Here is a 144,179-nt window from a genome sequence, read left to right on the forward strand (position 1 = left end):
ACAAATCCGATTTTCCCTATTGACTTCAATGAGAAACCTTTAAATTGATGTCATTCTCCCAGTATTTAAGCCAGAATACCCAAACTTGGCACCGTAGGTCATTGGGTGACTGGATTCAAAAAATTATGAAAAAGTGGGCGGAGTCTACAACGGCCAATCAAATTTCAGCCATTTGTTTAAATGGGAAAACTTCAAACTGCCGCTGCTCTTAAACTGTTAATGGCAGGGTAATAAAACTTGGCACAGTTGGTCACTGGCGGACTGTGACAATGTACATCTCATTTTGGGGACGCTAAAAAGTGGGCGGAGCCACAAACAACCAATCAGATTTTCCCTATTGACTTCAATAAGAAACCTTCAAACAGCTGTCATTATCACAGTTTTTAAGCCACAGCACCCAAACTCGGCAGGGTGGGTCAGTGTGAGGCAAAGGTCAAAATTTATAAACGTGGGCGGAGTCTACATCGGCCAATCAAATTTCAGCCATGTGTTTAAATGGGAAAAATTCAAACCGCCGCCGCTCTTAGACTTTGATTGGCACAGTCTTCAAACTTGGCGCAGTTGGTCACTGGAGGACTGGGTTTAAAATTCAAAAAAGTGGGTGGAGCCACCAACAGCCAATCAGATTACAAGCCAACATCTTGTGGTTTCTTCAGAAACGACACATTCTAGTTCTTTATGTTATTTAAAGTTATTTCCCTATCCACATTTGTTTGCAGAGCACTTGCCATGCTCTTAACCACATTTTGCTGGCATTATCAGCCCTCTAGCCCTTTCCATGACACTTTTACTGCCATTTTAGTGCTCAAAACTTCGGGTCCCAATTGACTTCAATGGGGTTCGGGTTCAGGGTCAAGTTCTGGTCCCGAACTCGAACTTTTTTGTGAAGTTCAGTCAAACCCGTCGAACCCGAACATCCAGGTGTCTGCTCAACTGTACTAATAAGCCATTTTTCCCACTAATACGGGCCAAAAATGCTTTAGAACATATAACTGCACCACACAAGGGCAAATAAGACTTAGAAATAAGTGTTGAGCGCGAATATTCGAAAAGCATTTTTTTTTCGAATTTTTTTGCGAATAATGCAACTTCGCGATTTCGCGAATATTTCGAATATAGTGCTAAATATTCGTAAAAATGAATATTCTTTTTTTTTTTTCACAAATTACAGTACACATATTATTGATTGTTTCCCAAAGGTCCAAAAGCTCAGATCTTACTCACATTGCCTAGAAAGTGATTGAGGCGCGAATCTTCGTAAGGCGATTTTATTAGCGCACAGGCGAGTATTGGCACTTGTCCCAGAACAGAGGCAAAGGGCTTTGCATTCATACATTAGTGATTGAATTGAGTTGCGAATCTTCGTTAGGCGATTTTATTAGCGCACATGCGAATATCTACACTTGTCCCCAGAACAGAGAAGGCAAATGCCTGTGCATTCATATAGTATAGCACCATATTCGCGAATACTTAGGACTTCGTAAAATTCGATTTACGAATATTCATATTTTTTATTTTACTTTCCACCTTACAGATTACATTGATCTGTACTCTGTCAACTACTGTCATCACCCCCCACTGTGTCTCGATTGATTCCCAAAAGTCTCACATTGCCTAGAAAGTGATTGAGGCGCGAATCTTCGTAAGGCGATTATATTAGCGCACCTGCGAATATCGGCGAATATCGGCACTTGTCCCAGAACAGAGGCAAAGGGGTTTGCATTCATACATTAGTGATTGAATTGAGTTGCGAATCTTCGTTAGGCGATTTTATTAGCACACATGCGAATATCTACACTTGTCCCCAGAACAGAGAAGGCAAAGGCCTGTGCATTCATATAGTATAGCACCATATTCGCGAATACTTAGAACTTCGTAAAATTCGATTTACGAATATTCGTATTTTTTATTTTACTTTCGACCTTACAGATTACATTGATCTGTACTCTGTCAACTACTGTCATCACCCCCCACTGTATCTCGATTGATTCCCAAAAGTCCAAAAGCTCAGATCTTACTCACATTGCCTAGAAAGTGATTGAGGCGCGAATCTTCGTAAGGCGATTTTATTAGCGCACATGCGAATATCGGCTCTTCGTAAGGACACTAATCCCTCCCTCATTTTAGATTGTGGGCCAATGAGAAGGAGTCCAACAGGTTAGCAACATCCCTAGCAACCAATCAGAAAGTTGCCCACCCCATTACTATATAAGATTTTGTCAGGGCAGCCATTTTGTGCAGTTTCATGTGGTGGTGATTGAGAGAGGATCTTGGAACTGTGCAGTGCTTTGCTTTTTTAAAAGCAAATTGTAAATCGAATTAATCTGATAGTTTTAGATAGGGTAGGTTAGTGTAGCTGATAGGATAAAGATTAGGGTACAGAAAGGGCCCTTTCACACCTGCGTTATAGTCTTCCGGCATAGAGTTCCGTCGTCGGGGCTCTATGCCGGAAGAATACTGATCAGGATTTTCCTAATGCATTCTGAATGGACAGTCCGTCCTTCAGGATGCATCAGGATGTCTTCAGTTCCGGAACGGAACGTTTTTTGGCCGCAGCAAATAGCGCAGCATGCTGCGCTTTTTGCTCCGGCCAAAAATCCGGAACACTTGCCGCAAGGCCGGATCCGGAATGAATGCCCATTGAAAGGCATTGATCCGGATCCGGCCTTCAGCTAAACGTCGTTTCGGCGCATTGCCGGATGCGACGTTTAGCTTTTTCTCAATGGTTACCATGGCTGCCGGTACGCTAAAGTCCTGGCAGCCATGGTAAACTGTAGTGGGGAGCGGGGGAGCAGCATACTTACCATCCGTGCGGCTCCCGGGGCGCTCCAGAGTGACGTCAGGGCGCCCCAGGCGCATGGATGACGTGATCGCATGGATCACATGATCCATGCGCATGGGGCGCTCTGACGTCACTCTGGAGCGCCCCGGGAGCCGCACGGATGGTAAGTATACTGCTCCCCCGCTCCTACTATGGCAACCAGGACTTTAATAGCGTCCTGGGTGCCATAGTAACACTGAAAGCATTTTGAAGACGGATCCGTCTTCAAATGCTTTCAGTACACTTGCGTTTTTCCGGATCCGGCGTGTAATTCCGGCAAGTGGAGTACACGCCGGATCCGGACAACGCAAGTGTGAAAGAGGCCTTAGGAGAAAAATAATCATTTATATAGATTAGTGTAGCCAATAGTTTCTAGTGCAGGGTGCAGTGTAGGGCCTAGTTAGATAAAAATAATCATTTATTTAGGTTAGGTAATAGTGTAGCTGATAGGATAAAGATTAGGGTACAGAGTTAGGAGAAAAATAATCATTTATTTAGGTTAGTGAATAGATTAGCTGATAGTTTCTAGTGCAGGGTGCAGTGTAGGGCATAGTTAGGAGAAATATAATAATTTATTTAGGTTAGTGAATAGATTAGTTAGCTGATAGTTTCTAGTGAAGGGTGTAGGTTAGTTATAGTGTAGGCTTTAGTTGTTTTTTTGTTTTCTAGTTTAGTATAGTGTTTGTAATAAAAAAAAAAAAGTTTATTAGTTTTCGTTTATTACTGTTTAGTTTGTGTCGTGTCAGTGTCTACCTTCTTTGTTAGTTAAAAAAAAAAAGACAAAAAAAAGTTTATTAGTTTTAGTGTTTTTCTTTTTCTGGTTATTCCGTGTTTTTTGTCCGCATCAGTGTCTACGTCCTTTGTTAGATAAAAAAAAAAAAAGACAAAAAAAAGTTTATTAGTTTTAGTGTTTTTCTTTTTCTGGTTATTCCGTGTTTTTTGTCCGCGTCAGTGTCTACGTCCTTTGTTAGATAAAAAAAGACAAAAAAAAGTTTATTCGTTTTAGTGTTTTTCTTTTTCTGGTTATTCCGTGTTTTTTGTCCGCGTCAGTGTCTACGTCCTTTGTTAGATAAAAAAAAGACAAAAAAAAGTTTATTAGTTTTAGTGTTTTTCTTTTTCTGGTTATTCCGTGTTTTTTGTCCGCATCAGTGTCTACGTCCTTTGTTAGATAAAAAAAAAAAAGACAAAAAAAAGTTTATTAGTTTTAGTGTTTTTCTTTTTCTGGTTATTCCGTGTTTTTTGTCCGCGTCAGTGTCTACGTCCTTTGTTAGATAAAAAAAAGACAAAAAAAGTTTATTAGTTTTAGTGTTTTTCTTTTTCTGGTTATTCCGTGTTTTTTGTCCGCATCAGTGTCTACGTCCTTTGTTAGCTAAAAAAAAAAAAAAAAAGACAAAAAAAAGTTTATTAGTTTTAGTGTTTTTCTTTTTCTGGTTATTCCGTGTTTTTTGTCCGCGTCAGTGTCTACGTCCTTTGTTAGTTAAAAAAAAAAAAAGTTTATTAGTTTTAGTTTTTTTCTTTTACTGGTTATTCGGTGTATTGTCAGTGTCTACGTCCTTTGTTAGTTTAAAATAAAATATATTTTTACGTTGATTTACCATATATAAATTTGGTTTTCTTTATTGTGCGACAGTCCCCATCCCAATAAACTTTTTCCCTAAATCAAATCATATAATTTAATTTTTGTATAAATAAAAAAATAAATATTAATGAGGTCTTCACGATCGAGCAGCAGGGGTAGGAGAGTAGTTGGTCCCAGTGCTGGACAGCTGCCAGCACGGGCCGCTCCTTATTCGTGATTTTTTTGCCACTGGCAGCAGGAGAATTTCCTCTCAGGATGCCGAGGAAGTTGTGTCTCTTGTGGCACAAGCCAGTGCCACAGAGTCCTCTGCCCCGGCTCCGAGCAGCAGCTGCACTTCGTCTCCTGTAGGACCAACCCCCAGCCCCCAAGAATCGTCCCTGCTCCTGTTTGACAGCGACAGTGAGAGGGACACCTTGGGGGAGGTAATGCAGGAGGCTGATTTGCACTTCAGTCCTGAGGGTCAGGACCTTATGGAAGGGATGGAGGAGGAGATGGAGGGGGTACCACCTGTATGTACCCCAGTGACATCCCTTCCAACAGGTGTGGGCGGTTTCAGCCAGCGGAACCCCACACCTAGTCAGACCCAGGCATCAGCGAGGGGACAGAGGAGCCAGGTCAGGGGCCCCACTTCTGCTGTTCCCCTCAGTCCACCACTGGTTGGCCCTGTGTCTGACATATCGGGGGACGAAGAGGAGGGTGACAGAGAATGGGTGCCACCTCCCTTGTCAGGAATCAGCAGCACTGATGAGGAGGAAGGTAGGCACCAGAGGCAAAGGGTGCGACACGTTGCCAGTGAGCCCAGCGTCAGGGGCTCCACTGGTAATGGCAGTAGGAGGAGGCAGCAGCAGCCAGATCCACCTGTCTGCATCGAGCCCGAGCAGGCGCAAGTCAGCACCGCCCCACCTGACAGGAGGGTGGTACGTAAGTCGCCTGTTTGGGCTTACTTCACCCTGGCAGTAGATGATGCCACAATTGGCATTTGTAATCTGTGCCATGCCAGGGTGAGGAGAGGGAGGTCTGCGGCTCGGCTGGGTACCACTGCCCTCACCCAGCACTTACGAGTCAACCACTGGCGGGAGTGGGAACAGATGCGGGGTGGTCATAGCAGTGGTGCCACCAGCAGTGTGCAGGGGACAGCAGCTCCTGCCACTGTTCTGCAGCCACCCCAACCACTTCCAACAAGGAGTTCCCACTCCCCCGCTCCCTCTCCTAGAGGTACTGGTACCGGCAGCCAGACCTCTGCCTCCACCGCATGGTGGCAGACTACATGGGGTCCGTTGGTGCTTCCGACAGCATGAGCACCGACGACCCCATGGAGTACTGGGTTGCCAGGCTGGACACCTGCCGCGAGCTCGCTCAGTATGCGCTGGAGTTACTATCTTGCCCCCCCTCCAGCGTACTGTCTGAGCGGACATTTAGCGCGGCAGGTGGGGTGGTCACGGACAAGCGGACCCGTCTGTCCACAGACTCAGTGGACAGACTTACATTCATTAAAATGAACGAGTCCTGGATCGGCAGTGACTTCTTGGCCCCCGCTGTCGGTTCAGGCCGTTGAAGGGTCCCTTGTCCATCCCTCTCTTTGTCTCTCCCTCCAAAACTACGTTGTTTTTTTTTGTTTTTTTATATTTATTTATATATTTACTTATTTATATATTATAATTTTTTATTTATGAAGCAAAATCTAAATATAATCAAAATAATCATTCTAGAGTGCCAAATTTTTTAATTATCATGCATGTCATCAAATTTCCTCAGCACACTGAATACCTGCTGCTGTCAGAGTTGCATTTTTTTTAAGTTATGGGCTAACCATGGCCTGTTGGTTTCCCATTCAGCAGTACACATTGCTGCTGCCAACTTTGAACGTGCTGCTGACTGACATGTCATATTTCATTTATGGGCTTCCCATGGCCTGTTGGTTTGCCATTTGGCATTCCACATTGCCGCTGCCAACTTTGAACGTGCTGCTGACTGACATGTCATATTTCATTTATGGGCTTACCATGGCCTGTTGGTTTCCCATTCAGCAGTACACATTGCTGCTGCCAACTTTGAACGTGCTGCTGACTGTCCTGATATGTTATTCGGAGCTATGTTTAGGCCTTTTACTAGACATTTTCCATCTTCCATCCTGTTGATGCTGCTATTGAATTTACTGATCAGGCTGATTTTTGTTTAGTCCTTACACTACATCATTATATTTAAATGTTGATTATGCATTTCCTACTGAGTTGTCCCAAGTTATGTGTAGACCTTATGCTCAACCATTTCAAAATTCCATCTAGTTGATGCTGCATCTGTCTGTCCTGAACATGTATTTCTAATTACTCTTTATTCTCCAATTTTAACATTAAATTATGATGCTGACTATCCTGCAGGGTTAGGCAAACTTGGTGTAGACCTTTTACCATGGTGTTTACATTTACCTGCTTTTGTCTGCCCTGTTCCTGCAGAGTTTAGTTTAGCTATGTGTGGCCTTTAGATAACAGATTTTTCTGTTTTAATGGTAGTTTCAGTAGTTATCCTTAATTGTTTGGCCCTTTGATTTGTATAACTTCTACTGTTGCGTTACTATTTTACTGCTACTGTCTCGCCTAATGCTGCCAAGTAATGTGTCTGAAATATACTAAATTATTGAAATCTAACTGTGGAATTTTTTTTTTCAGGATCATGCAAAGGAGAACCAGCATGGACCACTTATTAGCCCTTGTAATATGACAAGTATTAAGTATTATTATTTTCATAAAATGGTGTTCATGTTTAATATTTGCGAATGTGCACTATTCATCGTATATTGTCAAGAATTTGATTGGAATATAGATAGAATAAAAATGTTTTCGTTTACTACATTCATGCGGTTTTACGCTTCATTCACCAAAATAATGAATTTTGTTTTATTTTATTTTAAAAATTTTAATTTTGCTTTAATTGGGTTGTTGGCGTTCATGTTGTGGTTCTTACTTTAGCAAGATGGGGACCGCATGTGGGCTTCCATTTTCAAAAGGTTTTGTGCACTTAACATTGTACAAGACTGATTGATAAACCTAATAAAAGTTTTTTATTTTATTTATTATTTTAATACAGACTTAGGTTCTAACATGGTGTTGTTGGTTGTCCTGGAAAGGATGCCTGGCTTCCGTGTTAACCTCTCTACATGGTTGGGTGTTACTGGCGTTATACTCATCCGTGTGGTAATCCGGTTTTGGTAATGGAGCGTTATTGCCACATGTATATATAGATATATACATTTAAATGTAATCTTACTTCTTGACAATTATATAATGATTATTTTCACATGCTAGTGTAATATAATAATAGACAGAATAATAATCTTGAAGCAATGTCACCATTTTGTGAGTGATTCTACTCATTGCATCACATGTTGATGTCTTTTTTGAGGAAGCTATGCTCCAACATGTCCAGTTTAACAAACGGACACTATATCAGAATCATGCTAGTTATTTCTTTGCTGACTCATCAATTTTTTTTTTTTTCAGACACATTTGATGTTTCAAATTTTTAAAAATAATCGAACTAATATAACTGAAGACAATTTTACTATGCAATATTGTATTATTGAGGTTGAAATTTGGATCACAGTATGGATAATTTGATACTTTTTTTAAATATAAATATACTTTTTCAAAAGTATAAATTTATTTTTTTATAAAATTTGGTTGATACTCTATATATATTTATTATACATTTTGAATGTAGATTTGTATTTTGTAATCTAAAGTTTTGTTCAATAATACATTTGAAAGGTAATAGTGTGTTCACACAAAGGTTAATTAATGTGCGTTAAACAATAATTTTCTATTATAAATTACGGTCTTTTTTTTCAAAGTAAAGAAAACTTTAATTTTGTGCTCTAAAGTTTTCAGAACAGCCATTTACAATGAACCAAAATAAGTAAATTTCCTAACGGCAAATTACTACCTTAAATACTGGAGTGCGATAAACAAAATTCTCATTTTTACAAACATACAACATATTGTTTCATGTAAAACTGAATCTGTAAGAATGTCTCATCTGCTTAACCACGTCCGACTAGCCCCAATCTTCGTCCTCCTCCGCTGCCGCCCGCGCTGCAGGTTGTGAAATGCCAGCATTGCTGTAACCGTTGTCCTCCTGAATGTCACCTCTCTTCCTGCTATCCACTGAAGCAAATTTGCTTGGCTGTGAACTAAAGGTTGGCATGCCATGGGCACTGAACGCCATCTCTTCAAGCCAAGCAGGTACTGTCACAAACTATGGATCCGATTGCTCCGGATCCCACAGCTGTGACCTAGTGGTCTGTGACGGAGTCTGCGCACACACAGAGACCCCACGTGACCGGGGTATATCTTAAAGGACAGGATGAGCTGGGCCTGGTATAGCCTTTATGACCTTTTATAGCCGGCATCACAGAGTAGTGGTAATAAAAGTGTCCATCTATATCATGGGTGACCCAGGCTTCAGGAAGATGAGAGTTCACTGTTTTTTTTACATATGCCAGAAGCATTTAAGATGGCTACCCAGAGGAATTATGTATGTATGCCGGCACAAGGTACCTCCTGGTGAGCATCGGTTAAAACTTTCACTAGTCCACGGACAATTTTTTGCTCGTCATCACCAATCTTATTAAAAAAAGAAATGGCTTTTCCAGTGTTGCCGCAGCGTCCAGTTCGGCCGATCCTGTGAACATATTCGTCAACATCGCCAGGGATGTCAAAATGTATCACATGAAGGACATTCTCGATATCTAATCCTCTGGCAGCAACAGACGTGGCAACAATCACAGGACACTGTCCAGAGCGGAAGTCGCCCAGAGCTTTCTCCCGCTCTCTTTGCTCTCTGTCCCCGTGAATGCTTGTGCAGGGGATTTTTTCTTGACAAAGAAATATTGCAATTAAATCCGCCATCTTTTTGGTTTTCACAAAAACCATCGTGCGCTCATGGCCTATGAGTTGTAAAAGTTCCAGCAGTTTAGCCTGTGACGAACTGCGACAGCCGCGGCCACAATACGCCAAGAAACCGTAACAGATTCTAGTTTTTTGTTATAAAGGGTCCAAGAATCAAGGCGGGGAATTGAGAGTCCGCCTGCTGGGCAGGCTGTATCCCTGAGATGAATGCCAGTCCTGAAATATGGTATGTGCCATATCTCGGGATGTCTCCGCTGTACACAAGTAACAAGCACACATTCACATTCCCCACAAAATATGGAGTCCAGGGATACCAAATATGACTATTATAACTGGTTCTCTGATGGGGTAACACCATAACTTTATCTGGGCATCTCCTAGAGTTCTATTTGCCATATGTACATGTCCAGTGAATTCTGAGTGACACGATGATGTAATTTTTACGTCCGTAAGATGCATGGTCTCACTTAAAAAGGTAAAAAACATATCTCAGATTCATGTGTCAATCTAGGAACCTTGGTGCCGGCCTGTCTTAATCAAGCTATCTTACCAACCCCTTATGGCAGCAACACCAAATGTTTCCCCCCAGGTGTAGTCTTCACACCTAGCTGTGATATCTCTGCAGAAAGAAAGTTCTTTTGACAACCTAAGAAAACCAACTGTAATTGCGTTATCTGCTGGGCATCTATTGACTGACTTGAACAAAAGGGATATGTTGTTCTCTGGGTAAACAGAAGGAGACGCTCTGAGTAATCAAATTGTATGTTCTGGGGCCTAGGGAAATAATTCATTTTTAATAGACCTACTGATCAATAAGGGAGAGTAATATTGATGATATTGGGAGGACGGTTCAATATTCTCGCGGATCATCTGTGACCTCACTTTATAATCAATATAACCTCCCTCTAGTATTTTACCCTAACACTAGATGGCACTAGTATTCCATACAAAAATCAAACCACTCACTTCTTTCTCTTATCTAATATACTAGCAATAAATGTTATCTAAGGTTTCAGACAAAACCTTGAGAAGATCTTGAATAGACAATGGCTTTTATACTTCGTCAACCACCTGGTTTATCCTTAAATCTTTTGACCAGACCTAATTAAATCAAGATAAACAGGGCTATCTCAATTCATTGTTCTTGGAAGCGACAGGGTTTGTTCATGATCACCTGTGTCCACATTTCTCCATTCAAGAAAACCTCAAGGAAAGAAATAATTAATTTGTGTGTTACACTGAGAGAGATTCTAAAAATGACAGAGGAATATGTACCTCGTTTCTTGCGGATCATCCGTGACATAGCCCTCTTTCCATACTCTTCCACTTCAATTATCTGCTGTTCGACATCACTGCACACGCCACCAACTGGTCCGACAACCACGAACAGATAATCTGGCTTCAAAATCTCTCTAGCAAGATTTTGTATGGGCGTAGGGAACGTGGCACTGAACATTAAAGTTTGCCTTTCTTCTCTTTTTGGCATTCCTTGACTTGACAACAATTTTCTTACATCTTCCATAAAACCCATGTCCAGCATACGATCAGCTTCATACAGAACAAGGTATTTCACTTGGCTCAAGCCAATCTTCTCCTTGTTAATAACGTCCAGTAACCTCCCAGGTGTCGCACAAAGGATGTTGCAGCCTTGAAATATCTGGCGCAGTGAATTAGACGTTTGTGTTCCTCCATAGATTACAACTGGACGAACGACAGTTCCGTATGCAAATTTCCAAGCATCTAGGCAAATCTGATTGATCAGCTCTCTGGTAGGAGCAACAATTATGGCTTCTGGTTCCTGAAGATCTTTAAACTGACTCTGTCGGAATATTTATGCTGTCTCCGATTGACAGTCTATGCCTTCTTATAATAATACCCCTCAATTATATTTAAAATCAATTTAGTACTTGATTTCTCTCAGCCGACAAATGTCCGATTAAACCCAACTCTGGTTTATCTTTTATCTATATAAATATATATATATATTATCAACCATACTGGTCTAGAACTGAATTCAGTTCCTTGGAGATAATACCGTGCTTTCACTAGTATATTTTCAATCTCCCAGTATTGGATTAATTTTCAGGATGATGCTGCAGGTACACCCCAATCGTATTCCAAAACAGATACTATACACAAAGTATGGTTGATTGAATATATATATAGATATGTATTATATTAATGAATTATCCTATAAAATATAGGTAAGGTTATACTATACCAAAATGTCAGCTAGCAGAAATCAGTTTCAATGGTTCTAAGATGGCTGCCTCCAATGACTGAAAAGGTGGTCAGGGCTGGTCTGGTCTTTTGATGATGTTTAGAGAGAGAGCTAGATAGCTCTAGAGATCGATCCTTTCTGTCAGCCCATACCATCTTTTTATCCTATCTTAGAAAGGGCTTGGCCAAGTTTTATCATCAACTAGTGACCTCACTTTATAATCAATATAACCTCCCTCTAGTATTTTACCCTAACACTAGATGGCACTAGTATTCCATACAAAAATCGAACCACTCACTTCTTTCTCTTATCTAATATACTAGCAATAAATGTTATCTAAGGTTTCAGACAAAACCTTGAGAAGATCTTGAATAGACAATGGCTTTTATACTTCGTCAACCACCTGGTTTATCCTTAAATCTTTTGACCAGACTTAATTAAATCAAGATAAACAGGGCTATCTCAATTCATTGTTCTTGCAAGCGACAGGGTTTGTTCATGATCACCTGTGTCCACATTTCTCCATTCAAGAAAACCTCAAGGAAAGAAATAATTAATTTGTGTGTTACACTGAGAGAGATTCTAAAAATGACAGAGGAATATGTACCTCGTTTCTACTCTTAATACTGAATATAGCTATAAGGACCATACTCTTATATATATATATATATATATATATATATTGTAGAAAAAAGAAGGCAGCACTCCAATAGAAAGTGAAAAAGTGGACGGTTTATTCACTCATCAGCTCAGCGACGTTTCGGCTCTCACTATGGAGCCTTTTTCTAACTGGAAAAAGGCTCCATAGTGAGAGCCGAAACGTCGCTGAGTTGATGAGTGAATAAACCGTCCACTTTTTCACTTTCTATTGGAGTGCTGCCTTCTTTTTTCTACATTATCTATACTTGGGACCTTGGTCGCAGGTCTCTTTGGAGGATTTTTTGCACCCACATTTTTGTGTGCTGCTTCTCTTTTTTCTATTTGTATATATATATATATATATATATATATATATATATACTATATATACTATATATTCAGCACACCTATTAAAATTGATAATATAAAAGCAATATACTCATACATTGATTCATATAAAACCACAAAGAAAGATTAGAGTCTTTCTATTCACTAAAAATCATCAGAACTCAAATACATTGTCTTATCTAGGCAATTATATTTCATTAGACCTTGGGACATCTCCTTCTCACAAAAACAGACTTAGGTAAACACTTTGGTACATATCGTAAACCTTAGGTTAGCAATTTCAGAGTAAAAAAAAATTCACTCTGCCTTTTAAAATAAGACAAAAATGGTTGTCCCTTAGGCTCATGTCAATGCTCTTATATAGGCCTTATAATTATGGACTTTATTCATGCCCAATAGTTCTGACAACTTGCTGCAACCCCACTTTTCATCATACGAGCCAAGATGGGCAACGGTCTTTTTTTTTTGATAAATGATTTATTGTACAATGTTATATTGGCCTTTTCAATAAAATATTATAATAATGAACTGTTATAATTTTTTGATCTAGATAGTTTATTTTATTAGGACAACATTGTATATGTAAGCGACTAATACACATGCTGTACTTGGGGGTTCAATCAGTTTTTTTTATACTTTTATAATCAGTCTTCCACATCCCCATCTGTTAAAAAATTTTGTCTGCTGAAATATAATAACTTGACACTCTCTAGTACTGCTTAGTTATGCCAAACTTTGTGTAGTAATTAGAATACTACTTTAACTTACCTACTGCATGCTGATCTTGGCCTGATACTGCAGAATTCTGTGTAGTCATTATACTCCACTGTTAGCATTGACTTCTTCTATTGTCCTGATCATTGAGAGTTATGTGTAGGCCGTATAATCCACTGTTAATATCTAGCTACTGTGAATTCTGCTGCTGTCTGTTCTGATCATGGCGAGTTAGCATTCAGCCTTTTGAGAATACACATTACCCGCTGCAGCCTGTCCTGCTGAGTTAGGATGAGATTATACTCGACCGTTAATATCTACCAGCTGCAGATGCTGTCTGTCATGATCATACAGAGTTATGTCAAGCTAGTTGTTTGCCCTTTGTAGCTATGTGAAGTCCTTATACAACACCATCAGCTGTCCTGATAAAGTTGATTGTCAACCTACAATGTTAACTTTACCAACGGCTGCTGTCCAGATGAAGCTGACTTGTATGCCTCAGAATATAACGTTAGCTATAACTGCTGCTGCTGTCCTGATCAAGTTGATTTGTTATGTATATACCTCATAATAAAACACTATAAATACCTGCTGCTCCTGTACATTTAAAGGTGACTTGTAGCCCTCAGAATACTATAGCTCTACCTGCTGCTGTCTTGATCAAGTTGATTTGTTATGTATATGCCTCATAATACAACACTACCTGCTGCTGCTGTCATGAAAAAACGTATTTATGTGTAGGCCTTATACTACACTATTAAGATGTACTTACTGCAGTTGTCTGTCTGAACCCTGCTGACTTTCAACGTGGACTAAAGGCTCCTTTATTGATAAGTCTGCAGTTAAAATTATACAAAAACATAACCTTATCGAAAAAAAAGTATGGAATCAATATAACTTAAGAAAACTTTTTCAATAACAAAAATATTAGAATAAAATTAAGGGAACTTTTGCAGTTCTTCCTGCAGGCTTGCGAGCTCCTTCAGGTCCTCCCCATATTGGCATTCAAATTCCTGCAGCATTCTTTGGGATTTTTGAATGAGGGCTCTTAATTGCCTGATTTTCCCATGCCTCTTTTGCATTAGAGCAATTTTAGCAGAAATTTTCTTGATTACTGTTATGAAAACACAAGAGATAAATATATCAATTAACAATAAGTCATTTATTGAATTTTGTGTAGTATGTAGTTAAGTGCAGATAATTTGAGTGTCATTTTTAAAGTATACCATAATAAATGTAGTTATATATTAGATTATTTAGTGACATTTTAGTAGTTTTAAATTAAATTTGTTGTGTTATATAATATTAGTTTATGTAGATTAAAGAGTTATTGTGCATGTCTGTTGTTTGATATTACTGTGGTTTTTGTTGTCCCATTATTATTGTTACTTTTATGATCTTCATCACCTGCTATATAATTGTAGGGTGCAGTGTTTCATGACTTTCAAAATTGCTCCGTACTATTTTTGTGCCAAATATAAAATATTTGCCCTGGGGACAAAATGGCTCATTAACCGTGGTCTAATAGCTGATCTACTAGTCCAGAGCAGCTAGCCAATTATATCAAATAAGGCCTTTTCAGGTATTTGTCAAACACCTGCTGTCTAGATCTCTCCTATTGGACATATTTCAAATAGGTGGGGGGGGGGGGTAAGTAGGTGTCATGTGGAGGTGACAAATGCTAAAAAAGACTGTACGACAGCACCTGTTGCCTTACAGGTGAAGCAGGGGACACCAGTGTTTTGTTCCCCTGCAAGCGCTGATATTGGCTGTTACAACTCTACAGCCAATTAAATAAATTAACATATGTGGTGGTGTTCAGGTTAATTATATGCTAAAAGTGGAACTAAATGTGGGGTGCATTTAGTCCTGTAACCACTTATTTAATAAAAAAAATGTGTGTAAATTCATTTTTTTTGGGTCAATTTGAATGGTTTTTTCTAGAGGACAATAGTTGGCTCATTATGTAAAATTGTGGATTGATCTAATTGCTTAGCATATTCATTGAGGGATGTAGTTTGCCTAATTGAATCACTTTGTTTTGTTTTCAACTCTAGGGTCACATAAGGGTGTCTTCTCTTAACATGCGACATAGCTCCCAATTACCATTAATTTAAATCCTTTAGCCTAAAGCCATATTGTGCTCCTTGCAGTCGGAAGCCTGCTGTGCGACCAAAGTTAAGGGTTTTGTGCACAACTGTTTGTAAATATACATATTGTTTGTAATACGTTTAAGATTTTTTTTTATGATTTAAACACTACAATGTTTTCAAATAAAATAGTTCGTAATTTATAATTTGTTCAAATTATTATTATTTTTTTTTACATTTATAGATTACCGTTGGACAATTAAATCATTAACAGACTTTATAGGATAAATTTGGATTAAATAGAGGGTGTGTGGTTTCTGAAATGGGGTTATTTATTTGTCGCTGACACTATGTAGGCCTCAAAAAGTGACTGCATAACCAAACTGTTATTGAATTATATTTCTGTTAATTATATAAACATAATATATGCATATGGCGATTGTAAACTTATACATTTATTTAATCTCTATTAATCTATATTGTAGCATCAATTGAAATTTTTATTTTGATTATATAATTTTATTTCTAATATTTTTTTTAGATTAGTTACTTTTTTAACAAAGATGCCATTAAAATTTTGACTAAATTTTACCACTGTCATGAAGTACAATGTGTAACGATAAGATAGAACTATGCCCGTGAACAGTAAACTCGTTTTAAAGTTATTAGCACAAACATAGATACCGTTTAATATTTAAGAAAAATGTTTAATTAGCGTTAAAGTAGAAATGGGCATGGGGTACTGAGGGTTAATGTTTCTAAATATGTGATGTATACATAATTACAATGATGTGTGCACATATTTACCCTCCTAGTGCGGGGTGGTAACCAACGCCTCATCCTCTTCTTTAGGAGCTGGGGTGGCTATCTCCTCCTCAGCAGGAGCTGGGCCAGATGTTTTTGGCCCTTGAGAGGGTCCGGGCTCGTCAGACACCTCCACAACAATCCCCACATCAGGTGGGTTGGTGGCACCTTGAGGACTGTGGGAAGGGCCCGCCTGCTCATCCTCCTCTGTGGAGACCTCCACTACATCCAAATCTGCCGTGGTTAGACGGCGGCGGACCGTTGGCGCTGGAAGCCCTGAAATCACACAACATTTGGATTTAGGCTCAATTTAAACGTCCGTAATGTCTTTTTCATATCCACCCACACAAAAAAAAAAAGGACACCGGCAATGTGCGTGACGCATTTTGAAGACCGCACGTCAATGTCAATAATATAATATAACTATTCTTGGCCTCAATTGAGGACAATAATACAAGGATTATTAATAAATATCATCAGAAATAAAGCAAAAAGTATTTGTTAGAAGGTGTAAATATTATATTTAATGTTCACGTTATAAGATCGGATTGTATTGCGATTGTGTGTGGGGTCTGATCAATCGGACATTGGCCAGCTGAGCTGATATGTACCTGTCTAGGGTACTTATTACAACAATGATGAATATCTAATCAGACATCATAAAAGACAACGTTATATTTAGTGCAAAAATATATTCGTTCTTTTTTTTTTTTTAAACTGAAATGTGGACCCAGAAGTGCGGGTCCGCTTTTCTGGAGACGGGACGCACATCGTGCGGCCCCCTTAGAGATGAATGGGTCCTCAAGTCAGTTCAGAAAAATAAATTATGAAATTGAGCACTTGTGAATCGGGTCTTGGCTGTCATTCACGTAGCGGATGTCACGCACGGCATCTGCTCGTGTGAAACAGCCCTAATACAGATTGATGATTGCTGTTTATCTAGATATACACACACACACACATATATTTATTATTATGTGTGTGTGTGCAAAGTACAAAATCAGCCGGTTACATTATACATCACTACCGCACTGTGTGGATAAATATATATATATATACACTCACAGCGAGATAGAGATATATGAGGTAAAGGGATGATTTGCTATGTTTCACAACAGGTAAAAATAAGTAATAATTTGTAACGGGTGATAAAAAAAAAAAAAAAGTACCAGGGCAGACTCTCTGACTGAGCTCTTTGACCCAGTCCGGGTGCCTCCTTTTCAGGTCAGACCATTTTTTTACAATTTGAATTTCGTCGTGGGTCCGTCCAAATTTTTTTTGTAAGGCCTTGACGACCCCCACGACAATCGCCCTCTTCTCGGCCTGCTTCCGGGTCCGGTCATAACCCTTCTTCAACATGCGCTGCAGGATAAAGATGCAAACATGTATTACAAAATTTAGGAAATACAAGGATTATTAATAAATATCATCCAAAACACAGCAAAAAGTATTTGTTAGAAGGTGGAAATATTATATTTAATGTTCACATTATAAGATCGGAATGTATTGCGATTGTATGTGGGTGGGGTCTGAGCAATCAGATATTGGCCAGCTGAGCTGATATGTACCTGTCTAGTGAAGCGACGGTACGATATGGGGTGCACCCTGGGTAACGCTAAATGAACCGGCAAATAATGGCAGGAAGAAATTTAAAATTTTTCTCCAGACCAATAAGACATGGGGCCAGATTTATCATTAGCTCAAGTCAGAATAATGGAGTTAAAATGTCCCAAGAAAATGTGCAAACGCTAAAACTGCACACAAAATGAGTTTTTAATAGAACATGCAACTTTTTTGTAAGGACGTGCGAATTTTGTTAAGCTGCTTACTGACAGATAAACTGCTACCGTAAAAAGGGATGATCATAAATCTGAATTGGCTAAAACTGACTTTAGACATTTGTGAAAGTGGAGTGAGCTGTCGGAGTAATGATAAATCTGGCCCTATGTGTTTGTGTGTGGTATGCAGTGTGTGGTATGCAGTGTGTGGCAGGAAAATGTATATGCAATGTGCATGATATTTCTTTGCTGTCCATACATACATACATACATACATACTTCTTACAAAGTGCTGTGATGTCAAAACAATACTTATTACAACAATGATGATTATCTAATCAGACATGATTAAAAATAAAGTTATATTTAGTGCGCAGATATATGCGCATAATGTTCACATTATAAGATCGGATTGTATTGCGATTGTATGTGGGTGGGGTCTGAGCAATCGGATATTGGCCAGCTGAGCTGATATGTACCTGTCTAGTGAAGCGACGGTACGATATGGGGTGCACCCTGGGTAACGCTAAATGAACCAGCAAATAATGGCAGGAAGAAATTTTTAATTTTTCTCCAGACCAATAAGACATGGGGCCAGATTTATCATTAGCTCAAGTCAGAATAATGGAGTGAAAAAGTCGCAAGAAAATTAGCAAACGCTAAAACTGCGCACAAATTTGCGAGTTTCTCCTGCTCTGCACTATGCTCGCCAGTTTTATGAAAGTAGGCGTGTTTTTTTATGTAGATGAATCTCTAGACACATTTACTATTGGGACTATTTAAAAAGTTGCAAAAAAAAAATGCGCTAGTTCACTCCAGTGAGGACCATGCTTATCTTATGAGAGTTTTTAATAGAACATGCGACTTTTTCGTAAGGACGTGCGACTTTTGTAAAGCTGCTTACTGACGGATAAACTGCTACCGTAAAAAGGGATGATCATAAATCTGAATTGGCTAAAACTGACTTTAGACATTTCTGAAAGTGGAGTGAGCTGTCGGAGTAATGATAAATCTGGCCCTATGTGTTTGTGTGTGGTATGCAGTGTGTGGTATGCAGTGTGTGGCAGGAAAATGTATATGCAATGTGCATGATATTTCTTTGCTGTCCATACATACATACATACATACTTCTTACAAAGTGCTGTGATGTCAAAACAATACTTATTACAACAATGATGATTATCTAATCAGACATGATTAAAAATAAAGTTATATTTAGTGCGCAGATATATGCGCATAACTGCGCATGCGCGAATATGTAAACATACTATTGCTTAATAATTACTATACTATACAGATATGGTGCTAACATGCATTCAAAATGTTATGACATGAAGTGTTGTACTTAGGGTTAGCAGGAGTTCATCCTCTTCGTCATGGAATCTTGTGCCCACCATTTTCTCTTGTCAGGAGTTGAAGATTCACTCTTAAAATGGAGTTGACGTACTCGTGATAAACCACGCCTATGATGCATGCGCACGTGCGCGCGCACAATCTCAAGACACTGACTTAGGTGGTGTATGTAGCGAATAAATGAATAGAGAGAATAAGCGAATATATTGAATAGGCAAATTATCTAACAGGCAGCGGTTGGGCGAATATTTGAAAAATGCTATTGATTGACCCTGACGTACTCGCGATAAACCACGCCTATAATGCGTGCGCACGTGCGCGCAAACAATCTCATCACACTTCATATTTTAGGTGGTTATGTAAAGAATAAACGAATATAGAGAATAGGCGAATTATCTAACAGCCAGCTAATAGGCGGATTTTTTAAAAATGCTATTAACCCTAGTTAGTTAAAATATACAATCGGAACTGAGTTTTCACGAACGTACGGAAAACTTAGATCCAATGGTATATTTTAACAGCACAGTGAAGTGACGCTTGTCGGGTTAGAGTGTTAAATGTATCGCATAATATGTATTATGCAATGCAAAAATTCGAATTATCGCATATGCTAAATAATAACGAATTCGAATATTCACGAATATTTTACGAATATTCTTTTGAATATTCACGAAATTTCGCGAATTTGAATATGGGACATGCCGCTCAACACTATTAGAAATATTTCCTTGTAATAAACCCTGTTAATGGCTGTATTAAACAAACAGAACTTGCACCCCAATAACAAGAACAGTTTGCTGGAATTACAGAGCTGTATAATGGCAATTTGGGTCCCCTGTCAGGCAGCAAGGCGTAATAGGATTGTTCCTATTACCCAGGTTGTAACCTCCCCTACTGAACCCTGTTCAACATAAATGCTGTGGAATGATTCCTCCCTATCCTTTCCCTACACCTTGTATAATCTTTCCCTGAACTGCTAAATAATCTGGCATAACTACTGTGAGGGGGCACATGTGAAGGCATAACTACTCTGTGAGGGGCACATATATGGGCATATCTAACATGAGGGGCACATAATCTGGCATAACCACTCTGAGGGGGCACATAACTGGGCAAAAATATTGTGAAGGGGCACATAACAGGGCAAAAATACTGTGAAGGGGCACATAATCTGGCATTACAACTGTGAAGAGGCACATAATCTGGCATTACTACTGTGAGGGGCACATAATCTGGCATTACTACTGTGAGGGGGCACATAATATGGCATTACTACTGTGACGGGGCACATAATCTGGCATAACCTCTGAGGGGGCACATATCTGGGCATATATACTTTGAGGGGACACATAACTGGGCATTAATACTGTGAAGGGGCACATAATCTGGCATAACTACTGTGAGGGGCACATAATCTGGCATTACTACTGTGAGGGGACACATAATATGGCATTGCTACTACAGTCCTGATCAAAAGTTTAGGACTTGAAAAATGGCAAAAAATCATGTTTAGCATGGCAGGATCTTAACAAGGTTCCAAGTAGAGCTTCAACATGCAACAAAAAGAAATGGGGGTGAGACAAAACATTTTCTGAGCATTCAATTTAATGAAAACAATGAATAAACTAAAACAGGCTGTTTTTCAGCTGTTTAAAAGTTTAGGACCACACCTCCAAAAAACAAACAAAAAAAAACACAAAACAGAAATCCAACTTCAAAACATGAACTCAGAAATGAGTAGCTCCGCTGTTATTGTTTATCACTTCAAAAATTAGTTTCGGCATGCTTGATGCAAGCATTTCCATGAGGTGAGTGGGAACATGTCTCCAAGTAGTGAAGACGGCCGCATCTACTGTCTGGAACTGTTGACCATTTTTGTAAACTTCCTTGCCATCCATCCCCAAATGTTCTCAATTGGATTAGATCAAGGGAACACGCAGGATGGGCCAAAAGAGTGGTTTTATTGTCCTGTTGAAAAACCCAGTCGTTACCACACAGACGAGGGCCCTCAGTCATGAGGAATGCTCTCTGCAACATCTATACATAGCCAGCGGCCGTTTGACACCCCCGCACTTCCTGAAGCACCATTGTTCCACTGAAGGAATAAACACCCCAGACCATTATGGTGCCCCCTCCACTGTGGCGAGTAGAAAACATCTCAGATGGGATCTGCTTGTCATGCCAGTAACATTGGAAACCATCAGGACCATCAAGGTTAAAAAAAATTCTCAAAGGAAAAATGAGCGGGCACTAATACACTTGTCAACCAAATTGACATATGTAGAAAATATTTATTATTAAATCCCCATAAAATTGAAGTAATAAAAATAATAAAAACTGTGTATTATAGCAATAACATACAAAAACTACAATCACATAAACTATGGTAGATATAATCGATAATAATGATAAAATATTCAATACTATCCAATAATATATAGTCGATAAATTCAATGATATAAATCACACACCAAAAACTTCAAGTATTGTCCAGGTCTTATATATGCTGTTATTGTGAAGAGGGAGGTATTTCCTCTGTGACTCTATCCGAGATTGGGAAAATGATTGTTACTTTAAGTATTGTAGGTGGATTTCCCCTGGGAACATAATGTATTCATAAAATATCCACAGGAATCCTGATAATGTTGGAATAAAAAGTCTCATATGGCATTTCCTTTTAAAGTCGAGGTAAACTTTAAATCCGTATTTGGCTTACCGTCTGGTGTCTGCTGTCTCCCTGTTGCTTAAGTGGAGCTTTAAATGTCTGCCGGCTTACTTGATCGCTCCTTCCAGCAAGCTGGTTCAAATTTTGCGGGAGTTCCAAAGATCGCGGGAGTTGACACTCTGTTCTGCAATTTCCTTAGGTACAGCTTTGACGATAAAGTAGTTGTTCCTTTACTGTAAGAATTTTTTCTTTCTCTGTAAGGCCATACAGTTTTAACGGAGGCTTCTCAATAGAGGTACATCACTTGTTTCACCATACGCGTTTCGGGTAGATTCGCTCTCCCTTCCTCAGTGGTCAAGTGTCTGCCTGCCTGGCCTCCATTTTTATCCATTCCTTAATTACTTCCCAAATCTCAAACACCTACTGTTCATGCTGTTCCCAATTGGTCAGGAAATCATCCCACATAATCAGGGGATAATTCTATACAGCATTGAATTTTTTTTCCCCCTACTTGCCGTTTCCATGCGTTTTTTGGGGGGACACATGCGTTTTTTTGCCCAGATGTCCCAATTGGTGTGATATACTGATGTATGAAATATAAACTTAATATATAATTGCTAACACTTATAAAATCACATTTTAATGATAAAATATTATTAAACAAATTATTGAGAATAAAATCCGGATATAAAACTATAAATACTGCAACATTTATAATGGATTTGAGGAATCTTGAAAGTTGGAGATTTATAGGATTCTTGGAATTTAAGAAAATTCTTGGAGTTTGATAGAGAAGGAAGGGTGGGTATCTAGGAGCCAAGGACACGTCGCAGCGCCGATAAACGGCCTGGCATGCGACGTGCCGTCGGCCACAAGACACCCAACCTACATGAATCCAAAAATCTCCAACTACGAATTAAGACCTTTCAGTTGTAGAGATCCAAATTCATAAATGCGTCTGGATTCTATCCTAGACATTTGTCTAATAAAATCACCGCCTCTCCAGTGTTTCTCTACCTTCTCAAACATCAGACTGGATGGATCCTGGTTGTGTACGTCTTTATAATGTTTTGATAGGGAATGTTTATCGTACCCTTTCCTGATGTTAGCAATATGCTCTGCCACTCTTTTTTTGAATGGCCTCTTGGTACGTCCTATATATTGTCTATTGCAAGGACACTGGAGAAGGTAGATAAATCCACTGGAGTCACATGCAAGACAATCTTCTATCTCCCAATTAAAATCATTCTGAGTCGAGGGGACAGTCGTTGTCAGGCGGGGTTTCTTATTCATTCTACAACCCATGCGCCTTCCACATTTATAAAAACCCGTCAGACTCAGCCAGGTTCCTGAAAGACTCAACTTATTCTGTTTCCACGGTTTTACAGTAGGGGCCACCTTAATACCTAGATTAGGTAGCCCTAGTGAAGGTAATCGTCGGAACAGTCGGAAGTAAATGTCCCACAATTTTATCATTCAACACGTGGTGCAAATGGGTTTTAATAATTTTCTGAATTTTCCTACAGTTCTCATTTAATGGAAGAACAACCCTAATGGCTTCTTCTTTGTTTTGTGTTTTATCTTTCTCATTTTTATCTTTGTTGTCTTCCTTCTCAAAAAACTCTTCTATCTAGTTTCCTAATTTGATTGAGTGACTCCTCCACTAAGTTTTCAGGATATCCCTTTTCAATAAATTGTCTTTTCATCTCAATGGCCTCTATCTCAAAAGTGTGTCCCTCTGTGCAGTTGGGTTTTATCCTACGGAACTGACCAGAGGAAAAATTTGTCAGCCATTTTGGCAGGTGACAGCTAGAAAAATCAATATAGCTATTTCTAGCTGTGGGTTTGCGAAATATCTCACATATGTATTTATTACCAGATTTTGTGATTAGTTAATCCAAGAATTCGGTGCTCTCCTGTATGTTTGAGGTAAAGACCAAATTTAAGTTATTAATATTAATTATTTCTAGGAATTTTTCCAATTCTTCTTTACTTTGTTTCCAGATGAAGATCACATCATCTATATAACGGTGCCACAGGGCCAGATCCGTCCCCAGCCTCAGCTTGATGTGGTTATATTCCCACTCGGCCAATAATAAATTAGCATAGCTGGGGGCGAATCTGGTCCCTATGGCGGTACCTCGTTTCTGCAAGAAGAATTCCCCCTCAAAGAAGAAGTAGTTGTGGCTCAGGATATGCTCAATTCCTTTCGTTATAAACTCTTTTTTTATTGCTCCATACAAGCCATCTCTTGTTAATTGCATTTTTACAGCATCAATTCCTTGGTGATGATCAATCACAGTATAAAGTGATTAAATATCAAGTGTGCCCATAATCCATTCAGACTGGACATCTAGGTTTTCCAGAATCTGTATGATTTGGGTCGTATCCTTGATATAGGAATTGGTTTTCTTAACTGTTGGCTGTAACTGCACATCTATATATTTGGACAGGTTGGATGTGATGGATCCAATCCCTGAGACGATAGGACGTCCTGGGGGATCATTTGGATTTTTATGAACTTTAGGCAGGCAGTAGAAGCATGGTAGCCTCCTCTGCGTGCCCAAAATAGAATCCAGTTCCTGCTGTGATATTGTACCATTGTCCAATCCGTCCATGCTGTATCTCCTGAGCTCCACAACTCAAATCTCTCAAGGGGGTCTCCCCCCAATTTTTGATAGGTCTCCCCATCTGAAAGTTATCGGAGGCATTCCCTATTGGAATTAATTGTGTCCATCACCACTACCGCACCTCCCTTGTCCCCTGGGCGTATGATGATGGAGTGGTTATTTTGTAATTGTTTTAATGCCTCAAACTCTCCTCTGGTTAGATTGTTTGTGGCTCTTGGTCTGGCCTTTTTAAATTGTTATTGGGAGGTGTCCTTTCTCTGTGTCAAATTCATGCTCTGTGATGTGCTGGGGTATGATCTAAAAAATGCTGATCATACAGCTCCTCATATCTGTTGGTCACAGAGATTGAAAGGAAGGGGACAGGGATCAGCAGGGCTTATCAGACAGCTACTCAATCTCTGTGACCAACAGACATGAGGAGCTGTCTGATCAGCATTTTTTAGATCATACCCCAGCACATCACAGAGCACGAATACGACACAGAGAAAGGACACCTCCCAATCACATTTTAGAATCACCAACACATCACTACAATTTAAGACCCAAGAGCACCTATCAATACCAGAACACAGGGAAAAGGCAACATCACATACCACAGAGACAGGATCACTATGCACCTCAAAAGATGAATCGCATAGAACAGCCAAGATACCAACACCCAAGGCACAGAGGAGGGTCAGAAAGACAAGACGAAGTAAGAGGAAGAGACACATATCACAAAAGACATCACTAGTAACTGATCTCAGCCCAATAATCAATCTGAGTTCAATTACCTTAACTAAAACCCAAAATAATGTGTTGAGATTAAGGTTTGAAGTTTGCCCCCACCAATAAGATGGATAAATTCTCTCTATATATAGGAGTACAAAAATTAATAAGCAACATCTGCCTTAAATTTTTTTTTATCAAAAACCCAATCATGAGGAATGAGAAAGTGATAGCTGAGGAAACTACAAAAAAACATAAATAATCCTAATAAAAACCTCCTAAAAAATAAGTCAAACATGTTCCCAAGGTGTGAACTCAGCAAAGAAATAGGAGCCTTTCAAAAGTGTGCAGAGGAAGATATATGTAAATTAAAGGCCAGACCAAGAGCCACAAACAATCTAACCAGAGGAGCGTTTGAGGCATTAAAACCATTTCAAAAGAACCACTCCATCACCATACGCCCCGCGGACAAGGGAGGTGCGGTAGTGGTGATGGACACAATAAATTACAATAGGGAATGCCTCCGATAACTTTCAGATGGGGAGACCTATCAAAAATTGGGGGGATACCCCCTTGAGAGATTTGAGTTGGAGCTCAGGAGATACAGCATGGACGGATTAGACAATGGTACAATATCACAGCAGGAACTGGATTCTATTTTGGGCACGCAGAGGAGGCTACCATGCTTCTACTGCCTAAAGTTCATAAAAATCCGAATGATCCCCCAGGATGTCCTATCGTCTCAGGGATTGGATCCATCACATCCAACCTGTCCAAATATATAAATGTGCAGTTGCAGCCAACAGTTAAGAAAACCAATTCCTATATCAAAGATACGACCCAAATCGTACAGATTCTGGAAAACCTAGATGTCCAGTCTGAATGGATTATGGGCACACTTGATATTCAATCACTTTATACTGTGATTGATCATCACCAAGGAATTGATGCTGTAAAAATGCAATTAACAAGAGATGGCTTGTATGGAGCAATAAAAAAAAAGAATTTATAAAGAAAGGAATAGAGCATATCCTGAGCCACAACTACTTCTTCTTTGAGGGGGAATTCTTCTTGCAGAAACAAGGTACCGCCATGGGGACCAGATTCGCCCCCAGCTATGCAAATGTATTCTTGGCCGAGTGGGAATATAACCACATCAAGCCGAGGCTGGGGACGGATATGGCCCTGTGGCGCTGTTATATAGATGATGTGATCTTCATCTAGAAACAAAGTAAAGAAGAATTGGAAAAAATTCCTAGAAATAATTAATATTAATAATTTAAATTTGGTCTTTACTTCAAACATACAGGAGAGCACCGAATTCTTGGATTTACTAATCACAAAATCTGGTAATAAATACATATGTGAGACATTTTGCAAACCCACAGCTAGAAGTAGCTATATTGATTTTTCTAGCTGTCATCTGCCAAAATGGCTGACAAATTTTTCCTCTGGTCAGTTCCGTAGGATAAAACGGAACTGCACAGAGGGACATACTTTTGAGATAGAGGCCATTGAGATGAAAAGACAATTTATTGAAAAGGAATATCCTAAAAACTTAGTGGAGGAGTCAATCAAATTAGGAAACTAGATAGAAGAGAGTTTTTTGAGAAGGAAGACAACAAAGATAAAAATGAGAAAGATAAAACACAAAACAAAGAAGAAGCCATTAGGGTTGTTCTTCCATTAAATGAGAACTATAGGAAAATTCAGAAAATTATTAAAACCCATTGGCACCACGTGTTGAATAACAAATATGTGGGACATTTACTTCCGACTGTTCCGACGATTACCTTCACTAGGGCTACCTAATCTAAGTATTAAGGTGGCCCCTACTGTAAAACCGTGGAAACAGAATAAGTTGAGTCTTTCAGGAACCTGGCTGAGTCTGAAGGGTTTTTATAAATGTGGAAGGTGCATAGGTTGTAGAATGAATAAGAAACCCCGCCTGACGACGACTGTCCCCTCGACTCAGAATGATTTTAATTAGGAGATTGTCTTACATGTGACTCCAGTGGAGTTATCTACCTTCTCCAGTGTCCTTGCAATAGACAATATATAGGACGTACCAAGAGGCCATTCAAAAAAAGAGTGGTCGAGCATATTGCTAACATCAGGAAAGGGTACGATAAACATTCCCTATCAAAACATTATAAAGACGTACACAACCAGGATCCATCCAGTCTGATGTTTGTGGCACTGGAGAAGGTAGAGAAACACTGGAGAGGCGGTGATTTTATTAGACAAATGTCTAGGATAGAATCCAGACGCATTTATGAATTTGGATCTCTACAACCGAAAGGTCTTAATTCGTTGTTGGAGATTTTTGGATTCATGTAGGTTGGGTGTCTTGTGGCCGACGGCACATCGCAGTCCAGGCCGTTTATCGGCGCTGCGACGTGTCCTTGGCTCCTAGATACCCACCCTTCCTTCTCTATCAAACTCCCAAAATTTTATTAAAATTCCAAGAATCCTATAAATCTCCAACTTTCAAGATTCCTCAAATCCATTATAAATGTTGGAGTATTTATAGTTTTATATCCGGATTTTAATCTCAATAATTTTTTAAATAATATTTTATCATTAAAATGTGATTTTATAAGTGTTAGCAATTAGATATTAAGTTTATATTTCATACATCAGTATATCACACCAATTGGGACATCTGGGCAAAAAAAACATGTGTCCCCCAAAAAACGCATGGAAACTGCAAGTAGGGGGGGGGGGGAATTCAATGCTGTATAGAATTATCCCCTGATTATGTGGGATGATTTCCTGACCAATTGGGAACAGCATGAGCAGTAGGTGTTTGAGATTTGGGAAGTAATTAAGGAATGGATAAAAATGGAGGCCAGGCAGGCAGACACTTGACCACTGAGGAAGGGAGAGCGAATCTACCCGAAACGCGTATGGTGCAACAAGTGATGTACCTCTATTGAGAAGCCTCCGATAAATCTGTATGGCCATACAGAGAAAGAAAACATTCTTACAGTAAAGGAACAACTACTTTTATCGTTAAAGCTGTACCGAAGGAAATTGCAGAACAGAGTGTCAACTCCCGCAATCTTTGGAACTCCCGCAAAATTTGAACCAGCTTGCTGGAAGGAGCGATCAAATAAGCCGGCAGACATTTAAAGCTCCACTTAAGCAACAGGGAGACAGCAGACACCAGACGGTAAGCCAAATACGGATTTAAAGTTTACCTCGACTTTAAAAGGAAATGCCATATGAGACTTTTTATTCCAACATTATCAGGATTCCTGTGGATATTTTATGAATACATTATGTTCCCAGGGGAAATCCACCTATAATATTTAAAGTGACACTCATTTTCCCAATCTGGGATAGAGTCACAGAGGAAATACCTCCCCTTCACAATAACAGCATATACAAGACCTGGACAATACTTGAAGTTTTTGGTGTGTGATTTATATCATTGAATTTATCGACTATATATTATTTAATAGTATTGAATATTTTATTATCGAATATTTTATCATTATTATCGATTATATCTACCATAGTTTATGTGATTGTAGTTTTTGTATGTTATTGCTATAATACACTGTTTTGATTATTTTTATTACTTTAATTTTATGGGATTTTAATAATAAATATTTTATGCATATGTCAATTTAGTTGTCAAGTGTATGAGTGCCGGCTCATTTTTCCATTGTTACATTCACTTTTTAACAGAGGGTGGGGTGATTCCCTCTATATGAGCTTGCAGCACCACCACGTAACTACTAAGGAGTGAGCCACTACAACCCACTACTATTTTCTAAATAAAATTCTCATCAGAGAATAAAACTTTCTTCCACCTTTGAATGGGACATGTTGGGTGCTCTCTTGCAAAGTCCAAACAAGCAGTTCTGTGGCATTCAAGGAGACGAGGCCTTTGAAGGCGTTTTTTGTTTTTGAAGCCCTTCAGTCTCACTTGTCGTCTGATGGTTATGGGGCTGCAGTCAGCACCAGTAACGGCCTTAATTTGGGTCGAGGCTTGTCCAGTGTCTTGACGGACAGCCAATTTGATCCTCCAGCTCAGTGCTGATGACATTTTTTTGGGTCTTCCACTTGACTTTTTTGTTCCATAACCCCCAGGATCATTTAAGAAATTCCAAATGACTGTCTTACTGCGTCGTACCTCTGCAACGATGGCGCGCTGTTAGAGACCCTACTTATTCAGTTCAACAACCCGACCATATTCAAAAAGGGAGAGTTTTTTTGCCTTTGCCATCACAACGTGTGACTACCTGACAGAAAATGACAATGAATCCACATCTTCGCACAGATTTGGCCTTTTAAAGGCATGTGGTCCTAAAATTTGGATCAGCTGAAAAACAACCTGTTTCAGTTTAATCGTAATTTTCAATTAATGGAATGATCAAAAAATGTTTTGTCTCACTCTCAATTCTTCTTGTTGCATGTTGAAGCTCTACTTGGAACCTTGTTAAGATCCAACAATGTAAAATATGATTTTTTTGCCATTTTTCAAGTGGTCTTAAAGTTTTGATCAGGACTGTATGAGGAGGTGTCACGGATGATGTTGCAGATAGCTGGAAGTTATGAATAACGTCCGACTGTCTTGATCCCAAACTAAGGAGCATATAGGTGACCCCTATAAAACCCTAAGAGCTCATCCAGTCTGCTAAGCACATACAAGGGTCTCAGAGGTAGACTATTGCATGCCCACGTACCTAGACTGTGTGACACCTGAAAACCCTATAATAGTGAGGGGACATGACCACCGGCTCCCTGCACTTCATACGGAGGGAGTCAGGGTCACCTAGAATCAAGCCAGCAAGGAAACACAATACATGAAAGGACTTATCTGAACAAGCAGCAGAAGTCTCCAGCAGTGAACACTTCAATCCAGGAAGTAGTATAAACCGCAAAGTCAGGCAGTATGGGAGGGAATATAAAGGAAAGAGGATTAGTCTAAATAGGTGACACCTGAGAGAAGGAAATGAGATGAGAAAGTGAAACCAAAACAAAGAACATCATGCAAGAGGTAGAAAAGGACGTCTGTCAGACCTTCTCACAGAAGTGGCAGAGACAGTACCCCTCCCTCTACGGGTGGACTCCGGAAACTCAGAACCCACCTCAGGGTGAGACCTATGGAAAGCCTTGATGAGATGAGTGACCTTAATGTCCACCACTGGGACCCACATCCTCTCCTCAGGACCATAACCCTCCCAATGAACAAGGTATTGGAGAGAACCATGGATAATGCGAGAATCCACAATCCTAGAGACCTGGAATTCAAGATTACCATCAACAAAAATCGGAGGAGGAGGCAAAGAGGAGGGTACAGTGGGTTGGACATAAGGATTAATAGGGACCTGTGACCTCCTGCTTCTCCACCACAAAACAGCGCAGATATGTCTCCAGATTCTGATTGACGCGTTTGGTCTGACCATTCGACTGCAGGTGAAAAGCAGAAGAGAATGACAACTAAATCCCCAAGCGAGAACAGAAGGCCTTCCAGAATCTAAAAACAAATTGCGTGCCCCTATCAGAAACAATGTCTGAAGGAATGCCATGCAATTTAACAATGTGATCAACAAACGCTTGCACCAATGTTTTAGCATTGAACAACCCAGGAAAGGGAATGAAATGCACCATTTTGCTAAAACGGTCCACTACCACCAGAATCATTCTTCCCCGAGGAATGAGGCAGGTCCGTAATGAAATCCATGGACAGATGCGTCCAAGGACGGGAAGGAATGGGTAACAGGAAGAGAGAACCCGATGGCCGTGAATGAGGGACCTTGGCACGAGCGCAGGTCTCGCAGGCTGCCACAAAACCCTCAACCGTCTTACAAAGAGCTGGCCACCAGAATCTCTGAGCAATGAGATCTACTGTGGCTCTACTCCCCGGATGCCCAGCAAGGACAGTATCGTGGTGCTCCTTAAAAACCTTGTGTCGCAAAGTGAAAGGCACAAACAACCTTCCAGGAGGACAAAGATCAGGAGCCTCTGCCTGGGCTGCCTGAACCTCTGCCTCCAAATCAGGATAAAGAGCAGAGACGACCACCCCTTCAGCCAAAATGGGACTCGGGTCTTCAAAGTTCCCCCCTCCCGGAAAACAACGTGACAGGGCATCCGCCTTCACATTTTTAACCCCAGGGCGGAACGTGACAACAAAATTTAACTTAGAAAAGAACAAAGACCATCTGGCCTGTCTCAGGTTCAGACGCTTGGCTGATTCAAAGTAGGCCAGATTATGGTCGGTAAACACGGTAATTGGGTGTCTGGCTCCCTCTAGCCAATGGCGCCATTCCTCAAAATCTAATTTGATGGCCAACAACTCCCTATCTCCCACATCGTAATTTCTCTCTGCGGAGGAGAGTTTCCTTGAGAAAAAGGCACACGGTTGCCATTTGGCAGGAGAGGGACCCTGAGATAAGACCGCACCCACACCCACCTCAGAAGCATCCACCCCAACAATAAAAGGTAGCGAGACATCAGGTTGTACCAAAATTGGAGCAGAAGCAAAACTCTCTTTGATACTAGAAAAGGCCTTAAGCGCATCTACTGACCAGGAGGAAAAATCCACCCCCTTTTTAGTCATATCAGTGAGTGGCTTAACAACAGAGGAATAATTCAAAATAAACTTTTCGTAATAATTGGCAAAACCCAAAAAACGCATCAGCGCCTTCTGATTCTCAGGAAGCTCCCAATCAAGCACAGCGCAGACCTTCTCAGGGTCCATGCAAAAACCAAAAGCGGAGAGAAGAAATCCAAGAAATTGAATCTCCAGAACCGCAAACACACATTTTTCCAGTTTAGCGAAAAATTTATTCTCCTGCAGAATGAGCAAGACCTGACGTAGCTGGTCCCTATGAGTTTTGAAATCAGGAGAAAAAATCTAAACGTCATTTAGATACACCAGTAAAAATTTCCCCATTCACCACTACAGGATCGCCACACGCAGGGATGCGTCCTGGCGGCGGCCCTGTTATTCCTCCTGGACGCGCCGGCGGGTCAGAATACAAACCTGTAGAAAGCAGTGGCAGTCTGACCCAAAGTTCGGACGAGGAGGTTGAGGTCCCTGATATCACCAGGCGTACCCGGCCCCATGTTGCTAGACCACAGGTTGCGCAGGATCCGCTTCAAGGGCAGCAGAGTGGGGCTGGCACTGTCGGATTACGTGGTGAGGCATACACCAGCAGCGCAGCCCACCCTGGACCTAGTACCAGCACTGCCGTACAACATGGTGAAGTGGCGAGCACCAGAAGGGCAGTTGAAGCTGGTATGGTGGCACGTGCATTAGTTCCCCCGTCGCAGCCACCGCACAGACAGGCCCGTAGAGCCCCTAGAGTCCATGAGGTGCTGGCAAACCCCCAACTTCAGCCGCACCAGTAGTTCCCCCTTTCACCGCCCAGTCTGGAGTTCGGGTTGAGACAGCTCAGATCAGACCGGCACTGGGGTTTTTTGAGCTGTTGGACTTAGTTGTGGCAGAAACAAATCGACTTGCCACTCAATTTATAGCCGCCAACCCGGGAAGTTTTTATGCCCAGTCTTTCCGGTGGAAACCTGTCCAAGTTTCCGAAATTAAAACTTTTCTGGGCTTTCTCCTCAACATAAGCCTAACAAAAAAGCATGAATTGCGGTCATATTGGTCCACGGACCCAATTCATCACATGCCCATGTTCTCTGCTACCATGTCCAGGACATGATTTGAGACCATCCTGCGTTTCCTGCACTTTAGTGACAACAGCACCTCTCGTCCCAGAGGCCACCCAGCTTTTGACTGGCTCCACAAAATTTGGCCCCTCATAGACCACTTTAACACCAAATTTTCAGATTTGTATACCCCTGAGCAAAACATCTGCGTAGACGAGTCCCTTATACATTTTACCGGGCACCTTGGCTTCAAACAATACATCCCAAGCAAGTGTGCCCGGTATGGGGTCAAATTGTATAAGCTCTGTGAAAGGGCCACAGGCTATACGCACAAATTTTGTGTCTATGAGGGTAAAGATCAGACCCTGGAGCCGGTCGGTTGCCCTGACTACCTGGGGAGCAGTGGGAAGACAGTCTGGGACTTGGTGTCACCCTTATTAGGCAAGGGGTACCATCTTTATGTGGACAATTTTTACACAAGTGTGCCCTCTTCAGGCATTTGTTTTTAGAACAGATTGGCTGCTGTGGCACCGCGCGACCTAGTCGCCGGGGCATCCCCCAACGGCTCGTTACCACCCGTCTTGCAAGGGGGGAGAGGGCTGCCAAGTGTAACGAAGAACTGCTCGCGGTGAAATGGAGAGACAAGCGTGACGTTTACATGCTCTCCTCCATTCACGCAGACACGACAATCCAAATTGAACGAGCAACCAGTGTCATTGAAAAGCCCCTCTGTGTCCACGACTATAATTCGCTCATGGGCGGGGTGGACTTCAATGACCAGATGTTGGCTCCCTATTTACTTTCCCGCAGAACCAGACACTGGTATAAGAAGGTGTCTGTGTCACGAGGGTGTCAAGAGCCACATCTGACTCCGTTATACCCGGGGTCAGGAAGTCGCAGCGGGTGGCTGCGCGCTCTATGTCTAAAGATCACGTTGTTTCTTAATGATAGTTTTCTGTGTTTTCCTTGCAATCCTTTTTGTCTCACTCAGGGATCCGTAGCTTTTCCTCCTCAGCTGTTTCTTGTCTGTCACTCCCAACCTCCTTATATTCTCCTCTCACACTTCTCTAGTTGCCAGAGATAGAGCTTCTTGCCTGGACTTCTATACTGACCCACTGGAGCTGTGAATCCTGGTTGTTGTTCCAGAGCGTTGATTTGCGACAGCCCGACGCGTTCGAATTCAACACTCCTAATGTTCGACCGCCTGCTCCAACAAGAAAAATCCATCAATGAGTAATTGTATGACCGGGGGTGCTAGGACAGCCTCTGCGGAGCTGGGAATTTTTTTGCCACGTTACTGGACGCTCATCCTTTTTGAGGAGGTGACAAACCTAGTCAGTCGCACCGAAGGCACCATCAGCAACATCTTCCCATTTGTATGAAGACTCCAGCATTTGCGTTGAAAAGCAGGAATTCTTTATTAGACATTTGCGGCTGTGTATAGTAAGTGACGTTTCGGCCATATATTGGCCTTCATCAGACTACAGCAAAAAAGAGATACAAATAAAGTGAGCAATGTAATCACATCTTACATATAAATATTTACATAATGTGCGATTGCACATTTTCCCTGACGCCAACATCCTGGATATCCACTCTAAAGCGGCAGAAGGTAGGACACTTTCCTATAGTAATGGATAGAGATACCTGTTCTCTAGGCTGGTGATTGTAACACAACCTTCCCTGTGTACTGGGTACATATGATGTTCAGTCCAACTATATATCATGCTATCATTATCATTCCATTTCCTCCCTGTTCTCTCCCCCCTCCTCTCCCAACCACTCTCATTCACCTATGGACTCGCCTCTAATGTTCCATAAAACTGTGACTGAACCATATCATGATGACAACACGTATAGCACACTCCTATAACGTTGCTGTTGCTGACAAAAGATCTGAGTACACTATAGACCTGCTCGTATATGGGCATTTTTCTCCTTAACATATCCTCAATTGAGATATCCTCATCATGTGACCTAACTACAATACCTACTCCACCATGGGACCCGACCACAGTGCCTGCATTATGGATATCAGTCGGATTTTGGACAATTATAAGGATATGCCCGGCTACTGAGTGACATGAGGACAAGATTACAGAAACTTCTGGACTTTAATGATTGATTTATACCTATGTCCTATTCCATGTTACTTGCCATGGTACATTATGTAAATATTTATATGTAAGATGTGATTACATTGCTCACTTTATTTTTATCTCTTTTTTTGCTGTAGTCTGATGAAGGCCAATATATGGTCGAAACGTCACTTACTATACACAGCCGCAAATGTCTAATAAAGAATTCCTGCGTTTCAACGCAAATGCTGGAGTCTTCATATTCTCATTGAAACGGGGTGGGAACCAGACTTCCAGCAGCAAACATACGGCAGAGTGCCATGAAGTTTTGCTTATATCTTCCCATTTGCGTTTTTCCTGGAGTGTGCCCTGCGAAGAGTGCTGGATCAGGCCGTAGATGAGCGTGAAGAGGAAGAGTTGTGGTCACCATCATCACCACCAGAAACAGTCGTATCAGCATCGCTTGCTGGACCTGCGGCAACGCCGGAAGAGGAGTGTGAGATAGAGGAGTCAGAGGAGGAATGTGGCTTTGAGGAGGAGGAGAAAGACCAACCACAACAGGCATCCCAGGGTGCTCGTTGTCACCTATCTGGTACCCGTGGTGTTGTACGTGGCTGGGGGGAAGAACATACCTTCAGTGAGATCACTGAGGACGAGGAACGAGAAATGAGTAGCTCGTCATCCAACCTTGTGCAAATGGGGTCTTTCATGCTGTTGTGCCTGTTGAGGGACCCTCGTATAAAAAGGCTGAAGGAGAACGACCTGTACTGGGTGTCCACGCTACAAAACCCCCAGAATAAGCAGACAGTGCCTGAAATGTTACCGAATTACCGGAAGTCGAAAAGCAGCAGCAGTTCCAAAATAAATTAAAAAGTATGCTTTACACAGCGTATAAGGGTGATGTCACAGCACAACGGGAATCTAACAGGGGAAGAGGTGAAAGTAATACTCCTCCTACCACGACCACGCCGGCAAGGACAGGACGCTTTACAGACGTGTTGTTGATAGAGGACATGCAGAGCTTTTTAAGTCCTACACATCGCCACAGCCCTTCGGGGTCCACCCTCAGAGAACGACTCGACCGACAGGCAGCAGACTACCTCGCCTTAACTGCAGATATCGACACTCTGAGGAGCGATAAACCCCTGGACTACTGGGTGTGCAGGCTTGACCTGTGGCCTGAGCTATCCCAATTTGCGATAGAACTTCTGGCCTGCCCCGCTTCAACTGTCCTGTCAGAAAGGACCTTCAGTGCAGCAGGAGGTATTGTCACTGAGAAGAGACGTCGCCTAGGTTAAAAAAGTCTAGATTACCTCACCTTTATTAAGATGAATGAGGGATGGATCCCGAAGGGACTGACAGTGGGTGATACATTCGACTAAAAAAGGCCTGGTGATAAGATGAGCTGCCTTGGGCTAAAAATGGTCCACACACTGCTGTATTTTATCTCTGAATACCAGATGACTTGCGTGACCTATACGCCACCAACTAGGGTTCAAGCCGCAATGTTTTAGGGCACTATATGCCTGGGAAACATACATTTTTCTGGCTGTTGCTACAGCAGCAGCTACAACAATACCACATTTTTCAGGCATGTGTACATGCCTAATTTTTCTGGCCTCTGGTGCTACACTGTGGCTTCAAAAAACAAACAAAAAAAATGTAGGTAGGGTAGTTATGGAGGCGACTAAGCAATTGCTATTTAAGCAATTTTCTCTGCACGGCTCACTCCACTCCAATATCTCCCTGGCCTGCCAATCCACCACTGGATTGTGCGCTACCAACCAGGGAAGGCCCAGCACCACCGGAGTGGGAAGCCCCTCCAGAACATAACATGAGAGCATCTCGTTATGGTGGTCCCCTACCCGAAGGTGTAAATTATGAACGATGTGGGTGAGGTTTCTCTGAGCCAGAGGAGCAGAATCTATAGCAAATATGGGAATAGGTCTCTGTAACGTACAGAGAGACAAACCCATAGTGCGGGCAAAATGGGCATCTATCAAATTTACCCCTGCTCCACTGTCTAGAAAGAAAGAAACAGTCTCTGTCTTATCACCAAAAACAATAACCGCTGGCAACACAAATTGCGATGTACGTATGGAGGAAACGTATACCCCCCGGCTGACATCCTCCACACAGCCTGGGGTTAGTAGTTTTCCGACGGTTTTATTGTTTCTGAGGAAAGAAGGACAGACGTTAATGAAATGACCCCTCTCCCTACAAAAAAAACAATCCCCACGCCTACGGCAAACCTCAGGAGGACGGACCTGACGAGTAGTTCCTCCTAGCTGCATAGGCTCGTCTATGTCCGTACAGACTAACTGCTGCTTGGGAGGGGTTACCAATGGCTCCGGTTTTTTCAACCTGTCCCTAAGGCGTCTATCTATACGGATAGAAAGGGACATAACTGCATCAAGGGAAAAGGGGGTCTCATACAATGCAAGCGCATCCTTAACACTTTCGGATAACCCAGAGCAGAACTGACTCCTGAGAGCCGGGTCGTTCCATTGGGTATCCGTAGCCCACCTACGGAAGTCAGAGCAATACTCCTCTACCGGCCGCTCTCCTTGTAGGAGTCTCCGTAATTTTGATTCAGCCAGTGCGACTCGGTCAAGGTCGTCATATATGAGACCCAAGGCCCCGAAAAACTCATCCACTGACCGAAGAGCCTGGGTATCAGTAGGTAAAGAGAACGCCCAGGACTGTGGGTCCCCCTGCAGCAGGGAAATAACAACACCCACCCGCTGTTCTTCATTACCAGAGGAGTAAGGACGCAGTTTAAAGTATAGTTTACAGGCCTCACGGAACGTCAAAAACTTGTCCCTTCCCCCAAAAAAATCTGTCAGGGAGAGGGACCTAGGGTTCCGCAACAACCTGGTTACCAGTAGCAACCGCTGGGCTTGCGGTCTGTTGTAATTGCTGCTGTTGCTGGAGGACCGACGCCCTCAATCCTGCCACCTCCAAAGACAGGCCATGAAATTGTTCGGACAGAGCAGCAATTGGATCCATACCGGATTCTAAGTAGGTAAAAAAATTTTTTTTTTTTTTTTTTTTTTTTTTACCTACACAAAAATAAGGGCCAGATATAATGTAATGACCGGCAACACGCACAGGGAGGAAAACAGGGAAAGCTCTGCCCAAGGGAGAGGGAAAGGTGGTGACCCCTAACTCACCTTGCAGCTGGCACCTGCCTGCCCTGACGTCCCTAGACGGGTTCCTCACCCGTGCGGCGATCACGTGCCTAAACCCTGGCTTTCCCTGAAATGAGCCCTAGATAATGAACGGGCCAGTGGGATCGCTAGTCCTCACCACTGCACTAAGAGGGAAACACCAGGGAGACGACAGACAAACACAGACAAACACAAACACCCAGGTGGACGGCAACAATTGTCCACAAAGGTCCAACAGGGATCCGGAGGGTAGCGTTCTAAGGCAACACTCAGAGAACGCAGCAACACAGCTCCAGTGGGTCAGAATAGATGTCCAGGCAGGAAGCTCTATATCTGGCAACCAGAGAAGTGTGAGAGGGGAATATAAGGAGGATTGGGAGTGCTGGACAAGGAACAGCTGAGAGAAGGAGCTACGGATCCCTGAGTGAGCCAAAAGGGTTTGTAAAGCAAAACCAGAAAGCTACAATAAGGAAACTTCCCTATCTGACATAGAGCGTGCAGCCAACCGCTGCGACCTCCTGACCCCGGGTACAACGGAGTCAGGCGTGGCTCTTGACACCCTCGTGACACTAAGGTGATCATTAAAACCTACTAGGCCAACAATGGGCCCACACTGCAGGATCATTGTTTTCTGTGTCACTTAACTGTCACTGAACTACCTCAGCACGACCATAGGCTATGAAAAAAACCCATCCCCTGCAATCTCCCAAACGTGCGCATGAGCACAGTCATCACTACACCAAGATTGACGCATAGAGGTATAAAATTTATGTCATGAGTGTGTCAACTATTGACAACTCTTTGCGGTTGTCTAAAATCTATTCCATACACGTCCCCTGATAGGGGACGTAACAGGGATTAAACTGATAAGAATAGTACTACTTAACACACCACTAGAAGTAGGAGGACCGACCAAGCATCTTTATTCATCTCCCGGTTCCTAAAATCGATGCCATATACACGTCCCCTGATAGGAAAGTACTACTTAACACACCTTATAATAACGCAGCAAGAGCAACGCAGAGAGAGGAGTCTCAACCTTCAATGACGTCAGTGAGGACAAGGAACGGGACATGGCTAGCTTGGTATCCAACCTTGTGCAAATGGGGAGTTTGCGGTTGTGCAAATGGACTGTTTGCGGTTGTTTGCAGTGCGTTAAATGGGAAGTTTGGTCTGTCAGAGTTTGGTCTGTCACTGTGAAGTTGACAGAGGAGTATATATTCAGTATATAGACATATTCGTCAATTCTAGCAATACAACCATTAGGAACTCAGATCTAAGTTGTAATCACAATGCGATTAATACAGGTTATATTAATCGCATTTTGAATTCAACTTAGAGCTGAGTTCCTAATGGTTTTATTGCTAGAATATAACGAAGATTGAGAATATAGTGCTATATTCGTCAATTCTAGCAATACAACCATTAGGAACTCAGATCTAAGTTGCAATTGCATTGTGATTAATGTATGTTATATTAATCGCATTGCAAATTCAACTTAGAGCTGGGATCCTAATGGTTGTATTGCTAGAATACAACGAAGATTGAGAATATAGTGCTATATTCGTCAATTCTAGCAATACAACCATTAGCAACTCAGATCTAAGTTGTAATCGCATTGCGATTTATGCAGGTTATATTAATCGCATTGCGAATTCAACTTACCACATCTGCTTCAACTACGCAATTTTCCATGGGAGTTTTGCCATGGATCCCCCTTCCGGCATGCCACAGTCTAGGTGTTAGTCCCCTTGAAACCACTTTTCCATCACTATTGTGGCCAGAGTCCCTGTGGGTTTTAAAATTTGCCTGTCTATTGAAGTCTATGGCGGTTCGCAAGGTTCGCACACATTTGCGGAAATTCGCGTTCGCCGTTTGCAAACGGAAACATTTTATGTTCGCAACATCTCTAATGGCAGACTCCAACGAGGCAGGTCTCTCATGAAAAGCAAATGCATCTTTCAATCCCTCCGAAAGACCATGGCAAAATTGACTTAGGAGTGCAGCATCGTTCCAACCAGTATCAGCTGCCCATCTCTGAAATTCAGAACTATATATGTCTGCGGACTGTTTACCCTATGTATGAAAGACGCAGTTTAGATTCAGCCAGAGCGTATCATTTATCTGCCCCAGGGCTACAAAAAATTCATCCACCGATCTGAGGGGCCGTGCCCCCACCGGCAGTGAAAAGGCCCAAGACTGAACGTTATCCCTGAGCAGCGAGATGATGATCCAAACCCTCTGCTCCTCATCACCAGAGGAATAGGGAAGTAGACGAAAATGGAGTTTGCAAGCCTCTCTAAAGCGAACAAAATTCTCACTACCCCCAGAGAACATATCCGGAAGCGAGATCTTAGGCTCAGAACAAACTCCATGAACGCAAGCAGAACCGGTCACCTGAAACTGAGACACAGTTTTACGGAGATCTGCTACCTCCAGTGAAGGACCTTGCATGCAGTCAATCAAAGCTGAAACCGGATCCATGCTTAAGACGGTAATGGCGGTTTATAATGTCACAGATGATGTTGCAGATAGCTGGAAGTTATGAATAAGGTCCGACTGGCATGATCCCAAACTAAGGAGCATATAGGTGACCCCTATAAAACCCTAAGAGCTCACCCTGACTGCTAAGCACATACAAGGGTCTCAGAGGTAGACGATTGCATGCCCACGTACCTAGACTGTGTGACACCTGAAAACCCTATAATAGTGAGGGGACACGACCACCGGCTCCCTGCACTTCATACGGAGGGAGTCAGGGTCACCTAGAATCAAGCCAGCAAGGAAACACAATACATGAAAGGACTTATTTGAACAAGCAGCAGAAGTCTCCAGTATTGAACACTTCAATCCAGGAAGAAGTATAAATCGCAAAGTGAGGCAGTATGGGAGGGAATATTAAGGAAAGAGGATTAGTCTAAATAGGTGACACCTGGGAGAAGGAAATGAGATGAGAAAGTGAAACCAAAACAAAGAACATCATGCAAGAGGTAGAAAAGGATGTCTGTCAGACCTTCTCACAGAAGTGGTGGTGACAGGGGGACACATAATCTGGCATTACTACTGTGAGGGACACATAATTTGGCATAACCACTTTGAGGGGGCACATATCTGGGCATAGCTACTTTGAGGGGGCACATAACTGGGAATAAATACTGTGAAAGGGAACATTATCTGGCATAACTACTGTGAGGGGCACATAATCTGGAATTACTACTGTGAGGGGGCACATAATATGGCATTACTACTGTGAGGGGACACATAATCTGGGCATTACTACTGTGAGGGGGCGCATATTTGGCATTACTACTGTGAGGGGACACACAATCTGGCATTACAACTGTGAGGGAGGCACATATCTGGGAATAACTACTGTGACAGGAACAAAGGTGGGCATAAGGTGGGCATTAATACTCTGTGGTTGCACTTAGGGGGAAATGTCCTAGATTACCCTGCTATACATTGGCATGGCTCAGTCTTACAGGCCAACACAGTGTGCCCTGCTGGTGATTTCACAGGGGCAGTCACCATCCCTTCCTTATGTGATTATTCTTTTTTTCTCACCACAGGTATCTTGTTATGGATCCAGTGGACACCCTGGATCTGGTAGAACCAAATTTTATTAGGACTGGGTGAGTGTAGCCATGCATTGGGATTAGGGCTCTTTAACACGAGCGGATCTGGGTAATCTGCTGCGTGAAAGACTACTACAAAATCACAGTGAGATAAAGTTGTCACCGTGATTTTGTAGTAAAAAGATCAGTCAATCATGTTACTGCTCTGCTGTCCAGAATGGGGCTTGGTACTCATTCACGCAGCGGATTAGCCGCACGGAAAGAGCCCTTAACCCATTGCGGACACATGACGTGTCCCCCCCCCCCCCCCCCCGTATCGACAATCGCAGAAAACCGCAGGTCAATTCAGACCTGCGGTTTGCTGCGTTTCCAGTCCATTCGGGTCCCAGAAAAGGACTCTGATCCGTGCATTTGGGAGAGGCGGTGCTGGCCGTGGTGCTGAATGCTGCTGTTCAGGGTGCCGATTGGTGTAGGGAGAGAGGCGCGAGATTCAAACTTCCAGCGCTCCTCTCTCCCCTCCTCTTTCTGTTCAGCACCTGCACCGTGCAGCACCGTCCTCACCAGGCTCCTGCGATCCCCCCCATCGGCACCCTTCGCCCTCCAGGTAGGTTAGGGTCAGTGAGGGAGAGGCACCGTTAGGCAGGGATAGAAGGGAAAAGTTAGTTAGAAAAAAAATATATAAATTTTATCTAAACTTATTGTTTTTTAACTTTGAGACCACTGAAATTGACTTTTTTGGGGGGTTTTCAGTGACCAATTTGTGAATCTTATGGTGGAGCAGACAAAAACCTGTACGCCCAACAGTTCGTTGCTCAGCACCCAGGCTCCTTTTTGGCTAGACCCAGTGGCTGGATGCCAGTCAGTGCAGCCGAGATGAGGACATAAAAAAAAAAAAGCTCCCAGGCTAAGGAGATACAAAAATATTTTTTTGGGGTTCCTAAAATGATAATATAGTGTAAAATCTAAATACATTTTTAAATGTATACATATTAGGTATTACCGCGTCCGTAAGAATCTGCCCTATAAAATAACATTAAACCCCTTGGATGAACAGCGTTAAAAATATAAAATAAAAACAGTGCCAAAACACCCATTTTTTGGCACAATTTCCATTTGAATCCTTTTTTTACGGTAATAAAGCAAGGGTTAACAGCCAAACAAAACTAAATATGTATTGCCCTGATTCTGTAGTTTGCAGAAACACCCCATATGTGGTCATAAATGGCTATATAGCCAAACGGCAGGGCACAGAACGAAGGGAACGCCATATGGTTTCTGAAAGGCAGATTTTGATGGACTGGTTTATTTGCACCATGTCCCATTAGAAGCCCCCCTGATGTAGCCTAGACTAGAAACTCCAAAAAAGTGACCCCATCTAAGAAACTACACCCCTCAAGGTATTCAAAAGTTACTTTTCAAACTTTGCTAACCCTTTAGGTGTTCCACAAAACTAAATAGCGAATGTAGAAACTATTTTAGAATTAAAATGTTTTGTTACCTTGCCTCAAAAAAGTGTAATATAGAGCAACCAAAAATCATATTTATCCTAAAATAGTCCCAAAACAACAACCACCTTATCCCGTAGTTTCCTAGATGGGGTCACTTTTATGGAGTTTCTACTCTAGGGGTGCATCAGGGGGCTTGGGGGGTACATGGTGTAAATAAACCAGTCCAGCAAAATCTGCCTTCCAAAAACCATATGGCGCTCCCTTTCTTCCATGTCCTGCCGTTTAGCCAAATAGTAGTTTACGACCACATATGGGGTGTTTCTGCAAACTACAGAATCAGGGCAACCCATATTGAGTTTTGTTTGGCTGTTAGCCCATTCTTTCCAGTAATAAAGTAAGGGTTAAAATGGAAAATTTTCAAAAAAATATAAATTCCTAAATTGTTTCTTCATCTGCCATTAACTCTTATGGAACACCTAAAGGGTTAACAAAGTTTATAAACCCAGTTTTGAATACCTTGAGTGGTTTACTTGGAGTCACTTTTTTAGAATTTCTATTCCAGGGGTGCAACGGGGGGCTTGAAATGGGACATAGTAAAAACAAAACCAGTCCTGCAAAATCTGCCTTCCAAAACCCATATGGCGTTCCCCTCTTTCTATGTCCTCCCGTTTGGCCAAACAGTAGTTTAGGACCACATATGGGGTGTTTTTAAAAACTACAGAATCAGGGCAACCCATATTGAGTTTTGTTTGGCAGTTAACCCTTACTTTATTACTGGAAAAAATGGGTTAAAATGGAAAATTTCCCCAAAAATTTAAATTCCAAAATTGTTTCTCCATCTGCCATTAACTCTTGTGGAACACCTAAAGGGTTAACAAAGTTTGTAAACCCAGTTTTGAATACCTTGAGGGGTGTACTTTCTTAGATGGAGTAACTTTTTTGAAATTTCCATTCTAGGGGTGCAACAGGGGGCTTGAAATGGGACATGGTATAAACAAAACCAGTCCTGCAAAATCTGCCTTGCAAAAACCATATGCGTTCCCCTCTTTCTATGTCCTCACGTTTGTCCAAACAGTAGTTTACAACCACATATGGGGGGTTTCTGCAAACTACAGAATCGGGGCAACCCATATTGAGTTTTGTTTGGCATTTAACCCTTGCTTTGTTGCTGGGAAAAAAAATGTTTATATTGGAAGATCAAAATTCTTAAATTTTATGTCCATTTGCCATGAATTGTGGAAGACCTAAAGGGTTAACAAAGTTTGTAAAAATCAGTTTTGAATACCTTGAGGGATGTAGTTTCCAAAATGGGGTCATTTTTGGATGGTTTCAATTACGTAAGCCTCACAAAGTGACTTCAGACCTGGACTGGTCCATAAAAAGTGGGATTTGGAAAATTTCAGAGAAAGTTCAAAATTTGCTTCTAAACTTTTAAGCTATGTAACATCCCCAAAAAACAAAATATTATTCCCAAAATGATACAAACATGAAGTAGACATATGGGGAATGTAAAGTCATCACAATTTTGGGGGGTATTACTATGTATTACAGAAGTAGAGAAACTGAAACATTGAAATTTGCTAATTTTTCAGTTTTTTTGTAAATTTGGTATTTTTTATGCAAAAAAATTTACTTTTTTGACCCCAAGGGGTCCTTTAGCCAGTTTTCAATCCAACTTCTTTCCAAACCTATATATCTTATTTTACCTATTAAACATCTATGAGGGACTGCTTTCAGTTAGATGCCTGGTCATGCAGGTGGTGCTCAGGATTAGAACATGTATGCCTCGCTTCAGTCTCTGAATGCACAGCCTTCAAACCACCCATGTATTGTTGTTAGCACAATGCCTGCAGAACTGCCATGCCAGGAAACTTCTTTGAGCTGGCTTTGGTGTGCTCTGTCCCTCAGTGTGTTGAGCAGTAGCAGGTGTACTGGCTAGGGGCCGGCCACTGTGGTTTTGCACCCTACTCTCTCTTTTGCTGCGCGGCTGGAGCACCAACTCTTCCTCCAAACTGCACACGTCACTAAGATGACCTGGATGCCATGTGAGGTCTAGAACCTCATCATCCTCCACCTTATCTTATACCCACTCCTCAACCCTCCCTCTTTATTGGTCTGCACACTGCAGAAAGCCACAGCATTTGACAACCATGTTTGTTCATCATGCTGCGGCGGTCCTCCCACGTCCTTATCCTCAAACATAAGTGGTTAAGTATCAGTGCACTTAATATCTTCCACTTCTGAGGCAGGGCTAGGTGAATGGCTCATGGAAACGTCTCCCGTAGAGTCACCAAGCATAAGTGACTACTACATGATTTGGGGCTCAGACTACATGGCTGATGTGCAAGTGGTTGGGACGGAAGACAGATGCCCATGGGCCAATAGTGCCAACTCTGCTTTCAGCAGGGGACTGGGTGGAAGACAATGTCCAGGAACTGGAGGCACTGTCAGTCATCCAATCTAATACCCCCTCTACTTGTTCTGGCCTCAATATTTGTAGAGCGGTATTCGTGCCTACAAAATGATGCAGAACGTCCTGTCACCTGTGAGCACTAGAGAAAGGTGTTTCATTTGGGTGCGTAGCTGGCACAGATTGACAATGTCCTCTTGTCACGGAAGGTGTACAGGAAACAAGACAATGCAAAATGAATATATGACTCACTGGATCCAAAACTAAGGAACAAAAGGGAGACCCCTGCATAAGACCTGGCACTCTCCCTGACTCTGCTCAGCCTATGCAAACACCCCAATGGTGGATGATCGCATATCCTCGTACCTCGACTATATAACACCTGAACACCCTACAATAGTGAGGGGACACGACCACCGGCTCCCTACACTAGACACGGAGGGAGTCAGGGTCACCTGGGATCCAGCAAACATAAAATCACAAATGAATGTACAACACTTATCTTTTAGAAGACTGGGAAATAGGATCAGCATGCACACACACTCCAGGAAGTTGTATAAACCGCACACTAATGCATTATGGGGAGGAATTTAAAGGGAAGCAATCAGTCCAACAACATGACAGCTGAGAGAGACTAACGAGATGAGGAACTGAACAGCACAACAAAGAAAACTCAAGGAGGAGGTTCTGAAAGGCTTATGTCAGAGCTTCTCAGCTGTCTGGTTGTGACAGTACCCCTCCCTCTACGAGTGGACTCCGGACACTCAGAGCCCACCTTCTCAGGATGGGACCTATGGAAAGCCCTGATGAGACGAGAGGCCTTAATGTCCATCACTGGGACCCGCATCCTCTCCTCAGGACCATAACCCTCCCAATGAACAAGGTACTGAAGAGAACCGCGGACAAGACGAGAATCCACAATCCTAGAGACCTGAAATTCAAGATTCCCATCAACCATAATCGGAGGAGGAGGCAAAGGCAAGGGTACAATGGGTTGAACATAAGGTTTCAATAAGGACTTATGAAAAACATTATGGATCTTCCAAGTCTGAGGAAGATCAAGACGGTAGGCAACAGGATTGATGACAGACAGGATTTTGTAAGGCCCAATAAACCTAGGACCCAACTTCCAGGAGGGAACCTTCAATTTCATATTCTTGGTAGACAACCACACCAGATCACCAACATTCAGGTCCGGACCAGGCACACGTCTCTTATCCGCCACACGCTTATATCTCTCACTCATGCTCTTTAGATTATCCTGAATCTTTTGCCAAATAGATGACAAAGATGAGGAGAATCTGTCCTCATCAGGTAAACCAGAAGACCCCCTCTCCTGAGAATGTCCCAAACTGCGGATGAAACCCATATGCACCAAAAAATGGTGACTTATCAGAGGACTCCTGACGACGGTTATTTAAAGCAAACTCGGCAAGGGACAAAAAAGAACACCAATCCTCCTGATTCTCCGCCACAAAACAGCGCAGATATGTCTCCAGATTCTGATTGACGCGCTCTGTCTGGCCGTTCGACTGCGGGTGAAAGCAGAAGAGAATGACAACCGAACCCCCAAGCGAGAACAGAAAGCCTTCCAGAATCTGGAAACAAACTGTGTGCCCTATCAGAGACTATGTCTGAAGGAATACCGTGCAATTTTTTTAATTTTATTATTTTTATAAATATGTTTTATTTTCCAAAAAAGAAATAGGTATCAACAATCTTCCATTTCAATATCACCCAACAACAGAATAGAAATACAGTAATGAAATCATCTCATTTTATACTTAATTCCCCCCCCCCATCCCTCCCTCAACCCCCCATTTCTTTCCGCGGAGTCACTGTATCTACACCGGCTGTCATTGTTTCCAGTTGCCCCAGATCCGCAGCCAAGCTGCCTTTTTTTCCCGCGGCTTGAGCTAAAATATATTCATACTGCCTAACCCTATTCATCCGTTCCATCCACTCCTGAAAATTGGGGTGATTTATGGTGCCCCAATATTTAACGATTATTATTTTGGCCAATGCGGTGCCCCGAAGCCAAAGTGTCTGCTCAATTTTATTTTTATCTGTCTCTGGGAATGTACCCAGGATAGCATAGTCAATGCAAGCTTGGTACTTCATAGGGGTGCTATCCTGCAATTTCCGAAATATTCGGATCCAATATTCATTTATCCCTGGGCATTCCCAGAGCAGATGTTTATAATCTCCTCTATCTTTATTACATTTGTAGCAGTTCTGTTTCCTGTCTTTATAAATGATATGCAGTAATGCTGGTGTATAATAGAGACGATGTATGATTTTCAGAAGAATCCATGCATGGGCGGGTGAAACAGTCGATTTTTTTTATATTTCTGTACACTGTGTTCCACGGGATGGGTTCCCCCTTTTGTAGATCTCTTTCCCATTTAGCCTCACCCCTAAATGTGATCCTATTTGTGTGTTCATGTTTTAACTTAGCATAGATGTGTGATATAGAGGTATTAACAGTCATATCTTGACAAAAATCTAAAAAAGTGTTCTTTACAATATTCAAATAATTCTTATTCTCCGTATAGTGTATAGCGTGACGAAGTTGTTCATATCGAAATTTATCAATAAATCCTAATTCAATGTCTGGTAAAATTTCATTCAAGGGCTTAATCTGTCCTTTATGAAAAACTTGTGCAATTAAATATATCCCGTATTTTTCCCAATATTCAGCGTCACCCAGTTGCATAACTTGTGGTAAGTTTACATTCCCCCACAGTGGGGTGTAATGGACTGCTTCAGAGATGCCCACCATATCTCTAACTTGTTGCCAAATATATCCAAGCATTCTACTAAACGGGTTTATTATTGTTTTCTTCTTAAAAATACCAGTTTTGAGAATGTGAAATAGATCCTCCCGGGGTCTACATTGCTCCCCATAAAGAGACCGAGTGCATTTATTCCTTCGATTCCTCACACACCATCTCAATTGGGCAGCTAGATAGTACCCTTTTAGAAAAGGGATGGATATTCCACCCTCCTCTTTATACAAATATTGTATCTTAATTCTAACTCGTTTGCAGCCCCATATCAATTCGTTAAAAAGGGTCTCTAATTTATTGAAGATTTTATCTTCTATCGTAATTAGGCTAGCATTAAATACATATAGTAACATTGGTAGCAATGTCATTTTTATGAGTGCTATACGGTTAATTTGTGATAGGGGAAGTTTTAGCCATATTCTAATTTTTTCCTTAACTCTGTCTATTATTGGGAGTATATTCAATTTCGTATAGTGTTCCAGTTTGGTCCCCATCTGAATGCCCAGATAAAGTAGGGAGTCTGCTGGGGTCAATATGCTAACCCGAAAATTATGGCCCAGTGGGACCGGACATCTTAATGGAAGGAATTTTGATTTCTCCCAGTTTATCTCATATCCAGATAGATATCCAAACTCATCCAGATTTTCCATGACCCTAGGCAAGTTCTTGTACCCCTTCCCCAGAAAAAGCAGCATATCATCCGCATAGAGACTTATTTTGTCGGCTTCTCCCTCACACCCAAAGCCCGATATTTCCCCGTCTGCTCTAATTTTGCATGCAATTGGCTCCAGAAACAGCAGAGAAGAGCAAGGGGGAGAGGGGACAACCCTGGCGTGTTCCACGGGTCAGGGGGAAGGGGACAGAGTATTCACCATTAATTCGGACCCTGGATACCGGGTTTTGATACAGAATGCGGACCCATCTGGAGAAATATTCCCCTATTTTCACCCGCGACATCACTCTCCAGAGGAAGGGCCACTCCACCCTGTCGAAAGCCTTAGCGGCATCCAAGGACAGGATGGAGCAGTCCCCCCCATCCCCCGTCTGGATATTCAAAAAAGCCCTCCTTACGTTATCCTGTATGTTCCTTTTGGGGATGAACCCAGTTTGATCTACATGAACGACTTTGTGGATAACTGTTTTTAATCTATTGGCTAACAATTTGGCAAGGATTTTATAATCTGTGTTCAACAGAGAGATGGGGCGATAGGATGTGACTGACAGCGGGTCTTTCCCTCTTTTGGGGATTAATGTGATGGTTGCTTCCATCCATGAGGGTGGTAGGGACCCTATTATCCAAGATTGATTTAGTACCTCCAACATTTGGGGAAGGATAGTTCCCTCATGTTTCCGGTATAGTTCAAATGGGGATGTATTACCCTTAATTGATTGCAGCGTGGTCTGTAGCTCAGTCAGTTGAATCGGCCTGTTCAGCCAGTCAATGTCTTGTTGGTCAAATTCGGGGATCTTAATATTATCTAAATATTGGTCCATTTTTTCTCCCTGGTTTTTAGGCCCGGGCTTGGTATAACGTCGAGAAGTATCGGGTAAATTCCTTTAAAATATCATCTGGGTCTCGTAAGATATTTCCTGCCTCTGTCCTAATTCCAATGATGTTATTACTCCCTCTTTGGTTTTGTACTATCATGGATAACAGTCTGCTTGGTTTGCCGGACTCGCTGAAGCTTCTCAGCCCTGAAAAGAACATTTTGTTCTGTGCTTTATTATATAAATATTGTTTATATTCATCTTGTACTTTTTTAAGTTGAAGTTGTTTCTCTGGGGTGTTTACATTGGTAATCTCATTCATTATCTGGTTGAGCTTCCCTTCTATTTCTTTTTGAGTTTGGGCAAAGGCGTTTTTCTGTTTCCTAATTTCGTGTGAATATATACCCCGAAGGTATGCCTTAAGCGAGTCCCAGACCATATGGATGTGTGTTGAGTGAACATTGTTGCTCCAAAAGAGCTTTATTTCTTCATTAATCTTATCCAGATCCCTTATTAATGTCATCCAGTGGGGATTAAGTTTAAAAATTCTATTTAGATTTGGTTTATTAGGACTATCTAGTATTACCGTAACCGGGCTATGGTCAGAGACCCCGTGACACTCATAATTCTTTTTTTTAATCTTATTAATGAGCCCGGGGCTGGCGAGGGCCAGATCAACTCGAGACATGGACCTATATGTGTTGCTGAAACATGAAAAAACTTGCTTATCTCCATAAAGAGATCGCCATATGTCAACCAATGCCATCTCTTTACATATTCTGGATAGTACAGTACTTGGACCAGAATTAAATTCATAATTAGTTATGGTGGAGATCCTATCTTTTTTTATGTCCATGACCGAGTTGAAGTCGCCCATCACCAGCACCGGGCACTCCTCTCGTGCTGCAATATATTCCATCAATTTACATAATACAGTTGTTGTAAAAGGGGGTGGAATGTATATAAAAGCAATAATTCTCCTTTGCCCCTGCCAATTACAGTGCAAAAAAATATATCGGCCCTCTTGATCAATTAACTGTTCTATTGGATCATAGTCTACCTGTCTATGAATATAGACACTGATTCCCCTAGAGTATGTGGAGTAGCAAGAATGATATTCATGAGATGCCCATCTACTTTCACCCAGCACTGCAACTTTTTCACCTGTAAGGTGGGTTTCTAGCAAAGCCACTACTGCTGGTAAATGTCTAGAGACCAGATCGAACACTACGCGTCTCTTAATTTTATCCGCGAAACCACGGATATTCCAAGTCAATATTCTAGACATTTTTTAGTAGTGGGACAACACTGGGTGGAAGAGCAGGAGCCCCCCCCAACTGTGTACACTCAAGACCCCGACAGTTCCCCGCGGAAAGAAACCCCCCCCCCACCCCCCCACACCCCTGTCCCGTTCTGACCTGCGAGTCGCAAACTGCGGCTCATAGGTCTCTAACTGTAGGCAATCCCCCCCCTCCCCACCGACGACCCCCCCCAGCTCCCCCCCACCGCAACCATTAACGGATTATTTAATGCCCTGAGCATCCATCCAGTCAGCTACATCACTTGGGTTGGAGAAGAATTGAACGGTTTCTTTGTAGATAACCAGTAGTTTCGTGGGGTACATCATGGAATATATTAATTGAGCTTGTATCAGTCTCTTTTTAACATCTTTATATTCTCTTCTTTTATCTTGCGTGACTTTAGAAAAGTCCGGGTATATCTCTATATTGGCGTCGTTGTATTTCACTGTTTGTATCTCTCTTTTCCACCTAAGGATATTATCCCGATCCCTTGAAGAAGTCATTTTAATTAACTAGGCTTTGGTGCTAGCCCTGGTGGAGGTTTTCTTGTTGGGAAGCGGTGTGCTCTCTCCACTATGGGTGTTACATCCACTCCTGTGCCTGTTACATTGTTTGACAGCCATTTTTGTATAAAACTTATGGGGTCATCTTTTTCTGCTCCTTCCGGGAATCCCACTAATTTAAGATTGTCTCTTCAGGATTTGTCCTCTAAATCCACCATTTTTTCCTTCAGTGCCTTATTATCAATCTCTACTGCTGCCATCCTTTTTTTTATCTGCCTGGATTCTTTTTGCAATTCTGTAGTCAGAGTTTCGTACTCTTTAATGCGTTGCCTCATTTTATTTAAATCGTCTCGGATTACCGAAATGTCGGACTGCACTGCTGCCACCGTTATCGTCAACGTACTTAATGATTGATTAGTTGTTTTAACAGCTTCCAGTATACCCGCTAGTTTGTGGTCTATATTACTCATCTGATTATCAGCTTCCGCTACCTGATTTCCTCCCGCCTTCTTTAGCGGGATTTCGCTCTCTTCATCGATCCCCATCTGTGATATTTGTTTCTGATTTCCCCTTGTCTTGGTTAATGAAGGTGGGGATTTGAGGTATTTATCAAGCTGCGTCCTTACAGCTCCCCCTTTGGGTGAGGAGGTTCCGATAGACTTTCTGTTTTGTAGTTTGGGGGCCATTTTTATATTTTTTTTTTATTCCTTTCCCTTTCCCCTTTTTACATGATTACTTCAGGATTAATATTGTACGAGACGCGGTATTTCTATACACACAGTCAAGAGCATCTTATGGCACCCAGGCAGAGTAAATAAATCCGGGGATCTTGCGTATAAGGCCCCGGTATCCTGAATCACGGAAAGCTCCAGAAATGTGATTGCCCCGATTCTGGGGCTCCTAGATTCCGGGCTCTGGGGCTCAGAGGAGTAATGGAGAAGTTTTCACCCCGGAGCAATGCAATGCAGTGTCCCGCTACAGGGTAAAGGCAGCGCTAATGGACACTGGTATTACAGATGTAGTACCCAAAGACTGCCGTTTAATCACAACTATTATCACAGCGGTCCCACAGAGGGATCAGATACAACCGCTAGCAAATGAGGCAGCGTATGGAAAGCCGGCCAATACCGCGTCAGCTGATAGGGAAGGGGGGAGACAGCCTCTCCCAGCCGGACAGCGCCCCTCTCTTCAAGGCCCCCCAGAAAACAAGGCAGCAGGGCAGATAGGGCATCAGAGACAGCACTCATAAGGCACTCAAACTCAAACAACCGCTCCTTGCGGGCAGCACCAGGCAGATGGGGCTTCCCAGAATGGCAACATGCAGGGGGACATCTACTCACACCCCAACGCGCCGCGACTACCAGAATCCGGACACCGCGTGGAACCTCCAGCTCAGAGCAGGCACAGATGGAGCAGCCTGGGACAGCAAGGACCCCTGGTAAGGACCCCGGACATCTAGCCTCCGACGCCGGCACAGCAGAGAGAACAGCAGCGCTCTGAAGTGTGGATGAAGACCCCGGACATCCAGCCTCCGACGCCGGCTCAGCGGAGGGAACAGCAGCGCTCCAAAGTGTGGGGAAGACCAGCTAGGCCAGCAGAGAACTCAGCAGGTCAGTCTCTCTCAACAGGGAGTCGGGTAGCTCACCAACGGCATCATCGCCCATGCCGCAGCGGAAGCGGGAGCCGGAGCCGGCGTTATGGGAGGGGGCGGACCGCCGCACACCCGTCTGTTCATGTCATGCCGCTGCGCCTCCCACCTTCGAATACCGTTCAATTTGACAATGTGATCAATAAATGCCTGCGCCAGCGTCTTAGCATTGGGCAAACCAGGAAAAGGAATGAAATGCACCATTTTGCTAAAACGGTCCACCACCACCAGAATCACAGTCTTCCCCGAGGAACGAGGCAGGTCCGTTATAAAGTCCATGGACAGATGTGTCCAAGGACGGGAAGGAATGGGTAAGGGAAGGAGAGGACCTGATAGCCGTGAATGAGGGACTTTGGCACGAGCGCAAGTCTCGCAGGCTGCCACAAAACCCTCAACCGACTTACGAAGCGCAGGCCACCAGAAACTCCGAGCGATGAGATCCAGTGTGGCTCTTGCCCCCGGGTGCCCAGCAAGGACCGTATCGTGGTGTTCCTTAAAAATCTTGTGTCTTAAAGCAAGAGGCACAAAAAACCTCCCAGGAGGACAAAGATCAGGAGCCTCTGACTGGGCTGCCTGCACCTCTGCCTCCAATTCAGAAAAAAGAGCAGAGACCACCACACCTTCAGCCAAAATGGGACCCGGGTCTTCAAAATTCCCGCCTCCCGGAAAACAACGTGACATGGCATCTGCCTTCACATTCTTAACTCCAGGGCGGAACGTGACAACAAAATTAAACCTAGAAAAGAACAAAGACCATCTGGCCTGTCTCGGGTTCAGACGCTTGGCTGACTCCAAGTAGGCCAGATTTTTATGGTCAGTAAATACGGTAATAGGGTGTCTGGCTCCCTCTAACCAATGGTGCCATTCCTCAAAAGCCAACTTGATGGCCAACAATTCCCTATTTCCCACATCGTAATTTCTCTCTGCGGAGGAGAGTTTTTTCGAGAAAAAGGCACACAGTCGCCATTTGGCAGGAGAGGAACCCTGAGACAAGACCGCCCCCACACCCACCTCAGAAGCATCAACCTCAACTATGAAGGGTAGGGAAATATCAGGTTGTACCAAGATGGGAGCAGAAGCAAAACTCTCCTTGATATTAGAAAAGGCCTTACGCGCCTCTACCGACCAGGAAGAAAAAACTACCCCCTTTCTGGTCATATCAGTGAGTGGTTTAACAATAGAAGAATAATTCAAAATAAACTTCCTGTAATAATTGGCAAAGCCCCAAAAACGCATCAGCGCCTTCTGATTCTCAGGAAGCTCCCACTCAAGCACAACGCGGACCTTCTCGGGGTCCATGTGAAAACCAGAAGCGGAGAGAAGAAACCCCAGAAATTGAATTTCTGGAACCGCAAACACACATTTTTCCAGTTTTGCGTATAATTTATTCTCCCGCAAGATGAGCAAGACCTGGCGTAAATGTTCCTTATGAGTTTTGAAATCAGGAGAAAAAATCAAAATGTCATCCAAATACACTAATACTCATTTTCCCATCAAATGATAAAAAATGCTGTTCACGAAATGCTGAAAAACGGCTGGGGCATTCATCAAACCAAAAGGCATAACCAAATTTTCAAAATGGCCCTCAGAGGTATTGAAGGCCGTCTTCCATTCGTCTCCTTCTCTGACTCTGACCAGGTTGTATGCCCCTCTTAGATCTAATTTGGAAAAGACTTCCAAATTAGCCCCAACAATCTGGTTAAACAGGTCCGGGATCAGAGGAAGCGGATAAGGGTCACGAATAGTGATACTGTTCAGCTCCCTGAAATCCAGACAAGGTCTTAAAGAACCATCTTTTTTCTTAACAAAGAAAAAACCAGCGGCAACAGGTGACTTTGAGGGTCGTATGTGTCCTTTTCTCAGACTCTCAGAGATATAAGCACGCATAGCAACCCTTTCAGGTTTGGAAAGATTGTATAAACGAGATTTAGGCAGCTTGGTAACCTGGGATGAGATTAATAGGGCAATCGTACTCCCTGTGCGGGGGCAAATCCTGAACTCCACTCTCAGAGAAGACATCCGAAAATTCAGAGAGAAAAGGTGGTACAGTCTTAGTAGAAACCTCAGAAACAGATGTCGTGAGGCAATTCTCTCTGCAAAAGTCACTCCAACCATTTATTTGCCTCGCTTGCCAATCAATGGTGGGGTTATGTTTAGTGAGCCAGGGTAGCCCCAACACAAGAGGAGTAGGTAATCCGTTAAGGACGAAACATGACACATCCTCAACATGAGCATCACTCACAATTAAACGAATATTATGAACTATGCCCTTTAATGATTTCTGAGAAAGTGGAGCGGAATCAATAGCAAAAACAGGAATATCCTTTCCCAAAGTGCATACCTGGACACCATGAGTTATCGCAAAATGATTATCAATGAGATTGACAGCTGCTCCACTATCTACAAAAATCTCACAATAAATGTTCTTGCTCTCTAGCGCCACCCTGGCAGGCAGGACAAAACGGGAACTACAAGCAAATGGAAAACCTTCAATTTCCACCTCAACCCTGCCAATAGTAACAGATGGAACATTTTTAAAAGATTTTTTCCTTTTTGTTCCTTTATTAATCCCAGAAAACTGCCTGAATCTCCTAGAGGGACAAACATTTGCCAAATGATTTATACCTCCACAACAAAAACAAACCTTCCCATGCGGGCTAAATCTTCTATTGTCAGAGGCAATCAACCCCAGCTGCATGGGCTCCTGCTCAGAAGGGGCTGACAGCGACTGAAACCCCTGCGCACAGAATGAGACCGCTGCACTGTCCTGGGACTGAGTATGACAGGAAGGAGAGGTCTCTCCTCTCTCTCTAAGATGCCTGTCAATACGAACGGCCTGAGACATAGCAGCGTCCAAGGAGATAGGCCTCTCATGAAAGGCAAATGCATCTTTCAATCCCTCTGAAAGACCATGGCAAAATTGACTTTGGAGTGCAACATCATTCCAACCAGTATCAGCTGCCCATCTCCGAAATTCTGAGCATTATATCTCTGCGGATTGTTTACCCTGGCATAACAGACGTAGTCTAGACTCAGCCATCATATATCTGACCCAGGGCTAAAAAGAAATCATTCACTGAACGGAGGGGCCGTGCCCCCACCGGCAGCGGAAAAGCCCACGACTGAGCGTTACCCCTGAGCAGCGATATAATGATCCCCACCCTATTTTCCTCATCACCAGAGGAATGGGGAAGAAGGCAAAAATGGAGTTTGCAAGCCTCTCTGAAACGCACAAAATTCTCACTACCCCCGGAGAACGTATCCGGGAGCGAGATCTTAGGCTCAGAACAAACTCCTTGAACGCAAGCTGAACCGGTCACTAGAAACTGAGAAAGAGTCTTACGGAGATCAGCTACCTCCAATGAAAGACCCTGGAAGCGTTCAGTCAAAAGTGAAACCGGATCCATGCTTGAGACGGTTTTGGCGGTTTATAATGTCACGGAAGGTGTACAGGAAACAAGACAATGCAAAATGAATAACTGGATCCAAAACTAAGGAACAAAAGGGAGACCCCTGCATAAGACCTGGCACTCTCCCTGACTCTGCTCAGCCTATGCGAACACCCCAATGGTGGATGATCGCATATCCTCGTACCTCGACTATATAACACCTGAACACCCTACAATAGTGAGGGGACACGACCACCGGCTCCCTACACTAGACACGGAGGGAGTCAGGGTCACCTGGGATCCAGCAAACATGAAATCACAAATTAATGTACAACACTTATCTTGTAGAAGACTGGGAAATAGGATCAGCATGCACACACACTCCAGGAAGTTGTATAAACCGCACACTAATGCATTATGGGGAGGAATTTAAAGGGATGCAATCAGTCCAACTACAAGACAGCTGAGAGAGGCTAACGAGATGAGGAACTGAAAACCAAAACAAAGAAAGCTCAAGGAAGAGGTTCTGAAAGGCATCTGTCAGAGCTTCTCAGATGTCTGGTTGTGACACCTCTCCCTGCAGCAGGAGCTCCACAACCACTAACACTAGCAGCACCACGACCGCGGCTACGTCCCCGATTTCATGCTCTCCTAATTTTTTACGTTCAACCAAAAAATTGTCTAAAAGACAAACAATTGTATTTCTGTGTCATAGGTGCAAATGAGGTGTTTTGCAACCCAAAAAGTGGCTATAGGTCACCAACAGAATTAACAGACAGATTAGTTTTTGTATTTCTGTTTCACAGATGCAAATGAGGGGTATTTCCCCTCAAAAATAGCTTTATGTCACTGACACAATTAAACAAAAGATTATCTATTGTATTTCCGTGTCACGTACGCAGATGAGGTGTATCTCCCCCCTAAAAAAGCCTTTTATGTCACCAACAGAATTAACAGAATTATTAACTCTCCTATTACAGTAAGACGGTATGATGTGATGTTATGAACCCCAAACATAGCTTTATGTCAACAACACAATTAACACACAGTCTGACTAACTCTCCTATTACAGTAGGAAGGATGCAGATGAGGTCTATCTACCCCCCAAAATGCTTTGTCATTGACATAATTAACAGAATGATTAACTATTGTATTTCCATGTCACGGATGCAGATGAGGTGTATCTCCCCCCACAAACATTTTTGTTAAAGGGAACCTGTCACCGGGATTTTGTGTACAGAGCTGAGGACCTGGGTTGCTAGATGACCGCTAGCACATCCGCAATACCCAGTCCCCATAGCTCTGTGTGCTTTTATTGTGTAAAAAAAACGATTTGATACATATGTAAATTAACCTGAGATGAGTCCTGTCCCTGAGATGAGTCACGTACAGGACTCATCTCAGGTTAATTTGCATATGTATCAAATCGTTTTTTTTACACAATAAAAGCACACACAGCTAGGGGGATTGGGTATTGCGGATGTGCTAACGGCCATCTAGCAACCCATGTCCTCAGCTCTATACACAAAATCCCGGGGACAGGTTCCCTTTAACCTTTTACTAATGCCCTAATAACACTTTTTGTAATATAGTTTATTATTGTATTTTGTATTTTTTATTACACTTTTCCCTACCTAAAGCGCATGTTTTGCTGTGCACTTAAAATCCACTTCTCTGTACACCACTGATTTGTCAGCGTTTACAGAGTACGGGCTGTACACATTTTATCAATGAGGCCACAGCACAGTGAGTACGGGCAGGAGCTCATATTGGTGTTCCCAGGAGCAGATTGTAAACTTAAAGTGGCCCTAGAAAAAAATAAAATAAAAGTGGCCCCATGTTGTAGGAGTGTCTAAATTGACCAGAGGTAGGGCAACCTAAGTAGGATGGGTCAGCAATAGCGCAATATACCATATACCTCATTGCCGCACAATATATTCCCCCAAAAGTTTTCCCTCTGTGTTGGCCATCAATAGCTGCCATTTTCTATTTTCCTCAGTTGCAGCGTTGCTCCCTCCTCCTGACCTGCCTCCCGTCCGATCCCATCTGGTCATGATCCTCTGTCGGAGCTGCGCTGGGGTCTTCGGTTGTGTTTCGCCGAGTCCAGGTGGAGGCGTCCCTACGCCATTGGTCTGCTGCTGGCTGCCTTGGAGTCTCTGGCTGGAACTTGCTCTCCTCATACCGCCTCCGCTCTTCCCAAGTGGTCCCCCACATGACTCTCCGTTCTCCTCACGTGACACTCCTCGCTCAGCATTCTCCTACTGTTGCTATGGTGGTGGGCTGTATTTGGCAGGCTGGAGCTCTGGCGCATTTGTTTTACTGGCTCGGCTGGTCTGGGCTTTGTGCCTCCTGCTCCTTTCTTTCCCAGATCCAGAGAGAGGTGGAAGAAGTTGAAAATATATTTGGAGCTTTTCCACCCTATGTCCCCCCTGAAGATCCTTTAAATGGGTGACCCCTTTATGTTGTGTGGTCTTGTGAATCCCTTCCTTGTGTTCTTTTCTCCTTTTTTCCCTCCCCTCCCGCTGCTCCTCGTCTTTTTATTTGATGTACTGTCTCTATCCAAAACGGGTCAACTGTGAGAAGTGGTGGAGGAAAGTAAAGCTTTAATAAAAAAATAAAAAAATGGGGTGAAGCATGTTCCCTAAGCAAAATAAACAATCAACAGATCTGTCATCATCTAACCCTGGACAGAAATTAGTAGATTCTGCTAAAATATAATAGTTTCTTAAATCACCAAATGTACATACCAAGGCAGGACAAACGGGGAAGCAGGATATAAACTTTAAAAAGAACACTCCCGAACTTAGAATGGAGGGGCCTGTGGATGATTACGACTCCCAGAACAGAGAAGGGAAGGGGACAGAGGAGATGGAGGCTTCTGCGGGGGAGCCCTCACCATTAGAAGATATCTTAGCAACGGTTAAACACAATGGTAGGGTGATACATGATGTCGCTTTACAATCCAGACAGATTTATCTACTATAAAACATGATTTAACAAAGATAAGAGATAGAGTTATTGACATAGAAAAAAACGTGAGTTCCCTGGATCACGATGTAAAACATTTTAAACCGGATATTGCTACTTTGAAATTGGACTATTGTAACCTCCCCAAAAAAATCATTGACTTGGAAAACAGATTGAGGAGATCAAATGTTAGAATTTTGGGGCTTTCTGAAGGCCACAAGGGGAAAGATCCGACCAGAATGCTTCAAGCCCTAATCTTTGACAAATTTGGGAAGGAATACTTTTCACCTTTTTTTTAATAGAAAGGGCTCATCGGATTTCCAGGGGCAAACCTATCCCTGGAAATCATTTAAGGGTATTATTGGTAAACATGCTTACTACCCGGGATAGAGATATCATTTTAAGACGGGCCCGGGAGTGCCCCCCTATTGTATACAATGGTAATAAACTCTTGTTCTTCCCTGATTTTTCAAAAGAGGTTCAAGATAATAGACGTTCCTTCTGGGTGGTCAAAAAACATCTTCAAGGCAAAGATATTAAATACTCCTTTATACATCCAGCTAAATTGCGTATAATATTTAATGGAGTAACTCATTTCTTTGATACTCCGGATCTGGCCACGGAATGGCTAGATCAGAACAATTTGTGAGATCTTTTGTATCCTTCTTAGTATTTTTGTGGAGGTGGGCTTAATGGGGAGGGGGGAAGGGTTGGTCTTTTTTGCGGTGGGTAGCAATGCATCTCATAAGATGGATGAGGGGAGGGGGGTAGTCACCGGGGGATTGGATTTGACTAATTGATTATATGTCTGTGAAATTTCTAACCTGGAATGTTTGGGGAAAAATTAAAAAGACAGGCTGTGCTTGACTTAGTACAGAGACATTTACCTGCAATAGTTTGCCTGTTAAAAACTCACTTTACTGAGGGAGCTACGATATAGATCTCTAGGGGATGGATTGCGCAGGCATATCACTCCACTTTTACAAGTTATTCTCGTGGAGTGGCTGTGCTTATACATAAAAGGATTGATTATGATTGCAAGGCATCCTCTATCGATCAGCAAGGCAGATTTGTTTTCTTGTAATGTAAACTTTTTTGTACATCATGCATTATGGCTTTCATTTATATTCCCCCTCCTTTAAGTGTTTACTAATGTTTATGGAAAAATGACCAGATTGTCTTACTCCAGTGAATGGGGATTTTAATTGTGTAATTAATCCTAAAATCGATCAGGTTACAATGGATGGAGATACTTCTGCTTCTGTATTTACCCAGGGATCCCCACCGGCTCGATTCTGTAAGAAGTTTTGCCTGGTGGACGTCTGGAGTGTCTTAGGACAGGGAAGAAGAGCTTACTGATGTGTGACCAGATCCGGGAAGTGCATGTCCAGGATTGATCTTGCATTAGTAAATTAAAAACATTGAAGATGTATTAAAGGGCTTCTGTCACCCCACTAAACAGATTTTTTTTGTTGTTGTGTACTTATAATCCCTATCCTGCGATATTGCTATACCTTATGTTATTAATAATTTTCGTTCAGTAGATTTTGTAAAAAACATACTTTTATGATATGCTAATTACCTTTCTACCAGCAAGTAGGGCGTCTACTTGCTGGTAGCAGCCACAGAAAACCGCCCCCTCCTCTTGTTGATTGACAGGGCCAGCCGTGATCTCCTCCTCCGGCTGGCCCTTTCAGCATTTCAAAAATATTGCACCTGTGTTGATTCGGCGCAGGCGCTCTGAGATAAGGAGGCTCTCCTCAGCACTCCCTCAGTGCGCCTGCGCGATGACGTCACCGAAAGAGAAGACTGGATATTTTTATTAGACAATAATGAGCAGATAAAATGTGAGATGGTATATTATTGGGAGACCAACTATAACTCTGCTAAAATTCAATGGGATGGGATGTGTAAGGGGTATATTTGTTAGCAATATTTCCACCTAAAAAAGGGGTACATGAAGAAAGAGAGGGCCCTTAGAGATGCTGCGCTATCTGGGATAGATTTGTTTTCTAGGGAAAGAACAGAGGAAAATGAAGAGCAATGCAAAATGTTAGATAAGGCCCAGCAGAGGGTGTTCTTTATGGGACAAAAATACTTCAGCAAATCAGGCCGGCCAGGGAAATTACTGGCTAAGGTTATATCTAATCAAGATCCTAAAAAAGAAATAACCAGAATTCGATCAACTGTGGGTATTGTTATTGAAAATCATGAAATGATTATAGAGGCTTTTACAAAATAGTTTGCCGAAATATACAAATCTAGTAATAATATTCTGGACGAAAAAATTGAGTCCTATTTAGACTCCATTAACTTCCCTGTTCTTATGGAAATACAGAGAAAATCCTTAGAAACAGAATTCTCACTACACGAATTAGAGGCTGCTCTGGAAACTCCTCCCCTGGCTCAGATGGTTTTCCCTACGAGTTCTATCGCAAGTATGGAGACGTTGTTCTTTCATACTTACTAACTGTAATTGCTGAGTCTTTGGAGGAGGGTAGGTTATCGGATTAAATGGCAGAAGCAGTAATGGCATTAATTCAAAAAAAGCGGAAGGATCCCCTATATAGAGAGTCTTATAGACCTATATCGCTTCTGAACATCGATGTTAAGCTCCTTTGATGCTGGCCATTAGATTATCTAGAGTCATTTCTTCAATAGTACACCCGGACCAGAACAAAATTATTCCCAATAAGAGCACTCATCTTAACCTTCGTCTTTTTGCTAACCTACAGTCTCCCAGGGGAGATTCCCGCTCCATCCTGTCATTGGATGCTTCTAAGGCATTCGACTGGGTGGAGTGGGAATTTCTTTGTAAAGTGATGAAAAAGATGGGATTTGGACCCATATTTATAACTATGATTAGGCTTCTGTACAATTCCCCTAGTGCTAGATTGAATCTCAATGGTAGCTTGACCACTTTTACGGTGAACAGAGGTACTCGTCAAGGGTGTCCATTGTCACCTTTATTGTTTGACATCTATATAGAACCTCTAGCACTCAGTATTAGGCAAGATACAACTATCACTAGTATTCGCTTTATAATCACCTCAGCCCCCCTAGCTTAAACACCCTTAATGACCAGACCACTTTTTACAATTCTGCACTACACTATTTTCACCGTTTATTGCTCGGTCATGCAACTTACCACCCAAATTAATTTTACCTCCTTTTCTTCTCACTAATAGAGCTTTCATTTGGTGGTATTTCATTGCTGCTGACATTTTTACTTTTTTTGTTATTAATCAAAATTTAACTAAATTTTTGCAAAAGAATGTCATTTTTCACTTTCAGTTGTAAAATTTGTCAAAAAAAAACTAAACCTATGAATCAATATATAGATTTTTCGCAAAATTTATTGTTTTACATGTCTTTGATAAAAAAAAAAGTTTGGGTAAAAAAAAATGATTTGGGTAAAAGTTATAGCGTTTACAAACTATGGTACAAAAATTTGAATTTCCTCTTTTTGAAGCAGCTTTGACTTTCTGAGCACCTGTCATATTTCCTGAGGATCTACAATGCCCAGACAGTAGAAAAACCCCACAAATTACCCCTTTTCGGAAAATAGACACCCTAAGGAATTCGCTGATGGGCATAGTGAGTTCATAGAACTTTTTATTTTTTGTCACAAGTTAGCGGAAAATGATGATGTCATATTCCACTAACTTGTGAAAAAAAATAAAAAATTCCATGAACTCACTATGCCCATCATGAAATACTTTGGGGTGTCTTATTTCCAAAATGGGGTCACTTGTGGGGTAGTTATACTGCCCTGGCATTTTAGGGGCACCAATGTGTAATAAGTTGTTTGAAATCAAAATCTGTAAAAAAAATGGCCACCCAACATCCATACCCACTTAGCTCGTATGCCCTGGCAAACCCGATTTCTCCATTCACATCAATCGACGTGGATGAATAAATCATTACAGGTTTTTTTTTTGTTTTTTTTTATATACAAAGTGTTTGCCAAAGCATATGAAATCTCGTCTTGCAGCGCCGCATACACTGACTTTTGTGTAATCTGACAGCAGTGTAATGCTTCTGTCAGAATGCACATCAGAGCTGCAGCTAGTCGATCGGTTGGTCCACCTGGAAGGTAAAAAAAAAAAAAAAACAGGCCGCAACGCAATAAATTTATTAACTTTATAATAACATTTGAACGGAACATATAGACTTTACTTAACTTTTGAACAGAACGTTAACTTTTTTGCTTACTGGTAATTTATTTTATTTTTTACCTTCCAGGTGGACCAACCGATCGACTACCTTTATAGGACAAACCTCTCCTTCCCCATGGGACAATGTGCAAAGCGCAAATCGCCCAAAGATGTGGCGAAGTACATTATGCACTTGTCCCAGGTGAAAGTAGAGGTTTGCAGTAGATGTGAGTGAAAGGGCCCTAATAGCCCTGTGTGCCTGTCCTGTGAGATGCAATCCCTATGCTAAGTGTACCTGTGTGTGGTACTTCCGGAAACCACTCCCCAAAGCATAGGGCAGGGTGGTCAGGGCAGTCAGGACAGAAATAGCGGGTGTCACGCCTTATTCCACTCCTGCTATAGATACATCTTTTTCGGGGGTGACGGTTGGGTTCAGGTACCAGTAACGACATTGGGGAAATGTCGCTCGTGTAGACGGCTCACTACACTGGAGGTTGGGGCCACGGAACCTCCTGGATCCTGTTCTCCCAGCCTTACTGTAGAGAACAAAATTATTATATACAGCCAATTGAATTAAATATACAGACACCTTCTTATACCAGCATCTGGTGCGTCGGGAAACTAAATAGGGAGCCAACATCTGGTCATTAAAGTCCACACCTCCCATGAGCGAATTATAGTCGTGGACACAGAGGGGCTTTTCCATGACACTGGTTGCTCATTCAATTTGTATTGTCGTGTCTGCGTGAATGGAGAAGAGCATGTAAACGTCACGCTTGTCTCTCCATTTCACTGAGAGCAGTTCCTCATTACACAAGACAGCCCTCACCCCCCTTGCAAGACGGGTGGTAACGAGCCGTTGGGGGAAGCCCCGGCGACTAGGTCGCGTGGTGCCACAGCAGCCAATCTGTTCTAGGAACAAATGCCTGAAGAGGGGCACACTTGTGTAGAAATTGTCCACATAAAGATGGTACCCCTTGCCCACTATGTCCAAGAGCTCCGAAGTCAAGAACAGCTCATAAAATCCCAGGGCCGAACCGATCTGAACTGTCTCAACCCGAACTCCAGACTGGGCGGTGAAAGGGGGAACTAATGGTGCTGCTGAAGTTGGGGACTGCCAATCAGGGTTTGCCAGCACCTCGGGGATTCTAGGTGGTCTACGGGCCTGTCTGTGCGGTGGCTGCGACGGGGTAACTATTGCACGTGCCACCGTACCAGCTTCAACTGCCCTTCTAGTGCTCGCCACTTCACCATGTTGTACGGCAGTGCTGGTACTAGGTCCAGGGTGGGCTGCGCTGCTGGTGTATGCCTCACCACGTAATCCGACAGCGCCAGCCCCACTCTGCTGCCCTTGAAGCGGATCCTGCGCAACCTGTGGTCTAGCAACACGGGGCCGGGTACGCCTGGTGCTATCAGGGACCTCAACCTCCTCGTCCGAACTTTGGGTCAGACTGCCACTGCTTGCCACAGGTTCATATTCTGTCCCGCTGGATTCGTCAGATAAGGGTTCTCATTCCTTATCCGACTGGGTCAGAATCCTGTAGGCCTCTTCAGAAGAATACCCCTTGTTTGACATTTGGACTACTAAATTTAGGGGGTATTCCCTGAGACTACCCAAGAAAAAAAGCAAGCCTGTCTTACAAATGGGAGGCTAGCGAAGTACCAGAGGCCACTGCAATTGATAAAAAATGTCAAAACTGATTTTTTTTTATCGCCGCAGCGCTTGTAAAGTGATTGTGCAGTGATAAAAAAATAAATAAAAATTTTGTCACTGCGGCGGGGCGGGCGTGGGTGAACGCACGTGTGGGCGACCGATCACGCTTGATCGGCCAAACACTGTGTTTTGGGTGGAAGGCGAGCTAAGGTGACACAAATACTATTATAGATCTGACTGTGATCAGTTTCGATCACTTACAGATACTATAAAAGTACAAATGCTGATTAGTGATACGCTAATCAGCGAATCAGTGACTGGGTGGGCTGGGCGCTAAACGATCGCTAACTACCTAACCAAGGGGCCTAAACTATCCTAAAACCTAACAGTCAATACCAGTGAAAAAAAAGTGACAGTTTACACTGATCACTTTTTTCCCTTTCACTAGGTGATTGACAGGGGTGATCAAGGGGTTCATTGGGGTGATGGGGGGTGATCTGGGGGCTAAGTGTGGTGTTTAGTGTACTCACTGTGAACTGTGCTCCTCTGCTGAGACTAACCGACGAAAAGAATCAGCACAGGAGCACAGCAGCCATTTAACACCTCATATTTATAAATATAAGGTGTGTAAATGGCCTGTGATTAGTTTTTTTTTAAAATCATCAGCTTGCCAGCGATGATCATTGGCTGGCAGGCTGATAATGTAACCCCCCTCAAACTTTTGCCGGCCCGCGAGGCGCATGCGCGGGCCGGCTGTGTGCGTCATCTCGCGTCTCACGAGATGATGCATCCCTGCGTGACTCTGCCTGAGACTGCCGTCTCCGGACCGCGATCCTGCGTTAGGTGGTTAAGATGCACTGCACCTTACAAGATGAAAAATTGGTAATTGGCTTAGGAGCCCAGTCGCAACTGCAACCACTGCAAACCCTGTAGCTACTCCAGTGATTCTCAATAAACCTCCCAAAATTTTATGGCAGCTCTTTTTATGTTATGTACGGTAACTTATCAATCCTTAGTATACTTCTTGCTACTGTATGTGTGTGAGTGTTTAGGGCTCTGCCTGCATACTATAACAGTTGTAACGTGTTTATGTGTCAGTCAGCTAATACTATAGTCCAGATTTTGGAGAAGAACCTAAACTTTGTCATGTCGACAGATTTATTGGCTTGGAAAAGAACATGATGTTTAGTGTGGCACTTGGGGAATCTTAGTGGGAAACTTGATGAGGCATTATTTATAGCCCCAGCAGGATTTTGTGCTGGTCTCATATTTTCCCCAGGACAGACATCAACCTATCAATACCACACATCAAGCATTTGCCATGAGTATAGCTTGAAAGTCACTTATCTAGTTCTTGCTGATGATAATATTTGGTGTCTTAATAACCAATACTCTACAGATCATGTAGCACTTCACAAAGCCTAAATATTTTTCTTTCTATTTATTTCTTTTCATTCCTTAGTCTTAGGGCTGTTTCACACGAGCGGATGCCGTGCATGGCATCCGCTCCGTGAAAGAGTGCCAAGACCTGATGCAGACTGCAGAGGCACAGAGCAGTAACATGACTGATAATGCTCCGTCCCTCTCTGTGACCTCTTTACTACGAAATCACAGTGACAACAGAGATCACAGAGATCACAGAGATCACAGAGAGGCACGGAGCATTATCAGTCATGTTACTGCTCCGTGCCTCTGCAGTCCGCATCGGGTCTTGGCACTCTTTCATGGAGCGGATGCCATGCACGGCATCCGCTCGTGTGAAACAGCCCTAAGACTAAGGAATGAAAAGAAAAAAATTAAAAATAAATAGAAAGAAAAATATTTAGGCTTTGTGAAGTGCTACATGATCTGTAGAGTATTGGTTATACACGAGCGGATGCCGTGCGTGGCATCCGCTCCATGAAAGAGTGCCAAGACCCGATGCGGACTGCAGAGGCACGGAGCAGTAACATGACTGATAATGCTCTGTGCCTCTCTGTGATCTCTTTACTACGAAATTACAGTTGTCACTGTGATTTCGTAGTAAAGAGGTCACAGAGAGGGACGGAGCATTATCAGTCATGTTACTGCTCTGTGCCTCTGCAGTCTGCATCAGGTCTTGGCACTCTTTCACGGAGTGGATGCCACGCACGGCATCCGCTCGTGTGAAACAGCCCTTACTGAACAACCTCTACTTCATTGTTTCTGCCAAGAGCTGATAGCTGTCACTGTAACACCCCAGAGTTGTGTTACTACACGCCTCTCTCCCGCTACTATCTAAGAGCCTGTATACTGTCATCTGATGCAATTTATATTATGTCCTCCACAAATGTGCATATAAACCTATGTTAAATGCAATTGTTCATGTAATTTGCCTGGTTACCAGCAGGTGGCAGAAACCCATTGGCAAGTATAGTTTAGTGTTTTGTGAATCTGAGCTGGAATGGATTATTCCAGCTTAGCTCCCCCTCTGTGGATAAGTGGGCTGGTCCCACATCCTGAAGTATGGGTGGAAAAGGAAGTTAGAGTCAGTGTAGCATACCCCCTGCTAGGGGAAGGCTGTGTGATAGTGTCCAGGAGAACCCTCTGCACAGGGAAGACAGCAAGGACCTTGTCTTGGCTGAGACTTGGCTATATACCCAGTCTGAGTACCTTCAGCTCAGCTGGATGAGGAAAGCAGAACCTACAGACAACCTCCAGAGTTCCAGGAAGAAAGCATCCCCTGAGAATTCTTCTGTGAGATAAGTCCAGATTCCTAAGAGAAGCCTATTATTGAGGAGCTTGTCTGTCCCCATACAGCAGAAGGTACCAGATAAGTACAGAAGCTAATACTGCCATAGTTGCAGAGCTACCAAGCAGACATTATATCCTGCAAGCTCCACATTTAAAGCAGAAGTATTCATTCCTGCCAATGATTGCCAAAACCTGCTGGGATCAAGAGACCAAAGCTGTATACTGCTTGGATGCAAGTTATTTCAAGTAAAGAAACATTTGAACTTCATCTGAAGGTCTGGACATAATTTCTTCTGCAAAGTTCCTCTATTACTCCTACTATCACTACACTCAAATTTATTGCAAGTGAGCCAGGAGCCAGGTAGGAGACACCGTGACACAACTACCACCAAACTATAAAGACATTATAGGCCATTGCACCACTCTGGCATTCCTAATCTGGGACATGCGTTATAACTAGGGATGAGCGAACTCGAACTGTATAGTTCGGGTTCGTACCGAATTTTGGGGTGTCCGTGACACGGACCCGAACCCGGACATTTTCGTAAAAGTCCGGGTTCGGGTTCGGTGTTCGTCGCTTTCTTCGCGCTTTTGTGACGCTTTCTTGGCGCTTTTTGAAAGGCTGCAAAGCAGCCAATCAACAAGCGTCATACTACTTGCCCCAAGAGGCCATCACAGCCATGCCTACTATTGGCATGGCTGTGATTGGCCAGAGCACCATGTGACCCAGCCTCTATTTAAGCTGGAGTCACATAGCGCCGCCCGTCACTCTGCTCTGATTAGCGTAGGGAGAGGTTGCGGCTGCGACAGTAGGGCGAGATTAGGCAGATTAACTCCTCCAAAGGACTTGATTAACTGATCGATCTGCAGCTGTGGATCATTGAGCTGCTGATCCTCAATTGCTCACTGTTTTTAGGCTGCACAGACCGTTTGTCAGTCTCATTTTTCTGGGGTGATCGGCGGCCATTTTGTGTCTTGTGGTGCGCCAGCACAAGCTGCGACCAAGTGCATTTAACCCTCAATGGTGTGGTTGTTTTTTGGCTAAAGCCTACATCAGGGTGAAGCTGTCACACCAAGTGCATTTAACCAGCAATAGTCTGTTCATTTTTTGGCCATATACAAAATCAGGGGCAAGCTGCGCCTGTCACCAAGTGCATTTAACCCTCAATGGTGTGGTTGTTTTTTGGCTAAAGCCTACATCAGGGTGAAGCTGTCACACCAAGTGCATTTAACCAGCAATAGTCTGTTCATTTTTTGGCCATATACAAAATCAGGGGCAAGCTGCGCCTGTCACCAAGTGCATTTAACCCTCAATGGTGTGGTTGTTTTTTGGCTAAAGCCTACATCAGGGTGAAGCTGTCACACCAAGTGCATTTAACCAGCAATAGTCTGTTCATTTTTTGGCCATATACAAAATCAGGGGCAAGCTGCGCCTGTCACCAAGTGCATTTAACCCTCAATGGTGTGGTTGTTTTTTGGCTAAAGCCTACATCAGGGTGAAGCTGTCACACCAAGTGCATTTAACCAGCAATAGTCTGTTCATTTTTTGGCCATATCCCAGTCTAATTCTGTCACTAAATCCATACCGGTCACCCAGCGCCTAAATACTAGGCCTCAAATTTATATCCAGCTAAATCTGTCCCTAGTGCTGTAGCTGGGCGAGTTATTTAGTGTCCGTTCAAGCACATTTCTTGTTCTGGGTTGAAATACAATTCCCAATTTAGCAATTTCATAATTTAGTGGTTCCTGCTATATCAGAGCTATTTGAAATCTATCCCAAAAAGGGTATATAATATTGAAGGTGCACATTGGGTCATTCAGAATAACTTCACACACACCCGCTACTGTGTATTTCCAAGTCTAATTCTGTCACTAAACCCATACCTGTCACCCAGCGCCTAAATACTAGGCCTCAAATTTAAATCCCTCTAAATCTCTCGTTACCCACCGCTGTACTGTTGTTGCTGGGCAAGATATTTAGTGTCCGTCAAAGCACATTTTTTGTTCTGGGTTGAAGTACAATTCCCAATTTAGCAATTTCATAATTTAGTGGTTTCTGCTATATCAGAGCTATTTGAAATCTATCCCTAAAAGGGTATATAATATTGAAGGTGCACATAGGGTCATTCAGAATAACTTCACACACACGCTTCTGTGCATTTCCAAGTCTAATTCTGTCACTAAATCCATACCGGTGACCCAGCGCCTAAATACTAGGCCTCAAATTTAAATCCCTCTAAATCTCTCGTTACCCACCACTGTACTGTTGTTGCTGGGCAAGATATTTAGTGTCCGTCAAAGCACATTTTTTGTTCTGGGTTGAAGTACAATTCCCAATTTAGCAATTTCATAATTTAGTGGTTTCTGCTATATCAGAGCTATTTGAAATCTATCCCTAAAAGGGTATATAATATTGAAGGTGCACATAGGGTCATTCAGAATAACTTCACACACACGCTTCTGTGCATTTCCAAGTCTAATTCTGTCACTAAATCCATACCGGTGACCCAGCGCCTAAATACTAGGCCTCAAATTTAAATCCCTCTAAATCTCTCGTTACCCACCGCTGTACTGTTGTTGCTGGGCAAGATATTTAGTGTCCGTCAAAGCACATTTTTTGTTCTGGGTTGAAGTACAATTCCCAATTTAGCAATTTCATAATTTAGTGGTTTCTGCTATATCAGAGCTATTTGAAATCTATCCCTAAAAGGGTATATAATATTGAAGGTGCACATAGGGTCATTCAGAATAACTTCACACACACGCTTCTGTGCATTTCCAAGTCTAATTCTGTCACTAAATCCATACCGGTGACCCAGCGCCTAAATACTAGGCCTCAAATTTAAATCCCTCTAAATCTCTCGTTACCCACCGCTGTACTGTTGTTGCTGGGCAAGATATTTAGTGTCCGTCAAAGCACATTTTTTGTTCTGGGTTGAAGTACAATTCCCAATTTAGCAATTTCATAATTTAGTGGTTCCTGCTATATCAGAGCTATTTGAAATCTATCCCAAAAAGGGTATATAATATTGAAGGTGCACATTGGGTCATTCAGAATAACTTCACACACACCCGCTACTGTGTATTTCCAAGTCTAATTCTGTCACTAAACCCATACCTGTCACCCAGCGCCTAAATACTAGGCCTCAAATTTAAATCCCTCTAAATCTCTCGTTACCCACCGCTGTACTGTTGTTGCTGGGCAAGATATTTAGTGTCCGTCAAAGCACATTTTTTGTTCTGGGTTGAAGTACAATTCCCAATTTAGCAATTTCATAATTTAGTGGTTTCTGCTATATCAGAGCTATTTGAAATCTATCCCTAAAAGGGTATATAATATTGAAGGTGCACATAGGGTCATTCAGAATAACTTCACACACACGCTTCTGTGCATTTCCAAGTCTAATTCTGTCACTAAATCCATACCGGTGACCCAGCGCCTAAATACTAGGCCTCAAATTTAAATCCCTCTAAATCTCTCGTTACCCACCACTGTACTGTTGTTGCTGGGCAAGATATTTAGTGTCCGTCAAAGCACATTTTTTGTTCTGGGTTGAAGTACAATTCCCAATTTAGCAATTTCATAATTTAGTGGTTTCTGCTATATCAGAGCTATTTGAAATCTATCCCTAAAAGGGTATATAATATTGAAGGTGCACATAGGGTCATTCAGAATAACTTCACACACACGCTTCTGTGCATTTCCAAGTCTAATTCTGTCACTAAATCCATACCGGTGACCCAGCGCCTAAATACTAGGCCTCAAATTTAAATCCCTCTAAATCTCTCGTTACCCACCGCTGTACTGTTGTTGCTGGGCAAGATATTTAGTGTCCGTCAAAGCACATTTTTTGTTCTGGGTTGAAGTACAATTCCCAATTTAGCAATTTCATAATTTAGTGGTTTCTGCTATATCAGAGCTATTTGAAATCTATCCCTAAAAGGGTATATAATATTGAAGGTGCACATAGGGTCATTCAGAATAACTTCACACACACGCTTCTGTGCATTTCCAAGTCTAATTCTGTCACTAAATCCATACCGGTGACCCAGCGCCTAAATACTAGGCCTCAAATTTAAATCCCTCTAAATCTCTCGTTACCCACCGCTGTACTGTTGTTGCTGGGCAAGATATTTAGTGTCCGTCAAAGCACATTTTTTGTTCTGGGTTGAAGTACAATTCCCAATTTAGCAATTTCATAATTTAGTGGTTCCTGCTATATCAGAGCTATTTGAAATCTATCCCAAAAAGGGTATATAATATTGAAGGTGCACATTGGGTCATTCAGAATAACTTCACACACACCCGCTACTGTGTATTTCCAAGTCTAATTCTGTCACTAAACCCATACCTGTCACCCAGCGCCTAAATACTAGGCCTCAAATTTAAATCCCTCTAAATCTCTCGTTACCGCTGTACTGTTGTAGCTGGGAAAGTTATTTAGTGCCCGTCAAAGCACATTTTTTGTTCTGGGTTGAAGTACAATTCCCAATTTAGCAATTTCATAATTTAGTGGTTCCTGCTATATCAGAGCTATTTGAAATCTATCCCAAAAAGGGTATATAATATTCAAGGTGCACATTGGGTCATTCAGAATAACTTCACACACACGCTTCTGTGCATTTCCAAGTCTAATTCTGTCACTAAATCCATACCGGTCACCCAGCGCCTAAATACTAGGCCTCAAATTTATATCCCGCTGAATTTGAATACAATACATTGGGCCAAATAATATATTTGTTGTTGTGGTGAACCATAACAATGAGAAAAACATCTAGTAAGGGACGCGGACGTGGACATGGTCGTGGTGGTGTTAGTGGACCCTCTGGTGCTGGGAGAGGACGTGGCCGTTCTGCCACATCCACACGTCCTAGTGTACCAACTACCTCAGGTCCCAGTAGCCGCCAGAATTTACAGCGATATATGGTGGGGCCCAATGCCGTTCTAAGGATGGTAAGGCCTGAGCAGGTACAGGCATTAGTCAATTGGGTGGCCGACAGTGGATCCAGCACGTTCACATTATCTCCCACCCAGTCTTCTGCAGAAAGCGCACAGATGGCGCCTGAAAACCAACCCCATCAGTCTGTCACATCACCCCCATGCATACCAGGGAAACTGTCTCAGCCTCAAGTTATGCAGCAGTCTCTTATGCTGTTTGAAGACTCCGCTGGCAGGGTTTCCCAAGGGCATCCACCTAGCCCTTCCCCAGCGGTGAAAGACATAGAATGCACTGACGCACAACCACTTATGTTTCCTGATGATGAGGACATGGGAATACCACCTCAGCATGTCTCTGATGATGACGAAACACAGGTGCCAACTGCTGCGTCTTTCTGCAGTGTGCAGACTGAACAGGAGGTCAGGGATCAAGACTGGGTGGAAGACGATGCAGGGGACGATGAGGTCCTAGACCCCACATGGAATGAAGGTCGTGCCACTGACTTTCACAGTTCGGAGGAAGAGGCAGTGGTGAGACCGAGCCAACAGCGTAGCAAAAGAGGGAGCAGTGGGCAAAAGCAGAACACCCGCCGCCAAGAGACTCCGCCTGCTACTGACCGCCGCCATCTGGGACCGAGCACCCCAAAGGCAGCTTCAAGGAGTTCCCTGGCATGGCACTTCTTCAAACAATGTGCTGACGACAAGACCCGAGTGGTTTGCACGCTGTGCCATCAGAGCCTGAAGCGAGGCATTAACGTTCTGAACCTGAGCACAACCTGCATGACCAGGCACCTGCATGCAAAGCATGAACTGCAGTGGAGTAAACACCTTAAAACCAAGGAAGTCACTCAGGCTCCCCCTGCTACCTCTTCTGCTGCTGCCGCCTCGGCCTATTCTGCTGCTGCCGCCTCGGCCTCTTCCTCCGCCTCTGGAGGAACGTTGGCACCTGCCGCCCAGCAAACAGGGGATGTACCACCAACACCACCACCACCACCTCCGTCACCAAGCGTCTCAACCATGTCACACGCCAGCGTTCAGCTCTCCATCTCACAAACATTTGATAGAAAGCGTAAATTCCCACCTAGCCACCCTCGATCCCTGGCCCTGAATGCCAGCATTTCTAAACTACTGGCCTATGAAATGCTGTCATTTAGGCTGGTGGACACAGACAGCTTCAAACAGCTCATGTCGCTTGCTGTCCCACAGTATGTTGTTCCCAGCCGGCACTACTTCTCCAAGAGAGCCGTGCCTTCCCTGCACAACCAAGTATCCGATAAAATCAAGTGTGCACTGCGCAACGCCATCTGTAGCAAGGTCCACCTAACCACAGATACGTGGACCAGTAAGCACGGCCAGGGACGCTATATCTCCCTAACTGCACACTGGGTAAATGTAGTGGCAGCTGGGCCCCAGGCGGAGAGCTGTTTGGCGCACGTCCTGCCGCCGCCAAGGATCGCAGGGCAACATTCTTTGCCTCCTGTTGCCACCTCCTCCTTCTCGGCTTCCTCCTCCTCTTCTTCCACCTGCTCATCCAGTCAGCCACACACCTTCACCACCAACTTCAGCACAGCCCGGGGTAAACGTCAGCAGGCCATTCTGAAACTCATATGTTTGGGGGACAGGCCCCACACCGCACAGGAGTTGTGGCGGGGTATTGAACAACAGACCGACGAGTGGTTGCTGCCGGTGAGCCTCAAGCCCGGCCTGGTGGTGTGTGATAATGGGCGAAATCTCGTTGCAGCTCTGGGACTAGCCAATTTGACGCACATCCCTTGCTTGGCGCATGTGCTGAATTTGGTGGTGCAGAAGTTCATTCACAACTACCCCGACATGTCAGAGCTGCTGCATAAAGTGCGGGCCGTCTGTTCGCGCTTCCGGCGTTCACATCCTGCCGCTGCTCGCCTGTCTGCGCTACAGCGTAACTTCGGCCTTCCCGCTCACCGCCTCATATGCGACGTGCCCACCAGGTGGAACTCCACCTTGCACATGCTGGACAGACTGTGCGAGCAGCAGCAGGCCATAGTGGAGTTTCAGCTGCAGCACGCACGGGTCAGTCGCACTACAGAACAGCACCACTTCACCACCAATGACTGGGCCTCCATGCGAGACCTGTGTGCCCTGTTGCGCTGTTTCGAGTACTCCACCAACATGGCCAGTGGCGATGACACCGTTATCAGCGTTACAATACCACTTCTATGTCTCCTTGAGAAAACACTTAGGGCGATGATGGAACAGGAGGTGGCCCAGGAGGAGGAGGAGGAGGATGAGGAAGAGGGGTCATTTTTAGCACTTTCAGGCCAGTCTCTTCGAAGTGACTCAGAGGGAGGTTTTTTGCAACAGCAGAGGCCAGGTACAAATGTGGCCAGCCAGGGCCCACTACTGGAGGACGAGGAGGACGAGGATGAGGAGGAGGTGGAGGAGGATGAGGATGAAGCATGGTCACAGCGGGGTGGCACCCAACGCAGCTCGGGTCCATCACTGGTGCGTGGCTGGGGGGAAAGGCAGGACGATGACGATACGCCTCCCACAGAGGACAGCTTGTCCTTACCCCTGGGCAGCCTGGCACACATGAGCGACTACATGCTGCAGTGCCTGCGCAACGACAGCAGAGTTGCCCACATTTTAACCTGTGCGGACTACTGGGTTGCCACCCTGCTGGATCCACGCTACAAAGACAATGTGCCCACCTTACTTCCTGCACTGGAGCGTGATAGGAAGATGCGCGAGTACAAGCGCACGTTGGTAGACGCGCTACTGAGAGCATTCCCAAATGTCACAGGGGAACAAGTGGAAGCCCAAGGCCAAGGCAGAGGAGGAGCAAGAGGTCGCCAAGGCAGCTGTGTCACGGCCAGCTCCTCTGAGGGCAGGGTTAGCATGGCAGAGATGTGGAAAACTTTTGTCAACACGCCACAGCTAACTGCACCACCACCTGATACGCAACGTGTTAGCAGGAGGCAACATTTCACTAACATGGTGGAACAGTACGTGTGCACACCCCTCCACGTACTGACTGATGGTTCGGCCCCATTCAACTTCTGGGTCTCTAAATTGTCCACGTGGCCAGAGCTAGCCTTTTATGCCTTGGAGGTGCTGGCCTGCCCGGCAGCCAGCGTTTTGTCTGAACGTGTATTCAGCACGGCAGGGGGCGTCATTACAGACAAACGCAGCCGCCTGTCTACAGCCAATGTGGACAAGCTGACGTTCATAAAAATGAACCAGGCATGGATCCCACAGGACCTGTCCGTCCCTTGTCCAGATTAGACATTAACTACCTCCCCATAACCATATATTATTGGACTCCAGGGCACTTCCTCATTCAATCCTATTTTTATTTTCATTTTACCATTATATTGCGATGCTACCCAAAGTTGAATGAACCTCTCCTCTGCCTGTGTGCTAGGCCTAAATATATGCCAATGGACTGTTGCAGTGGTGGCTGACATGAAGCCTGATTCTCTGCTATGACATGCAGACTAATTCTCTGCTGACATGAAGCCAGATTGTCTGTTACGGGACCTCTCTCCTCTGCCTGGGTGCTGGGCCTAAATTTATGACAATGGACTGTTGCAGTGGTGGCTGACGTGAAGCCTGATTCTCTGCTATGACATGCAGACTGATTCTCTGCTGACATGAAGCCAGATCGTCTGTTACGGGACCTCTCTGCTCTGCCTGTGTGCTAGGCCTAAATATATGCCAATGGACTGTTGCAGTGGTGGGTGACGTGAAGCCTCATTCTCTGCTATGACATGCAGACTGATTCTCTGCTGACATGAAGCCAGATTGTCTGTTACGGGACCTCTCTGCTCTGCCTGTGTGCTAGGCCTAAATATATGCCAATGGACTGTTGCAGTGGTGGGTGACGTGAAGCCTCATTCTCTGCTATGACATGCAGACTGATTCTCTGCTGTCATGAAGCCAGATTGTCTGTTACGGGACCTCTCTGCTCTGCCTGTGTGCTAGGCCTAAATATATGCCAATGGACTGTTGCAGTGGTGGGTGACGTGAAGCCTCATTCTCTGCTATGACATGCAGACTAATTCTCTGCTGACATGAAGACAGATTCTCTGTTACGGGACCTCTCTCCTCTGCCTGTGTGTGTGCTGGGCCTAAATATATGCCAATGGACTGTTGCAGTGGTGGCTGACGTGAAGCCTCATTCTCTGCTATGACATGCAGACTGATTCTCTGCTGACATGAAGCCAGATTCTCTGTTACGGGACCTCTCTCCTCTGCCTGTGTGTGTGCTGGGCCTAAATATATGCCAATGGACTGTTGCAGTGGTGGCTGACGTGAAGCCTCATTCTCTGCTATGACATGCAGACTGATTCTCTGCTGACATGAAGCCAGATTCTCTGTTACGGGACCTCTCTCCTCTGCCTGTGTGCTAGGCCTAAATATATGCCAATGGACTGTTGCAGTGGTGGCTGACGTGAAGCCTCATTCTCTGCTATGACATGCAGACTAATTCTCTGCTGACATGAAGACAGATTCTCTGTTACGGGACCTCTCTCCTCTGCCTGGGTGCCGGGGCCTAAATATCTGAGAATGGACTGTTCCAGTGGTGGGTGACGGGAAGCCAGATTCTCTGCTATGGAACCTCTCTCCAATTGATTTTGGTTAATTTTTATTTATTTAATTTTTATTTTAATTAATTTCCCTATCCACATTTGTTTGCAGGGGATTTACCTACATGTTGCTGCCTTTTGCAGCCCTCTAGCCCTTTCCTGGGCTGTTTTACAGCCGTTTTAGTGCCGAAAAGTTCGGGTCCCCATTGACTTCAATGGGGTTCGGGTTCGGGACGAAGTTCGGATCGGGTTCGGATCCCGAACCCGAACATTTCCGGGATGTTCGGCCGAACTTCTCGAACCCGAACATCCAGGTGTTCGCTCAACTCTAGTTATAACACCTTGGAAGGGCCCTGGGATAGTACCCTGTGCTCGCTGCAATTCGCATCACGACAAATACAGGATATATTATCCACCTGACCTGGACACTGCATTAAAGTGGCGTCAGCGAACCTGTTCCTGGTCACTGCATCACAAGATTACCAGCAATGTTTTGACCAAACTGAAAAATCTCAGAAGAAAAGAATTGGATGGAAATCTGCTTTAATACAGTATTCATACAAATGAATAGACCGCTAAAGGCTAGATACTAAGAAGTTCCCGCTTCCTGTTCTTCAAGACTGTACATAAGTCTTGGGTATCACCATCCAGAGCTTCAAAGCATAGGTTATCAAATTAAATTTCTTTTTTAGGTGAAAAAGCTACACAGAAAATAAATATTCATAAGGGTACTTTTACACTAGTGTTGGAAGAATCCAGCAGGCAGTTCTGTTGCCGGAACTACCTGCCGGATCCGGAAATTTCTATGCAAACAATCATTTGTTTCCGGATCCGGATGCAGATCCATCTGACAAATGCATTGCAATACCGGATCTCTCTCTCCGGTATCATCTGGAAAAACAGATCCAGTATTTATCTTTTTCACAGATTTAATGTGCAGGCCGGGAAACCGGATCAGTTTCTCCAGAACACTTTGTCCCGAATCCGGTATTAATACATTTCAATGGAAATGAATGCCGGATCCAGCAATCCGGCAAGAGTTCCAGAATTTTGGCCGGAGAAAATACTGCAGACTGAACTGAAGACATTCTCATGCATACTGAACGGATTGCTTTCCATTCAGAATGCATTGGGATAAAACTGATGCATTTTTTTTTCCGGTATTGAGCCCCTATGATGGAACTCAATATCATTTTAGATTTAACTATAGGGGTAATTTTGCATATATATATATATATATATATATATATATATACACTCTTTGTATTTTTACTGCCTGAATAAATGCTTAAAACAAAAACTTTCTTGTCATATTTATTAAAATAGTGGCGACCCACCACATGAAAAACCTATCAGGCTATGTCTGGAGGGATGGCCCACAGCACAATTGTATGCCTATACCTCCAGACTTATTGAGACAGTGTGTATTGTCTGGCTGTATCAGGATTTCTTGTGTATCGCTATACTCTCCTGCCCAATTATCCAAACACACTGTAGGTGCTTGCTAGTGCGCTGAATACACTTGTGTTTATTTAAGCAATTTGTAACCACAGCCATACACAAAGTTGCAACTGATGAAATAGTTCCAACAGTGTATTGCACTAGCAAACTTATGCAACTGGCGGAATAGGGAGGAAGCACTGCAGGTGAGAGCTATATTATTGTTAAAGCTCTGCCCTGTAACCTGCTTCTTTCCATCACCATTTACAAAAATGTCAAGACTGTCCCTGCCTAATCCTGCGTCTGCTCGACGCGTTTCTATATCACTGTTAGCGATATGTCCTCAGGAGCAGAGTCTAATGTTGGCACGAGTGCAGTTCTCCCCATTTGTCTGCCTGCAGGTACACGCCGCTGCACGCTCCGGTTAGCGCGCGTGCAGCATACAATGACACAGCCTCCGGCTCTGTTTACGTCGCCGCTCTCATATTAAGATAGCCACTCCCATTAGGCGGAGCTCCTCAGCATGCGGATATGTCACCTAAGAAGGTGAGACATCATCTTGCTCCGCTATGCCCATTCTAATCATGCTAACCTCTGTCATGCAGGGGCGTAACTACCATAGTGGCAGACCATGCGACTGCTATGGGGTCCAGGGTAAGAGGGGGCCCAGTCTAAGTTGGGATTTTCTACTGGAGGTGAAAACTTGGTCAGGACTCTACCCTCTAAAGGAACAACTAGCAAATGAAGAAGTGGAAAAATGGCTCAAGGGTCATTGAAAAGGGTTTAGGCAGTAACACCCTTCTGTCCTGTGTGGGGGGCCTGGTTTGATCCTTCCTATGGGGCCCTTACTTCTCTATGTACGCCACTGCTGTCATGGTTATTCTTTTATTGGCAGAGAAAATTGCCTACCGTGTCAGGGGATGTACTCAAAGGTATATCATCATCCTAGAGGTAAATAAACAAGGGGGATGGCAACAAACTTCTAGTGGGCACATCCCCGATCCCTCAGAGAGTCACTTAGATCAATGGTGACAGATTTAATAAGAGTGTGACATGCCCGAGGATGTAGTTATCTATATCTCATACACCACATATTAGATCTATTGAAAGGATATACATGAGATGTTGTTTTATTGTTTCTATAGATCACTACACCTCTGCATAAACATGGGATCACCCTTAGCAACCAACTTTACAAGAGGAATATATATGAGCTATGAAAGTTTTTTTTCAAATGTATATATATATATATATATATATATAGATAGATAGATAGATAGATAGATATATACATACAGGGAGTGCAGAATTATTAAGCTAGTTGTATTTTTGAGGATTAATTTTATTATTGAACAACGACCATGTTCTCAATGAACCCAAAAAACTCATTAATATCAAAGCAGAATATTTTTGGAAGTAGTTTTTAGTTTGTTTTTAGTTTTAGCTATTTTAGGGGGATATCTGTGTGTGCAGGTGACTATTACTGTGCATAATTATTAGGCAACTTAACAAAAAACAAATATATACCCATTTCAATTATTTATTTTTACCAGTGAAACCAATATAACATCTCAACATTCACAAATATACATTTTTGACATTCAAAAACAAAACAAAAACAAATCAGTGACCAATATAGCCACCTTTCTTTGCAAGGACACTCAAAAGCCTGCCATCCATGGATTCTGTCAGTGTTTTGATCTGTTCACCATCAACATTGCGTGCAGCAGCAACCACAGCCTCTCAGACACTGTTCAGAGAGGTGTACTGTTTTCCCTCCTTGTAAATCTCACATTTGATGATGGACCACAGGTTCTCAATGGGGTTCAGATCAGGTGAACAAGGAGGCCATGTCATTAGATTTTCTTCTTTTATACCCTTTCTTGCCAGCCACGTTGTGGAGTACTTGGACGCGTGTGATGGAGCATTGTCCTGCATGAAAATCATGTTTTTCTTGAAGGATGCAGACTTCTTCCTGTACCACTGCTTGAAGAAGGTGTCTTCCAGAAACTGGCAGTAGGACTGGGAGTTGAGCTTGACTCCATCCTCAACCCGAAAAGGCCCCACAAGCTCATCTTTGATGATACCAGCCCAAACCAGTACTCCACCTCCACCTTGCTGGCGTCTGAGTCGGACTGGAGCTCTCTGCCCTTTACCAATCCAGCCACGGGCCCATCCATCTGGCCCATCAAGACTCACTCTCATTTCATCAGTCCATAAAACCTTAGAAAAATCAGTCTTGAGATATTTCTTGGCCCAGTCTTGACGTTTCAGCTTGTGTGTCTTGTTCAGTGGTGGTCGTCTTTCAGCCTTTCTTACCTTGGCCATGTCTCTGAGTATTGCACACCTTGTGCTTTTGGACACTCCAGTGACGTAATTGCAGCTCTGAAATATGGCCAAACTGGTGGCAAGTGGCATCTTGGCAGCTGCACGCTTGACTTTTCTCAGTTCATGGGCAGTTATTTTGCACCTTGGTTTTTCCACACGCTTCTTGCGACCCTGTTGACTATTTTGAATGAAACGCTTGATTGTTCGATAATCACGCTTCAGAAGCTTTGCAATTTTAAGAGTGCTGCATCCCTCTGCAAGATATCTCACTATTTTTGACTTTTCTGAGCCTGTCAAGTCCTTCTTTTGACCCATTTAGCCAAAGGAAAGCAAGTTGCCTAATAATTATGCACACCTGATATAGGGTGTTGATGTCATTAGACCACACCCCTTCTCATTACAGAGATGCACATCACCTAATATGCTTAATTGGTAGTAGGCTTTCGAGCCTATACAGCTTGGAGTAAGACAACATGCATAAAGAGGATGATGTGGTCAAAATACTCATTTGCCTAATAATTCTGCACTCCCTGTATATACACACACATCTCAGTATCTGTATGGAATCACTATTAACAACCAGTAAATCACTATGGTCTAGATTCCTATAGCATTGGGATATTCAATTTGATAAATCCTGGGAATTGTCCTTTTAGATGAAACATGTGTAAGAAATAAAATCATTCAGACCAAAGGGTTTTACAGTTTTTAATGTGACTGTTCATTGTGCCTCTTTCCTCAGCAGCAAGTTGTCTATGTCCCCACCTCTCCGAGACCCTCTGACATGTTCAATACCCTTAAAGGATATACATTGTTTCACTCCCGGGAGACATTCCATTACATTTTGGGCCATTGGAGTATCATCCTCATTGTTGATATTAAGCAAATGCTCTCCAATCCGTCTCCTAAATTCCCTTTTAGTTTTACCTACGTATTGTTTTTGGCAGATACACATCGCCACGTAGATCACCCCTACCGTCTTGCAGTTAATTAAGGACCTGATGACAAATTCCCATTCTGTTGTGGTGCATTTAACTATATTGCCATTTTTGATGGCTTTACACGCAACACATTTACCGCATTTAAACGCGTCGGATGGTCTATTCGGTAGCCAGGTTGATTGTACTGGGGGACTGTACAGACTGTGCACCTCAATATCGGAAAACTTTAATGCTAGTGTGAAAGTACCCTAATTTATATTCTTGTGCCCCCTATGATGTGCATTTACAAATATTTACAAATTTCTATTATGTGGAGCCATATTATAGCACCTAGACTTTTGGAGGATATTAGAACTTTTGTAGGACTCTGATTTAATACCGTGACATAGAGATTTTTTCAGGTGGATTTGGTGTAAACAGGGCTAAAAACATGATTCTGAGGGCCCACCTTCTGTTCATACATGACATGTGCACGGCCCACATTAGTTTTTGCAATCATTGTATATGCAGGAAGTACTGTATACTCAATATGATTTTATATGATATCTGATATATGTGCCTCTTGTTATGTAGCAACAAACGTGGTTTGCTGAGCATGCGAGTGTACGCACGACATCGAGTGGATGCTAAAACTTAGCTATGACGAAGAGAAAAGACCATAAAAGGAGTCGAGTGAGATATCCAAGATGGCAACGGGACAGCAACCTGGGCCGTGGCAGCCACTCCTCGGAGGTTTAAAGAGAAACAGCTGCAAAGCTAGAAAAGTTTGCGTGCATTCAATCCACCGAAAGCGGTGGTAAAACCAATACAAAGAAACAACTCAGAATGATTACCGAACCATGTAGTGCTTCAGAGGATATCGGTGAAGATATAGAGAATGAATATGCTCTGACTCAGGGGCGATCCTCTCCAGAAAAGACGTCTTTAATAGAGACACTGGAATCCGAACTCTGAAGAATGTCTTGAAAGCTATTGCACGGTGTAGTAAGTCCCTGTCTATATTGAATGTGCAAGTGGGGGTTATAAAGGAGGATGTAAGTATTGTGTGTCATGAGTTGTGAAAACTTGTTGAGTGCTTCACAGCGCTAGAAAACCAGATGGACGAGATGTAAGACTCCATTCCTCCTATACAAAGTGAGCTGAGGGTGCAGGCAAACAAAATGAGCATCTTGGCAGCCAAGCAAGACAATCTGGAAAATAGACTAAGGTGCAACAATGTAAGAATGGTGGGAGTACCAGAGAAAGTGGAGGGGGCACATGCTGCAGAGTATTTTGAGACATGGCTTCTAAGATACCCCTACACCCTTGTTTGCTATGGAGAGAGCACACAGAGTGCCTACCAGACCACTACCACAAGGCAGCCCACCAAGACCTGTGCTGATAAGAATTTTGAATTACTGAGACAGAGACATCATTCTGAGGAAGGCAAAAGATATGTCGGATCTTGCGATTGATGGGCACAAAGTCTCACTTTTTTGTGATTATTCAGTTGAGGTGCAAGAGAAAATAGCTAAATTCCTGGACATAAAGAAGAGGTTGCGAAATTTGCAAGTCCCATACTCCATGTTGTACCTGGTAAAGCTGAGAGTGGTGGTACTAGGGAGAACCCACTTCTTTGAGAATCCTGCAGATGCCATGAGGTGGTTAGACCGCAATGAACGCCAACTTGGGCCAGTGGACAATCCGGGTGACTGAATTGGCCTCAATGATGCAGTATTATCTCCCACTGACAGTCGAGTGGGGACAAAAGTGAGTATCATGATCCATGTTTATTTACAGATACATGTCTTAGGGTATTATGCATGTGTATTACTGGTGGAAAGGAATACATGTGTCTGATGCCTTATGTTCTGCATAGGTGACTGTGTATTATACCGTTGGGGTGGGAGCATACAGGCGGCCTTATAAATCACTTGCATGCCGCCGGCCTCCTGTGGCTGTTCTCCTCTGTGTGGTGGTCCTCATATCTTCTCTCTGGGCTCCCGAGTCCTGACAAGTTGTTTGAGGACCTTTCCCACTCTGCCAATCAGTGGCCGCAGCTGTGTCACATGTCAGGGCAGTGATTTCCTGCGGAGCCAATCACTAGTCTGACACATGACACAGCTGCAGCCACTGATTGGCTTAGTGGGAAAGGTCCTCAAAGTCTTGTCGGGAGCACAGAGAGAAGATACCAGGACCACACAGAGGAGAAGGGGAGCTACTGCAGACGACTAGGGCCAGGTGAGGAGCATAATGTTAATTTTTACACAACAGTAATAGAGGGGGGAAATGTGACATGGAGGGGGGAGGAATGTGACATGGAGGTGGGAGGAATGTGACATGGAGGGGGAGAAATGTGACAGGGGGGTGATGTGACATTTCTCCCCCTCCATGTCACATTTCTCCCCCCTCCATGTCAGATTTCTCATCCCCCTCCATGTCACATTTCAACCCCCTCCATGTCACATTTCTCATCCCCCTCCATGTCACATCATGCCCTCCTTTTTACATCACCCCCACCGAGTTGGGGGGAGGGCCAAAATGTAGCTTCGCATGTGTGTGCAAAAATCCTTGCCCCGGCCCTGGGAGCATATTTAGGTGCAGTAAGTGGGAAGTTAGTCAAGTTCTCCTGCATAGTTTGCTATAGAATACAGTTTATAACACAAGTTTTGAATTTTTCCTTACATCTGTATTAACGTGCAATATCTATATGTCCCGGTAGGTAAGATAAAGGAAGGAAACAGAACACGACAAGGCAAACAAAACAACTGACTAGGCCCCAAATACTAGGGAACAAGTGGGTAACCTCCTAGCAATCCCGAAAACACTTTCCCTAAACTGCTATGCCCATGTGCATATCTCTATGGTAGATATGCACATGCCCACATACCTAAGACTATAACACACTGAACCAAATAGTCAGCTGTAGGGAAGAAGGAAAGAGACACCCAGCTCCTTCAACAACCGAATGAGCTAGCGTCACCCTAGAGCTCAAACTTCCAGAGCTCACACAAGGTAGAAGAGAAGAAACGCTGAACTTTTCGTCGAGCGTGTGGACCTTAGAGGGCGCACTAACACAACTGGTCATAAGCAATATTTAGGTAGTGCGCCCTCTAAGGTCCACACGCTCAACGTAAAGTTCAGCGTTTCTTCTCTTTTACCGTTACCCGAGCGGCAGGGTGGCTCCTGCCCAAGGCGATCGGACGAATCTAGGCTGCACCAACCATTGCAATTCTCTTCTTTTGGCCTTCATTGTGGTTGTGCCCAATTGGTGCAACCGCAATAGGTGAGCAAACCATCTCTTATAGTAGAATTTTTTACTGAACATACTTACCCAATGAGCGCCTTTCTCTATCCCATTCGCCACCATTTGCAGAGCTCACACAAGGCAGAACTATAACCCGCAAAGGCTATAGGGAGAGATAGGAATAAATAGCCTCACCTAAAGAACAACACCTGGGAAGAGGTGGGATTCAGTTTAAACCCACAACAAAACAAACTATCAGATTGAGTCACGTGCAGCAACTCTGACAGATCTCCTCAGAACAACCACAGGGCGTGACAATATAGCTTTGAGGGGGCCCTGGTGGGTGGGGTGGTTTTCAGCCACTGGTTACCGCTGATGAGGTTGGCACTCACCGCTTCTGGATTGAAGTTCCTAGTGAGACTCAGCGATAGCAGGTGGCTGTACAGCTGCTGTAGGGTGCACCCATGTTAATTATTAATGGGTGGTAGATTTCTGGGGCTTGTTTTAGTTGAGTTTTATTACTGAAATGTGTGCAGACGAAGTGCTTTGGGTCCAGAAAAGTAGTCTTCTATCTGGGATGCAATTGGAGGGGGGGAGATGGGGGGGAAACACAGGAGGAATCCTGGATGACTGTTAGCGCTGGTATACCAAATGGCTAATCTAGTACTCATTTGTGAGTAGGAGCCACTACTAAGAGGAGGGCAATCCTTGATACTCTGAGAACGTATCATCCATTGATATGCTGTATACAGAAAACACATCTCATCCCTGCCAGAGTTGGGATGTAGATGCCAGTGTGGGCGGGTCAGTGTTATCATGCCACTCACTTGACCCACTCCAGAGGAGTTAGTATAATTACACACAAAAACTTCACATTTAATGGTGTAATATCAGACTTAACTAGTGAAGGCAGATATGTCTGTTTACATGGTGGACTGTTCAATGTCCTAAGTGTGATAGTGGGGGTATATGTCCCTCCTCCATACTCCCCTGAGGTACTGCAAAAGTTGCTGCTATTTACCTCCCAATTGTCTGGACTCCCTACTCCTATAATGGGGGATTTTAACAACTATATTAATCCTACTTTGGATAAATATCAGGGTGGGGTGGCCTAGACACATTCGGATCTGACGTCCTTTGGTCGAACTTTGCAAGACGTGGCCCTGATAGACCTCTGGAGGGTGAGACATCCAGAGAGTAGGCAATATTCATGCTGCTCAACTACATACAACTCTCTGTCCCGGATAGATCTGGTCTTAGGCAATCAGAATATGGGAAGGTTGGTGCAGGCAGTTTATTATCTCCCGAGAAAAGTGTCTGATCACTCTCCAGTGCTGTTGAAAGCTAAATTTGTGCCAGTTAGGCAGCAGGGTAGGATGTTGTGGCACTTTAACCCCCCAATGGTTACATGAAATTACTATACCTGCTGGGATATCTGACAGATTACGGGAATTTTTTAGCCAAAATGAAAACTCAGCATTAACTATGTACAATTGTATGGGACACTATGGGACAGTATGGGACACTATGAAATCATTCCTGAGAGGGTTGCTGATAGTGTAGGTTAATAAGGTGAAAGCAATTTCTAAAACACGTATACAGGATTTAGTGAACAGGGCACAAAAGTCAGAAGCGGCATTTATGTCAGTACCATCAGTAGACAATGCTGATACTTGGAGGGAAGCACAGAAGCAATTAGATGACCAATTACTCACTACAGATTAAAATATATGATTTTTTCAAAAGCAAAAATACTATGAGGAAGGTGAAAGAGCTGGGAGATTGTTAGCTCTTATGTCTAGGCCCCCACAAAGTGCAATATATATTGCGGCGCTACAAAATGGAGATGGATCCTTGTGATCAGACCCTTGGGGAATATTGAATATACTGAAGCAGTTCTATTCCAACCTGTATGATTCAAAGGCGCACCCAACCGCTCTGGAACTGCAGACATTTCTAAAAGACTTGCCACTTAGGAGACATGCTAGATGCGCCCATCATTGAGGGGGAGCTAGAGGTGGCTTTGAGCAACATGGCCAATAATAAAGCTCTGGGGATTGATGGCATACCCGTGGAAGTGTTTAAAGCCCACAAGGAAGTGCTAATGCCTCTTCTTTTAGAGGTCTTTAATGCTGCCTTGTCCTGTGGGAGTCTTCTTCCATCCACGAATGAGGCTATTATAGTAGTACTGCCCAAACCAGATAAGGATGTCACGTTGGCGGAATCTTACCGCCCCATATCACTGCTTATGTATGTAAAGATTCTGCCTAAAATATTAGCCAACAGACTGGTTAAGGTCATAAAATCAGTTATACATTCTGACCAGGCAGGGTTCATGCCCAATATGTGAATATAAGACGGTTGGTTCTTAATCTATAAGCCCAATCCCATGTAGCTGGGGATGCTGCGGTCGCATCTCTTGATGCGGCCAAAGCATTCAACAGCGTAGAGTGGATTTATTTATGGGAGGTGGTCCAGCGGATGGGTTTTGGGTTTTGGTAGGAGCTTTATAGCATGGATACAGATTTTGTATGCTTCACCGCATACAGCGCTCCCTTGCCCTGCGCTGGATCGTGCAGGGCAAGCGATCTTTTATTTACAATAACACACTGCCGGGCAGAAACTTCCGCCCAACAGTGTGTTCGGTGACTTCACCCGCTCTGATGGGTGGGCTTTTGCGCTGCCCTAGCTGTTTTACTGTCTAGGGCAGCACTAAATCTCGCCCCTCAGTGCCGGTGACGTCACCGGGCTTCCTGGCAGCCCTATGGAGAGCCCCGGTATGTCACTGGGCCTCCAAAAAATGCTTTTGTCCTGTGTGATTTAGCGCAGGGCAAATGAGAACATTGGAGCATGAACTGTCAGGGGGGCTGCCGGGGTGAAAATGGAGGTATGTCCAGGTTCAGCTCTGAACCCGGACAACCCCTTTAAGTTTTTTCTATAAAGTTAGTGAAATCTTTAGAGACCTAATATGGAAAAAGAAACCGCCCAGAATTAGGCTCCTTTCACACTAGCGTTCGGCTGTCCGCTCGTGAGCTCCGTTTAAAGGGGCTCACAAGCGGACCCGAACGCTTCCGTCCAGCCCTGATGCAGTCTGAATGGATGCGGATCCGCTCAGACTGCATCAGTCTGGCGGCGTTCAGCCTCCGCTCCGCTCAGCAGGCGGACACCTGAACGCTGCTTGCAGCGTTCGGGTGTCCGCCTGGCCGTGCGGAGGCGTGCGGATCCGTCCAGACTTACAATGTAAGTCAATGGGGACGGATCCGTTTGAAGATGCCACAAGATGGCTCAATCTTCAAGCGGATCCGTCCCCCATTGACTTTCAATGTAAAAGTCTGGACGGATCCGCTCAGGCTAATTTCACACTTAGCTTTTTTTTGCCAATATAATGCAGACGGATCTGTTCTGAACGGAGCCTCCGTCTGCATTAATATGATCGGATCCGTTCAGAACGGATCCGATCGAACGCTAGTGTGAAAGTAGCCTAAGACTAGAAACGCTACAGAGACCTAAATAACAGAGAGGATTGGCCCTGCCAAATCCATGGTTGTATTACCTAGCATCCCAGATGCAACATCTGAGAGGCTGGTGAGCTGCCAGGGTGGAGTCTGCAGCTGGGAAGATAGTGCAGTCCTTAGTGTTAACTGATGCACTGCTGTCAGCCCTGGAAGCAGGAATGTTTGTTACCCTGGGGATTACATACCCCACATTAATGACTATTCACAAGGTTTGGACTAAGGTAAGACACATCCTGGAAATCAGGGGGTACTCGGAACACACTTTGATATGGCCGAATAGTATTTGTAAAGAACTGCAGAAAATACCAAAGTTTAGAGAGAGGCAGTCTAAAAACCTCATATATGTTAAACAGCTGTTCCAAGAGGGATCCCTCAAACCATTTACTCAGCTGCAGCAGGAGTTTGGATTGCCCAGTCATAGTTTTCATCAGTACCTACAACTACGACATGCCATTGAAACGCATGATTAAGGTATTGGTTGATACTCCGGGTCTAATACCTCTCTTAACCCCCCCATTCCCATACCCGTCTACCCACCATTATCCCCCTAAAATAACCATACCACGCATCAAATGGATTTAATTGGCCACAGCAGCCATTATTAATATAAATACATAACATATATATATTTGTGGGAGGAGCTAAGCGGGGAACAGAATAGGCATGCCTACGGACTGTCCCAACCCAACTGGCTGGAGTGTGCCCGGCGCCAGTGACGAGGTAAGGCCTGAATAGTGGGCCACCTAGGAGGAGAGTATAAGAAAAGGGAAGGGAGGGAGGGGCAACAAACGGGCGCCCCCCTGCTTGGAGGAGGGGGTTTATAAAGGGTGAGCACGCTCCTCCCACAATTACAGGCTGCAAGCAGCCTTCAACATTTGTGGGAGGAGCTAAGCGGGGAACAGAATAGGCATGCCTACGGACTGTCCCAACCCAACTGGCTGGAGTGTGCCCGGCGCCAGTGACGAGGTAAGGCCTGAATAGTGGCCAAAGAGAACTGGAACGTAGCAGGGAGTGAAGCATTAATTGAAGCATAGTGTGAACTAATGCCAAAGAACAAAAGGCTCTGGAGATCTCCGCCCGTGGATTCGGAATGTACCTTGTGAAGCCGGACGACCGCCAACGACCCATCTTGCGGATGACATGCGCCGGCACCCGATGACTTGATGCTGCGGATGCGGCCCCTAGCAGAAGGAGTGCCTGGATGTCGTGCTAGGGTTGAACCCAGCCCTGCGGCCAGGGTACGGATGCTGACATGAACAGGGTTGGAGGCAGGTGCCTACTGTTGATCGGGAGCCCCGGGTCGTCTAGAGCGGAAAATCGGAGGGAGGCCAGGAGCTCCTGGAGCACCTTGGCGGAACACCAACAGTTGGCCGTAGGGAAGAACTCTACCTCGGTGGGAGGACCAGCCAGATTGGACTCGGTGGCCGGGATGGTCCGTATGAAGTGGACAAAATTCCAGGCGAGATGTCGCCTGAGCAGGGTCGCTCGGTTGACCGTGCCGCAGGTGAACTCCCCCGGTCCAAGAGCCCGTGGAACCCTAGGTACATGGCTGCTTGGTGATGATGCTTGCTGAGTGCCCAAGGGAGACCGTCTAGGGCTACGGCCAATCTGCAGAAAGCTAGCCCGACACTGGTTGTCTACGCACCTGGTCCGCCGCGCTAACCCTGGGGGTGGCTTTGAAGGCCTGATACGAAACGGATTTGGCGGAGGGGTCCCCGAGCACCCAACGGTATTGAATGCTGGCCAATACAGCTTGATGGTGTTGAATGACAGGTGGCGGTGCGTGTGGTAATGGGCTATGGGAGCCACTGGTTACCGCTGAAACCCTGAGCGTTCCAGGCCAATAACGGATCCTGAGCGATTCAGGCAACTGCGTACAACCTGTGGGACCAAAAGACCTGAGCGATTCAGGCAAAAGCGAACCACCTGTGGGACACAGACCTGAGCGATCAGGGAATATGTAACCTGAGAAATCAAGGAAAACACACAACATGAAAACCGCCAACCTGGAGACAGGAAACAAAACCTGAGTGATTCCGGAAAATACGTGACCTGGGTGAATCAGGAAAACATACCACCTGGCGATACTGGCAACCTGCAAGACAGAAAGATACAAAACCTGAGCGATTCAGGGAAATGTAAAACCTGAGTGACTTGGGAACATACATAACCCGAGCGACACAGACAACATGAACCCGGGCGATTCTGGAACATAAACCCGAGGAACTCAGGAATACACATGAACCCGAGCGACCCAGGGAAATGCATGGACCTGAGTGATCCAGGAAACACGTGAAACCCGCGCGACTCCGGGAATTAGACCCGGGTGAATGGGCAAAAAACATGCATTTGAGCTAATCCGGAAAAAAACATGAAACCTGAGAATCAGAAGGAAACAGAGAACATGGTATAGAAAGGATTGCAACCTAACCGAATCAACGGACAGTGCCGCCGAGTCTCCGGCGATAACTGAAGACCTGGAAAGGTGGGTCGTGATAAATGAAGGAAGGCTCTGAGCTTTGGAGAGGCATCATGCCGCCACTCGGCTGGAACCTACCTGAAACCCGGCCCGTGGAGTGACGGGGCATGGAGGAGCCCTGCGATATAACTGAGGATGGATCGACATTCCGGTGGGCTGAGGCCCTGTTTACAAGAAAAAAATAAGCTTGCGTCGGTGCGAGACCCGGAGAGAGGTGCGATCTGGTGGCACTGGAAAGAGGTGATGGAGAACCGGGATGCAGCCTGGGCGTCATGGCCAACTGCTGGGTGACCCTGGACAGCCAGCATCAGAGCCCGAAGTCGCGCAGCATGCAACAAACCTGCGGAAACAAAATCCAGACACACCGGACACGAATCGGGTACCCAGGAACCAGCCGGACGTGCTGAACCAATCCCTGAGCATTACAGGCTGACGCATGGAACCTGCGAAAATCGGGCGATGCACTGCCTCCTGAGTGGTTCAGGCGACATGGAATACTAAGCAACGCAGGCAATTATACGCATCTACATGAAGATGACGGACACCTAGGAGGGCCGGGCAGAACCTTGAATTCGGCTGGACCTGGCCACTACATACTCCCTGGGAGAGCCGGGAAAAACAGAAGCCTGAGCGAATCAGGCCAACCTGACCTGCGTGCCTCAGAGGAATACATAACCAGACTGTTCAGGAAAATATGCAACCTGGGAACAACCGACCTGGAAGAGGAAGGAAAACAAAACCTGCATCAGGGAGAACGCCACACCTGAGCGATTCAGGGAACACCGCACACCTGAGCGATTCAGGGAACACACCACACCTGAGCGATTCAGGGAACACACCACCCTGAGCGATTCAGGGAACACCACACCTGCGCGGTTCAGGGAACACCACACCTGAGCGATTCAGGGAACACCACACCTGAGCGATTCAGGGAACCTTACCCCTAAGTGACTAAGGGAGGCATAACACCAGAGCGATTCAGGGACCTGGCCCCTGAGTCACTTAGGGAAGAAATGACATGAGCGATAGAAAACATGACACCTGAATTGGAGAAACATAACCCTGAGGATTCAGGGAAGACATGACACATGTGGTTCCTGGGTAAACTGACACCTGTAATTTGGAGAAAAAGCCAGGGAAGACAAACCTGAATGATTCAGGGTAGACATGACCCCTGGGACCTGAGGAAAAACATGAGACCTGAGCGATTCAGGGATCCGGGAAGATGATACCTGGGTGATACAGGGAAAACCATGATACTTACGTGTTTTAGGGAAGACATTACCCCTGGGCGACACAGGGACGACATTGACCCCAAGATTCAGGGACGACATTGCCCCTGAACGATCCAGGGACGACCTCACACCCGAGCGATTGAGGGAAGACATTTGCACTTGAGCGATGCAGGGGGGAATGGGTCTGACCACGTAGAGGTGTTCGCTACCTACCTGAAAAGAACGGACCGTGCTACTGATCTCTGGGTGAGATGGAGACCTATGAACGGGAGCTTGTGATAATGAATACGCTGCGTAGTGGCAAGGTGCACAGCAGGTCCGTGGCTGGGTTTTTACCTGGACCAGGAGAAGATTTGGCGGAACGAACGCAGCTAGCTCGCAATCCTGGAGGCCGAGACCCTGTTATACGTGAAAACCAGCTGGGTTTTTGGACCGATACCCGGCGAGGGATGCGAACAGCTAGACCCCTGAGCAGGGAAGGGTGCGTGACCCTGACCCAAGGGGAACTTGGGCCGGAATTGGGTCCGGATGACCCAGGGAACACATGACACCCGGGTTTGTACTGCCCGTGACACCTGACACAACGCGGGGAACACATGACCCCTGAAAGAACAGGGAACACATGAGCCCCGAACGCTCAGGAACACCAGGAGCTCGGCCAACCATGGAGATTCATGAAACCCGAGCGAACAGGGAACATATGACCCTGGACGAACCAGGAACACCCGGCCCCCGATTGACCCAGTGAACACGTGACACCAACATGAAGCTGGGCGGACATCATTCCTGAGTGATCTGGGAAAATATTACCTGAGTGATTCAGGGAGACATTGCACCCGAGTGATTCAGGGAGACCCTGCACCTGAGCGATTCAGGGAGACATTACACCTGAGCGATTCAGGGAGACATTACACCTGAGCGATTCAGGGAGACATTACACCTGAGCGATTCAGGGAGACATTACACCTGAGCGATTCAGGGAGACATTACACCTGAGCGATTCAGGGAGACATTACACCTGAGCGATTCAGGGAGACATTACACCTGAGCGATTCAGGGAGACATTACACCTGAGCGATTCAGGGAGACATCACACCTGAGCGATTCAGGGAGACATTACACCTGAGCGATTCCGGAAGACCTTGCACCTGAATGATCCTGGAAGACATCGCACCTGAGTGATTCCAGCAGACATTACCAGAGCGATTCAGGAAGACATTACACCTGAGTGATTCAGGAAGACACTACACCTAAGCAAACCAGGAAGACACTGCCCCTGAGCGATTCAGGAAGACATTGCGCCTGAGTGATCCAGGAAGACATTACCCTGACCGATTCAGGAAGACATTACACCTAAGCACACCAGGAAGACACTGCCCCTGAGCGATTCAGGAAAACATTGTACCCAGAGCGACTCGGGGAGGCATTACCCCCGAGACCAGGGAGACCAGTACCGGAGATGTAGAATCAGGGAACGGCCCCCCTCCTTTTATCCCCCCTGGGAGACTTAGGTGCGGAAGCACCGAAGGGAGGCCCAGGCACCGCTGGACCCCCGATTGCCGAAACGTCCGCTCCCAGGGGTTGAGACCGGCCAATGCACTAGTGCGGGCTTTTTTTTTTTTTTTTTTCAGCAGTGCGAGAGTTACTGTTGCAGGGCGGCACTCGGACGCCGGGCGCCGCCAATGCCGGCGCCCCCGACCCCGCAATGGCTCAAGTCCCACATGGGGAGGAAACGAACACAAAATCATTCCAGTCGGCTGAGGGGCGAACCCCCAACACAGCAAAACCAAGCCATGGCTGAATCCTCGGCACGGGTTGCCGTAAACTGCCCCTACCAGCCGGCCAGCTTCCCCGCCCTCCCCCCGCCCCCAGGCGGAGCGGCATCCCGTGACGCCAAGCGCCGGAGGAAAATGCACAAGGGGCGGGGAGCGGGGAGCCCCGCGATGATCACAGACCGGGCTGCAGCGGCGGGCAGAGCGGGGCTGACGGGCAGAGCACTGCCGAGCCCAAGAAACGAGGTGCCGATGGCGGCGCGCCTGGCCAGCCGCAGAGCGGCTATACTTACCCGAGGCGACGCGGCTGGCAGCACGGACGGGCTGTGCGGTGAAGAACCGAAGGGAGACGCGCCGGAAGTGACGTCAGGCGCTTGAAGCATGCTTGCAACAAACGGGTGCCCCCCTGCTTGGAGGAGGGGGTTTATAAAGGGTGAGCACGCTCCTCCCACAATTACAGGCTGCAAGCAGCCTTCAACATATATATATATATATATATATATATAACATAAATAACATAACCGCAGACGAAGGAGGTCCTGGAAGCCCCAAATTGTCCACTTACAAACCACACGGCAAATCCACCTCGCCTCCAGCCGCAGTATACAAGCTCAGAGACACCCGGTGGTGGACGCCTCGCCAAACCGAACAGGTAAGCCCCACCATGAGAGTCCAGCCCCCACAATAAGGGGCCCTCTCAATCTCAAATCCCGATCCGTAGTCCCAGCTTCCAGTACCTCCTACCGCCTCGACTGCCATGACATCCTTTTCCCGCACAATTAACCAACCTCCTCCATAATTGCCTCATAACCATTAGAAATTAATATCCTCGTTATCAAACTAAAACGCCTTTTACCATCCAGAAAACCTGGCTTGACTCACTCCCCTATCTCACCCCCCCCCCCGTACTCCCAATTTACGAGAGAGTGGGTGGGAGTTTTCTCTTTTCCACTAAATGGCACCCCTTGCCTAGCTACAACACCATAAATAGCCCCCCAGACTCCACCCCACTAAAGTAACGCCCCCCACCCCACCATTCAATTCAAATCCCTTAACCCCTTAACCACCAAGACCCTACAACCAAACCTAACCATGCTGGCCTACCCTTAGCTGCGCCCTAGTCCGGCCAAACTTGATTAAGGTATTGGTTGATACTCCGGGTCTAATACCTCTTAACCCCCCCATTCCCATACCCGTCTACCCACCATTATCCCCCCCAAAATAACCACACCACGCATCAAATTGATTTAATTGTCCACAGCAGCCATTTATTATTAATATAAATACATAACATATATATAACATAAATAACATAACCGCAGACGAAGGAAGTCCTGGAAGCCCCAAAGGAAGCCCCAAATTGTCCACTTACAAACCACACGGCAAATCCACCTCGCCTCCAGCCGCAGTATACAAGCTCGGAGACACCCGGTGGTGGACGCCTCGCCAAACCGAACAGGTAAGCCCCACCATGAGAGTCCAGCCCCCACCATAAGGGGCCCTCTCAACCTCAAATCCCGATCCGTAGTCCCAGCTTCCAGTACCTCCTACCGCCAACAACGCGCAACTTGACCCCCTCACCCCTCAAGCTTGCGCGTTCTGCCACACCCCCAACGCTCTCTCAATGCCATCCTGCAACCCCAGCCACCACAAATCTATGCCCACCGCATTTAAATGCACTCCATCCTTTCTCCAGAACTCCGCCACACCATCCTCCAACTCCCTATGCCTCACCGCAACCGCACCATGTTTTGCCACAAACTTCCCTATCGCTCTATTCACTTTAATCCGTTCCTTATTTATCCTCTCGACCGACCGCGTATCCCGCCATCTCTTACGAGGCACTATGTCAGACCATACCACCACTATCCCTGGAAACAACGACCAAATCCTCAAGAAATCGAATTTCACATCCCGAATTAAGTTACGCACCGGCGTAACACCCAAATCATTCCCCCCACAATGCACTACCAACACATCTGGGGCTCGATCCAAACGCACAAATCTATGCACTTCCCGTAACACCCCCCCCATAACATGCCCCTAAACCCCAACCACCTCACCACCGCAACTTCATCCGCTAACCCCAACTATCGACTCTGCTTCCTGACATCCGCCCTAAGCGCTCCCCACCAAACAAAGGAGTGGCCCAGGATCCAGACAAGAGCCGCCGAGTAACCTGAAACAACAAAGAACACATTAAGCATCATAATAACCCCACCAACCCCGCTCACATCAAACTATCCAGCCTGACGTACGACCTGAACCTAACCGATTCCCATCTCCCCAACCTCATAATCTGCTCATCACTCAACCCCAGCCTAGCTGCTTCAGTCGTGGCCCCAATCCTAAATGAGTGACCAGAGTACCGCGCAGAATCCAACCCCGAAGCCGACAGACACCTCTTCAACACTGCCACAAATTGGTACCTCGACAAAAACGATCCATCCTCATGCCTGAGCAATGGTCCCTCCAAAAATTCAGCATACCTTCTAAAATCCCCAAGTGTGGCAACCGGACACAACCCGAACCCAGGAACCGTAAATAAAGTAATCCGACAACCCCTGCCCTCCAAATCCGTCTTGGACCCCTTCAACCTGATCAACACCCTGTCACCACACAAATCTACATCCTCCGCAGACAACCCCCCCGAACACCTCACACTCCTGCCTACTAATTCTCCCACCCGAAATGCACCAAAAAATGCGAACAAGAAGGCCAACTTAAACGCCGTTCCTATGCCGAAGAACACACAACCTTCACTTGCCTACCAATGCCCAACAATAACTCGAACGATATTGGCTTTCTGTCGTCCAGGTACCGCCAACCTCGCCTCCAACCCCTCAAAACCCGCTTAACCAAAAAAGTCTTAGACACATCCGCTAAACCCCGGAACTGAAACCCAAAAGCCAAACCTGCCATACACCTGTTAACCTGAGCAACCGAAAAACAACAACCCCCCATCGACTCCCACACCCAGACCTGCACACCAACGCTCCCAACCAGCCCAAGCCCTCCCATAAGCCGCCCATGTCCCATCACTAAGAGATGCCCTAAACAGTCCCGCTACAGTACCTCCAAGATCTCCCACATTGACGCCGGACAAACCAAACCTTCCAGATCCGCTTCCGGTGCCAACTGCCGGAACCGCTCCCACTGCGAATGAGAAAGAGCATCAGCAATGGAATTAGACACACCCGGGACATGACACCCAACCACCCAAACATTCCTAGACAAACATTGTAACACCATGTGCTGCAACAAACGCACTACAGGAGGTGATGATGCCGTCAAGGAATTGATCGCCTGCACCACCCCCAAGTTGTCACAATGAAAGCAAATTTTCCTATCCCGAAACTCCTCGCCCCACAACACCACTGCCAAAACTATCAGGAAAAGCTCCAATCACGCCAAGTTCCGCACCCAACCCTTGCTTACCCACGACTCAGGCCACCTACCCACACACCAACGCCCCTGACAATATACCCCAAAACCCACCCCCCCAGCGGCATCCGAAAAAAGCTCAAAAGCAAACGTATCAATCACTTCCTGCTTGACTAGCGCCCTCCCATTAAAATGTTGCAAAAACCCATCCCACACCTCTAAGTCCGTCTTCAGCTCTCTCCCCAACATAATAAAATGATGCGGAGCCGTCGCCGCCGCCAACAGTCTACAAAAAATTCTGCCTATCGGCACAATGCGGCAGGCGAAGTTCAGCTTCCCCAACAGCGATTGAAGGTCCTTCAACCTTATCTTCTTGCCCTCCCCACCCTTGCCACTGTCTACTGCAAATCCCGAACTTTCTCCACAGGGAGTCTACATTCCATCCTAACCATATCGATAATGATCCCCAAAAAACTCAGTTCGGTCGTAGGACCAACCGTCTTATCCCCCACTAACGGAACTCCAAACGCTGCAAAAATTGCCTGTAACGAACCTAACAGCAACGCACACACCTGCGAATCCGCCGGACCCAAACACAAAAATTCATCTAAATAGTGAATGATGGACAAACAACCCGCCACATCCATCACCACCCATTCCAAAAACGAGCTAAACCTCTCAAAAAAACGTGCAAGATACCGAACACCCCATAGGCAAACACCGGTCCACGAAAAACTTCCCTTCCCAACCACATCCCAACAAATGCAAGCTATCTGGATTCACCGGCATCAGGCGAAACGCTGCCTCAATGTCAGTTTTTGCCAATAGCGTCCCAGGCCCTAACTTCCTCACCCAACCCAAAGCCGCATCAAACGACGTATACACCACCGAACAAATATTGGGGTTAATAGCGTCATTGACCGACGCCCCTTTTGGAAAGGAAAGATGGTGTATTAACCAAAATTTATTCGGCTCCTTTTTTGGCACCACCCCCAACGGCGAAATTCTCAAATTCGCCAACGGAGGCGCATCAAATGGCCCATCTATCCTCCCCAACCGAACCTCACCTGTCGGTTTCTCCGCCACCACGTGACCGTGCTCAAGTGCCGATCGCAAATTCTTACCCCCCCCAAACCGCCGGCAAAGGATCTGTCGGAATCACAAACCCAACCGTAAAACCCCCCCTCAACCATTCCGCCACCTCCCTGTTAGGATATCTATCTAAGAATGGGCCCATCCTTTCCACCCACATCGGCGTCCGACCCTTTTCCAGCCCCATCCGCACCCCCTCTATGCTTTGCCCCCTTAAAACATCTGTTTGCTCCATGATTCCCCCCGCAAGTGGCACATTCATGTTTGAATCTGCACTTTGCGCCGAACTTACATCCCCCTTTGTTAAACAAGAAACACTGTCTCTTTGCGGCCGTGGCCGCCAAGGTAAACTGCCTAGTCCCCCCTGCCTCACGCCGAAAGGGCTGCCCCTGTCTCCCTGGCGCCGTCACCCTCATCCATAAACCGATATCCTTATGGTCCCACCGCATATTTGGGCGGACCGCTTTCCTCTGCCTAAACTGTTAGTCATACCGCAACCATCCCACACCCCCATACATACGGTAAGCCTCCCATATCGCATCCATGTAACAGAATAACGCCGAGCAAAACTCCGGATTCTTCTCCCCTATGACACTCGCCAAGAATGCAAAAGCCTGCAACCAACGTACGAGGTATCAATCTGTACCGCTGCTTCTCATCCTCATCTTTCCTCTTCTCGTCCTTCCGCTCCCTATCCAGATTAAAACGCTCCAGCGGGAGGAGCGAAAAAATCTCCACGTATTCCCCTCTCCAAATCCTATCCCGTACCTCCTGCCTCAAGTGCGCCCCCAACGGCCCCTCAAAACAAACATATACCTCCCCTTGAGCCGCATCACCCACCTTATCCCCTCCCGCTTCACCCCCCGCCTGCATCGGGACCCTGGCCACACTCTTCAACCCCGCTACCAACCCTGCCAAACTACTCAAAAACTGACCTAAACGCCCGGCTAACTCCCCCTGACCCTCCCCAGCCCGCTCCCCCCTTGGGCACCCAACATAGAATTAATGGATCCCCACGGGCTCTCACCTTGCTTTCAGGGGGCTGTGAACCCTGCAGCGGAAAATCCTGCATCCTGACGATCATCCTCCCCCTGGACCACCACACTCTGTCTTCGGACTTGATCAGTGCTGAAACTGTGCACCCCAGCAGGATCCATGCTGGGTGCGCTCATGTCTGTACTGCTGGCCACCAGAGGGCACTGAAGCAACTCGCATCTTCCTGGCACATCTTCTGCCTGAGGCCTGCGCTTCCCACCATCTTGCAGCTGGGCAGCCTCGTGTGCCCCTGGGCCCCTGACACCCCCCCCGCTGAGCAGGCCTCCCCACCACCATACCAGTAAGGGATCCCACTGCCCCAGCTCCCGATCCACTGCCGCTTGCAGGAGAGGGCAGAGGGAGGGACCTCCTGCCCTGCGCTGGGTTCCGCCTTGCAATCGGATTCCTCCCACGCTGAGAGGACGAGGATGCAGACTGCCCTGATGCCTCCCGGGATGGAGGGTCCCCGGAGGGGCTCCTTACGTGGCGCCGAACCCGGGGGTCTCCGTGGGACTCAGGCGCGCCAGCGGCCGTACCCACCGCATCCGTCTGCCCTCAGGCGGTGAGCTGACAACACTCACTGCCTCCCCCCTCAGCATGCTCGCCATCTACGCGCTCAGCCATTCGTGTCCCTGCTCCGCCGCCGCCTCTCGCAGCCTGGACAGCATGTCTTCCACGGTTAGTGCCTGTGACATCTTAACAGTTTTCTCTTTTCCACAAAATGGCACCCCTTGCCTAGCTACACCCCCATAAATAGCCCCCCAGACTCCTCCCCACTAAAGCAACGCCCCCCACCCCACCATTCAATTCAAATCCCTTAACCCCTTAACCACCAAGACCCTACAACCAAACCTAATCATGCTGGCCTACCCTTAGCTGCGCCCTAGTCCGGCCAAACTGAATCAGGTTACCCCTATCAAACAGGCGCCAAAAAAAATCGCTTATTGATCTGGTTGCAGTTCAGGGGAGTACAGGAGGAGTTATATCAGCTAACTATAGGGGATTGCTAGAGGAATATCTTAAAAAGCACCCATTAGCGCTGCTAGAAAAATGGAAGGAAGATGTTCCAGGGCTGTCAGAGGAACAGTGGGTGGGGGTATTGAAGAGCTTCCCGGATATAGCAGTAAGTGAAGCACAGAGAATGTCACAACTGCATTTATAACACAGAGTATATAAAACCACTAAACTACTGCATGTGATGTGATATCACACAAAGGATAGCTGTCCTAAATGTGGGGCATATCAGGCAGATCTCAACCACATGATGTGGAACTGTCCTAGGCTATGGAGATACTGGAAGGATGTGGTTAATAACATATGTCACCGTCAACTAATAGAAATCCAGTGTGTGCATACTAGGATTTATCAAAAATTCACATGTGACGGGAGGCCATCGGCTGTCTGTCATACGGATTCTCTACCAAGCCCGCAAATTGATAGTGTATTACTGGATCAATCCTGTTCCACCTACTAAGTCTCTCAATAGACCCGTACTTGTCAAAACCGGTTGTGATTTGCGCCTCACGTGCACCAGCTCACCAGACCACTAAGGTCGTGACGGGCACTGTCAGTATTTCTAGTAATTAACGAAGTGGCGACTTGGCCCTCGCCCCTTGGTTCCTTTGGACGCGGCAGCTCCAACCTGATACCTAGCTAATCCAGCGGACCTTTATCACGGTTGCACCCAATCGGTGCAACCGAAACAGGTGAGCAGCACATACTCATCTTAAATTGAATAATGCTGTTTCATCTTTACCTATTTACCCTATGAGCGCCATTCTCATCCTGTGGCCCCACCTACTAAGAGGGAGCTGATTACTAAAATAAACCTACTAATCAGACTGGAGAAGTTTGTATACTCTAATGAGCTAAGCCATTTGAGGACATTTGGAATGCTTGGCTGGATACATCAGGCCTAGCACCACTAGAATTAACTAGAGATGGATGAAGGTAATTCGGGATGAAATCCTGGGGTATAAAGACGGTAGATGGCCTTTTAGGTGGAATATCCTCTGTATGCTTCTCTTGTGTACTATTCATTAGTGATGTCCCGAACTATTCGCCGGCAAATAGTTCCCGGCGAACATAGCTTGTTCACGTTCGCCGCTGCGGGCGAACATATGCGATGTTCGGTCCGCCCCTATACATCATCATTGAGTAAACTTTGACCCTCTACCTTACAGTCAGCAGACACATCCCGGCCAATCAGCAGCAGACCCTCCCACATCTAGGACAGCATCCATTTTAGATTTATTCGGAATCTGCATTCACAGAGAGAGGAGGGAGAGTGTAGCTGCTGCTGATTCAATAGGAAAAGTGTTAGCTAGGGCATTGTTCTGTGTCCACAGACTCATCTGCTTTAAGGACAGCGTTCTGACAGCACCCCAAAAAGCCCTTTTCAGGGCTGGTACATCAGTCTGCTTTTTTTTTTTCTCCACATATATATGTGTAAAGCAAAAGTATTTTGCTGTATTTGTGAGAGGAGAGGCTGATTACACGGCTACTTACTTGCACCTGTGAGGCCAGGCTGGGTGGGTACTAGGCTATTTATAGGCTCCTGTAGGCCTAGGCTGACGACGGGTCAGCTGATTTCACTACCTGTGAGTCAGCTCTAGGATACAGCAGCATGGTGTGGAGGCTCTTTACGGCTGGGCGATGGCAGAATGTCTTAGCAGGGCGCTGGTATTCACGGTAGGATCGGAGTGGTTTGCACGGGACCAACGCTGCGGTCCGCGTCATGTAGCGCTCTGAGATGTAGCAGAGTCGGGCGCTAAACGGTTGAATGATGGTTGTTAGTTGGTTCAAGTCATGCACGCTGTGTTTTTATATCAATGGTAAAGAGAAAAAAAAAATGCTGTGGTATTGCATTTGATGGCATGGTGCCTACAGGGCGGAATGCGATGCGCAGTACTCTGGTTCAAAGCAGAGTGGGGTGCTAACGGTCTAGTGAATGCTCGGCTGTCTAGGGGCTCGTTGGGGGTCATTGCATATAGTTGTTGGCCTAGAAGGCGCCTGGTGTAGGTATGGTCGCAGGTTTCCTCTATATATATTTTTTTTATTTTTTTTTTTTTAACATGCAGGGGCACATCCGTAGCTAACGCCAAACATGCAAGGAGTTGGGGTATGTATACCAGGGGTCTGCATGTGGGGATCCATGCAGATCAATCGAGGCGCCCGCATTTAGGTAAGAGTGGTTTATCTATAAACTGTATGTTATGGGCACGCATGTGTCAGCGGTTCTGTGCTAGGTTATAGGTGCACTATATGTTGCTTTATTGTCGTTGCTTCAAGGTTCATGTTCATACACGTTTATGTTTCTTGGGTGGTGCTGTGGTGACCATCCCTGTGGAAAAAAAAAAAAAAAAGCCTGCAGCATTATGTGGAGGCGTTACCTTCAAAGCTATGTCCATGTGTCTGCATTTACAATTTATACTCTGTTCACCACTAGAGCTGCGTTCATGCGTTGCTGTTGCATCACATTGATACCCTGTCATTTCAGATTGCATTCACAGCTGCGTTATACCGTGCTCTTCATGCTCACAGCTGGGCTCATACCATGTTTCAGGCACTACTCACATCCACAGCTGCGTTCACCCACCTGTTCATACATCACTTCGGCTTCCACTTAAGGCCGCATTTTCCTTTTCATTGCTACATCGTGGTTACTCAGTATTTTCTCTGGGGGAGTCAGTGCACCGCTCTGATACCGTTCTCCTAATGAACATAGCTGCTTTCCTTCAGGTTTACGTTTCTTCTCTCGCTGGCGCCTGGCTCCGCCATTAGGGTCTCTCGCGCCTGGCGGTTAATAAATCCTGTCACGACTACAGGTTAATAAGTCCTGTCACGTCTTCAGGCGATTACGAAATCCTGTCACGACTACAGGTTAAGTCCTGTCACGACTACAGGCGATTACGTCCCGATCCATTATCAGAGTTAAGCGGCATATGCCATCTTCTAACTTTTGGGTCCTTTATAAATGATAAGAAATAATTTAAGCAGTGGCCTGGGGGATAAGTATAGGTGTAGTATTTGCTACCAGCAATAGTTGGTGTCCGAGCAGGGCCCTTAGCGAATGGTTGGACTTCATTAAGTCTTCCATCACATTCACCATTGTTATTTCAGTCTGCAGCTCCCGGGTTCAGACCTTCTGGTAATATGTTCATATGATCGTCAACATAGGGGTAAATCGTTTCTGACTACCGACCGCTCTTTCAAAACATCAACTTTAGCTACCTCCAAAAACAACGGCACGTGACAAAGAGGTAAGGTATATAGAAGTCGCTGATATGTACGGTATATTCCGCACCTTCATCGGGTAGAGTTTTCTGCGTTCAAAGCGGGTGTCGTAATGGTATGTATATGTTTACTCTAAATATGGTCTATGCTTTTTGGCCCCTTTAGGCTGCCCTACAGCAGCAGTTATGGCACAATTCTACTGCTTGTTGCAAGATAGGGTTAGATAGGTTAGGGACACCTTTCTGATAGCTGATCCGAACACAAGTGTAAAGCAAAAGTATTTTGCTGTATTTGTGAGAGGAGAGGCTGATTACACGGGTACTTACTTGCACCTGTGAGGCCAGGCTGGTTGGGTACTAGGCTATTTATAGGCTCCTGTAGGCCTAGGCTGACGACGATTCAGCTGATTTCACCCACCCACGCCATCTTACAGTCACTTCATATAGGGGTGGCCCCCTTTAGGCTGCCCTACAGCAGCAGTTATGGCACAATTCTACTGCTTGTTGCATGATAGGGTTAGATAGGTTAGGGACACCTTTCTGATAGCTGATCCGAACACAAATAAATATATAAATATAAAATATATATATCTATATAGCAGTTGCCTGGCTGCCCGTGTGTGAGAGGCTGCAGGCTCAGTCATAGACAGCACTGTGTGCACAGTGCACACCATTCATACATGGTGTGACAGAAAATACCTTGCAGATAAAATAAAATTATATTTTAAATTTAACTGTGATCTAATCACCTTTGCAAGCCCGTGTGTGTCAGGCCCACACAGACTGTACTGTGCCCACTGCCCACCACTTATATAGAGTGGCACAGTACCTTGCACGCATAGCAACACTTATCTAATAAAAAATGACAGGCAGAGACAGGCCACGCCACAGGGGCCGTCGTGTTCGTGGTGCTGTGATTTCCACTGGCCCTGGAATAATGCCCAGTGTTCAGAGGCCACGTACCCTGAACCCAAAAAATTCGGAGAAAATAGTTGACTGGCTTACACAGGACACCCAATCTTCAACAGCTTCCGCTAAGAACCTTGACGCACCATCCTCCTCCAGCTCAGCTTTGGTCACCACTCGCCCGCCGCCACCACCACAGCCGCTTCACTTGATCCCTCAGAGGAGTTATTTACACATCAGTTGGATGAAATTAGTGATGCACAACCATTATTGCCAGGGGATGTAGTCAACAGGGATATGTCTCAGTCAGGCAGCATTACACACATGGACGTACAGTGTGATGATGATGTTGTACCCGCTGCTGCTTCCTTTGCTGAGGTGTCAGATGCAAGTGAAGCGGTTGATGATGATGATGTGTCCGTGGATGCCACGTGGGTGCCTGCTCGAAGAGAAGAAGAGGGGGAAAGTTCAGAAGGGGAGACAGAGAGAAGGAGGAGACAAGTTGGAAGCAGGGGGAGGTCGTCGCAAGGAACTAGTGGCACAGTCAGACAGCATGTATCGGCACCCGGGGTCAGCCAGACAGCACGCCAATCAACGCATGCTGTTGCCACCACCAGAATGCCGTCATTGCAAAGCTCAGCAGTGTGGCATTTTTTTGTGTGTCTGCCTCTGACAACAGCGATGCCATTTGCAACCTGTGCCAAAAGAAACTGAGTTGTGGGAAATCCAACACCCACCTAGGTACAACTGCTTTGCAAAGGCACATGATCGCACATGACAAAGGCCTATAGGATTAACACATGATGATGAGTAGAAGCAGCACACAAGCTCAAAGCCACCATCCTCCTCCTGGTCCAGCATCTTCAGCCACATCAACCACTGCTGTCCTCCTTGCCCCCTCTCAACCACCCGCCACTCCGCCTCTCACCTTGAGCAGTTCCATCTCATCTGCCCACAGTCAGGTGTCTGTTAAGGAAATGTTTGAGCGTAAGAAGCCAATGTCACAGAGTCACCCCCTTCCCGGTGTCTGACAGCTGGCTTGACGGAACTCTTAGCCCGCCAGCCTTTACCATACCAGCTGGTGGAGTCTGAGGCCTTCAAAAATTTGTCGCTATTGGGAAACCACAGTGGAAGGTACCCGGACAAGTTTTTATTTTTTTATTTTTTATTTTTTTTCTAATGAGGCAATCCCAAACCTCTACTCGGTAATTGAAAAGTAAGTCATGGCATCTCTGGCATACAGTGTTGGGGCAAGGGTCCATCTGACCACTGATTCCTGGTCTGCAAAGCACGGTCAGGGCAGGTATATCACCTACACTGCGCATTGGGTCAACCTGCTGACGGCTGCCAAGCATGGAATGCGTGGCTCTGCAGAGGAGTTGGTGACACCGCCACGACTTGCAGGCAGGCCTACTGCCACCTCCTCTACTCCTCCTACTCCATCCTCTTCCATAACCTCTTCTGCTGTGGCGTCTGGCTGCACATCAACTGAACCCCCCCCCCCCCCCATTCCACATCCCGGATACAACAGTGTCACGCTGTCTTGGGGTTGACTTGCCTGATAGCAGAGAGCCACACCGGACCAGCACTCCTGTTCGCCCTGAATGCACAGGTGGATCAGTGGCTGATCCTGCACCAACTGGAGATCGGCAAAGTGGTGTGTGACAATGGAAGCAATTTGTTGGCGGCATTGAATTTGGGCAAGTTGTCACATGTGCCGTGCATGGCACATGTGTTGAATCTCATCGTACAACGCTTTGTGTCTAAGTACCCAGGCTTACAGGACGTCCTCAAGCAGGCCAGGAAGGTGTGTGGCCATTTCAGGCGTTCCTACATGGCCATGGCGCACTTTTCAGACATTCAGCGCCGAAACATGCCAGTGAGGCGCTTTATTTGTGATAGCCCGACACTTTGGAATTCAACACTCCTAATGTTCGACCGCCTGCTCCAACAAGAAAAAGCCGTCAACGAGTATTTGTATGACCGGGGTGCTAGGACAGCCTCTGCGGAGCTGAATTTTTTTGCCACGTTACTGAACGCTCATGTGCAATGCCTGTAGGCTCATGCGTCCTTTTGAGGAGGTGACAAACCTAGTTAGTCGCACCGAAGGCATTATCAGCGACCTCATCCCATTTGTTTTCTTCCTGTGGCGTGCCCTGCGAAGAGTGCTGGATCAGGCTGTAGATGAGCGTGAAGAGGAAGAGTTGTGGTCACCATCACCACCAGGAACAGCCTTATCGCTTGCCGGACCTGCGGCAACGCTGGAAGAGGAGTATGAGGGAGAGGAGTCGGAGGAGGAATATGGCTTTGAGGAGGAGGAAGACCTACCATAGCAGGCATCCCAGGGTTCTCGTTGTTGTCACCTATCTGGGACCCGTGGTGTTGTACGTGGCTGGGGGGAAGAAAAGGCCGTCAATGACATCAGTGAGGAGGAGGAGGAACGGGAAATGAGTAGCTCGGCATCCAACCTTGTGCAAAAGGGGTCTTTCATGCTGTCATGTCTGTTGAGGGACCCTCGTATAAAAAGGATGAAGGAGAACGACCTGTACTGGGTGGCCATGCTACTAGACCCCCGGTATAAGCAGAAAGTGGCGGAAATGTTACCAAATTACTGGAAGTCAGAAAGGATGCAGCAGTTCAAAACCAAACTAAAAAATATGCTTTACACAGCTTATAAGGGGGATGTCACAGCACAATGGGAATCTAACTGGGGAAGAGGTGAAAGTAATCCTCCTCCTACCACGACCATGGCGGCAAGGACAGGATGCTTTACAGATGTGTTGTTGATGGAGGACATGCAGAGCTTTTTCAGTCCTACACATCGCCACAGCCCTTCGGGATCCAGCCTTAGAGAACGACTCGACCGACAGGTGGCAAACTACCTCGCCTTAACTGCAGATATCGACACTCTGAGGCGCGATGAACCCCTTGACTACTGGGTGTGCAGGCTTGACCTGTGGCCTGAGCTATCCCAGTTTGCGGTAGAACTTCTGGCCTGCCCCGCTTCAAGTGTGCTGTCAGAAAGGACCTTCAGTGCAGCAGGAGGCATTGTCACTGACAAAAGAAGTTGCCTCGGTCAAAAAAGTGTTGATTTACCGTAGGGGATATGTTTAACTAACAAAAGGCCTGACATGCCTTAGCCTCAAAATGGTCCCCACGCTGCTGTATTTAATGTCTGCATACCGGATGACTTTCGTGAATTCTCCGCCACCAACTAGGGTTCTAGCCGCAATGTTTTAGTCACCTTTCTGCCTTGAAAACATCAATTTTTCCGGCCGCTGCTACAACAGCGGCTGCAACAATAACATTGTTTTTCAGGCATGTGTACATGCCTAATTTTTCTGGCCTCTGGTGCTGCACTGTGGCTGCAAAAACAAAACAAAAAAAAGGCACATACAAGTGTCAATTCCCCTTTCGTGATCGTTGTGGTGAAGGGGCTTGCGTATCACAATGAAGCGATCATCACCTCTATGGGTGTGTTGGCAATGTTGCCACACCCCAGATGATAAGGCCGTTGCTTCATTATGATCAGACCAAAAGTGATCTGGACGGCTGGATGTTTTTTCATAGAAAAAACTTTATTTATTTATCTTTTTTTAAGTTGTACGAGTGGGTTTTTAATACATAAAATAAAAAAATTATAATAAAGTCTCTTAATAGTTTATTAGAAATAATTCAGACAATTTAAAAAATCCACAACATTTTCAATACAAATCAAGTACAAAGCTCAGAACTAAATTATTCCAGGATGTCGTAATGGTTCGTTAATTCGACAATGGTTAATCAATTCGACACACGTCCCCGGATAGGGGACGTAACAGGGATTAAACTGATAGGGATAGTACTAGTTAAGACACCACTTATATAGGGTGTCACAGCACATTACTCCGTGCACGTGCAGTGCCCCAACTTGGGAGTAAGAGGACCAACCAAGCTGCTTTATCCATCTCCCGGTTCCTAAAATCAATTCAGTTTGGTGTATCAGAGTTTGGTCTGTCACTGTGAAGGCAGTCGAAGATACCCGGCCTAAATTTTTTTTCACAAAAGGCAATCCCACCCTGATATGGGACGTAACAGGGATTAAACTGATGAGAAGAGAGAACTACAGGAAATACCACTCATATCGGGTGTGACAGTAAATTGCACGGCGCAGACGCAGTGACCGTGGCGTGGATTCAAACAAAGAGAAAGGAGCCAGCAAATTTTTAACTATCTCCCCGTTCGAAAAATCTATTTAATAAATGGACCCCAGATTGGGGACGTAACAGGGATTAAACTGATGAGAAGAGAGAACTATAGAAAATACCACTCATATCGGGTGTGACAGTAAATTGCACGGCGCAGACGCAGTGACAGTGGATTCAAACAAAGGGGAGGGAGCCAGCGTTTTTTTTTAACCATCTCCCCATTCAAAAAAATCAATTCAATTCACCTTTCCGGGACCCTTGGTGTTGTACGTGGCTGGGTGGAGGAAGAAACCTTCAATGACATCAACGGGACATGGCTAGCTTGGTATCCAACCTTGTGCAAATGGGAAGTTTGCTGTTGGGCAAATGGACTGTTTGCGGTGCATTAACACTTACACTTACACTACCTGATCGATACAACATCATACCATATCGCATACACACACTGGATGTTTTAAACCACGTTGTTAAAAAAAATATTGGATGGTTAGGTGATTTATGACCTTTATGGATTCAAATCCAACTCTGCGTCAACTATATAAATTTTCTATGGGAGTTTTGCCATGGATCCCCCTCCGGCATGCCACAGTCCAGGTGTTAGTCCCCTTGAAACAACTTTTCCATCACTATTGTGGCCAGAAAGAGTCCCTGTGGGTTTTAAAATTCGCCTGCCCATTGAAGTCAATGGCGGTTCGCCCGTTCGCGAACATTAGCGAAAGTTCGCTGTTTGCGAACGGAAAATTTTATGTTCACGACATCTCTACTATTCATACAGTATATCTATATCATGAGACTACTTGCCGGGCTCTTATGTCATTTTGACGTGTATTGTATGGGGGATAGGTATACCTTTATCATCAAGCACGATAGGGGAGTCATGTATCTACAGGAATAATGTACCCGAATGGAAAGAAGACTATGGAACATTATGGACATTTTAGAAGCTAATAGAATGCACACGGAGGTAAGGGTCTTTGTTTCTTTATATGTTACTTAGTTTTTATAGTTTTCTTTTTATAAAACAATTTGATCCCAAAAAAAAGAAACCGTATGTTACATGCAATGAAATAGAAATTAGGAAACGCTGTGTTTTCCTGATTAGATATTGGGCCACTCTATACAGTTGCACAGACCGCACATATTTCAGCTCAAGTTAATCTTTGTGCTCCTGTTTTATTAGGGGTCTATTATTGTGCCTGACCTTGGGCCCACAGGAGGTAATTAAGTGAACCAGTCTGACTCTGAATGCTTGTACAATGTAGTCAGTGGCGTACCTACCAGGAAAGCAGGGGAAGCAGCTGCTTCAGGGCTGGGCTGACAAGGGGTTCGGAGCTGTAGTAAATAGTCAGACTGGCCACCCCCCCTACACTCCACTACTGCTTTAGAATGGTCTGGGAGCAGGGAGCTAAGCCCCGCCCATCAGCACAGACCATTAATAGAGGAGCCTGGCTGCTTAATAGTGCAGCCAGGGCTTAGTACAGTGTGCTACAGGGAGATCCTGTCTCCCCTCCCTCTCCTGACTATTAGTACAGCCCAGCTTCTGCTACAGAGACTGCTCTGTAGTCGGCAGTAACAGGAGGGAGAGGGGAGACAAAGTGCTGCAGAAAGAAGATGCTGTGCCTGTCACTATCAGGAGCCCATACATTCCAGACTTATCCCTGCCAACCCTAGCTGTCCTGCATCTCATGTAGCGCCCCCCTTCCCCCCCCAGCTGCATTAATCTGCTGTCCTTTCAGAAGCCCCCCCAGTCCTATCCTGTGGGCCCGCTACTTATCTGATGCCCTGCCCTATAGGACCCCTATCCATCTGATGCCACACTCATCTGGGCGCCCATGTGCAGCTTGGGGACACCAGTACGAGGCCAGAATGGGGAATGGAAGATCACGGAGCGGCGGGGAGCAGGCGAGTATGTTTTATTTTTTTTATTTTTTTTTTATTTTTTTTTCAATAACTGTACAATGCACTGCTAGTTCACATCACATTGTCCCACATTTAAGGCTGGGTTCACATCACGTTTTTCCCATCCGTTTAACGTACACAAAAAAAATTGATGCCTTCATACTGATGCCATGACAGTGACATGCGTTCACCATAGAGTTTCAGTGTAAAAAAAAAAAAAAGACATTTTTTTTTTTTTACCGGATTGTGCAGGATACAAGAACGTGGAGTACTGCATTTTTGTATTGTGTACGTCATAGTACAGTAAAACACATGTATGTTTAAAGAATCAAATACCACTGTATGACACCTGCCTGCCCGTTTTTGCCAGGTTACCAGGGGCTCAGACCATGGAGACAGACTACAGTCAGTGTCAGCCCTGCAGCAATACATAGAATGGGCGCCTGTCCTACAGCAGGGGTCATACTGTGCTGTACATACAGTGTAGTGTGATGTCATGTTCACCTCTCCGGGTATATTACCCAGGAAAGCACAATTCTGCAAAAAGTACATGTTCTATCTTTTGGTGGAACGGAAGTGCGGAAAGGAACCCCACAGAAGCACAGCAATAAATGGGCACCCTTCCGTGTGCATTCCGCATCACAGATGTGGACCCGTTCACTTCAAATCGGTCCGCAAATCTGGAGATGTGGAAGGGTACGAAACGGAATCCGTTCCGTGATTCCGTTTCGTACTCTTCCACATCTCCAGATTTGCGGACCAATTGAAGTGAACAGGTCCGCATCTGTGATGCGGAATGCACACGGAAGGGTGCCCATTTATTGCTGATCTGCATATGTGGTCCGCAATACGGGAATGGCTGGCCCCTTTCACACGAACGATACGGGTTGGCTCCAGATGCGTTCAGGGTGCATTCAGTGAAACTCGCACCATTTTTCAAGCAAGTTCAGTCAGTTTTGTCTACGATTGCGTTCAGTTTTCTGCGCGGGTGCAATGCGTTTTGATGCATTTTTCATGTATGTGATAAAAAACTAAAAGTTTACAAACAATATCTCCTAGCAACCTGGTGGTGAGCGTGGTGACGTCGGCGCAGGTCCTGCTGAATGAAGATAGATAGATTTCGATCTTCATTCAGCAGGACCTGCTTCGACGTCACCAAACTCACCACGTTGTGAGCGCGGAAGGTACTTTTCCTGCCAGGTCCTGAAAGAAGACGAGCCGGGCTGCGCGATCAAGCGGATGAGGTGAATAATTTAATATTTTATTATTTTGTAACCCCTCAAGCCACATGTTAATTAACATTCTGTATTAAGAATGCTATTATTTTCCCTTATAACCATGTTATAAGGGAAAATAATAAAGTTCGGGTCCCTATCATCTCCTAGCAACCATCCATGAAAATCGCATTGCATCCGCGGCCGCGTTCACTTCTGTGGGGCCTGCGCTATGAAAAACGCAGAATATAGTCATGTTGGGCTATGCGTGAAAAGTCATGCGTGAAAATCACTGATCATGTACACAGCCCCATTGAAGTGAATGGGTCCGGATTCAGTGCGGGTGCAATGCGTTCACATTGCACCCGCGCAGAACACTCGCCCGTGTCAAAGTGGCCTAAGACTTTGACATGGCCCCCACAACAGTATGATAGAATGACACTACATGACAGATAGAGTGTGTGTGTGTGTGTAGGTAATATATATATATATATATATATATATATATATATATATATATATATATATATATATATATATATATATATATATATATATATATATATATATATATATAAAATGGAAAAGGATGGCGTGGCAGCCTGGTCTGGTCTAGAGGGCCCAGTCACCTCTAGTTATGCCCCTGAATTTAGTGTTTCTTTTGTAGCAAGCCCCCATGAGAACCAGTGTAGAGAATGGGAGTGGTAATGCCCCTGATGTAGTGTTGTAGTGTCACGGTGTCCTACCTCAGGTCGTTGCTCCCTGGAGTCCATTGCAGTGAAAGCTATAGCACTGAAGAATGAAGCCAGAATTGAAAGTAACAAAGTCTTTTTTACTTAGTGCAATATATAACCTGATAATATATACAGTAGCAACAGGCTTTAGTGCAATTCTACTGACACCAGCAAGGATATAGAGGCAGGTTGGCTGGTGCCAATTCCACACTTAGGTGACACAGGCCAAGTAGTTGTTTGGTGACAAGGGTGTCTTCAGGTGTATTCCCTCACTTCACAGCAGTGTCTGTCAAAGATGAATATAGCAGTTCCCTCTGCTGTCTTTATCCTCTCAAGGCATGACTTTAGGCAATCTAGTAATTATTCTCTCTGGATAATTCTACAATGGTAGTAGGAGCACTATAGGCTGCATCCCTTCCACTCTGTAGCTACACAGGAACTCCCCCTCCTGGAAGAAAGCAGGACCAGCCCACTCATATCAAGAGGGGAGGAACAGGGTGGTTAACAGTGTTCCTAAAACTAGTGTTGATCTAATCAAATCATCTGATGAGGAATTTGATCTGAAGTTTAGAAAAAATGTAATTTACCATGAATCCAAATTTCCTCGAGCTTTGTGGCAGTGGATCTGAATTTTTCCCCTCACCCATGACGGCACCCAGTGCAACTCAGGACCTCCCATCAGGACAGGAAACCTGAGAAGATAAAAAGGACACACCTCCACCCAACACCAGTTCAGGTTTCCTGTCCTCCGGGATGGGAGTTCCTGAGAAGCAGCGCAGCAGATCGCTGCAGGACATACCTTTAAGAGGAACCAGCGCTGGGGGCGGTCTGTGGCTTGGCCGTGGGAAGACCTATCCCTGGGGAGCGGTAGTTCTGTGGCCGTGCCGGAAGCCGCTCCCCACAAGTCTGCCTGCTCCCGCACTCGTTACCGGTCCTGCGGGGAGCCGCTGTGGCCGTGTTCAGGCGGCTCCCCACGCCGACATGCCCAGGTTAAAGATGGCGCCCGCGCATCTAAACGCTTATGCGCATGCGCGGGGCCGTACTTCAGGGGGCCGGCTGACGTCGGAGGGGGCGGGGCTCTCTCCCGACGCGCAGGACCCGGAAATGAGGGCCGAGGCGCCTCTTTTAAATCTATAAAAACGGCAGCAGGTGCAGGCAGCCAGCGGGGCACAGTTTCTTGTGCTGAAGTAGGATCCATCTGAAGCATGTCGGACCCTACAGAGGGACGCGCTGAACCCCTGGACCCCTTGAGGCCTCCAAGTCCGGTACTGGTCCTAAGGACGGGGAGAGGAAAAATTCACTTGGTGAGATTGTTCCTTTTTTTACTAATAAGGTGTTTCTGTCTTAGATCCCAAAGCCTCCTAAAAAGTCATCCTCCAAGTCCAAACACAAGGAGTGTGCAGGCTGTAAAACGGCTCTATCTGCATCCTATCAGAAATCTCTGTGCACAGCTTGTATAGACAAGCTGGTAGCAGAACAGTCCAAGACCCTTACAAAATCTATGAAGTCCCTAATCAAAGCGTCCTTCAAGGCGTTCAGTAAAGGCCGTGCCAGATCCCCGGATAAAGCCACAGAATATGATAGTAGGGAAATGGACTCGTCCGATAGTGAAGCCAGAGAATCCGGACAGTTAGATTCCAGTGATTTGGACTCCTCGGACGAGGAATATTCAGGGAAGTCCTTTTTTTCCCCTGACGATACTCAGCCGTTACTGAAAGCGGTCCGAGCGACTATGCAATTGGAGGACATTAAGGAGACCAGATCGGTTGCGGATCAGGCCTTCCAGGCTTTAGGCCCTAAGAGACAGAGTTTTTTCTGTACATGAGAGCATGCAGGCGATTATTAAAAAGGAGTGGAAGAATCCCGACAGAGTTCTTCATACCCTCTTCGGTTAAAATAAAGTACCCTTACGAAGAAAGTGTCCTCAAGCTGGGATAGGGCCCCTACGGTGGATGCACCAGTCGCCAAAATTTCAAAAAAGTCTGCCCTCCCTTTTGATGATATAGGTTGTCTCTCGGACCCTTTAGACAAAAAAGCGGATATATATCTTATCTGTCTCAGGCCGGCAGTCGCAGCCACTTGGGTTTCCCGGTCGCTGAGACTATGGATTGACCAGCTAGAAACGCACCTTAAAGAAAAAAGGCCTAGAGAAGAGCTCCTAGCCTCTCTCCCCTCCTTCGCAAAAGCAGCCGATTTTTTTAACGGATTCCTCCACTGATGTGATGCGCTTTTCCGCCAGAGCCTCTGCTATGACAAACGCGGCTAGACAAGCTATTTGGCTTAGATCCTGGAAGGGTGACCAGGGATCCAAGGCCAGACTCTGTGCACTTCCGTGTGAGGGCGACAGGTTATTTGGGTCATCTTTAGATGACATCCTGGAGAAGGCCTCCGACAAAAAAAAGGGGATTTCCTGTCCCTCAGAAGCCCCCCTTTTTTCGTAGGCCCCAGCAGCGTTTTAGAAGGCAGAGGGGCAAGCCCTATGATAGGAAGGAGAGGGATCGTTTTCAGAGGAAATCTAGCAGCTTCCTTTTTAAAACCCAAGATAAAAAAAGATAAGCAGCAATGACGCCAGTCTCCAGGTTGGGGGAAGACTTTTATCCTTCCTCCCGGCCTGGTCAGGGGTCACCCAGAACAAATGGGTTTTGGGAGGGATAGCAGAGGGATTCAGACTGGAATTTCTCTCCTACCCCCAAAATGTCTTCACCCGCACTCCAACTCCGAAAGATCCCTTAAAGTCCACAGTGTTAGAGGCAGAGGTTCAGTTGTTGTTGGACAAAGGAGTCGTTTGTCAAGTTCCAAAGGAAGAAGAGGGCAGGGGGTATTACTCCCCACTCTTTCTGGTCAGGAAACCCAATGGGACTTTTCGGATGATTTTAAATCTAAAACGTTTGAACAAGTTCCTGAAATACAAAAAATTCCGGATGGAGACGATAAAGACAACTATAGACCTGCTATACAAGGACTGCTGGATGGCAAGTGTAGACTTAGAGGATGCTTATTACCACATCCCTATTCATTCCTCCTCCCAAAAGTATTTGAGAACGGCAGTCCAAGTAAAGGGCCAGCTTCTACATCTTCAATACAGGGCCCTCCCGTTTGGGGTCTCACAAGCCCCGAGAATTTTTACAAAGGTTGTGGCGGAGATGGTGGCATTCCTCCGATTCTCCAGGATAGTGTTGGTACCCTATCTGGACGACTTTTTGTTCATAGCCCAGACAAAGGTACAGTTACAGACGGATCTTGTCCTAGTGTGTTCTCTATTGAAAGATCTGGGATGGAAGGTCAATCGAGAAAAATCTTGCCTAACCCCCTCTCAAAATTGCATATTTCTAGGGATGCAGCTGGACTCCACGGCCCAGAAAACGTTCCTTCCTCCAAAGAAGGTGCTTTCAACAAAGGAACATGTTTGGATACTTTTCCGCTCCTTCCGATGCTCCATCAGAAAGGCGATGACAGTATTGGGGCACCTGACGGCCACGATTCCCGCCGTACCGTTTGCTCAGATTCACACAAGATCGTTACAGTGGGATATCTTAAAGATATGGAATGGTCTTCCACAAACGCTAGAGGAAAAATTTCATCTCTCTCCTCCAGAGCAAGGTATTCCCTCCTATGGTGGACATCCGAGAAAAATCTCTCGACAGGAATGCCCTTGTCCTTCATAGAACCCATACGGATAACAACAGACGCCAGTCCGTGGGGTTGGGGGACTCATTCAGATGGGAATTATTGGCAGGGAAGATGGGATTTAAGAACCAGAGCCTGCACATCAAATTACAAGGAACTCAAGGCAGTAGAAGGAGTTCTAACAGTGGCAGTTCCAGAAGTCCTAAACAAAAGGCTGGTCTTTTACTCGGACAATTCGACGACGGTGGCCTACATAAATCATCAGGGCGGAACAAAGATACCATCCCTAATCTTCCTCTGCCAGGAAATTTTCAAAATAGCAGAAGACAGGAACCTGCTCATATCAGCAGTGCATCTGAAGGGAAAAGAGAACACTGTGGCAGACTTTTTGAGCCGAGTGGAACTCAGTCAGGCAGAGTGGAGTCTGAACGGAGAAGTTTTTTCCCAGATTGTCTTAAGGTTTGGGACCCCAACTATAGACCTCTTTGCTACCCGGAAGAACAGGAAGACGGAGAGGTTCTTCTCTTTAAATCGCACAGAGAGTCCTACAGCGGTGGACAGTCTGGCCCAGGATTGGAGCCGGGAACACGGCTATGCCTTCCCGCCTATCTCTCTAATTCCACAGGTGCTGAAGAAGGTACGGAGGGAAGGAGCCTCTATAATCCTGGTAGCTCCGAAATGGCCCAAAAGAATCTGGTACTCCACCCTGTTAAATCTAGCCAGAGGCCCCCCCTGGATGATCCCTCCCAGGGAGGACCTCCTCTCCCAAGGGCCTGTATGCCATCCGAATCCGGAGATTCTCCAATTGGCAGTGTGGAGTCTGACAGGGACATCTGGTTGAGGAGAGGGCTTTCTAACAAAGTTGTTTCCACCCTTCTAGGCAGTAGGAAAGCTACAACGGCCAGGAAGTATAATAGAGTTTGGAATATCTTTGCTTCCTTTCTAGGGTCTAGCCCTGATCCATTTAGCCCTCCAAAGATACCTAAAGTTTTAGACTTTTTACAGGCAGGTTTAGACAAGGGACTCAAGGCCTCCACCTTAAAAGTCCAGGTGTCTGCTTTGAGCTATTTTTTCGACTACCAGTTAGCAATCCATCCTTGGGTCAGACGTTTCCTTTCTGCTGCGGCCAGAATCCATCCTTCCGTAAGACCTCTTTCCCCCCATGGGACCTAAACAGGGTCTTTACAGCCCTAACCGATAAACCCTTTGAACCCTTGTTAGAGATCCCAATCGACATCCTGTCCATTAAAATGGCCTTTCTCCTGGCAATTACCTCTGCTAGGAGGATCTCGGAGATCCAGGCCTTCTCAGCACATCCGCCTTATACTATCATACAGGACGATCAGGTAGTGATCAGGCCCCTGCCTTCCTTCCTTCCCAAGGTTGTCTCGGATTTCCACAGGAGCCAGGACATTGTGCTACCTTCGTTTTTCCCTAACCCTTCCAATAGCAGGGAAAAAAGTTTTCATTGCTAGGACGTTAAAAGATGCTTGTTAGTATACCTTGATGCTACGGCTTCCTGGAGAAAAGACGAGAACCTTCTTGTCCAGTTTCTAGGTGGGAATAGGGGTAAAAAAGCATCCCGCAGGGTTATTGCCAGATGGGTAAAGAAGGCCATAACGAAGGCTTACATCTCCTTGGGTCTTTCCCCTCCTTCTGGGTTCGGGGCCCATTCCACTCGGTCGGTGTCTACCTCATGGGTGGAAAGGGCTGATGTGTCTTTAGCTCAGATTTGTAGGGCAGCTACTTGGAGTTCCCCACATACCTTTCTCAAACATTATAGGTTACAGCTCCATTCTGACGCCTCGTTTGGCGAGAAGGTCCTTCAAGCTGTGGCCCCCCCCCCTAGACTCTACTTATAGTCTATCTCACACTGGGTGCCGTCATGGGTGAGGGAAAAACAACATTGCTTACCGGTAATCGTTTTTCTCGATACCCATGACGGCACCCGATAGTTCCCTCCCCATATACAGATATATATATATATATACAGATATATTTATATAAAAAATCATATATATATATATAGGGTATCAGTCAGGTCTATATGAAGTAATATAGATTTGTAAAAAAAAAAAAAAAAAAAAAGAGGGGGTCTTTAATCCCTTATCACTCTCTCCGGAGAACAATTTATTTCTTCCACTGGTGTTGGGTGGAGGTGTGTCCTTTTTTATCTTCTCAGGTTTCCTGTCCTGATGGGAGGTCCTGAGTCGCACTGGGTGCCGTCATGGGTATCGAGAAAAACGATTACCGGTAAGCAATGTTGTTTTCCTAAAAAGGCTGCTGCACATGTAAAAGTAAGAAACACAGGAATGTGAGATCACCCATAATGCCTAGCAGCCAGCCAATCAGTAGAGATGTCGCAAACATAACATTTTCCGTTTGCGAACGGCGAGCGCAAATTTTTGCAAATGTTCGTGAATGGGTGAACCGCCATTGACTTCAATGGGCAGGTGAATTTTAAAACCCACAGGGACCCTTTCTAGCCACGGTAGTGATGGAAAAGTTGTTTCAAGGGGACTAACACCTGAACTGTGGCATGCCGGAGGGGGATCCATGGCAAAACTCCCATAGAAAATTACATAGTTGACGCAGAGTTGGGTTTTAATCCATAAAGGGCATAAATCACCTAACAATCCTAATTTTTTTTTTTGAACAACGTGGTTTAAAACATCCAGTGTGTGTATACGATCAGGTATGATGTTGTATTGATCAGGTAGTGTAAGGGTTACGCCCGCTTCACAGACATTGACAGACCAAACTCCCCTTTTAATGCACCGCAAACAACCGCAAACAGTCCATTTGCCCAACCGCAAACTCCCCATTTGCACATGGTTGGATACCAAGCTAGCCATGTCCCGTTGATGTCATTGAAGGTTTCTTCCTCCACCCAGCCACAACAGTACAACACCAAGGGTCCCCGAAAGGTGAATTGAATTGATTTTTCGAACGGGGAGATGGTTAAAAAAACACTGGCTCCTTCCCCTTTGTTTGAATCCACGCTACGGTCACTGCGTCTGTGCCATGCAATTTACTGTCACACCGATATGAGTGGTAATTTCTGTAGTTCTCTTCTCATCAGTTTAATCCCTGTTACGTCCCATATCAGGGATTGCCTTTTGTGAAAAAAAATTTGGGCCAGATACCTTCGACTGCCTTCACAGTGACAGACCAAACTCTGATACACCAAACTGAATTGATTTTAGGAACCGGGAGATAGAAAAAGCGGCTTGGTCGGTCCTCTTACTCCCAAGTTGGGGCACTGCATATATACGTGCACAGTACAATGTGCTGTGACACCCTATATGAGTGGTGTCTTAACTAGTACTATTCCTATCCGTTTAATCCCTGTTACGTCCCTTATCCGGGGACGTGTGTCGAATTGATTAACCATTGTCGAATTATCGAACCATTACGACATCCTGAAATAATTTAGTTCTGAGCTCTGTACTTGCATTGTATTGGAATTGATGGGGATTTTTTAAATTGTCTGCATTATTTCTAATAAACTATTAAGAGACTTTATTATGATTTTTTATTTTATGTATTAAAAATCCATAGAACTTAAAAAATAAAAAAATAATGTTTTTTTTTTTTCTATGAAAAATTATCCAGCCGATCGCTTTTAGTATGATCATAATGAAGCAACAGCCTTATCATCTGGGGTGTGGCAACATTGCCAACACACTCATAGAGGTGATGATCGCTTCATTGTGATACACAAGCCCCTTCACCACAACAAGGTACCGATCACGAAGGGGAATTGACACATGTATGTGCCTTTTTTGTTGTTTTGTTTTTGCAGCCACAGTGCAGCACCAGAGGCCAGAAAAATTAGGCATGTACACATGACTGAAAAATTTGGTATTGTAGCAGCGGCCGGAAAAATTTATGTTTTCCAGGCAGAAAGGTGACTAAAATATATTGCGGCTTGAACCCTAGTTGGTGGCGGAGAATTCACGAAAGTCATCCGGTATGCAGACATTTAATACAGCAGCGTGGGGACCATTTTGAGGTCAAGGCAGGTCATCAGGCCTTTTGTTAGTCAAACGTATCCCCCACTGTCAGTCCCTTCAGGATCCATGCCTCATTCATCTTAATGAAGGTGAGGAAATCAACACTTTTTTGACCGAGGTGACTTCTTTTGTCAGTGACAATGCCTCCTGCTGCACTGAAGCTCCTTTCTGACAGGACACTTTAAGCGGGGCAGGCCAGAAGTTCTATCGCAAACTGGGATAGCTCAGGCCACAGGTCAAGCCTGCACACCCAGTAGTCAAGGGGTTAATCACTCCTCAGAGTGTCGATATCTGCAGTTAAGGCGAGGTAGTCTGCTACCTGTCAGTCGAGTCGTTCTATAAGGCTGGATCCCGAAGGGCTGTGGCGATGTGTAGGACTGAAAAAGCTCTGCATGGCCTTCATCAACAACACATCTGTAAAGCGCTCTGTCCTTCCCGCCGTGGTCGTGGTAGTAGGAGGATTACTTTCACCTCTTCCCCCAGTTACATTCCCGTTGTGCTGTGACATCCTCCTTATAAGCTGTGTAAAGCATATTTTTTAGTTTGGTTTTGAACTGCTGCATCCTTTCTGACTTCAGGTAATTTGGTAACATTTCCGCCACTTTCTGCTTATACCGGAGGTCTAGTAGCGTGGCCACCCAGTATAGGTCGTTCTCCTTCATCCTTTTTATACGAGGGTCCCTCAACAGACATGACTGCATGAAAGACCCCATTTGCACAAGGTTGGATGCCGAGCTACTCATTTCCCGTTCCTCCTCCTCACTGATGCCATTGACGGTCTGTCCCCCCCCCCCCCCCCCCCCAGCCACGTACAACATCACTGGTCCCAGATAGGTGACAACAACGAGCACCCTGGGATGCCTGCTGTGGTTGGTCTTCGTCCTCCTCAAAGCCACATTCCTCCTCTGACTCCTCTTCCTCATACTCCTCTTGCAGTGTTGCCGCAGGTCCGGCAAGCGATGAATACAAGGCTGTTTCTGGTGGTGATGGTGACCACAACTCTTCCTCTTCACGCTCATCTACAGCCTGATCCAGCACTCTTCACAGGGCACGCTCCAGGAAGAAAACAAATAGGATGATGTCGCTGATGGTGCCTTCGGTGCGACTGACTAGGTTTGTCACCTCCTCAAAAGGACGCATGAGCCTACAGGCATTGCGCATGAGCGTCCAGTAACGTGGCAAAAAAAATTCCCAGCTCTGCAGAGGCTGTCCTAGCACCCCGGTCATACAAATACTCGTTGATGGCTTTTTCTTGTTGGAGCAGGCGGTCGAACATTAGGAGTGTTGAATTCCAACGTGTCGGGCTGTCGCAAATAAAGAGCCTCACTGGCATGTAGTTTAGGCGCTGAATGTCTGAAAAGTGTGCCATGGCCGTGTAGGAAAGCCTGAAATGGCCACACACCTTCCTGTCCTGCTTGAGGGCATCCTGTAAGCCTGGGTACTTAGACACAAAGCGTTGTACGATGAGATTCAACACGTGCCATGCACGGCACATGTGACAACTTGCCCAAATTCAATGCCGCCAACAAATTGCTTCCATTGTCACACACCACTTTGCCTATCTCCAGTTGGTGCGGGGTCAGCCACTGATCCACCTGTGCGTTCAGGGCGGACAGGAGTGCTGGTCCGGTGTGGCTCTCTGCTTTCAGGCAAGTCAACCCCAAGACAGAGTGACACTGTCATATCCGGGATGTGGAATATCCACTGGGGAGCTGGGGGGGATTCAGTTGATGTGCAGCCAGACGCCGCTGCAGATGAGGACTCAGCCGAGGAGGTTATTGAAGAGGATGGAGTAGAGGAGGTGGCAGTAGGCCTGCCTGCAAGTCGTGGCAGTGTCACCAACGCCGCTGCAGAGCCACACATTCCATGATTGGGAGCCGTCAGCAGATTGACCCAATGTGCAGTGTAGGTGATATACCTGCCCTGACCGTGCTTTGCAGACCAGGTATCAGTGGTCAGATGGTCCCTTGCCCCAACACTGTATGCCAGAGATGCCATGACTTCCTGTTCACTGAGTAGAGGTTTGGGATTGCCATTTTTTTTTTTTTTTTTTTTATTCGTTCGGGTACCTTCCACTGTGGTGTCCCAATAGTGACAAATTTTTTGAAGGCCTCAGACTCCACCAACTGGTATGGTAAAATTTGCTGGGCTAAAAGTTCCGCCAAGCCAACTGTCAGACGCCGGGCAAAGGGGTGACGCTGTGACATTGGCTTCTTACGCTCAAACATTTCCTTTTACAGACAGTGACTGTGGGCAGATGAGATGGAACTGCTGAAGGTGAGAGGCAGAGTGGCAGGTGGTTGAGAGGGGGCAAGGAGGACGGAGGACAGCAGTGGTTTATGTGGCTGAAGATGCTGGACCAGGAGGAGGATGGTGGCTTTGAGTTTGTGTGCTGCTTGTGTTGATCCCATTGGCGTTTGTGATGTGAGATCATGTGCCTTCGCAAAGCAGTTGTACCGAAGTGGGTGTTGGACTTCCCACGACTCAGTTTCTTTTGGCACAGGTTGCAAATGGCATTGCTGTTATCAGAGGCAGACACACACAAAAAAAAAATGCCACACTGCTGAGCTTTGAAATGACAGCATTCTGGTGGTGGCAACAGCATGCATTGATTGGCATGCTGTCTGGCTGACCACAGGTGCCAATACATGCTGTCTGACTGTGCCACTAGCTCCTTGTGACGACCTCCCCCTGCTTCCAACTTGTCTCCTCCTTCTCTCTGTCTCCCCTTCTGAACTTTCCCCCTCTTCTTCTTCTCTTCGAGCAGGCACCTACGTGGCATCCACGGACACCATCATCATCATCATCATCATCATCATCAACCGCTTCACTTGTATCTGACACCTCAGCAAAGGAAGCAGCAGGGGGTACAACATCATCATCATCACACTGTACGTCCATGTGTGTAATGCTGCCTGACTGAGACATATCCCTGTTATCTACATCCTCTGGCAATAATGGTTGCGCATCACTAATTTCATCCAACTGATGTGTAAATAACTCCTCTGAAGGATCAAGTGAAGCGGCTGTAGTGGTAGTGGTGGTGATAATAAATAGTGTGTAGATCATTAAAATATACAACCATGTAGACAGGAAGTGAAGGCGTTAACAAGAGACATGACATTGCCAACCAATACCGCGCGTCCATGTGAATAATGGCCAAAGCTGTCGTTTCTTCTAACTAGCAGTACAAGTGCCACAGAGTGTCAAAAACAAACCTCGCAGCCATGATTGCGCCTGCAGCATGAGTCCACTATATCGCCAATAGCACGGCTCCGCTGTATCTCATGTGTTTGGGAACCAGCGCATGCACATAGTTCAGCATCCTATCAAAGGTGCCATCATTGTTTCTGGAAGAATGCCAGTAGTTACAATATGTCAACGTAGCTATCATGACTAATCTGAGAGGGATCTATCCTCCCGTGTGGATCAACCCCTTCAAAGTTGTGATCAGGCAAGGGGGACCACACACGTAAATGCGGTGTACCCCAAGCCATCTCACCATTACGGTCCATGAATAGTCTAATGGGGATCTCCCATATATATATTTACTAATAAAAAACTGAGATTGATTTGACACAAAGTGGAAACATTTAAACAAATAAAACCATCCAATTGTTTCTTGGACTTTACATCTGAGTCCATTTACTGGTGCCGCCGAATTCCATCTCTATCTATCTCATCTATCTCATCTATCTCATCTATCTCATCTATCTCATCTATCTCACCATACACCACCGAGGAGCACGGACACAGAACCGGAATCAAGGCTGAGAAATAGCGAAAAAAAGTAGATTGTCCAGCTTCACCTCGCAGTGCGTATTTTATTAGGAAACGTGCTTGAAAACCAAACATCAGGCTCATTTCATCAACATGTTTCGGATCAACATATATTACAGATAGGGATGAGCGAACTCGAACTGTATAGTTCGGGTTCGTACCGAATTTTGGGGTGTCCGTGACACGGACCCGAACCCGGACATTTTCGTAAAAGTCTGGGTTCGGTGTTCGTCGCTTTCTTCGCGCTTTTGTGACGCTTTCTTCGCGCTTTTTGAAAGGCTGCAAAGCAGCCAATCAACAAGCGTCATACTACTTGCCCCAAGAGGCCATCACAGCCATGCCTACTATTGGCATGGCTGTGATTGGCCAGAGCACCATGTGACCCAGCCTCTATTTAAGCTGGAGTCACATAGCGCCGCCCGTCACTCTGCTCTGATTAGCGTAGGGAGAGGTTGCGGCTGCGACAGTAGGGCGAGATTAGGCAGATTAACTCCTCCAAAGGACTTGATTAACTGATCGATCTGCAGCTGTGGATCATTGAGCTGCTGATCCTCAATTGCTCACTGTTTTTAGGCTGCCCAGACCGTTTGTCAGTCACATTTTTCTGGGGTGATCGGCGGCCATTTTGTGTCTTGTGGTGCGCCAGCACAAGCTGCGACCAAGTGCATTTAACCCTCAATGGTGTGGTTGTTTTTTGGCTAAAGCCTACATCAGGGTGAAGCTGTCACACCAAGTGCATTTAACCCTCAGTAGTGTGGTTGGTCAAGCTATCACACCAAGTGCATTTAACCAGCAATAGTCTGTTCATTTTTTGGCCATATACTAAATCAGGGGCAAGCTGCGCCCGTCACCAAGTGCATTTAACCCTCAGTAGTGTGGTTGGTCAAGCTGTGACACCAAGTGCATTTAACCAGCAATAGTCTGTTCATTTTTTGGCCATATACTACATCAGGGGCAAGCTGCGCCCATCACCAAGTGCATTTTAACCAGCAATAGTGTGGTTATTTTTTGGCCATATCCCAGTCTAATTCTGTCACTAAATCCATACCGGTCACCCAGCGCCTAAATACTAGGCCTCAAATTTATATCCCGCTAAATCTCTCGTTACCGCTGTCCTGTTGTGGCTGGGAAAGTTATTTAGTGTCCGTCAAAGCACATTTTTTGTTCTGGGTTGAAATACAATTCCCAATTTAGCAATTTCATAATTTAGTGGTTTCTGCTATATCAGAGCTATTTGAAATCTATCCCTAAAAGGGTATATAATATTCAAGGTGCACATTGGGTCATTCAGAATAACTTCACACACACCCGCTACTGTGTATTTCTAAGTCTAATTCTGTCACTAAACCCATACCTGTCACCCAGCGCCTAAATACTAGGCCTCAAATTTATATCCTGCTAAATCTCTCGTTAGTGCTGTAGCTGGGCGAGTTATTTAGTGTCCGTTCAAGCACATTTCTTGTTCTGGGTTGAAATACAATTCCCAATTTAGCAATTTCATAATTTAGTGGTTTCTGCTATATCAGAGCTATTTGAAATCTATCCCTAAAAGGGTATATAATATTCAAGGTGCACATTGGGTCATTTCTAATAATTTCACACACACCCGCTACTGTGTATTTTCAAGTCTAATTCTGTCACTAAACCCATACCTGTCACCCAGCGCCTAAATACTAGGCCTCAAATTTATATCCTGCTAAATCTCTCGTTAGTGCTGTAGCTGGGCGAGTTATTTAGTGTCCGTTCAAGCACATTTCTTGTTCTGGGTTGAAATACAATTCCCAATTTAGCAATTTCATAATTTAGTGGTTTCTGCTATATCAGAGCTATTTGAAATCTATCCCTAAAAGGGTATATAATATTCAAGGTGCACATTGGGTCATTCATAATAATTTCACACACACCCGCTACTGTGTATTTCCAAGTCTAATTCTGTCACTAAACCCATACCTGTCACCCAGCGCCTAAATACTAGGCCTCAAATTTATATCCTGCTAAATCTCTCGTTAGTGCTGTAGCTGGGCGAGTTATTTAGTGTCCGTTCAAGCACATTTCTTGTTCTGGGTTGAAATACAATTCCCAATTTAGCAATTTCATAATTTAGTGGTTTCTGCTATATCAGAGCTATTTGAAATCTATCCCTAAAAGGGTATATAATATTCAAGGTGCACATTGGGTCATTCATAATAATTTCACACACACCCGCTACTGTGTATTTCCAAGTCTAATTCTGTCACTAAACCCATACCTGTCACCCAGCGCCTAAATACTAGGCCTCAAATTTATATCCCGCTGAATTTGAATACAATACATTGGGCCAAATAATATATTTGTTGTGGTGAACCATAACAATGAGAAAAACATCTAGTAAGGGACGCGGACGTGGACATGGTCGTGGTGGTGTTAGTGGACCCTCTGGTGCTGGGAGAGGACGTGGCCGTTCTGCCACATCCACACGTCCTAGTGTACCAACTACCTCAGGTCCCAGTAGCCGCCAGAATTTACAGCGATATATGGTGGGGCCCAATGCCGTTCTAAGGATGGTAAGGCCTGAGCAGGTACAGGCATTAGTCAATTGGGTGGCCGACAGTGGATCCAGCACGTTCACATTATCTCCCACCCAGTCTTCTGCAAAAAGCGCACAGATGGCGCCTGAAAACCAACCCCATCAGTCTGTCACATCACCCCCATGCATACCAGGGAAACTGTCTCAGCCTCAAGTTATGCAGCAGTCTCTTATGCTGTTTGAAGACTCCGCTGGCAGGGTTTCCCAAGGGCATCCACCTAGCCCTTCCCCAGCGGTGAAAGACATAGAATGCACTGACGCACAACCACTTATGTTTCCTGATGATGAGGACATGGGAATACCACCTCAGCATGTCTCTGATGATGACGAAACACAGGTGCCAACTGCTGCGTCTTTTTGCAGTGTGCAGACTGAACAGGAGGTCAGGGATCAAGACTGGGTGGAAGACGATGCAGGGGACGATGAGGTCCTAGACCCCACATTGAATGAAGGTCGTGCCACTGACTTTCACAGTTCGGAGGAAGAGGCAGTGGTGAGACCGAGCCAACAGCGTAGCAAAAGAGGGAGCAGTGGGCAAAAGCAGAACACCCGCCGCCAAGAGACTCCGCCTGCTACTGACCGCCGCCATCTGGGACCGAGCACCCCAAAGGCAGCTTCAAGGAGTTCCCTGGCATGGCACTTCTTCAAACAATGTGCTGACGACAAGACCCGAGTGGTTTGCACGCTGTGCCATCAGAGCCTGAAGCGAGGCATTAACGTTCTGAACCTGAGCACAACCTGCATGACCAGGCACCTGCATGCAAAGCATGAACTGCAGTGGAGTAAACACCTTAAAACCAAGGAAGTCACTCAGGCTCCCCCTGCTACCTCTTCTGCTGCTGCCGCCTCGGCCTATTCTGCTGCTGCCGCCTCGGCCTCTTCCTCCGCCTCTGGAGGAACGTTGGCACCTGCCGCCCAGCAAACAGGGGATGTACCACCAACACCACCACCACCACCTCCGTCACCAAGCGTCTCAACCATGTCACACGCCAGCGTTCAGCTCTCCATCTCACAAACATTTGATAGAAAGCGTAAATTCCCACCTAGCCACCCTCGATCCCTGGCCCTGAATGCCAGCATTTCTAAACTACTGGCCTATGAAATGCTGTCATTTAGGCTGGTGGACACAGACAGCTTCAAACAGCTCATGTCGCTTGCTGTCCCACAGTATGTTGTTCCCAGCCGCCACTACTTCTCCAAGAGAGCCGTGCCTTCCCTGCACAACCAAGTATCCGATAAAATCAAGTGTGCACTGCGCAACGCCATCTGTAGCAAGGTCCACCTAACCACAGATACGTGGACCAGTAAGCACGGCCAGGGACGCTATATCTCCCTAACTGCACACTGGGTAAATGTAGTGGCAGCTGGGCCCCAGGCGGAGAGCTGTTTGGCGCACGTCCTTCCGCCGCCAAGGATCGCAGGGCAACATTCTTTGCCTCCTGTTGCCACCTCCTCCTTCTCGGCTTCCTCCTCCTCTTCTTCCACCTGCTCATCCAGTCAGCCACACACCTTCACCACCAACTTCAGCACAGCCCGGGGTAAACGTCAGCAGGCCATTCTGAAACTCATATGTTTGGGGGACAGGCCCCACACCGCACAGGAGTTGTGGCGGGGTATTGAACAACAGACCGACGAGTGGTTGCTGCCGGTGAGCCTCAAGCCCGGCCTGGTGGTGTGTGATAATGGGCGAAATCTCGTTGCAGCTCTGGGACTAGCCAATTTGACGCACATCCCTTGCTTGGCGCATGTGCTGAATTTGGTGGTGCAGAAGTTCATTCACAACTACCCCGACATGTCAGAGCTGCTGCATAAAGTGCGGGCCGTCTGTTCGCGCTTCCGGCGTTCACATCCTGCTGCTGCTCGCCTGTCTGCGCTACAGCGTAACTTCGGCCTTCCCGCTCACCGCCTCATATGCGACGTGCCCACCAGGTGGAACTCCACCTTGCACATGCTGGACAGACTGTGCGAGCAGCAGCAGGCCATAGTGGAGTTTCAGCTGCAGCACGCACGGGTCAGTCGCACTACAGAACAGCACCACTTCACCACCAATGACTGGGCCTCCATGCGAGACCTGTGTGCCCTGTTGCGCTGTTTCGAGTACTCCACCAACATGGCCAGTGGCGATGACACCGTTATCAGCGTTACAATACCACTTCTATGTCTCCTTGAGAAAACACTTAGGGCGATGATGGAAGAGGAGGTGGCCCAGGAGGAGGAGGAGGAGGAAGAGGGGTCATTTTTAGCACTTTCAGGCCAGTCTTTTCGAAGTGACTCAGAGGGAGGTTTTTGGCAACAGCAGAGGCCAGGTACAAATGTGGCCAGCCAGGGCCCACTACTGGAGGACGAGGAGGACGAGGATGAGGAGGAGGTGGAGGAGGATGAGGATGAAGCATGGTCACAGCGGGGTGGCACCCAACGCAGCTCGGGTCCATCACTGGTGCGTGGCTGGGGGGAAAGGCAGGACGATGACGATACGCCTCCCACAGAGGACAGCTTGTCCTTACCCCTGGGCAGCCTGGCACACATGAGCGACTACATGCTGCAGTGCCTGCGCAACGACAGCAGAGTTGCCCACATTTTAACCTGTGCGGACTACTGGGTTGCCACCCTGCTGGATCCACGCTACAAAGACAATGTGCCCACCTTACTTCCTGCACTGGAGCGTGATAGGAAGATGCGCGAGTACAAGCGCACGTTGGTAGACGCGCTACTGAGAGCATTCCCAAATGTCACAGGGGAACAAGTGGAAGCCCAAGGCCAAGGCAGAGGAGGAGCAAGAGGTCGCCAAGGCAGCTGTGTCACGGCCAGCTCCTCTGAGGGCAGGGTTAGCATGGCAGAGATGTGGAAAACTTTTGTCAACACGCCACAGCTAACTGCACCACCACCTGATACGCAACGTGTTAGCAGGAGGCAACATTTCACTAACATGGTGGAACAGTACGTGTGCACACCCCTCCACGTACTGACTGATGGTTCGGCCCCATTCAACTTCTGGGTCTCTAAATTGTCCACGTGGCCAGAGCTAGCCTTTTATGCCTTGGAGGTGCTGGCCTGCCCGGCAGCCAGCGTTTTGTCTGAACGTGTATTCAGCACGGCAGGGGGCGTCATTACAGACAAACGCAGCCGCCTGTCTACAGCCAATGTGGACAAGCTGACGTTCATAAAAATGAACCAGGCATGGATCCCACAGGACCTGTCCGTCCCTTGTCCAGATTAGACATTAACTACCTCCCCATAACCATATATTATTGGACTCCAGGGCACTTCCTCATTCAATCCTATTTTTATTTTCATTTTACCATTATATTGCGAGGCTACCCATAGTTGAATGAACCTCTCCTCTGCCTGTGTGCTAGGCCTAAATATATGCCAATGGACTGTTGCAGTGGTGGGTGACGTGAAGCCTCATTCTCTGCTATGACATGCAGACTAATTCTCTGCTGACATGAAGCCAGATTCTCTGTTACGGGACCTCTCTCCTCTGCCTGTGTGTGTGCTGGGCCTAAATATATGCCAATGGACTGTTGCAGTGGTGGGTGACGTGAAGCCTCATTCTCTGCTATGACATGCAGACTGATTCTCTGCTGTCATGAAGCCAGATTGTCTGTTACGGGACCTCTCTGCTCTGCCTGTGTGCTAGGCCTAAATATATGCCAATGGACTGTTGCAGTGGTGGGTGACGTGAAGCCTCATTCTCTGCTATGACATGCAGACTGATTCTCTGCTGTCATGAAGCCAGATTGTCTGTTACGGGACCTCTCTGCTCTGCCTGTGTGCTAGGCCTAAATATATGCCAATGGACTGTTGCAGTGGTGGGTGACGTGAAGCCTCATTCTCTGCTATGACATGCAGACTCTGCTGACATGAAGCCAGATTGTCTGTTACGGGACTTCTCTGCTCTGCCTGTGTGCTAGGCCTAAATATATGCCAATGGACTGTTGCAGTGGTGGGTGACGTGAAGCCTCATTCTCTGCTATGACATGCAGACTGATTCTCTGCTGTCATGAAGCCAGATTGTCTGTTACGGGACCTCTCTCCTCTGCCTGGGTGCTGGGCCTAAATTTATGACAATGGACTGTTGCAGTGGTGGCTGACGTGAAGCCTGATTCTCTGCTATGACATGCAGACTGATTCTCTGCTGACATGAAGCCAGATCCTCTGTTACGGGACCTCTCTCCTCTGCCTGTGTGTGTGCTGGGCCTAAATATATGCCAATGGACTGTTGCAGTGGTGGCTGACGTGAAGCCTCATTCTCTGCTATGACATGCAGACTGATTCTCTGCTGACATGAAGCCAGATTCTCTGTTACGGGACCTCTCTCCTCTGCCTGTGTGTGTGCTGGGCCTAAATATATGCCAATGGACTGTTGCAGTGGTGGCTGACGTGAAGCCTCATTCTCTGCTATGACATGCAGACTAATTCTCTGCTGACATGAAGACAGATTCTCTGTTACGGGACCTCCCTCCTCTGCCTGGGTGCTGGGCCTAAATATATGCCAATGGACTGTTGCAGTGGTGGCTGACGTGAAGCCTCATTCTCTGCTATGACATGCAGACTAATTCTCTGCTGACATGAAGACAGATTCTCTGTTACGGGACCTCTCTCCTCTGCCTGGGTGCCGGGGCCTAAATATCTGAGAATGGACTGTTCCAGTGGTGGGTGACGGGAAGCCAGATTCTCTGCTATGGAACCTCTCTCCAATTGATTTTGGTTAATTTTTATTTATTTAATTTTTATTTTAATTCATTTCCCTATCCACATTTGTTTGCAGGGGATTTACCTACATGTTGCTGCCTTTTGCAGCCCTCTAGCTTTTTCCTGGGCTGTTTTACAGCCTTTTTAGTGCCGAAAAGTTCGGGTCCCCATTGACTTCAATGGGGTTCGGGTTCGGGACGAAGTTCGGATCGGGTTCGGATCCCGAACCCGAACATTTCCGGGATGTTCGGCCGAACTTCTCGAACCCGAACATCCAGGTGTTCGCTCAACTCTAATTACAGATCCTTCCTCATGACACAGAGAATAAGACTGACAAATCTTATATAAAGAGTAAAAGCAGTGATTTAGCTGTGGATTATTAATTGGTCAATTAGACTGCTTTCACCCCACCCACAGCATATACCACTGAGACACAGGAACAGAACTGCATGAGAAGAAAAATAATTTAATTTTCTCTTTTCTCTTCCTTCCATGCAAGAACTGTTCCTAAAGGACAAGAGAAGAGGATACATCTAATAATGCAATATTAAACCTTGTCTATGGTTAAGGCCCAAAGGTATACAGGACTGAAATCTAAAAATCCAATAAGCTTCTCTGTTGAGAAGAGTTTTCCTATGGTCTCCGCCCCGTTTAGGAAAATTACCTCGTTCAATGCCCTGAACTTTCATGCCAGCAATATTGCCCTGGTGGCAAGAGGCAAAATGCTGGCTGACTGCTGACACATTTTTTACAAAAGCATGAGATATATCTGAAATATGTCTGCATATCCGAACTTTGAGGGCATTGGACGTACATCCCACATATTGCAATTGACATGTAGATCAAGACACACAATACACCACATGTGTGGTATTACAGTTGATGTATTGTTGTATCTCAAATGACTGCTGGGCTGCAACAGAGGCCACAAACCGTCCTGTTTGTACGACACTGTAACACGTACAAATGCGGTGTCCCTTTGGACCTAAGCCAACATTGTTGCGGTACCGTACCATCTGAAAACCGACTCGGACTGAGTTTTTGAGATTTTTATGTGTGTGTGTGTGTGTGTATAATATATATTATGCACACCTTTTATTATTATTTTTTATTTGCATTTATATTTATTTTTATTTCAATTTTATTTTTATTTTCTATTTTATTTCAAATTTTATTTCATTTACAATCATTTATTTATTTTTACATTTATTTTCAATTATGTTCATTGGTATATACAATTTTTTTTCACCTTTTCTACTATATTATTTCTTATTTTCACTATTCTTTTCTTTCTTTGTTTCAGTCCCATCATCTCATACACTATTCCATCATCCCCTGTTCTCATTTATTCTCAGTTGTTCTCAGTTGTAGTGTTGAGCGTGAATATTCGAATAGCGAATATTTTTACCGAATATCGTAACTTCGAGAATTTGCGAAGATGTAGAATATTTGACTCTGTATTCGTTAAAATGAATATTTGTTTCCTCGGAAGCTAAATCAAATCATAGAAAGATAATTTATTAGGCCCAATGCATTTTGAAGAACTCAAATATTATACATTTTGTGTTTCAGAAAATTTTACTTAATAAAAACCTCCCTATTTCTATTTTTCACATCACTGTTGTTCACACAAATAATTACTATTAATTAAGCCTATTAATCGCATCGCACCTGACAACTGTTGTTTTGGATATTCGAATTTGACGAAGATAGTGCTATATTCGGCAATTACGAATATGGCACTATATTCTCCATATTCGTAAATTCTAATCATCGAAGTTCCTTTTAAAATCCAGATTATTCTACTGCATTACTCAAATGCTTTTACCAACTAGAATCAAGCGCATAGTATCCCTAAGTATGCGCTTTAATATAATAGCCTAATGGCAATTGGCAAACTGACAATCCCAGACCCATTCTTAATCCGTATATTTCTAATATAGTGCTATATTCGTGATTTACGAATATAGCACTATATTCGAAATATTGCGATTCATTTCATCAGTCAAGCATAACTATGCTATTGCTTAAAGCTTGTGTGCAATCCGATCCACTCGCATATTATAAAGACGATTTTTCGCAAAGGCTAAATTATGTTCAATGGCAAGCAACCGTGCAGAGAATTCACTTGACATGTCAAAAGCGTTCAGTATCCTTACTCACAATTTAAACACTTTCAATATATTTTATGCGAAAATTTGCTGCTATTACATTCGTAAAAAAAAATATTTTCGTGTAATGGTTAGCCCTTCTGAACTACTGTTAGCGGCTTATTGCTTAAAGCTGTGCGATCCGATCTACTTGCATATTGTAAAGATGATTTTTCGCAAATGCTAAGTCATGTTCCATGACAAGCAACCATGCCGAGAATTCGCTTGACATGCCAAAAAACGTTCCGTATCCATACTCATTTAATTTTAGCACTTTAAATGTATAGTATTGTATGCAAAAATTCGCTGCCATTACATTTGCAATTTTTTGTTTTCCGTGTTATGGTTTTCCCGCCTAAACTACTGTTAGCAAGTATTTCACATATAGCGTATATTGAGAGAATAATCGGCACTTAAATATTACCAGACATCCTATCGTGTACTTACTGAGTGACCCTTCAAATACCATTGCATGTAGCCTATTTTACAACGGTTCCTGTAATGCAAAAAATTGATTATTAATCATTCGCATAATTCTATTCGTATAAGGGTGTTAGTCTATTGAGTTAGCTTCAGCGAATAGTATAATATTGCAAATTATTTGTAAACCGAATATTCATTTTTTTTTTTTTTCTTGTATTCCATATGAGGTGATTGCTAACCCCTCCCTAGTCTTGCTTATAGCCAATGAGAAGGCATTGTCACAGAAGAGTGAAAGTAGTACTCAGAAAGTAGTATACCTCACTATATAAATCGAGGCACTCCCCGGCATCCATTTTGTGGGTTTAGTTTTTGGAGAGATATGAGCTTGTGGTTGTGTGCTGTGCGTTTCTATTGTTCCAGAAATTCGAATTGATACTCTTATTTAGCTATTTAGTGTTAGGTAGTGATTAGATTAGTTAGGTAAAAGATGCAAGATACAGTTAGCTGATAGGTTTTAGTGCAGGGATCTGTGTAGGGCATATAGGGATAGGGAGTTAGGGACTTGAAAATACATCTAGATATAGATTAATAGTTTAGGTTAGTGTTTAGGGCTATTTAGAACAGATTTTAGGTTAGGTCAGTGTCACGGCTGAGGATGGGGAAAACCCTCAGCCGTGTGATGCCAGAAGATGTTAACGGCTGCTCGGCCAGGACGAAGGAATTAGGGAGCAGGTCACCTCCTAACTCAGCCAGTGATGGCTCTGGTGGCTGACTGAAGTGCCACAGAGTCCTCAGCCCCAGTTTGCAGCAGCAGCAGTAGTAGCGGCAGATCTAAGCCTCCTGTAGTAGCAACCCCCACTCCCACAGAATTGTCCCCGCTCATGTTCGAAGACGAGGACACTGAGCTGGACATTCTGGGGGAGGCTGAATTACAGTTTAGCCCTCAAGATGGGCAGGACTTTTTGGAAGGGATGGGGGATAACGAGGAGGAGGAGGGGGTAACTACAATACATATCCCTTTGAAATCCCTTCCAACAGGTGTGGATGGTTTGAAAAACACAAAACCCGCACCTAGTCAAACCCAGGCATCAGCGAGGGGACAGCGGATCCCGGTCAGGGGCTCCATGTTAGCTGTTCCCCCTAAGTCGATCACAGTTTGGCACCGGGTCTGACATTGCAGATGAGGAGGAGGGTGATGCTGAATGGGTGCCACCTACTTTGTTAAGTGACAGCAGCACTGAAGAAGGTAGGCACCCGAGGCAAACGGTGCGACAGGTCTCCAGGGAGCCCATTGGCAGGGGCTCTACTGTTGAGAGGAGCAGGCAGCAGCAGCATGCTCCACCTGTGCACACCGAGCCCCAACAGGTGCAAGCCAGCACCACCCCATCGGACAGGAGGTTGGTGCGGAAGTCGCCTGTTTGGGATTTCTTCACCCTGGCAACAGATGATGTTACTGTTGCCATTTGTAACCTCTGCCATGCCAGGGTGAGGAGAGGGAAGCCAGTTGTTCGGCTGGGTACCACATCCCTGAATCAGCATATGCGACTGAACCAATGGCGGGAGTGGGAACAGAGTAAAAGTGGTAGTAGCAGCAGCGCCACCGGCAGTGTGCAGGGGACAGCAGCTCCTGCCACTGTACAGCAGCTCCCCCTCTCTATTGCAACTACTGATTCCCACTTCCAGCTCCCTCTAGTAGAGGTATTGGTACCGGCAGCCATCCCTCTGCAACCAGTGCACCCTCCTCTATCTCCTCCTTCTCTGCCGTCCGGCGCCAGCCATCAGTTGCTGATGCTTTTGAACCCACCGCGCCCTACGCCCCAGGGGACCGATTTGTGCATCTCACAATGAATGCTTGGACCAGCAGGCATGGGCAGGGTCGATACCTAAGTTTTACAGCCCTTTGGGTTACCCTCCGAGGCGCCGGGGAGGGAACGGCGGCATCTGAGTTTGTGGTGCCGCCCCGGGGTGTCCATGGGAGAAATGCTCCTCTCCCGCAAGCCACTGTCTCCACGGCTGCTGAGACCACAAGCAAGCGTCCCCGTAGCTACGCAAGTTTGGGGCACGTCCGCTGCCAGGCTGTGCTCCAGCTTGTGAGCTTGGGGGAACGGAGACACACTGGACCTGATGTTCTGTCTGCACTACAGACTCAGGTTCAGAAGTGGCTGACACCCCAAAGGCTCCAGGCAGGTATGGTTGTCTGTGACAACAGCAGCAACCTACTCGCCGCCCTTCAGGCTGGCAGTCTGACACACGTGCTCTGCATGGCAGATGTCCTCAACCTTGTGGTACAGAAATTCCTCTGCACTTACCCAGGGTTGAGTGACATTGTGCAAAGGGTACGTAAGATTGCTAGCCACTTCCACCGATCCCCAACTGCCGCCTCGTCCCTGTCCAAACTGCAGCGGGACAACAGCCTGCCCCCCCACAGGCTGATTATGGACAATGTGACGCAGTTGAACTCCATCCTCAACATGCTGGAGAGGTTGTGGGAGCAGCGACGGGCGGTGAGGGAATACCTGCTGGAGCTAGGCACTCCAGGGCCATCACACCCACTCCCCTACATCACTAATGCCGAATGGGGGCAGATTCAGCAAGTCTGCCACGTGTTGGCCCCATTCGAGGAGGTGACAAAGATGGTCAGCAGGGAGCATGTCGGCCTCAACGACGTGCTTCCCTTAGTGTTCCTGCTGGACAGGACACTAGATCGCCTGCTTGAGGCTGGGGAGAGTGCCTTGGTGGAGCATGAAGAGTCAACCATGCTCCACCAGGCCCAGGACGAGGAGGAGGAGGATGATGAATTAGTGGACATCCAGGAGTCTGGGCTTGCTCCTTTGCTCTCCCTCCAATACTCCGTTGTTTTTTAATGTTTTTAATGAAAAATCTATATTTTTAACATTATTTATTTAATTATTATCATTATTTAATATTTAATTTATAAATCATGCATTTGGTAATCTATTATTTTAATTATTTATGAATTCTTTCTTTATTCTAATCATGTAATGTTTAATTGACTTTGTATATTTATGAATTTTTGAAAATAATCTTTTTCTATTCTATTTTAAATTAATCAATCAGGTATCCTTTTTGCCAGCAACATTCATCTATAATTTTCGATATAAGGCGCATCAATTCTGTAGCAGACCACTGTGTTAACGCAGCATGACTCAACGTGTTCTGATTCCTCAGAGTCAGATGGATAAAGGACTGCAAGGTTTAGTAGTGTCTCTGTTGTCCTCCGTTTGTCTGTGAGGAGGGATGTGTAACACAGGTCGCCAAACCCATACACGATTGTCGCTTCTCACATCCAGGGCTAACGACATGTGCACGTCCACACCGTCCTGAGATCAAACAGAGCCCAGAAGTCAGTGAAGAACTTGTTTGGCCTGGGCCAGTTGTGTTAGTGTCCATGTCTCCGCCACCTGGGTCAGTTCTCTTTCCCCTCGTTCATGACTCTGTCCCCGTCTACTGTCATTGTCATCGTCAGCTGCTTTTAGTGCTCAGCATGGTTCATCTATTGCCATTCATGCAGCAAAATAAGGCTATAGTTGCGAGGCTTGACTACACACGGGGAGTAGTGTCACACATCCCGTAGCAGAATTCACTAGGGAAGGGCTGACAGGTACAAGGGAGCACCTACACTGTCATCCTGTAGAGCAAATGTTTGACTCTGTAAGCCAACATGTGTGCTGTTGTTACTCAGAAGTGGAGTTATTTTCGATCGATATCAATTAGTAATGTTTTAAGATCTGTAAAACAAGACTGCCATCCATTCCTCTGTAATGCAGTTCTCGTTAAGTGGAAGAATAATGCAGGGGTTTCCCGTTAGAGATGGGTTAGATCTATACAAGTGGTCCATCCTGGAATAAATTATCTAGGTACCCTATCTCTACAAAGTAGACTGGAAATTATATATAAATCAAAATATCACCATTATAGAGGAATGGATTACTCTGCATTTTTCACAAAGAAACTGGATAAGACTTTATAGATGTAAAGTCCACATCCAAGAAGCACTGTACTTAAGTTAGGTGGTTTAATAGTAACTGCTGTTCAATGTCACTCCAGCACGCATGGTGCCTTCCAAAAAGTATACAAACATTGCTCTGCAGGATGACAGTGTAGGTGCTCCCCTGTGCTTGTCACCCCCTCCTAAGTGAAGTATTCTACGGGATGTGTGACACTACTCACCGTGTGTAGTACAGCCTTGCAACTATAGCCTTATTTAGCTTCATGACCGGCAATAGATGAACCATACTGTGCATTAAAAGCAGCTGAAGATGATCAACGACAGTAGACAGGGACCATGACAGAGTCATGAAGGAGGGGAATGAGAACTGACCCAGGTGGCGGAGACATGGACACTAACACAACTTGCCCAGGCCAAGCAAGTTCTTTACTGACTTCTGAGCTCTGTTTGATCTCAGGACGGTGTGGACGTGCACATGTGGTTAGCGCTGGATGTGAGCAGCAACAATTGTGTATGGGTCTGGTGACCTGTGTTACACATCCCTCCTCACAGACAAACTGAGGACAACAGAGACACTACTAAACCCTTGCAGTCCTTTATCCCTCTGGCTCAGAGGAATCAGAACACGTTGAGTCATGCTGCGTCATACTTCGTTAATGCAGTGGTCTGCTACAGAATTGATGCGCCTTATATCGAAAATGATAGATGAATGTTGCTGGCATAAAGGATACCTGATTGATTAATTGAAAATAGATACTGCCGCCTGTCCTGACTCCTGATCTATCGGAGTCATCTAGGGGCCTAATAACACTCAATCTACTGCTGCTGCTGCATGTCCTGCTGATTTTGCCCTAGCTATATGTGGGCCTCATTCTATATCATTTTAAAAAATCCTCTGGTGGATGCTGTCGCCTGTCCTGACTCCTGATCTATGTGAGTCATCTAGGGGCCTAATAACACTTGATCTACTGCTGCTGCTGCTGCATGTCCTGCTGATTTGGGCCTAGCTATATGTGGGCCTCATACTAGACCATTTTCAAATATCCTCTGGTGGATGCTGCCGCCTGTCCTGACTCCTGATCTATCTGAGTCATCTAGGGGCCTAATAACACTTGATCTACTGCTGCTGCTGCTGCATGTCCTGCTGATTTGGACCTAGCTATATGTGGGCCTCATACTAGACCATTTTCAAATATCCTCTGGTGGATGTGGCTGACTGTCCTGATCTATATGAGTCATGTAGGGGCCTAATAAGACTACAATTTGTGCTTTGATGAGTATATACGTTTTCTATTAAAGCTACAATTTTATGTAGTTAAATTAATACTATTTCTTTAGTACACTTACAAAATTAAATCCGTTATTTTTATTAGATAATATTTTTTTGAGCCACTAATTGGAAAATTACGGAATTTTTCTGCTCCGTATTCTTTTTCTTTTAATTTCATAAACAACAATGCAGAAATATATATCTTCTGTAAAAATTATATTTGTAATTTACAGAAAGGTCAATACAGTGTCAAGTATCAAACATAGAGCAAAATATTCAATAGATTGACCTGAGTCCTAAAATGGGTGTAATAAATGTTCTAAACACTTTAAAAAAAAAATTGAAGTGTAGAACTGATAAGTAAAAAGATGGATATTTAAGATATATGTAAATATAAACTTTATTATCCTGCCTGGCAATAACTAAAACTTGGAAAAAAATCTTACTAAAACCACAATCAAAATGCTGGAAATATTTAACAGTGAAAGTAGGTGCTTTTTTAAAAAGCACAATGAAAAGGGAACTCAAGACAATGGTACTGAACATTTGTTTACAAAACCCTTATGAAAAAACATATAATATTTATTGAGTTTTGATATCTAAAAAATGTATATGCTAGGGAGCTTATAGATCGGACTCTGGAGCAATGTCAGAATTTTATGTTGTCGGATGATTCAGGATTTAACATGTTCCAGAGTGACAGGCTCAGCAAAAAAAGATGAAGATGAAGTGATTCACCCATCATGCCTAGTGCCTACTGTACAAGCCTGTGGGTCCAATGCTATATTCTGGCGTTGCTACAGTTGTTCAAGTCTATGTTCAGCATTGAGCAACAGTATGTTTTGAAAGAATTAGGTCATAGGACTAATTCAACAGATCAAGTGACTAGAGTTGAGCGAACACCTGGATGTTCGGCCGAACTTCCCGAAAATGTTCGGGTTCAGGATCCGAACCCGATCCGAACTTCGTCCCGAACCCGAACCCCATTGAAGTCAATGGGGACCCGAACTTTTCGGCACTAAAAAGGCTGTAAAACAGCCCAGGAAAGGGCTAGAGGGCTGCAAAAGGCAGCAACATGTAGGTAAATCCCCTGCAAACAAATGTGGATAGGGAAATTAATTAAAATAAAAATTAAATAAATAAAAATTAACCAAAATCAATTGGAGAGGGGTCCCATAGCAGAGAATCTGGCTTCCCGTCACCCACCACTGGAACAGTCCATTTTCATAAATTTAGGCCCAGCACCCAGGCAGAGGAGAGAGGTCCCGTAACAGAGGATCTGGCTTCATGTCAGCAGAGAATTAGTCTGCATGTCATAGCAGAGAATCAGGCTTCACGTCACCCACCACTGCAACAGTCCATTGTCATAAATTTAGGCCGAGCACCCAGGCAGAGGAGAGAGGTCCCGTAACAGAAAATCTGGCTTCATGTCAGCAGAGAATTAGTCTGCATGTCATAGCAGAGAATGAGGCTTCACGTCAGCCACCACTGCAACAGTCCATTGGCATATATTTAGGCCCAGCACCCAGGCAGAGGAGAGAGGTCCCGTAACAGAAAATCTGGCTTCATGTCAGCAGAGAATCAGTCTTCATGTCATAGCAGAGAATCAGGCTTCACGTCACCCAACATTGGAACAGTCCATTGGCATATATTTAGGCCCCGGCACCCAAACAGAGGAGAGGTTCATTCAACTTTGGGTAGCCTCGCAATATAATGGTAAAATGAAAATAAAAATAGGATTAAATGAGGAAGAGCCCTGGAGTCCAATAATATATGGTTAAGTGGAGGTAGTTAATGTCTAATCTGGACAAGGGACGGACAGGTCCTGTGGGATCCATGCCTGGTTCATTTTTATGAACGTCAGCTTGTCCACATTGGCTGCAGACAGGCGGCTGCGTTTGTCTGTAATGACGCCCCCTGCCATGCTGAATACACGTTCAGACAAAATGCTGGCCGCCGGGCAGGCCAGCACCTCCAAGGCATAAAAGACTAGCTCTGGCCACGTGGACAATTTAGAGACCCAGAAGTTGAATGGGGCCGAACCATCAGTCAGTACGTGGAGGGGTGTGCACATGTACTGTTCCACCATGTTAGTGAAATGTTGCCTCCTGCTAACACGTTGCGTATCAGGTGGTGGTGCAGTTAGCTGTGGTGTGTTGACAAAAGTTTTCCACATCTCTGCCATGCTAACCCTGCCCTCAGAGGAGCTGTCATTGACACAGCTGCCTTGGCGACCTCTTGCTCCTCCTCTGCCTTGGCCTTGGGCTTCCACTTGTTCCCCTGTGACATTTGGGAATGCTCTCAGTAGCGCGTCTACCAACGTGCGCTTGTACTCGCGCATCTTCCTATCACGCTCCAGTGCAGGAAGTAAGGTGGGCACATTGTCTTTGTAGCGTGGATCCAGCAGGGTGGCAACCCAGTAGTCCGCACAGGTTAAAATGTGGGCAACTCTGCTGTCGTTGCGCAGGCACTGCAGCATGTAGTCGCTCATGTATGCCAGGCTGCCCAGGGGTAAAGACAAGCTGTCCTCTGTGGGAGGCGTATCGTCATCGTCCTGCCTTTCCCCCCAGCCACGCACCAGTGATGGACCCGAGCTGCGTTGGGTGCCACCCCGCTGTGACCATGCTTCATCCTCATCCTCCTCCACCTCCTCCTCGTCCTCCTCGTCCTCCAGTAGTGGGCCCTGGCTGGCCACATTTGTACCTGGCCTCTGCTGTTGCCAAAAACCTCCCTCTGAGTCACTTCGAAGAGACTGGCCTAAAAGTGCTAAAAATTACCCCTCCTCTCCTCCTCCTGGGCCACCTCCTCTTCCATCATCGCCCTAAGTGTTTTCTCAAGGAGACATAGAAGTGGTATTGTAACGCTGATAACGGCGTCATCGCCACTGGCCATGTTGGTGGAGTACTCGAAACAGCGCAACAGGGCACACAGGTCTCGCATGGAGGCCCAGTCATTGGTGGTGAAGTGGTGCTGTTCTGTAGTGCGACTGACCCGTGCGTGCTGCAGCTGAAACTCCACTGTGGCCTGCTGCTGCTCGCACAGTCTGTCCAGCATGTGCAAGGTGGAGTTCCACCTGGTGGGCACGTCGCATATGAGGCGGTGAGCGGGAAGGCTGAAGTTACGCTGTACCGCAGACAGGCGAGCAGCAGCAGGATGTGAATGCCGGAAGCGCGAACAGACGGCCCGCACTTTATGCAGCAGCTCTGACATGTCAGGGTAGTTGTGTATGAACTTCTGCACCACCAAATTCAGCACATGCGCCAAGCAAGGGATGTGCGTCAAATTGGCTAGTCCCAGAGCTGCAACGAGATTTCGCCCATTATCGCACACCACCAGGCCGGGCTTGAGGCTCACCGGCAGCAACCACTCGTCGGTCTGTTGTTCTATACCCCGCCACAACTCCTGTGCGGTGTGGGGCCTGTCCCCCAAACATATGAGTTTCAGAATGGCCTGCTGACGTTTACCCCGGGCTGTGCTGAAGTTGGTGGTGAAGGTGTGTGGCTGACTGGATGAGCAGGTGGAAGAAGAGGAGGAGGAAGCCGAGAAGGAGGAGGTGGCAACAGGAGGCAAAGAATGTTGCCCTGCGATCCTTGGCGGCGGAAGGACGTGCGCCAAACAGCTCTCCGCCTGGGGCCCAGCTGCCACTACATTTACCCAGTGTGCAGTTAGGGAGATATAGCGTCCCTGGCCGTGCTTACTGGTCCACGTATCTGTGGTTAGGTGGACCTTGCTACAGATGGCGTTGCGCAGTGCACACTTGATTTTATCGGATACTTGGTTGTGCAGGGAAGGCACGGCTCTCTTGGAGAAGTAGTGGCGGCTGGGAACAACATACTGTGGGACAGCAAGCGACATGAGCTGTTTGAAGCTGTCTGTGTCCACCAGCCTAAATTACAGCATTTCATAGGCCAGTAGTTTAGAAATGCTGGCATTCAGGGCCAGGGATCGAGGGTGGCTAGGTGGGAATTTACGCTTTCTCTCAAATGTTTGTGAGATGGAGAGCTGAACGCTGGCGTGTGACATGGTTGAGACGCTTGGTGACGGAGGTGGTGGTGTTGGTGGTACATCCCCTGTTTGCTGGGCGGCAGGTGCCAACGTTCCTCCAGAGGCGGAGGAAGAGGCCGAGGCGGCAGCAGCAGAAGAGGCCGAGGCTGCAGCAGCAGAAGAGGTAGCAGGGGGAGCCTGAGTGACTTCCTTGGTTTTAAGGTGTTTACTCCACTGCAGTTCATGCTTTGCATGCAGGTGCCTGGTCATGCAGGTTGTGCTCAGGTTTAGAACGATAATGCCTCGCTTCAGGCTCTGATGGCACAGCGTGCAAACCACTCGGGTCTTGTCGTCAGCACATTGTTTGAAGAAGTGCCATGCCAGGGAACTCCTTGAAGCT

The 144,179-nt window shown here is 45.3% G+C and overlaps 1 protein-coding gene across 1 annotated transcript; it reads right to left on the reverse strand.

The window, feature by feature from the left end:
• Positions 1-8,292: 8,292 nt before the first annotated feature.
• Positions 8,293-52,190, reverse strand: LOC122919811 (probable ATP-dependent RNA helicase DDX4). Its single transcript, XM_044269001.1, has 6 exons — positions 52,005-52,190; positions 17,290-17,482; positions 16,146-16,396; positions 10,611-11,123; positions 8,947-9,373; positions 8,293-8,641 (listed from the first exon to the last, which is right to left on the reverse strand). The coding sequence occupies exons 1-6, from the start codon at positions 52,188-52,190 to the stop codon at positions 8,451-8,453; spliced, it is 1,761 nt and encodes a 586-aa protein (XP_044124936.1). The 3' UTR covers positions 8,293-8,450.
• Positions 52,191-144,179: the final 91,989 nt, after the last annotated feature.

This window comes from Bufo gargarizans, chromosome 9 (genome assembly GCF_014858855.1).
Source record: "Bufo gargarizans isolate SCDJY-AF-19 chromosome 9, ASM1485885v1, whole genome shotgun sequence".
Lineage (NCBI taxonomy): Eukaryota > Metazoa > Chordata > Amphibia > Anura > Bufonidae > Bufo > Bufo gargarizans.

Excerpts from the sequence above, each read along its gene's own strand:
- LOC122919811 (XM_044269001.1), bottom strand. The coding sequence starts at position 52,190 with ATGGGGATCGATGAAGAGAGCGAAATCCCGCTAAAGAAGGCGGGAGGA. Across the intron at positions 17,483-52,004 it reads CAGTGCAGTCCGACATTTCG|CGCATGTTGAAGAAGGGTTA; the intron begins GTAATCCGAGAC and ends TTTATCCTGCAG. Across the intron at positions 11,124-16,145 it reads AAGAAGAGGATGAGGCGTTG|AGTCAGTTTAAAGATCTTCA; the intron begins GTTACCACCCCG and ends ATATTCCGACAG.